This window comes from Canis lupus, chromosome 28 (assembly GCF_003254725.2).
Source record: "Canis lupus dingo isolate Sandy chromosome 28, ASM325472v2, whole genome shotgun sequence".
In the NCBI taxonomy this organism is placed as follows: Eukaryota; Metazoa; Chordata; class Mammalia; order Carnivora; family Canidae; genus Canis; species Canis lupus.
Genome location: NC_064270.1, coordinates 31,441,336 through 31,583,745, shown reverse-complemented (window position 1 = coordinate 31,583,745; position 142,410 = coordinate 31,441,336). Strand labels below are relative to the sequence as shown.

The window sequence follows — 142,410 nt, the reverse complement described above, 5'->3', positions numbered from 1 at the left end:
CCCCTCTTCTTCATAGGCTAAAACTGAATCCCCAGTGTGATGATATCTGGAGGTGGGGCTTTTGAAAGAGGATTGGGTCATGAGGGTGGAGCCCTCAGGAATGGGATAAGCGCCCTGGTAAGAGGCCTGACGGTGCCCTCCGTCCTCTACCACAAGAGGACACAGCCAGAAGGTGGTCATTCAGGAAATAGAAGATGGGCTCTCATCAGACTCGAATCTGCCAGCACTTGATCTTGGACTTTCCAGCCTCCAGAACTATGAGCAGTATGGATTTGCTGTTCAAGGCACCCGGTCTAGGTGTTTCTGTGCTAGCGGCCCGAGCAGACTAAGACAGCGGGTCACCAGAATGATGGGCTGTAGAGAGGAGTGACGGAGGAGGGGCTCGCTTCTTCTCCATGGTCAAGTGTCCATTTACTGGTGTGAGATTTAGATCGTTGTAGGATATTTGGTGGCTGGGTCATTTTATCAACACGTAGCACTGTGCCGACCAAAACGCAACAGCAGACCGCATTACTCCTCAAATCACTTGTTCATGATGTATTTGTTACTTTTTCAGACAGGACTTTGGCCTATAGCTGCGGAACCTTGTTAGAAGAGAAAACTTTTCTCTCTGTAGTGTTCCAACTGTTCTCTCTTTACATCTCAGGTCGAATTCGTAGGTGTTCAGGATGTTTTGAAAGTTATCTAGGTAAGTCTGTGGGACCAGCGGAGTTGAGGACCCCTACTCTTCTGCTATCTTGCCCCGGTCTATAGCCGCAGAACCGAATAGGTGGTGACTTTTTGTATTCAGACACAGGACTAACGACACGATTCGCATTTGCAGCAAGAGGCCGTTCTACGAGGCTCTTCCTGCTTGGAATTATTTATCGAACACCTGTGCTCCCACCTGACCACAAGCTCCAGGACGACGGGCTCTGGCTGCCCAGCTGCTCAATAAATGTTGATTGAATGACTGAATAAACAAATCTAAGTCAGTGGAAGTTGTCTGGAGTTTCTTGGTTATTCATTGCGTGTTTGTCCGTGCGTTTTATCAAATGCTCCAATTACCTCCCAGGTATGCCTTGACATAGAGACCAACCGTCTTTTTTGTTTCATTTTGTTCGATTTTAAATGTGCTTTGGGAACACCTCGGAAAGGAAGGCAGAAGAATATATTGAGACAGCTGGCTGGTGACACCATTAGTCACTGTGGAGAGGGGGACACATGGCTGCTGTGGCTGTCCCCGCACCCCTGGGCTGCAGTCAGCAGCTTTGTCTTTATGTGCTCTGGAATTGCCTTGTGGATGAGAAATCGCTTTCTGGAAATATAGTGTGGTTTTCACATTACCGTTTCGGAGTCCTTTGAAGCTATTTCTGATACCCACACCCATCCCCCCTGCTCTTCCCAGGAATTGATTGGATTGGCCTCCTGGGCATGTGGGGCAGGGGGGAGGTCCTCAGGGGCCCAGCTCAGAGATCCCTGCCGAGCTTAAAGTCGTATCTGTAGTCCGGGTACGTGAAATCGGGCAGGGATGGGAGAAAGGAGGTTTTTTTTTTAAAAAAAAAAAAAAAAAAGGAAGTGTGTGTCTCTTTCTGAGTGTTCTTTCTCAACGCAGATTTAAATTTACGCGTGTATCCAACCCTAGGCTTCAGCTTCACTTGATTTAGATCACAGCACTGCCACATAGAAAACGGCTACTGGAACTCGTGTTTGGAGCTTGGGACTGGAAGGTGTGGAGAGCAGTGGGGTGCGGTCACTAGCAGACCAAAGTGGGCATTGACAATCAGTGAGAGCTCCTCGTTTGCATCAGGAACCTCCAGATCTAACGGAAAAGAGAAAAAGTGGCAAGGCCAGGACAGTGGGGCTTCAAAGCCAAGCCATCTCTCCCCCATTGAGGGAAAGGTGGAATGTTTCCTTGTTTCCATGACTTTGTGCCTCCAGCCATTGGTCTCCCAGCCACTTCAGTGTCAGTCCAGGACAGCTGTGTGTCTGATCCTTCCACCCAGGCTGCTGTGAGTCCTCAGCCACCAGTGGTGTCTTTCGCACCATAACAGCATGGCCAACGTGGAGTATCACTCTCCATCCCCCAACAGCGGCCTCCTGCAGTGGATTGAAGATGGCCTCAAATTCTCTGCCATTCCTCCCATCAAGGGGTGAAGTCCCTTCCCACTCCCCTTGGCTTTGGGCTGGCCTGACTGCCTTGGATGGAAGGAGGGTGATGGAACCTCTGGGGCTGGGCTTCCACAGGTCTGGAGCTCCTGCTCAGAACCTAGCACTGCACCATGAGAAGCTCAAGCCCGATGGGAGTGAGTGTAGAGAGGGAAACTGAGGCTCTCTGTTGACAGCCCACCTGAGCTCCTGAACACACTGCCATCTGTGTGAGTGAATGGGAGGGTGGGCTTTCCAGCCCAGTGAAGCTTCCGGATGAGTCCACCCCTGGTGACACCACTGGAGAGCAAAAGACCCCCCAGCTGAGCCCAGCCAACCCACACAACTGTGAGGATAGCAACCAGCTACTGTTTAAGCCACGGCATGTTGGGACTGTGTGTCCTGTAACAATGGATCACTGAGAAACCCAAAGATGGGCTTGCTAAGAGGATTTCTGAAGGCTGGCAAAGGATTTTCCCCATTTCTTACAAAGGGCAGTGTGTGGCCAGGATATACATTTCCTTTATTTTTTTATTTTTTTCATGATATACATTTCCAATGAAAACCATACCTGGATGGTGAGTTCTTCAAAGTCAGAGCCAAGGGGGTCTTTGTAGACCTCATCGTCCATCTTTCACTTCATAGGCAGCAACATTCCCGGTCCCCGTGCCACTTGGCAACCTCTGTCCCCACTTTGACATCAAGAAGCCTTTCTTTTACTTGGTGATCCCCTCCAGCTATTTTTGTGATATGGATTGCACGGTACTTTCATACCTTCCTCCCCCTCCCTCCAATCAGCCAGCAACACCCGGATGCTCTTGTCAGCTGCACCGTGGTGCCTATGACCACAAAATGCCAGAGGTTGTCTTTATTCATCTTTGACATGAGGGAAAGTTGGGGGAGGCTCGGGGGGAACCAGGACCTCAGTGCTGTCTCCTCTCGGTTGCACGTCTTGGGGTCCTCTTTTAGCAACAGCCCAGATGTCTCTGCCAATTCAGGGATGACCCAGAGTCCCCAGAGCTAAATGGATATTAATCCAGTTTCATATCGAATAAGCCTGCATGGGCAGGATGCCTGGGAAGGGGAACAGCAGGCTGGGCATCTTGCCTTCCTTCTTGCCCCCTGGGTGAGCCTCCCTATGATGTCTGTTGTATGACCTCGACCTTGATGAGCCCCTCGACTAGCCCTATGCTGCCAGACCCAAATGCAACTTTTGCTGTTGTCTTAGGTTGGATTCTTGGTGCACAGGAACCTTACTTTGGCATGTCCTTGGGACTCACATCCATGGAGGAGTGTAGGCAGTAGGACCAGAAAAGTCAACCGTGATGTGGTCACGGCAAATCCCTCAGCCGATGGCTCACGTAACCCTGGAGGTAGGTGACTCCTCATAGTCTCTCACTGGGTGAGGGGCTGGGCCTTCCTGGGGCCCGCTCCAACAACTAGGGTAGCCAAATGTTAAAGGACTGAGGGGCTTCCTGGCATGCGGGCCTTTCAGTCCCTAAAGGAGTTGGTCACCCTGCCAATGACCAGCCATTGGATATGGGCTTCCCAGGAAGTGTCATGGCCTTGGGAGGAGAAGGGATTCATGTCTTCAGCACCATGAGGGGCCTGGTTGAGGGTCATGGCCACCAGCACTCACAGCACAGGCTCCTGGGTCCTGAGGGAGGACCAGGCACCCCTGCAGTCCCCACCATGGCCATTTGTTGCCTCACCGTGCTCCTGGCTGAGTGTGAGGAGCAGGTGAAGATAAAGTAAGAGCTGTAGCAGCCCAGGCTTCTCTCTAGGAGTTGGTGATAGTGGCCCTTCTGTGGGCACTGTGGAGGGGTGGGAGTCAGGGTCTAGGTTAGCAGAAAGGTGAAAATCTCTGTCAAAATCATCCTTGGAAATCTCTGGACAAGGGTCTGTCTTCCAGCACCAGGCTTTCCTCTGACGGGAGCCAACCTCCAGTTGTCTGAGCACCAGAGGCAGTGGTCAGTTTACATCTTGGAGCCACATTGTCAAAAAAGGAAAAAAGAACGTGAGGCTCTTCTCAGGGCCCTGAGGTACTGTGATGTGGCGCTCAGGAGCTGGAGGTAGCGCTTCTGGTCTCTCACCTTCTGGCCCAACACCTGGAAGGGTGGGGCATAAGGCCTGCATCATTCAAACCCTCTTCCCTCCCTCCTACTCTCTTTTCTCCTTTCTTTCCTCCAACCCCCTTTCCAACACAAAACGCCGACTCCTAGGTTAGCAGGTGGGTAGGATGCGATTCTGCTGAGTGGTGGGAAGACCCTCCATACAGGCAGCAGACCCAGACTCAGGGGCTCTTCCTACCACCAACTAGGTGAGACCTTAGCCAAAACTCCCAAGACTTCTCTGGGTTTCTGTTTCCTGAAAGCTGGACTCTCTACCCCTTGAAGGCAGCCACTGTCTACAGCCAAGAGCAGCCAGGAGCAGGGTCAGGTCCCACTCGGGTCCTCAATAACCTGATGACCCCATGAATGAATGAATGAATGAATGAATGAATGGCTGCCCTATAGGGTTCCCGGGGACTCCGTAGGGGAAACGCACTCTGCAATCTGGTGCTGTAGGAATAAATGCACTGTCTTCACGATGGCTCAACTCAAGGCAGGAGGTGATGAAATCTCCAGGTGCGTTCTTCTGGCCTGAGACTGAAAAGGAGTAAAACCCAAGGCTGAATCTCTCCCCTCCTCCTCTGAGTGGAGGTCCCACAAGGGAACAGAGGCAGGCGAGGCAGGCAGATGTGGTCAGAGATGTCTCAGGGTCGCGATAAAGACGAGGCTCCGGCTCAAAAGCCCCAGGTGGCCCCTCACCTGGCTTACCCGACCTCACCTGCTTTCGGCGGAGCTGAGGCCATCGGCAGCAGATGTTGATGATCACCTCCTGGATCGTGTGAAGAGTCACCTGGCCTGCCTGGATTGTGCCTGGAGATATACTGGAAGGATCTGGGGCTGGGACTCTCCCTCCCCCACATCCTAACAGGGAGTATTTCCTCTGAGCGGAACTTCCACACACAGGCCCATAGGAGGGGATCCATAAACTAGGTTTATTAACCAGCTGAAAGGCGAGCAGCTCAGGACCCCGGGCTCTGACGCTAGGAAGATTCAAACATCACCACGTTTGTTTATTTTTTTTAAGTTTCTGAGCGAATGTATATTTCTTTATGTTTAGAGATTGGCAGCCCTGGAAAATGAAGTTTATTTATCTACCAGATACACATCATATAAACAGCTGCAAACGGCCCCCCCCTGACCCCCCGCGGCTGTGGCTCTCGGCTCTGACCCATGGGACCCCACGCTCTTGCAGCTGAAAGGTGCTTGCGTTTTCTCCCGTGCTCTGCCCTTGGCCCGGCCTTGGGGGGGCGGGGAGCCTGCATGCGGGGACCCAGGTAGCAGGGAGAGCAGGTTTCTGCTGCAAGTGGGGGCGGCTTCTAGAATCTTATCCGGTTGCCTCAAGTCACTTCCATGTCTACACTTACTTGTTCATTCAACAAACTGATGTGGATCTTTCTTGGGCTCTGAGCAAGCCCCTGGGGGATACAGAGATGACCAGCCCAGACCCCGGGATGGGGGGGACCCTTACCCCAAAGGTGAGAGCCTCGGGGTGCAGCATCTTGGGGGAAATGGTGACTTCCCTCTGCGGCATCTTTTGACCCCAAGCAAGCCCACCCGCCTCTTTTACTTCCCCAGCAGCGACAGCTGTCCCATGTCCTCCCAGCCCCGTTCCCATCTGCGCTGGGGGAAGTGAGCTTAAAGACGTTTCCGGAAATGAGGAGAGGTCAGGATGCTGAAGTGTTTGGAAGTCATCCTAGAGGACGCCCGCTGAGGCCCCTGCTCTCCACTAAACTTCGCTTGTGGGACTGCTCTGGCTTTGCACGTGTTCCGATTTATTAAATGTGGAGCCCCCAACAACGGGGTGAGCTCCCCGGGCTGCTGATGGGATCCATCAAACCTTCCTCCGCTGCATTCGGAGGCAGGCGGACAGAGCAAGTGCGCGAGGGCGGTAAGCAGCCAATACCCAGAGCCTTGCATGCAATGCAGATCCCCAAAGAATTATGGCTCCTGGAAGGCTAACTTGGCAAGAGTGTTTGGATGTTATTGTTTTTCTTTCTAGGAAGAGCAGTTCACGTTTACAAGATGGATTATTATCGGGCCAGGAGCGGCAGAGGGTGCAATTTCTTGCCTGAAAATTACTTCTTCTGAACCTTTCAGCCACTGAGTCAGCACCTTGCTTTGTCTTTGCTTCTCCCTGGTGGGGCGGGGCTTTCCCTATCTGCATTTCCTAATAGGAAGGCTCTTTTCTTGGCCAGCTGAGCAGTGGGATTTCCAGGCTGGTGCAACCTCTCCAATCTCCCTCTTTCACCAGCACAACCTGCCCATGGGCTCAGCACCTGAGGAGTGGCCTTCCAGAACATGTGGCATTTGAAGAGTGGCCGAGATGTGGGTTTGGACAGCCCCAGAGAAGGGAGGGGGGCGTCACAGGCAAGGCGGCAGCCTGGGTAAGGGGCTGGAGGGACTGCTGAACCCCTGATGGGAAAGAAACAGTCGGGAAGGCAGGATGGAAGGAGGTGTAACTTCTCTAGCTCTTCCCACATGTGCACCAGCCAGCCCCATCCGTGCCCACTGGGACCCAGAGCCTATGACAAGACAGTGGCCCAGTGCCAACTGCCCTGCTGATTAAGCACCAGGAGAGGTCTGGCCCCACCCTGCGTGCTTTTCTGCCATTACCTTGTGTTTTGGGTTGAATTATGTCATGTTGAAGTCCTAACCCCAATATCTATGAACGTGACCTTATTTGGAAATAGGATCTTTGCTGACGGAATCAAGTTAAAATGAGGGTCAGTAGGGACGACCCTCCTGCAGTAGGACTGGTATCCTCAGGAGAAGAGAGAAATTTGGACCCAGACACACAGGGAGAAGGCTGACTTGTGACAGAGGCAAAGCTGCAGGCCCAGGACTCCGATGACTGTCAGCCAGGAGAGGAGAGAAAGGATTCTCCTCTAAGGTTTCAGAGGGGGCATGGCCCTGCTGACACCTTGATTCGGGACTTCTAGAAACCAGAACTGTGAGACAAGTCACCTGGTTGGTGGCACTTGGCCAACAAGCCTGGTTTTATGTGACAACTTCGTTATCTGACCTGTGGTTAGCAAATAATGGCCCCTGCCCTGAGATGGCCATTCTCAATCCCCAGAATCTGGTGACAGGACTTGTAGGGGACATGACATTAGAGTCACTGAGGTTCAGGTATGGCGAGCACCTGGGTGGACCCAATCTGATCTCAGAAGCCCCTGACCGTGCTCTCCAGCTGGAGCAGAAGAGACGAAGCAGAGGGTGAGGTCACAGAGACCCAGGGGGCTGCGGGCGCTGGACACGTGTGGCTCTGAAAATGGGGGTTGGGGGAGGCTACTGGGTGCTGGCCAGGCCAGGAAACAGCATCTGAGTCCTGCAGCCACAGGCAACCGCCTTCTGCCAACAGCCCGAATGCACCTGGAGCAGCTTCTTCCCCTAGAGTCTCCAGAAAGGAGCACAGCTCTGTCGGTGCCTTGATTTCAACCTGAGCCCTCCTAGACCTCTGACCTTCCAGAACTGTGACCTGCGAAATGTGTGTTGTTTCAAGCCACTGGGTTTGTGGTCGCTTGTTCCGGCAGCCCTAGGACACTCATGTACCATTTATAAAACAGACAGAAGAACCATAAGCACACAGAGAGAGGTTAGTGACCTTGCCCAAGTTCAGACGGAGGTTCAGGGGAGAAGCCAGCATGGGGACGCAGCTCCGACTGGAACCAATGTCCACGACTTACCTGTTGGAAGCCGAAGAAATTTGTGGCAAAGGTGGATGACAGGTAAAGTGAGTCCAGAGACAGTGTCACCTGATGTGACGTGACAGGGGCTTGGCAGGGGGACCATGATCCCCAGGCTGGTGGAGGGGGTGGTACCCACAGCAGATGGCCACACTGACAGGGTCAGAGAAATTGCTGGGAACCCAGCAGGCTCGAGCAGAGAGCTGGCCCCTGACAATCAGAACCAGGTAGAGTGGCAGGAACGCAGCCAGAAAAATGGGCCAAGTGTGTGAGGGCAGCACTTCCAGCAGGAGGGTTGTCTGCCTCCATCCTGCACCAGAGTTCTGTTTTCCCCATAAAGGAACTCCCCGCAGGATAGCTGAGACCAGGTGGGAAACCACAGTGATGGGAGGGCTGTTATCACAGGCTTTGTGGCCACGTCCTCCTGGATCCACGCTAACCCTGGGCAGGAAGGCGGGAGCCAGGATGGCCAATGAAGTACCATTCCTTGGTGACATGGTCACTGGGTTCTGAGAAGTGGATGGTGGCCAGGATTTCTCCCCAGGGGCGGCCACGAGAGCCTGGCTGCTGAGGACCTGCCAGGAATGACTTCTCTGTCTGGCTCATGGTGAAACTGCCTGGTGCCTTAAATGTTTGGGGACTCATGGAGATTGTTCACTGTGGCAAGACTCTGCCCAGGGAACTGACCACAGCCACACATTTCATGTACACACTAGATGACCAAACACCATAGCATCCTCATACCGCAGTCGACACCCTGCTTACTACTTCATTCAAGAGGAAACATGCCCGCGGCACCTGGAGGTCAGTAGGGAGAGCCTGCAACTCTTTTTTTTTTTTTTAAGATTTATTTATTTATTTATGATAGACAGAGAGAGAGAGAGAGAGAGAGAGAGAGATTGGCAGAGACACAGGAGGCGGGAGAAGCAGGCTCCATGCAAGGAGCCTGATGTGGGACTTGATCCCGGGTCTCCAGGATCACGCCCTGGACTGAAGGTGGCACTAAATCGCTGAGCCACCCGGGTTGCCCAAAGCAGTAATTTTTAATGTGGGTATGTCCCATGGAATACTTGTTCATACAATATTGGGGAATGGTTCTACTTAAAAAAAGTGCCTGTGTTTATCTGAAATTCTAATTTAATGGAGTGTCCTGCATATTATTAGCTCAATCTGGTACCCCACCCCAGGTGTTCTGGGTATCTTATTTGGAGGAGACAAGGCAAACACATATCTTGATTCCTATTTTGAAGCAGAGAGGATTTTTTTTTTTTTAACAAAGAAAATGTCCTTGTCCTCAGAGGATAGAACAAAACAATACTTCAGTTGGATAAATGCAGAATCTGCCCATCATCATGATGAGCTAACACTGGAATGAATCTGTGATATTTAGAAGACTTTTATTAGAAAGTGAGCAGGGCACTCGGGTGGCTCAGTCAGTTCATGGTCTGCCTTCAGGTCAGGTCATGATCCCAGGGTCCTGGGGTCGAGCCCCGCGGTGGGCTCTCTGCTCAGCGGGGAGCCTGCTTCTCCCTCTCCCTTGGCCTGCCACTCTGCCTACTTGTGCTCTCTCTCTCTCTGTCAAATAAATAAATAAAATCTTTAAAAAAGAAAAAAGAAAAAGAAAAAGAAAGTAAACAAATCCTCTGCCCTCGATAGCTCCAGCATCTGCTGGAATCAAGACTCTTCAAGGTGAGTCTGGGATATGGTTACAACCAATACTCACAACCTATGAATAAGGTCACAGAGAGTCAGAAAGGCCAAGTAACTTACCCTGGTCACTAAGCAAAGGTAAGCAGTGGGAACTAAGGCCAGGGTTAGGACAGGGCTACAGAGAGGGAGGTCTGAATGCCTCTAGTCTGGAAATAGTGATACCAGCTAACACATACTGATCATTTGCCATGAACCAAGCACCTTACATGAAGCTGCCCATTGGATCCACAAAAACTCTGGTAAACACATTAAACGGGTATTATTCCAGTTTACAGAGGAAGATGTGGTAAGAAGGGACAGACACGAGGCCCCTTAGCAGGTGACCTGGCCGACAAATCCCATGTTCTTAGCCACCTCAGGACAGCAGAGGATATGACCTGCAGACCCACAGATCTCAAAAAGCTACTGTCTAAAATTTGAGACAATTACCATAATCTAGATGGGATGGCCAACTTCTCTAGAAGGATCGGAAGAATGGACCCCACTGGCCTACATTCCCAGTCCTCAGCTGCTGCACCACCCTGGACCTTCCCCCAGCCCATACCACCTGCTCCGGGAAAACGGACAACATAGCTAAGGGAAAAGCACAGGCTCTGAGGTCAAGCTCCCTCCGTCATGACCCTATGACCTTGGGCAAGCTCTGAATGTTCTCACTCCCCAATTTGGAAAATTGGGGTCATAGTGGTATCTACTTCACAGAATCCTTGTAATCAATATGTGATAATTCATTAAAGGTCATGATCACAGTTGTTTGGAACATAATAAAAACCCAATAAATGTCAGTCTCCACGCACCCACTCTGTGCCGGGAGCACTTGTCATGGTTCTTGCAAAGGGGGAGCCACCAAAGCTCTGAGTGACCTGATGGAGGAGCAGGGTTGTGGTCCCCCCTCTGGACAGAGTGGCTGGCAAGGAACAAAGATTAGACACAGAAGCTGCCCTCGAAGCCTGAATGACGGTCCCTAGGGAGCCAGGACAGCTTCAGGGATACTAGGGAAAAAGCCCAAAAGGATGGGGGTGCGTGGCTTTCAAAAGTCAGCCCAGATCTAGGCATGGACTGGCCTTGGTGGGAGGGAAGCTGGTCATCCTCCGCCTGGAGGGTGAAGGTAGCTCCCTGGCTTGAGGATCCAGGTGGAGAGACGCCCCGAGCTGGGGACAGAGAGGAGCCGGAGATGGCTTGGGGCCGGGCCACCCCACGCCCTGCAGGACGGCCTCCCAGCTGCGCTTCCGGAGGCACCAGGGTTCCTGCTGCGGACGCGCCTCCGCACTGATGGCTCATCACCTGCGCAGCCCGAACGAGTTGGGGGAGGGGAGGCCGGGGGCAGATGGATCGCCCCCCCCACCGCCTCCCCCCACCCCCCACCCGGGTCCCCGCCCCCGCCGCGCGCGCTCCCCGGACCCCGCGGCCACACGGGGGCGCTGACGCCCGCCGCGCGCGTACCTGCGCGGATCCCGGAGAACAAAGGGCCCCCTGGGGATGGAGCTCGGCCTCCCTCACCTGGAGCCACCTGCTCCGCACCCGGCATCTGGCCCCCGCGAAGGAGTTAATTTTTTTGCTCAATGCTGCTCTTAGAAATCTGTTAAAGAAATCGCTCCTCCCTTGATGGCCTTTCTCCCCAGCTTGGGGACAAAATATAAGAGCTCTGGGACTCTAAAAGGGTTACTGGGTTTGTGGTTTTATGATGCGTCCTGCTCTGTATTCTCCGTCTCCTTCCCGGAGTTTACCAGGATCCTGGCAGCATCATTTTTCTCCCCTTTGGTTTATTAAAGTGAACTTCTTTTCACGTTTGGACCAAGTAGACACAGGCTGTGGGGAAATGGTCTAACAAACTAAACACAGAAATGCGGGGTGGGGGGGGCGGGTTGTGGAGGGGAGGGAGGAATGCACCGTGGAAATCGGGTCATTGCAAGGAAGAGAAATGTCCACCACGCAGCTCGGTCAGCCTTGCCCTAACACGGCTTTTTATTCTCTAACTTCAAAATATACCTCATCGACTAGGTGCAAAGCCCTGAGCTAACGTACCCGGCTGCCTTAATTGGGAAACCCCAAAAGAGGCTAAGTTACAATCACCATCAATCAAGTATCTATTGAGGGCCTGTGAGCACAAAAGGAGCTTAATAAACTGCCAGAGGCTAGCCAGGCAGTGTGCCCGGCCCTGGAACAGCAAGACGGGGGTGGCAGGCTAAGCTTTCTGGGTGTTATAATTTAGTGGTCCCAGATTAACCCCTCTCCCCCCAAACTGATGCCTGTGGTCAAATTCAAAGGGCTTTTTCCAAGGGCATTGCTGTCTTGGCTCAACCAGCCTTTCTCACTCTGGGTTCACGGCTCTGAGCATACAACTGTGAGTTCCTGAGGACTTGAGGGAGCAGGAGGCCTCCCAGAGAGGAACTGAGGCCCTCCCCCTACAGTAACCCCCACTGCTTCGAGTGGACCCCAGAATCAGGAGGTGATACTACAGACACCATATCACTGACGTTCAGTCAACAGAAATATTGCAGTTGTCCAACGAAGACCTTTCCTGGGAATGTCCAGTCCATGCTGAGGAGTGGAGTTCCTGCTCCTAAATTCCTCAGGTAGCATGATAAAACAGCAGGAATACATGGGAATGTGTGTGTGTGGGGGTGGGGGGTGGGGGGGGAGTGTGGGGCTTGGGAGGCAGAAGCAGTTTCTGGAGACCCTCCTAGTTAAGGAGATCCCGGAGGAGAAGAGGAAGTCAGGCGCACTCTCCAGTGACAATTGCCTGTAGTACCAGCACCACTCAATTTGGTGGCCCTAGCCACGGGGTGAAATGTGGTTGGTGTTCCTGAAAGGCTGAAGTGTAAGTTTTGTTTAGTTTTAATTGATTTAACTTGAAATAACCACACTGGCCAGTGGCCACCGTATCAGATAGTATCAGTACAGCTCTAGGTGGGGGCGGTGGGCAGAGGGTGGGAATGGAGCAAAAATTGACAATAGGACATCATTGTTAATCTCGTCTCAAATGCCCACATCGGCTAAAAGCACCTGCATATTTTCTCTCCAGTCTGCTGGGAGCCATTGTCCTGGTGGAGGTGGTGGTTGAGTGCAGGCTGGGGGTGGCAGGAAGGCACAGAGTCTTGCAGCCAAGCAGTGACATGCCATAAATTGTCCTTAAGCAGCAATGGGCCAGGGATTAGAGGACTTGACCCGGTAGATACCTACCGTTACCAGTAGGTGACTCCCCCTGGGGTCAACAGCAAGGTTCCTAGACTATGGTTTCAAAATACTTTATAGAGGATGTTGACTTCCTCTAACCTGGTTGCTGTTTGGTGATGGGTGAATGACAACTTTTTAGTTTCTCTGGAGGCAGCGAATGTTCAGCGCTTGGAGGGGCTAGAGATCTTAGACAAATTCATTTCTTTTTTTTTTTTTTTTTTTTTTTAATTTTTTATTTATTTATTTATTTATTTTTTTTTTATTGGTGTTCAATTTACTAACATACAGAATAACACCCAGTGCCCGTCACCCATTCACTCCCACCCCCCGCCCTCCTCCCCTTCTACCACCCCTAGTTCGTTTCCCAGAGTTAGCAGTCTTTATGTTCTGTCTCCCTTTCTGATATTTCCCACACATTTCTTCTCCCTTCCCTTATTTTCCCTTTCACTATTATTTATATTCCCCAAATGAATGAGAACATATAATGTTTGTCCTTCTCCGACTGACTTACTTCACTCAGCATAATACCCTCCAGTTCCATCCACGTTGAAGCAAATGGTGGGTATTTGTCATTTCTAATAGCTGAGTAATATTCCATTGTATACATAAACCACATCTTCTTTATCCATTCATCTTTCGTTGGACACCGAGGCTCCTTCCACAGTTTGGCTATCGTGGCCATTGCTGCTAGAAACATCGGGGTGCAGGTGTCCCGGCGTTTCATTGCATTTGTATCTTTGGGGTAAATCCCCAACAGTGCAATTGCTGGGTCGTAGGGCAGGTATATTTTTAACTGTTTGAGGAACCTCCACACAGTTTTCCAGAGGGGCTGCACCAGTTCACATTCCCACCAACAGTGTAAGAGGGTTCCCTTTTCTCCACATCCTCTCCAACATTTGTTGTTTCCTGCCTTGTTAATTTTTCCCATTCTCACTGGTGTGAGGTGGTATCTCATTGTGGTTTTGATTTGTATTTCCCTGATGGCAAGTGATGCAGAGCATTTTCTCATGTGCATGTTGGCCATGTCTATGTCTTCTTCTGTGAGATTTCTGTTCATGTCTTTTGCCCATTTCATGATTGGATTGTTTGTTTCTTTGGTGTTGAGTTTAATAAGTTCTTTATAGATCTTGGAAACTAGCCCTTTATCTGATATGTCATTTGCAAATATCTTCTCCCATTCTGTAGGTTGTCTTTGAGTTTTGTTGACTGTATCCTTTGCTGTGCAAAAGCTTCTTATCTTGATGAAGTCCCAATAGTTCATTTTTGCTTTTGTTTCTTTTGCCTTCGTGGATGTATCTTGCAAGAAGTTACTATGGCCGAGTTCAAAAAGGGTGTTGCCTGTGTTCTTCTCTAGGATTTTGATGGAATCTTGTCTCACATTTAGATCTTTCATCCATTTTGAGTTTATCTTTGTGTATGGTGAAAGAGAGTGGTCTAGTTTCATTCTTCTGCATGTGGATGTCCAATTTTCCCAGCACCATTTATTGAAGAGACTGTCTTTCTTCCAATGGATAGTCTTTCCTCCTTTATCGAATATTAGTTGCCCATAAAGTTCAGGGTCCACTTCTGGATTCTCTATTCTGTTCCACTGATCTATGTGTCTGTTTTTGTGCCAGTACCACACTGTCTTGATGACCACAGCTTTGTAGTACAACCTGAAATCTGGCATTGTGATGCCCCCAGATATGGTTTTCTTTTTTAAAATTCCCCTGGCTATTCGGGGTCTTTTCTGATTCCACACAAATCTTAAAATAATTTGTTCTAACTCTCTGAAGAAAGTCCATGGTATTTTGATAGGGATTGCATTAAACATGTATATTGCCCTGGGTAACATTGACATTTTCACAATATTAATTCTGCCAATCCATGAGCATGGAATATTTTTCCATCTCTTTGTGTCTTCCTCAATTTATTTCAGAAGTGTTCTATAGTTTTGAGGGTATAGATCCTTTACATCTTTGGTTAGGTTTATTCCTAGGTATCTTATGCTTTTGGGTGCAATTGTAAATGGGATTGACTCCTTAATTTCCCTTTCTTCAGTCTCATTGTTAGTGTATAGAAATGCCACTGACTTCTGGGCATTGATTTTGTATCCTGCCACGCTACCGAATTGCTGTATGAGTTCTAGCAATCTTGGGGTGGAGACTTTTGGGTTTTCTATGTAGAGTATCATGTCATCGGCGAAGAGGGAGAGTTTGACTTCTATTCTCCTAAAGCTGTTTGGAAAGATAGAAAGAGATGGAGTACTTCCAAATTCGTTCTATGAGGCCAGCATCACCTTAATTCCAAAACCAGACAAAGACCCCACCAAAAAGGAGAATTACAGACCAATATCCCTGATGAACATGGATGCAAAAATTCTCAACAAGATACTGGCCAATAGGATCCAACAGTACATTAAGAAAATTATTCACCATGACCAAGTAGGATTTATCCCCGGGACACAAGGCTGGTTCAAACCCGTAAAACAATCAATGTGATTCATCATATCAGCAAGAGAAAAACCAAGAACCATATGATCCTCTCATTGGATGCAGAGAAAGCATTTGACAAAATACAGCATCCATTCCTGATCAAAACTCTTCAGAGTGTAGGGATAGAGGGAACATTCCTCGACATCTTAAAAGCCATCTATGAAAAGCCCACAGCAAATATCATTCTCAATGGGGAAGCACTGGGAGCCTTTCCCCTAAGATCAGGAACAAGACAGGGATGTCCACTCTCACCACTGCTATTCAACATAGTACTGGAAGTCCTAGCCTCAGCAATCAGACAACAAAAAGACATTAAAGGCATTCAAATTGGCAAAGAAGAAGTCAAACTCTCCCTCTTCGCCGATGACATGATACTCTACATAGAAAACCCAAAAGTCTCCACCCCAAGATTGCTAGAACTCATACAGCAATTCGGTAGCGTGGCAGGATACAAAATCAATGCCCAGAAGTCAGTGGCATTTCTATACACTAACAATGAGACTGAAGAAAGAGAAATTAAGGAGTCAATCCCATTTACAATTGCACCCAAAAGCATAAGATACCTAGGAATAAACCTCACCAAAGATGTAAAGGATCTATACCCTCAAAACTATAGAACACTTCTGAAAGAAATTGAGGAAGACACAAAGAGATGGAAAAATATTCCATGCTCATGGATTGGCAGAATTAATATTGTGAAAATGTCAATGTTACCCAGACAAATTCATTTCTAAAAGGGAGACCTTAATTATGCAAAAGAGGGTGAGGCCAAGGAGTGCGAGTGCTTACGGGGCACGTTCAAGGACCTTCCCAGAATCGTATGGTTCTTGGCAGCATTGGGGTAAAAACCCAGGTCTTGGATGCCCTGGCCTGGCGCTGTTTCTACTGCACAATGTTGCTGGTCAAATACCCTGTGACTTTGGGCAGTGTAGACATTACATGTGGCTGGTTTGGCCAACCAGTGAACTGACCAATCAATTTTGCTTCACAGATGGGCAGGTGCCTGGTAAGAACTCGCAGCATTGGGTGAGGGGGGTGGAGGTGGGGTGTACCTGGGGGCAGTGTTGAGGCCAGAGTAAAATTTCCCCAATTATTCCCCCTCCCACTACTTTTATAGCAGTGTTTGCTTTTCTTGAACCAGAATGCAGTCAGAGTTCCGGAATTGCCCGTTCATTGCTCTTTGAGTAACAGACCTGGTTACTCAGTTTTATGTAGCAAATATGGGCAGATTTTTAAGCCTTAATTCCTCAAACACAATTCTTTAGAATTTTCCATTTCTGTTTGTTTTCATAATATCACTGTTAAGAGTCATTTTATGAACCACAAACTTTGGCCCTTACCTCCCCCCCTATTTTGAAGACTGCAAATTCAGTTGACGAACTATAGGTGTGTGAAAGAGGTATAACAATCTTACGTACCTGAACTTGAAGGTTCTTGGAAACGTTAATATCAACAATGGCCCTAACCAAATTCTTAAATCATTTAAAGTAGGCCGAACCCATGGTGAGTGGGTAACTGTTCTCTTGAAATATTAACATTTGGGGAGGCAATAAATTCTAATCAACATATTTCAACTCTGCACTGGGTTGAAACCACCTAAAAGAAGCCATCACCTGGCATGGATAGATGAAAATGGTTGACTTGAGCTGATGACGATTGCAATGAATCCAGCCCCATTAGGAGACCAGACTTTGAGTTTCTCTGCCCTTAACTGTGGTGAGACCTTGAGCCCACCACTACCCCTTTCTGTACCCCACCCTTCTCCCCTGTAAAATGTGAGGTGTCAACGTGATGGTTTAACACATACTTCCTCACCTTTGGGTCTGGTCTCCTTAGGAAAACCTATGGATGTCACGGAAGCCACTTGGAAATCAAATGAACTGTGTAAGCAGAACATAGGGGCAATTTTAATTCAGGTGCTTCTCACGTTTATTTTATTTATTTATTATTTTTTTTAAAGATTTTATTTATTTATTCACGAGAGAGAGAGAGAGAGAGAGGCAGAGACACAGGCAGAGGGAGAAGTAGGCTCCACGCAGGGAGCCCGACGCGGGACTCAATCCCGGGACCCCAGGGACACACCCTGGGCTGAAGGCAGGCACTAAACTGCTGAGCCACCCAGGGATCCCCCAGCTTCCTCATGTTTATAAAGAAATTCTTTCTTTGGGGCTGAATTGTTCACCAGTGTTAAAACATCTTCTATCTGACCTTACCCCTGCCTCTCTTGCCACCCCCACTGCTGGGGAGCACTGGGTACCAAGAAGCATCGCGCTGTCTTCCATTTGGATAATGGTTTGTAGGACTCAGGCTGCCTGCCCAGGCCACATTCCATCTCAGGAATCTCCAGGTAGGCACCACCAGGTCCTTCGGCCAGGGCAGAAGGTGAGGATGGGGAATTCAGAAGTCATGGCTCCAGACTGTGTTAAAACCAACTCCATAATAATATCCTGGTGGTGCCAATGGGTTCTAGACCCTTCAATGAAACACTTGAATCCTTCCAATAGACCCAGGACGGAAATATTAAGAATGGCTAATAATAATCATAGAAAACACGTTGCATTTCCAGAACCATGAGGAGTATTTAAATAAAAACAGGTTTTATCACACTTTCATTCACTTAAGCTTCTCAGTGACCCTATTAAATAACTACAAGATAGGTACCACCATTGTCCTCTTTTATCTGAGAAAATGGAAAACTCAGAGAACTTAAGTAACTTGTCCAAGGTCACACAGTCACTGAGCAGAGACAGCTGCACCTGGCCTATTAGAACCAAAGCTCCTTCACCTCAAAGTGAGGCAGGTGATCTGGAAAGACTTTGTCCCCAGGGAAGTCTTAGCTTTAAGATTCTGTTCTAAGTTTAGGAGCACTGCGGATGTTCGATATTCGATGCTGGGATTTATGATGTTGCTTGAGTTAAATGCCATAAGCTCCCTGAAGATGGGACCGAGCTGTCAGGGGATCAGGCCTCTCTCCTCCTCCCAGGAGTTAACTATGCTAAGCACCGTCCTTGGACTATTCTATATTTCTCCTTTCAAACGTTTCTTTTATGCTACGGACATTATTGAGATGTAGCCTAAAGAATGAAATTCATAGTTTTGCAGGGAGCTCAGAACAACATCAGAAGGGCTCATTAGCACTTAACACCAGCGGCCTTTATTCATCTAACTTTTCTATAGGGTGAAGGAACAGCCACCCATTAAAAAACAAATTATTAAAAAAAAAAATTCAGAATCTTTAGAGGAGAATGGCCCGTGGCTGTGAGGGCTCCTACCACCTCCCCCTCTCTTCCCCTCCCCTCTCCCATTCTCCCCTCCCCTCCCATAACTGATGGGTTAGCGACACAATTTGTTTCTTGAAAGTCATGGGGCATCGGAGTTCTGGTGTCCTCATTTTTCTTCCTTCCATTGATGTATCATTACTAGAGTGAAAGAAAGAAGGGCGTCTCGAGGGCTTTTGAAAAAAAAAAAAAGGTGGCTACTCAAGACATTTTGTAAAGGGGGAAAAATTGTGAAGAAAAGGGACCCCGGTGGGGGGTGGAGGGGTGGTGAATGTGGCCTTGTCTGGCGGTTCTTTCAGCAGAAACCTGGTGCTAGCGTTGGTAGTTCAGTGCAAACTGTCACCTTTAGTTCTCGCTGGCTTTTCTGCCCTCGGCCCTGAACCTCAACAGATTGGGGCTTATTTACCTATTCACACTCGGCCGGGGAAGCTCATTAATAGGCTTATTAGCAACACCATTCACGGGAGGCCATTGACAAAAGGGGTTCCAGCCACTTGAAGAGGGAAGAGAAAAAAAAAAACTGTCCAGAGATTATTTTCTCATTCAGAAGCCTCACTGGTGTGAAAGCTTTCCTAGACCCTCTGAGGTCACTTGAAGCCTAAATATGATGACAGAATTGGTTTTTGTAAAAAAAAGAAAAAGAAAAGAAAAAAATTCCAAACATGCTTTTGCTTCTCTCAAAACTGAAGAGTTTGCTGCTGTGGGCCTGTGGGCTTTGCTCCCTTAAAAATGAACACTCTTAAGGGAATAAGGGTCTTGTGATGGATTGGTGTCTTTTCATCCCTATAAAGAATAAATTCTGCAGACTGCATCTGGACATGAAAGTAGGTGTTCTGATTTGTCATTTTCGGCGGAAGCCTGCCTTTTTATTCAGTGTACATAAAGCTATTGATGAATGGGGTTAGGGACGATGGCTTCCTGCACCAGTAATTTATGTGAGAATGTGTTAACAGCATTTTCAATGGCTGACGGATAGGTCGCAGGCTGAGAAGGGAATCAGTCCCGAGACTCTTGATTTTCCCATCGGGGGAGAATATAAAGATGTAAGGGCCAGTGCCGGGAGCCCGCAGACAGTCAGCCACCCCGCTTCCTTGTGACCACGGGTCTGAGAACTGGAAAAGGTACTGGTGGGCGTGTTCAGAACCATCCAGGTGTGAGTGGGCAGCTGAGGCTCACCTGGCTGAAGTGTCAGTTAATTAAAAGGCTTTTTTTTTGGGGGGGGGGGTGCAGCTGGGTGGCTCCGTGGTTGAGCGTCTGCCTTTGGCTCAGGTCCTGATTCCAGGGTCCTTCATCTGCTCTCTGCAGGATGGCTGCTTCTCCCTCTGCCTATGTCTCTGCCTCTCTCTGTGTGTCTCTCATGAATAAATCAGTAAGATCTTATACATAAATAAATAAATAAATAAATAAATAAATAAATAAATAAATAGGCTTTTGGGACGGATCCAGGTTAGAAGACTTGACCTGGTTAAAAAACATAACCCAGCAGATGGACCGATAATTTTGCTTGAGATTCTATTATTTTTACTGTCGGATTTCCAAAATATAATTTCACAGCCATTTGCCCGAAGCATTTCAATGGAGTTGGTACTCCCAGCATATGTCATTTACATAAAAGTTTTCTGCGATGTAGTGTGAAGCATTATTTTCTCACGACCCGGCACCTTCAAAAAAAATTTTTTTTCCCCATCAATGTTATTGAAGTGCTCTATGTCGGTGACCCAGGAGCAACTGAATTTCTAAATGCTGGAAAAGTCGATTTTCCAGGTCAGTTTTGTACTCACTGCTCCATCTATCTCCAGGCCTCAAAAGCATTCTGAAGCACTTCTGGGCTTAATGACCTTTTCCAAGGAAAAATAATTAAGGTCTTTATCTATATTGTCTTGGACTTAAGCACCAAAGCTTAGGAGCTGGATGAGCGAGGAGAAGAGAAAGTATATTAAAAAATAAATTATCCCATAGACACAGCCACGTGAGAAAGGTAAATGGAAAATATGAACTTTAACCAATTGCAGCCTGCCATTCAGTCGAAGAATCTGATTTTGCAGTTGAAGAATCTAAGATTCAGAAGGAGGAACTGCTTTGCTCAAGGCCACACAGCTATTTATAGCAGAGTTGAGTCTTTAGAATCTTTCCAATTTCTTTTTATTGCTCCAAATATATATTACTACACACCCCCCTCCTCCTTTTTCTTTTTTTTTCTTTTTCTTTTTTTTTTTTGGTTGCAGTTTTTGACTGCCGGATTTCAAAGTCAGCCTCTGCAGATAACCAGCTGTGTGGCCCTGGACACATTACTCAACCTCTCTCCTCCCGTTTCTTTTATCAGAAACTGGGACTATTACTCTGCAGGGCGGTCGTGCCGAGAAAAATACCCTGCCCCGGGGGTGCCCTGCCCAGAGCAGGGCCTCCGTTTAGTGAGTGCTGGTTTCTTCTCTCACTGCTATTGTTTTTGCAGGACAGAAAAATGCAACGCCCTGCAGACGTTCCCAGGTTGCTTCCTCTCCTGCAAAAGTTTCAGTTGCATAAAATTTCCCCGCGCACCCCCCTCCGCCGCCGCCCCCCACGGCCGTGCAGTGGCTCCGGGGGCAGGGCGGGGCGGGGCAGGGCAGGGCAGGGAGGCAGGGAGGCAGGGAGGCAGGGAGGCAGGCATCCGTTTTTGGGGACTTGAACTAACACCAGGCAGCGCGACCGGCCGGCGGGGCCGTCGGTCCCCGTCCCCCGGGAAGAAGGGGCCGCGGCCGCACCTCTCGGGGCCGGGCTGCCGCGGTGTCGGGCGGCGCGCGGGCGTCGGGAGCCGCGCGGAGTCGGGGCTGCGGGGCGCGCGGCGCTGATTGGCCGAGCGGGCGCCGCCGTCCAGGAAACGGCTCGGGTTTCAGCGGGGGCGTGACCCGCGCGGAGGGGGCGGCGGCGGCGGCGGCGAGCGCGGCGAGAGCCGAGCGGGCGGGCGGCGGGTGCGCAGCGGGCAGCGGGGAGCGCGGCCGCCTCGGAGCTCGGGCGCCGCGGGGTGTGCGCGGCGGCTGCTCTGCGGGCCGGCGGGGCCGGGCGCCCCGAGGCCGCGGCTTCGCGGGCCGCTCGGAGCCTTCGCGAGTTGCAGCAAAGTTTGGCGGCGGAGGCGCGGAGGCGCGGGGGCGCGGAGCCTGCGTGCTTCTTCCTCGCGCTCCCGGACCCGAGGGCAGCCGGCGCCGTCATGCCCGCGCTCCTCCGCAGCCCGCGGTGCGCCTGAAGCCTCGGAGCCTGGGCGCGCGCAGGACCCGAGGAACGAACACTCCCCCCTTTTTTCCCCCTGTTTTTGGAGTTTCCCCCGACTTCGTCGCTTGCTCCATCCCGACTCACGCCGGGCGCGGGGACAGACCGGCCGCCGAGGAGCGTTGCCATTCAAGGTAATCGCCGCGTCGGGAGCCCCGGGGAGCCCCGGGGAGCCTCGGGGAGCCTCGGAGCATCGGCCGCCGGGGAGGCAGGCGCCGCGGGAGCCCCGTCCCCGGAGCGGAGGGCGCGGGGGGCCGGCACGGTGCAGCCCGGTCCCTGCCCTCCCTCCTGGGCTGCGCGGGGGCACGGGGGCGCAGGGAGCGTGCTGACGGCGGGCATGGCCAGGTCTGCCTCCCACGCATCACCCCCGTCCAGATGTTGACATCTGCCTGTGGCGCTGACACCCACCCCCCTCCCTGTCAAACTCCGGCCGGCGCGATCCCGCGACCCGGGGCGAGCTGGTGGTTCGGCCCCGCAGGTCCGGGGTCCCGGGGCGGGAGGGCGCATCCTCGGGGTGCCTCATTCCGGGGTCCGCGCGCCCTGTCCCACCCGGGCCGGGCGGGGGCGGGGACCCGTCTCCACCCCCCCCCCCCGGAGGGAGCCGCTGCGGGGGGGGGCGGCGACCCCTCCGTAGGGCCGGCTGGGCACGGGGTGGGGGCACCCTTGGGGCAGGAGGCCGCTGGGGTTCCCGGGCTTCAGGACCGGCGCCCCTCGCCGCCGCCGCCGTCGGTGCTCCTGGCGGGAGCGCAGCGCGCCTGGGGCTAGGGGGCGAGCTGGACCGACTTTTTCCAGCTCAGCCGGCGGCAGCTCGCGGGGGTTGAAAGCGCAGGCGAGTTCGAACTTGCGCGCTCGTCCTTGCAGCGCCGGAGCCGCGCCGGGGAGCCAGGCCGGGCCCCGGGAGGCGCCGGTGGGGCTCGGGGGGTCCCGGCCGGGCGCGCCCCGCCGCCGCCGCCGCCGCCGCTCCCCTCCAAGCCGCGCTCTCGCCAAACCCTCCTGCGGGCCTGCCTTCCTCCGGCCCGATTCAATAAAACCTAGCCTTAAAAGCCAACCTGCTTTCACACTCGGGGCACCCATTATGTGTTTGGTGTGAAACGCTATCAACATTTAAAACCCCATTGTCCCCCTGGTCCCAAATCCCTGTAAATCTTCTACTGGCCGCAACTCATTTTCATCTGAAAAGCCTGTTTAGTTTGAATAGAAAAGCAATCAGGCGCCCCTCTCCCTCTCTCTCCCTCTCCCTCTCCCTGGAATGTCAATTAAAATGCAGATTTCTCTGAGCTCTTTAGCGCCCCAAGAAGGGGGAGAAAAACAGGATATTCCAGGCCAACAAATGAAAGAAATGCTACAATGGGAGCGGACCTGCTGGTGGTTAGGAGTTCCCCAAAGCTGCTGCAAGTTCTCACTGGCTTGCTGGCGTTAACCGAGGGGTGGGTTGTCGCCGGGGTCAGCCTGTATGTTGTGTTTTTTTGAGATTTCGGTATGTTGAGGACCCTCCTCTCCACCCCCTCTCGCCTCCGCCGCCCAGATTTGACCCCTTGATAGCTCCCTCCATTACTCAGCTCAAAAGACAAGGGGAGCAGTAGGGAGGCTTTGAGCTGGGAGATAGGTCTGCCCCCTGGGGGGGACCCCGGCATCCCAACCTTGCTTGGCACTGTTGACTTTCCTGATGTAAAATCTGCCGGGAACAAAGCGCCCAAGTGCTCAGCGCGGCTGAGCCAGCAGAGGCCAGATCACCGCTCAGTGGTAGAAGCTCAGTTGAAGCAGGCGCTGCGTCGGTTTGCCTTCTTGGAGCGTGGGGGCTTTGGGGATATTTTGGCTAATTGAGGAGCCCAGCACAAACCTGGCACGGGGACCACTTGGCCCCCCAGGCTCTCTTGCTTGTCACTTTGCCTGTCTTTGGGGGCAGGCTTGTGCCCAGGTGAAAACGGACCAGGGGAGCGGGTGGCCGTCAAGAGCCAGCCGTCCATCATAGGGAGGGTGACAGCTCCTCCCGGGGCCCAGGCTGAGAAGAGAGTTCCCTTTCAAGGGGAAAAATAAACACGCTGGGGCTTTCACTGAGGCTCAGACTCCAGGAAGGATTATGGTATTGAAGGCAGGAAGCCGAGATTGTGGCCGCCAGCAGCCTGCTGGGCCTGTGTTCCCAACACCGAGCCTCGGGACCTAATTATCCTGCCTAGGAGGTCCCTCCGTGCCTGTGTCCACTCCGGTGAGGAGTTGTGCAGACCTCTTGCCTTAGACCTCTGCCTCCTAGAGGTTTGGGAAGGGGGCGGCCTGGGGCCTGGACCTGGTAGTGGCTAAAACTCAAGTTTCTGGTGCAAACTGATGGGCTGAATGAATGGGCTGAGATTTAGCTGATTTGGGTCACTGGCCAGCTTTCTCTGCCTGGAGCAGAGGAAGCCCCTCTGGGCTGGGACAGGTGGGTGATGAGGCCAGGGAAGCAGCCTGGGATGAAATCTACTAGGATTTAAGATTGTGCACAAAGTTGTGTCAGAGGCAGAATGTTCCCATGCATTCTGGAAATGCTTAGTAAATCAATGAGAGCGCTTGTGTACTCTCCTCCCACACGTATGTAGAAATAGATACGAGTTATCTTTTGAGGCTCTTAACTTCAAGAGGAAAGAAGATTTAGGGGAAAACAACATCCTTCAAGCAATCTGAAAATAAGAGGGTGTGCTCACATGCACATGCTTTCCTTGCTTTTCCTGTGAATCACACTGTTTCACATGTGCTCTCTTCTGAAGGCGAGGTGTTTTTTTTTTTTTTTTTCTCCTTTTCAGGAACTGGTTACAGCATTCTCTTTTCCCATTCTAATCCCTAGTCAAGGCTAACAGGAACAGTTTTTCTGATGTAGCTTCAGAGAGGCTCAGGCAATGATGAAATCTTACGGCAGGATTTGAAACATCAAGTTGGCATGCCAAAAGCCCGGGCTTTAGAGATTATTATATTAGAGGTCTCACCCTCAACACCCCCCCACCTCTCCCACCCCTCCCACCCAGATCTTAAAATGTAGTTCACAGAATCTGTGATTCTTTTCAGCTTTTCTCAAGTTTGTGCATTTCGGTTCTGCACCTAGTAATTGCGGATAATGAACACATTTAAAGTTATTTGGAATCCTTAAGCTTGGACGATTCTCTTTGCTTTTGGGTCACATGGGTGAACAGACCAGCAAGTGGAGCAGCACCCCCTGTAACATCTACTCTGAGGTTTTAGCCAATTGGTGAGCGTTTTGAAAGTTGTCGGCCCAATCACGCACCACGACAGTAATTTACATATCACCATCCTCGCTAATAAACACCTGCGTCAGTCCTCAGAGTTCGCACCCGCTCCTCTCCTTTCGGTAACCCAGCCTGTATGGGCTGAAGACATTTTCGAGGCCCGGGCTGCCAGTAGTGACAGTGGAAGGGGATTCAGGCTCTGATCCTCTTTTGGGAATCCGCCGCCTTGAATGTATTTGCCGTCCCGCTCATTCTCCGTAAGTGGCTGCTTGGTGAACGATTGCAATACGTTTCCGCATTGGAAAATGAATCCTGACCAGTGTAAACTGGTGGGGCTTTTTGGTAGCCTTCCTGGGGTCCCTTTTATTTCGCCGGTCCCCTTTCTTGCTGGGTACTACGGTGCAGCCCCAGGAAGAAGTCTGCAAGCAGCCGCCTCCGCCGTCCCCATCCAGCTGTCTGAAACGGCCCACTTGGCCTAAGAGAGGTTAGCAGGGCCGGCTCTGCCAACCCGAGCCTTGGTCACTTGCCTTTGTAGTTGCCCTTGAAACTAAGGTCACGTTGCTTCTGCGTTCGGAGGGCTGTGGAGGTGACAGCGGATGGCAGAAGAGAGTGCACTTTGCCTAAGTGAAGTGGCCGCTCGGAGCCGCGTCCCGGGGCTACTCTTTCATCTCCGCTTCTGAAAAGTCTGCTTCCTGGAGATCAGCCCGACCCGGGGTGGGCCGGCCTGGTGGGAGCACCCGCGACCCCGAGGCACGCGTGCATTTGCCGCTGATGCAGAGGAACTGCTGGCGCATATCTATTTGAAGAGGCCCAGAAACTGTTTTAGCCCCTTGGGTTTCAATGAATTGGCCTCGGGGAGGAGGATTTCACTGACTCGCCGACTCTGTCTCCCCTAGAGGCTGCAGCGGCTGCGGCAGCACCTTGGCTCCGTAGCCCACCGCAGGCTGGAGGCGTTGCTGGCGGTCCATGCTCGCAGAGGAGGTGTGCAGATGGGAGTGACGTCCACATGGAGATACGGAAGAGGACGGGGGATTGGCACCGCCGCGGCCATGGTCAGCTGGGCCCGCTTCGTCTGCCTGGCCGCGGTCACCATGGCAACCTTGTCCCTGGCCCGGCCCTCCTTCAATTTAGTGGAGGACACCACGTTAGAGCCGGAAGGTAAGTTGCTTCGCCCCACCTTTCGGGGTGCCAAGTTTGTTTGGGGAGGTGTCTGCAGAAGTGGCACTTTAGGTCAAGGCCTGTTTGGGAATCAGCTGCCCTTGCATTGGAAGTGAGTCTCTGTAGAGCAAGGAGAGGGGGCTCTCTTCTCCCCTGCAAGTCCGAGATTGCTGCCTGCCTCCTCCCCCACCCCCAACCCCTAAGTCAGAGATTGTGAGAAAAGGTTCCTTGCTGTGACACTGCAGGCAAAACGGTAGAGTTTGGTGGTTTCTTGGTGTGTGCGTTTCTCTGCACTGGGTGAGGGAGGCAGCCGGCACTTCAGCTTTTTCCAGTGGCCCGGGAGAGCTGTGGGAGGGGAGCCTGCAGGTGAATGCCATCTAGAGCCTTCCTGCAGGAGCATTCTTAGTGGAGGGAGAGTCTTGCTTAGGATGTAAAGAATTGCTGTTTTCCTGCAAAAGGAGCCATGAAGGGAAATTGCCATCATCTGAAATGCTGACGTTTTATTTTCATTGTCTAAGGAGAAAAAAGAGGCTTCTGAAGTTCACAGAGATGCTTGACCTATTACTTTTTTTTTTTAAGTCATTGTAATTCCCAATACCTAAGCAATACGTCACAGAAGCTGCAAATTCTGTTTTAGGTAAATTTGCAAGTGGAGGTGCATGGGCGTCTCCCACGTCTGTGAGAACTTCCAGATCGAAGAGGCCACACGCTGGTATTTCAGCTTTGGAAATTTTAATTGTAAAGGCAGAAAGCCAGTTGTGAACACTCAATGGGGCTGAATTACTCAGCTGGGCAGGTTTGGAACCTCCTTCCCGGGTCTTTGGGGGGAGACGACAGTAGCCAAGCCTCCACTTGGGGCGGCATTGAAATCTGTCATCAGCAGGGAATATTGGTAGCTGAGTTATTTTTCGAGTGGTAATCCGAGAATAAAACGGCAGATCCCAGCACTCATCGCCACTTAATGAACCTGTTTGCTGAGCGCCCACCTGGTGCTTGCTTAGCTTTGGGGGCCGCCGTGGGTCCTGAGTGGTCTGGGGTCAGCTCAGCTGTTCTGGCCAAGCACCCCGTGCCACAGGCCAGAGAAGGACAGAGAGCTGCTTGGGGACAACAGGGGAAGGAGGGCTGCATTCCCCTTTAGATGAGAGCACTGAGAAGGGGGCTTCCAGTGAGACCCTGCACACAGGTTGTGAAAAGATAGGTTAGGGTAGCTGTTTTCCTAAAATAGCTGTGATTACCCAAAGCGGTCAAGCACCGGTGAGATTTGAGGCTGGGGGGCCCTGTGTTACGCAGAGGCTTGGCGGCTTTACCAGAACAGGTGCGGTGATGTCACAGATGTCTCCGGGAGGGGGAGTCTGGCGAGGGTTTCTGTCTGTGGCACTTACAGGCTCCAGCTACGGCGATAATGGGACAGCCACCTTGTGACATGCGCTGTGACTTGAACACGCATATGATTTGCAAAGGCGATGTTTTTAAAGGGCTTCATGTGAGAGAAAAGGGTCCTGGTTTCTGAAAGTCATGCCTGTACTTCTTTAATTTTGCTAATAATTAAAATAGATGTGCTTCCTAATTGCTGGTTTTCCCTTGAGTGCATGGCTCAGCACATAGCGAGGCAGCTGAGCCAGGATTTCCTACCGGGGGAGCCCAGGAATGGCCCAGGTTAGGAAGAAACTGTCATTTTTCATTTTTACCTTCAGGGCGGCATTATTGGGAGTTTATCTCAACAAAGTGCGAAAGGGTCCTGGAGGACTTTTTTTTATCGTCCGTAATTACTGAAGAAAGTCTAAAATCTTCAGGAAGAAAGAGGTGGGGCAGAGAGGGGAAGAAACTGTGCACAGTGATAAAGTCCCCCCAACGGTTCTTTGTGTGGAAAAAAATCATGACCAACAATGGGAGTATTGTTGAAAGCAGGTCTTCCCAACCGGGATCTGTGGATACTCTGGGGGGTTGTGGGGGAGGGGGGTTTGCGAATTCCCCCAAATTATAGGAAATAACTTTGCAAAAGTCATTTCGTGCATTTTTCTGGGTTCACAGCTTCTGTGAGGTTTGTGTCCAGGGTTGTGAGACGTTTTAAACGGAAGATGCGGACCTGCAGAGGGGTGGCTTCGGAAAAGCATGCGAAACCCTGTACCCATTTGCCTTTCTGTCATCCAATGGTTTGCTAAGATGACCATGAAGGTCTTCATTAATGTTAAATGTATATTAATGTCCTTGGGAGCTTTTCTGGTTCCTCACCTCAAAAGGTCACCAGGAGATTTCAGGGTCCCTGGTAGCAGACAGCAGTCAGCACTCGGCCTGGCATCTCCTGAGCACCCGGGACACCTTATCATCCTTGTTCCCGGTGACATGGGCACATGTGTCTGCTCTGTCCCGTGGGGGCCAGGTGTGCCAGTTGCTACAACATCAGGAAATGTGGAGGCTTTGGGGGACAGCTGAGAAGAAAGTTCTAACAGAGAAGGCCCTTGGTGTCTGCAGGCAGCTGTGTTTGCTTTCTGTAGGGTCTGTGCTGTCCTGGTCTGCTAGCACCATATTGGCAACCCATTTGACTTCTTCCATTGCAGGAGTTTTGCTTTGGTGTCAGTCTAATTCCAGATGAAAAAGGAGTTAAGTGGAAGCCGACCAACTGACTGGGACCGCTCCAGTTTAGGCCATGGTCCTGCCGAACTGGGGGGAAAGAGGGTGGGAGGGAGGATGGATGGATGAGTGTGTGTTAATCCCAGTGTGTCCTGTGTGGCCAGTATAACGATAGCTTTGGGTAACATAAATTCAGCCTTAAACTTCTACTGTGCCAGGCCCCATCTTGGAAGACTTTTTGGTTTGTTAATTTGGAGGCTCATATTAGATGATGTCTATTGGGCTGGACCAAAGGAAAATGTGTCCAGAGAAAAATGCGAGTAAGTTCCAGGAAGGAGCCTGGAGCCCTAATACTGGAGGATCCTTTTGGAGTCTTCTCGGCTTTGTACAATATTATCCTATATCATCCTATCATATCATCTATCACATACCATTTGTCTTCTGGACACTGTGAAGTGATAACAGTAGGGTTGGATCTACTCAACTGACTTGACAAGAAAATAATCTCCAGGAGATTTTAGTTAATATCCCAGATTAAAAAAGAATATTTTCAGTTGGTCATTCATTTGTTGGAGGGGAATGGCTGAAGGCTATAAACTCAGTTATTGACTCAAAGGGCGGGGTGAGGGGGCAGTGAGGGGGCAGTCGTCAATGCCAAGTACTGTTCTGTTGATTAATATTCTAATTATTTAAAGAATAGTCAAGCTTGATTATCCTGGGGAGGAGGTGACTCTTTCAAGTTCTTTCTGACGTTGTCACCTACTCCGGTTAATTAAGTCCTTGTTGACATTAATGATATCTTTGTTTACACCAGCCCAGTAGGAGCTAAAATAAAAGGGCTTTTCCAACCCCAAACCCCTAATTACTTTCCCACCCTCCACAAAGTGTGATTCTGGAAAGCAACAACCTGGGAAGAAAGTAGTTTGCATTTTTTTCTTTTTTTAAACCAATTTTTTGGCCACCTTCTAAGAGATGATGCTGTCCCGGCCCAATGCGAGTTGGTCCAAAGCTCAGTGGCAGAGTGGGTGAGCGAAGGATGCACACGGAGAACTTTCTAAGTCCGATTTTTCCAGCATGGCTTAGTCCTTTGTTAGAAGTCTTGTACATGCCGTAACATCAGCCATACGCATTTAATTGCAAGTTAAAAGAAAAAAAGGATATATCCGCATACCAAGAGTGAATGATTTAGAATAATCTTCTGTTTTGTATTATCTGCATCTTTGTTTCTCAGTACGAGTGTTAATATTTAAGAGTTGACTAGAACTTGAGAGTTAGTCGAGGAACGAGGACTGAGCTCTTGGTCAGCTAAACCAAATGCAGGCTTATGCAGTTACAGACACAGTGAAGTACACATTCTTTATTTGTGTATAAAGTATTTCACAATTCAGAGACAAAGAACTGTGCTTAATATTACTTCGAGAGCTATAATTGGGCAAGCTGAGAGAACTGGCGTTTGTGTACTTTCTATACTTGCTCTCTGATCTGAATTCAGTGTGTGTGTGTGTGTGTGTGTGTGTGTGTGTGTGTGTTCTGTTTATTTTAACCAATCAAAACAGTGAATACCTACTATGGGGACAAGCCCCCCTTTCCTCCCCCCCACCAAGGAACCGTGAGTGGTTCTGTTCCAAGTCCTTGGGACCCAGCTGAGGGTGAGAATTCAGATAACCAGAGCCATCCAATAGGAGATGTTTCCAGTATCAGACTGAGTGAAGGATTAGTGGTTATGGAATACCTAGGCTCGCCTTTAGACAGGAAGAGTCTTGTTCAGTGTTCACATTCTGCATAAAATGTATCCAGTAGCCCTGCAGCCTGCAGTCTTCTTGTTTGGGTGTTGACTTACCCAGGGTAATTGTTAAAAGGCTACCATTCTTTCTCATCAGGGCCTGGCTTGATTTTCCATTTCTGTGGAAGCTGTCTGAATTTAGTCTTTCAAGGAGAACATGAGAAATTGGCTTTTGGGTGCCAGGTAGGAAGTACAGCCAGTGTGCTCATTGGATTCCGCTGTCCTGATTGGATTCTTAGCATGGTGACTTGCCTCGGTAGGCAACTCAGATTATTTTTGGCAAGTTTTTCAGGTGATCCCACAAACGATTCCCATCCGTTGGTTTTTACGTCACTGTGCGGAAATACCCACGATTTTATTATTTGTTTTCTTTGAGGAGGAGGGATGACTTTAGCCTCAGGTTCTGTATTCTTTTTATCTATTTATCTATTTGCTTTATATCTTTTTATCTATTTGCTGTGTCCACTTAGATTTAGCCATGGCTCTGCTTTTCCAGCTTTAATGGCACAGAAATGCTTGATGTTGCACACCCTGCCACACCTTTGCCCCAGGTTCCTCGCTCTGATTTGCCCTTGTAGAGGGGTTTCTTTTAATTGACGGTGACCCTGTTCAAGCCTGTACATGGCTGAGCAGTGAACCTGATGTAGGGGCTGAACCTTTGGCCTCCACTAAAAAGGGGAGTTGGTCTGAGCAGCTACACTGCAGCGTCGTCATATCCAAGGTGAGCATTGTTGTATCCAAGATGAGCAAACGCCTAAGAACACAGCTTTGACATGTTAGAGGCTCTTGGACTTGAGATTTTATAATTTTTATCTTTATTTTATTATTTATTTTTTTATTATTATTATTGTTTTAATGTAAGCTCTAGACCCAACATGGGCCTTGAACTCATGACCTTGAGATCAAGAGTCATGTGTTCTACACATTGAGCCAACTAAGGGTCCCGGATGTGAGATTTTAAAGCTATGTATAACTCATGTTCCATTTTGGGGAAAATGTTTATCTTCACACGAAGCCTTAAGGCTTTCTGGCAGCCGTGGAGTCTCCACAAATCGGCCACTTCCTTCTGCTTCCCCAGGTAGACCTGGAGTGACCCTGCTGGTTCAGCTGTGGCCTCCTTGAATTTGAGAATGTGTCAAGGGGAGGGAGGGTAGGGAGCCTGAGGCCAGGCTCTTTAATGACGTCTGGTTGAACAAGCTGTTGGCCACTTTACTATAATGATCCCATGTGTCTTGGAGGTGTCTCCTTCTGAAATTAACAAAGGTCACACTTTTCCCAAGTGTTTTTTTTTTTTTTTTTCCCCTTCCTTGCTCTGATCTGTGACTACTCTTTTCTAAAAGGCCAGGATAGAAAATCCAAAATGGTAGCCGGCTCAATGCTGTGTGATGCTTTTGGGCTTTCACTAGGCTTTATGAAAGTTATGTAACTTCAAGGTTTTACTATTTACATATTCATGCAAAAGGATATTTAATTATTGGGACAGACTGTGGTTGTGTCCTTGAAGTGTGTATGTTATGTAAAATAGGCATGCTTTAGGTTTTCCGTGATTTTGGTTCTGGGAAACTTTGCACCATGATGGAGTTGTAAGATGTTGGGTGTGAACCGTTGTCATTTATTCCACTTTGGAATACATAAGTAATTACGCCCCATTCTGGATTTTTGCCAGCTTCATGTGAATATTGAAAATCTCAGATTCTTTTTAGACTGAGTCAGGGAGCTAAGCTGTGACATATTCTTTCTTTTAACCCTTTGTCCAACTGAAGAATGGCGAATTCCAAGTCCTGTACGAATGGAATGCACATATTTGAAATTTCAGGTTCTAGTGAATATGTTTTATGAGGAGGTAAAAAAGCAGCCTATAAGGAAAGTTCTGATCTATTCAGGAATGAGGACAAGGGACATATTTATTTGTATGATTTATGTATCACCTTTCCTAGAAAGAAAGAAACTCTGTTCTGAGCTCTGATACTGAGAAACTCTCCATGAATTGTCATATTTATATTCTAACAGAAGAAGTCCTTTTTTGTTCTATGTGGTCTCTTTTTACATATGGCTGTTTACTGTTCAGGTGTTCATACATGACCAGTTGTAATGCTTTAAGAATATGTAGACCCCATCAAGGCCAGCTTGGTGTGTTGGGTGGGGAGCGGGGTGGGCAGGGGCCATAGAATGAAAATAGGATCTTTGCTATTTTCAGTATCTTTACTGTGATAAGTCTTTGGTTTAAACTCTTTTGGAAAACTCAAACTTCAGATTCTTAGTTGACAGTTAACTGGTGAAATTGCCCCATAGGAGTGTGCCTGCCTTTAAGGGCCACCTCTTTGTCTGTCAAGCCTCCTGGGTTTCCACCAAAACATGTTGCATTCCTAGCTGTGGGAGAGGTAGGTGCACAATTGATTATGGATCCTAAATGTTATGGATGTTTCAAATTTAAAATCATTCAGATCTTTAAAAGACCAAAAAGCCTCTATAAAATTAACTTAAAATTTTCAGCTGACATTGTTTCCCCCATAAAAATGAATGAAATAATTTTGAATAGCATGTATTGTGCTTTCTGGAGACAAGGAATTTGGCCTAGAGTTGGGCAACTCAGGCTTGAATCACTGCCTTATCTACTGATGCTGTGACCTTGGATCAGATAGATAATTTCTCTGAGCTTCCTTTTATCTAAAATGGTGCTGATAATGTCTATGTGAAGGCGAGATATGAAGATTAAATGCAAATAGACGTAGAATCCTTACTGTAGTTCCTGGCCTAGAAGAGGTGAGGTGCTTAGTAAATGCTACTTTTTTCTCTACCCATCCCCACTTTCTTGGCAATGTAAAAACCTGATACAGGATTAAAAAAAAAAATTCAAATGTTTTATTTCTTAAAGTGGGAGGGAGAAGGCCAGAGGGAGAGGGAGAGAATCTTATGCAGGAGCCATGCCCAGTGTGGAGCCCAGTGATGTGGGGCTCCATCTCATGACTCTGAGATCATGACCTGAGCTGAGACCAAGAGTTGGACACTTAACCAGCTGAGCCCCCCAGGAGCCACTGATAGAGGATTTAAAACTAATATTTCAGGTATAGTTACCCTGCAACGTACAATGATAAATCTGATGAGAGACATTTACCTTAATTATGATCCAGGCCCTGCTTTATCCATCCCTTGTTATTATCTTGGGTCTTTGTGAGTCTGGACTTGAGAAATGTGATCTGATCACTTTGCTGAGGGCAGTCCAGATGGTTCAGGGTTGACCTATTTTTTTCCCCATTGAAAAAACACAGTTGTAGCTCTGCAGTCATGGTGGGACCCGCGCTTTGTGGAGAGCAGTATATTTTGGCAAGGAGAGAGTTTTCAGTTGGAGGCCTCCAAAAGATTGTCATTAGGCCCTGTGAAGAACGATGGAGACTGGGTTTTGGGGTCAGGGGGTGGGGTTGGGGTGTAGCATGCTCTGCCTTTGCTCAAGCCAGTGAGGGGAGCACCATTATGGACTTCCTGCCATGTTTGCCCATAGTGACTTCCCCTGGACAGCCTGCTGGGCATTGCTTGGTGCACAGGTAGCTGGGCTTCCAGAACTTAGGGAAGGTAAGGAAATTGTGAGGGGACCCTACTGCTAAGGGAGAGGAACTGAACAGTCCTTTGCATTGTTACGCCCTGATGGGGTCACTTGATAGGACAGGTGGGGGTGTGAGGGGGAAGTGGTCAGTTGGATGGATGGGGTCATATTCTTTAGCCCATTCCTCGAGAGGATAAGGATGAAGATGGTAACAGTAACTCAGTACCATTTATTAAGTGCCTGCCATGTGTCAGACACAGTGCTAGCTAGGTACCTTGACCTGCACTGTGTCTCATCTTTTCTTCCCCCCCGTTTTATTGAGATACAATAGACATAGAGCACTGTGTAAGTGTAAGGCATACAGCATGATGATTTGACTTATTTATATCATGAAATGATGATCACAGTAACTTTAATATCTGTTATCTCCTCTAGACACACACAAAATATTTTTCATTGTGATGAGAACTCCTAAGATCTATTCCCTGATCTACAGGCACATGCACGGAACAGCCTGGTGATTACAGCTGTCATGCTTGTGTTATGTGCCTAGTGCTTGTGTTACAACTAGAAGTTTGTACCTTGTGAACACTTTCCTCCACCCTCATCTCTAATCTTAATAATCCAGCTGGCCCTAGGTACCCATAGTCCCATTTTATGGAGGAGACCCTTGACCAAGACTCTTGGAGATGAAATGTTTCTTCCAAGACCTCATTGTTAGCTTGGGCCCAGGCATTTGGGTGAATTTATTTGTGTCAGTCACCAAGACTTTATCATTGGATTTTCCTTCTTTTTCCTGAGCAGGAGAATCTTTTGTGGGATATGTGGTGGCTCCCTCGTTCTTTCCTAGATCTGTCATTTGACTATTAAACGTGCAAGGAACACGCTGCTGGTCAGTTGCACTTCTCCATTGTCACTTCTCCAGACATCCACATCTATCTTCCTAAAGCTATTTAAAGAAAAGTCATGGGCGATAAAACCTCTCCAATAATTACCCCTTTGTCATTCTTCTAGAATGGCCTCCAGTGGTTATGTAGCTTATTAGTGAAAACTCAACTCTTCTCCTGCCCAGTAGACTGGAGGGAGATGCTGAGAGTCCTGGTTAGTGACCCAGGCTGAGTCACACGGCAGGAGTCTGGGCAGGTAGGGCTGGCCGCCCTGGTATTTGCCCATTTTCTGGCAGTTTGCCCTGGCACTGCTAACTGTTTGCCTTTTTGGTTGTCACTTTGATAGTATGTCAAGCTTTTCTTCAGCATGTCTGATTTTCGACTGGGTCAAGACCCACCTGCGCAGACTGGTGTACCCGAGGCTCCTACCACCTGCAGTCAGGGATATGACAAATTCCAAGGCCTACCTACCTGGCCCTTATGATGTCAGAAACTAGGAAAGAAAAAAAAAAGTGGGAAAGGGGGAAAAAAATCTAAGAATGAAAGGCCAGAAGGAATAATACCTATACCTTCTGTTGGCTATGAGGGGCAGCCCAAAGGGAGGAAGAGGCTGAGGAGTAGAGGATCTTGAAAGCAAACAAAGTTCATTTTGGGTGGTTAAAAAAAGGTAATTTCTGAGACGCCTGGGTGGCTCTGTGGTTGAGCGTCTGCATTGGCTCAGGGCATGATCCCAGGGTCCTGGGATGGAGTCCCACATCGGGCTCCCCGCAGGGAGCCTGCTTCTCCCTCTGCCTATGTCTCTGCCCCTCTTTCTGTGTCTCTCATGAATAAATAAATAATAAAAAAGATCTTAAAATATATTTAAAAAGAACTTCTGAGTGGAGCTTGCTGGACATGGAGGTGAATTGGGGCTGGTTTTAGTCTGCTGGGCTTTGCAGTGAACTTGTACAGTGACTGCAGAAGGCCCAGGGGTCGTGGCATTGAGAAGAGGGCCTCAGTGTACGACAGAAGGTTCTGAGAACTTGGCCGGAGGAGACCGTGCAGCTTTCCCTCTCAGCCTCGCAGCCCTGGTGGGGTGACACCTCTCAGAGCCTGGCAGAGACAACAGGAGCATAATTGCCGTGGCTTCTTTGACTGTCCCCCCAGATATATTTTTTGAATCCCTACTGTGTGCTGGGTTCTGTGGGGAGAGCACGGCAAGCCAGAAGTAGTCTCAAGTGCTGTTGAGTGGGTGGACACAGACCTTTGTCACGTAACTACAAAAATGGGGCTCCAGTTCCAATCTGGGATGCAGGTGCCCTGAAGAGCAGCGTGGGGAGTCTCACAGGGAGGCAGGAACCCTAAGGAGGCCTGAGTGCTGCTGCGATGGGGGCCAGGGGCTCGTGTGAGGCTAGAGGAGGCCGCCCTAGGCTGGGAGGCCTGTGGGCCATGTTGAGGATTTTTCTGGGTCCTCTGACTATGCAGCTTCCTAAGGCTACTCTTCCTGGGGAGGTGGGCACCACCTTGATTGATCAGCATCCCCCCTGAACCCCACTTCAGCCCTAGTCAGTATCAGCCAGATGCTTCCTGCACAGCTCGAGAACTGTCCGGGGCTTGGCCCCTCTGCTGTCCGCTGAGGCTGTCCTGCCAGCCTTCACGTGTTGCTGAGAGGTGCTCACCCTTAAAGGTAGGGCCTGTGAACAGGTGGTCAGGGCTAGCTCTCAGCCTCTTCCTCGTGTGTCTTTTCTGGAGCTGTGGTTTCTTACCAGGCTAACGTGGAAGCAGGGAGATGGTGGAGGGTAGGGGAGCCCAGTGGACCTGGCCTGGGTAGTGAACACTGATTGTGGGGCCTCCCCTGATGACCCCCGGGTGTGTCCTCCACAGCAAGCCAAGATGCTTGGGGTCCCAGCACAGATGAGATGCTCTGGTGGGTTTTGCCAGGGGCTCTGCCTGGAGAAGCGGGATCTCTTCCAGGTTTGTTTTGGAGAAGGTTTTATTTCTATGCAAATATACAGCTTAGGGCCTAGGAGTAAGGTTAATAACCCTGGTGACACCTGTCTTAATTTGGAATTTCCTGAATGAATGTGGTTTCAGTCCTGGGGCACAGGGCACAGGATCGCCCTAGGGGAACATTTCCTTTTCTCTGTCAATCACTGGAGGAAAGTATCCCAGGGCCGTGGACCTGTAGTTCTTGGTCCTGTGGGGCGAAGCCCCCTGGGGATGGGCCCCGACCGCCGCGGAGGCTCCCTGCCCCCTCTGACTTGAGCAAACCTCCAAGAGGTCATTCGGACCCAGCTGCCTGCTAAAGAGCCCTCGGGCTATGAATCTGTGCCTTCAGCCTGAGCAGGATTTCTGCCCCGGCTGGGCCCGAACTTGCTGAGGCCTGCGTTGCCAGATCAAACCCATTCAAATGAGGAGGGCCATCTGTTTCCCCGTATGCAGCTGCTGTCTCTTCATTTGTAAATGGCCGGGATGCTGCTGGCTGGGGGGGACCGACCAGTCCTGGGACACAGCTGCAGACTCTGAACAAGTGTTGGAGCTGGGGTCCTGCTGAGAGGGAATGGTCCAGCCCTTTAAGTAAACTTGCTGACCGGTACCAGCAAAGGCAAAGGCTCCCCCACCCCGCTCCCCCCAGCTGAGCAGGAGGCGGCCAGGCCCTCATGGAGTAACTCTTATTCCACCCTCTTTGCCTTTTCTTTTGTCCCTGGGGAACTATACTCACATATCCCAGAGTACTCCCGGAGAGAAGGCCTGGGCGAAAATGTCACATAGGATTTGGCCTCTATCTGACTTTCCAGGGACTCGCAGGGCAAATGTACCCATTTTAATGTGTACCGTGGGCTCTTGATGCCCATGTCCGCACGTGACCTGGTCCCAGAGAAGCTTCTAGGAGCCAGGGGTAACTCACGGGAGTGTGGAAAGGTGACTTGCCACCCCCGAACTCTTGCTTCTGGAATGTGATCAGCATGCTGGCTTTGGGGCATGCTCTCTGGAAAGCCGGCCAATTACCCCACTTGCTGTAACCTGGCTCCTCAGGCTCGGGAGCTGTGCAGGGCTCGGCTTGGGCCCCTTGCCCGAGGGGTTTGCTGTTCAGGGTGGGTGACACCTGGCATGCTGTGGGCTTGTGATGGGGCATCTTGGGAAGGGAGCCCTGCTGGGGCTTCTGTGCCCTGCATGTAAATATCAGATATCCCCGATTTGTTGGATGGATGAACAGTAGATGCTATTTTAATAAGCAGCGGGCCTCTTCCCTCAGTAAAGCCATCAAACAGGTGTCATTGGTGTTGCTCTTTTGCAAGGTGCTTCGGGGTTTAGTTCCATTAGAGAACATTCTAGAAATCCCCACTTAGGTAACCTATATAGATACCAGGTGACAGATTTGCGCATTTGAAAGAAAACCTGTCTTTAGGTCTGAGGACTGCAAATCAGGGTTCCCATGTGGCTGGGGAGGAAACAAGATCTGCTGCTCAGTTAGGATCAAGCTGCAACCCACCTGGAGGCACCCAGGCTGGCCCTGGCCAGAGCCCGGGGAAGAGGTGCTTTTGCTCACATGTCCCATGTCCCCCAAGCCCCAACCTGGCTTTAGGATTTACAAAGGCTTTCCTAGGCGGCCTCTTGGTTTGTCCTCCATGATGACCTTGACCAGCAACAGGCTAGCCCGGAGGTGTTTTCCTGTAAACTAGGACTCAGGCTCCACAATGGGAAGTCCATGTGGCTTCATCACTGCAAAACCGGAGTTCAGACTTGTCCTTGGACACTGGCACCGAACTTCTCCCAGGGTGGGCTTTGGACCAGCCGCATGCATGACCACTATCTGGGAGCTTGTGGGAAATTCAGTAGACCCCACTCCACGTCTACTGATGCAGAAATTGTGGAAATGGGGGCCAAGGAGCTGTGTTTTAATACTCCATCCAAGTGGTCTTTTTGCAAAATAAAGTCTGAGAAGCACAGCCCTGATCCCCTCCCGCAAGAAGCTCAGTTGGAGAGGGTGGGTGGGGAGGCAGGCTGTATTTGGCTGGGTAGGTACAGATGTATAAACAAAGGCTGTAGTGTCTTGGAGATGAGAGCGGTGTTAGTGGGGATCAGGAATTTTCACAGAGGAGATGATATTCGAGCTGGGCTTTGAAGGCTAAATAGGAGCTTGCCAGGCAGAGTAGTGGAGGTAGGGTGTACAGGTCGAGGAGAGAGTGCCCATTAGAACAGACAAGTCTAGGATGTGAGGGAGAAGGTGGAGAAGGATCTGGGGCCTGGGCCAAGGCCTTATTGTGGATGATGTTCTTTGGGTTTCACTCTGTCAGAGTGGAGAGTGGTCTCTGCCTCCTCCCCCTCCTCCCCCTCTTCCCCCCCCTTCCTCTGTCAGATTTGCTTTCAGAAGCTTACTCTGGACCATGGCGGGGAGTTGTAGAGGTCTTGGCCTTGCTCTCTTTTCAGAGCTGTTTCAAAAAAAATTTTTTTTTTTTTAAGATTTTATTTATCCATGAGAGACACAGAGAGAGGCAGAGACACAGGCAGAGGGAGAATCAGGCTCCCTGCAGGGAGCCTGATGTGGGACTCAATCCCAGGACCCCAGGATCACTCCCTGAGCCGAAGGCAGAAGCTCAACCCTTGAGGCACCCAGGCGTCCCAGAGCTGTTTCAGAATTATTATTATTATTATTATTATTATTATTATTATTATTTAAAGATTTTATTTATTCATGAGAGACACAGAGAAGGGCAGAGACACAGGCAGAGGGAGAAGCAGACTCCCTGCAGGGATCCCGATGTGGGACTCGATCCCAGGATGGCAGGATCACGCCCTGGGCCAAAGGCAGGTGCTCAACCACCGAGCCATCCAGGCGTCCTTGTTTCAGAATTAACAGGAGAGCAGATGTGGGGCCTAATAGATGGAAGGCAGGACGGAGAAGTAGGGCTTGAGGGCCTACTTGGAGCTTGAGTCCACATTATGTGGTGATTCTATTCAGCAAGAGGCTGCAGGAGGGGAGCAAGTGGCAGGGCCCTTCCTTGATTTGGGTAGCACCTCTGTAGACATGCAGGTGATGTGCTCCCTCAGGCAGGTGGGAGTGGGAACCTGTGAGCAGGGTCCTGAGTGTCATTGACCTGGAGTGGGTGGGAAAAGCCGCAGAGATGGAGGGGAATGGAGTGTAGGGAAGGGACCACAGGAGCCAGGAGTGGGATTGTGCACATATTCGTAGATATAAGGGGTGTGGAAGGAGGAGGTCCCAGGAAGGCAAGAACTCCACCCCAGGGCTCTGTTCTTAGGAGCACTGACACATGCACATAAGCAGAAAACTGAAGGACACTATAGATGCTTAACACTAAACTAGGGTGTCAAGGGCACTAGAAATATAATAGAAGGTTCCCCTCTGTTTTCTTCCATCCCCATCCTTGCATGTTGAGAGCACCTGGTTAGGTGGCTTTTCTGTCTTTCATGCTGCGTCAGGAGCGGTGATTTCGGCTGGGAGGTCTTCCTGCTGGCGGATACACTCACGTTCTTGCTGCATGCGGGTGCCGAGCTGGATGCTTTTTGCCTGCTCTCTCTTTTATTATGTTCTTGGTTTGCAGGTGAAGAAACAGGAAGTGATGACAAAAGCAGAGAGGCTCCTCTCAGGTCACACAGTTTGTAAGTGGCAAATGGGGACTTAGGTCTGTGCTCACTGTGTCCTTTTAACATCTCCAGCATGTCCTTGTGTGAAGAGTCACCAGGGAGGGGACAGAGATGGGCCCGGAGCCTAAATGCCAGGGCTCCAGGAAGCGCTCAGGGACCAGCTATGGGAATTGAAGGAGTATCCAGTTAGGAAGGTGGCTTAACCCCTTTATATGAGGAACAGGGCTGTGCTGTTGTCAGGGCTCGGGGGTGCTGAAAACACTGTGGAGGCAGAGAGGTTTTCAGAGCCGGAGATGATGTGCTCATTTTAGAGGCGATACCTCTGCAAGGCCACTCCTGATTTTTTTTTTTTAAGATTTCCTTTATTTATTCATGAGAGATAGAGAGGCAGAGGGAGAAACCGGATCCCTGTGGGGAGCCCGATGAGGGACTCAATCCCAGGACCCCGGGATCACACCCTGAGCCAAAGGCAGACGCTCCACCACTGAGCCACCCGTGAGGTGCCCAAGGCCACTTGTAATCTTAAAGATTGTGTTGATAAATGATAAAGGTCAGGCAAATCCCATTCATTCCTTTACTCATTACCTTCTCCTGAAGCCCTTTTCCCCCCATTGCCCCCTGGTTCCCTTCCTGATCCAGGGAGTACAAACCGCCCCCCCTCCCCCAAGAAATGTCCTAGGATTCTGGGTCAGTCGGTAGGGCCGCCAGCATCATCATGCCCAAGGAAGCCCTGAAGATCTTGAGAAACGCCTGGCAAGTGTGCTTCCGGAAGGCAGGAGGCTCGGGCCCGATGACCAGGCGGTCGAGCACGTAGACTCCTCGTTGTACATCCGACTGGGGGGTGCGGGCTCCTGTGACATAACTTGTAGTGCCAGTTTCTGCTTCAGATAATCTAATGGCATGTTTGGGAAGTGCTTTTTGACCAGAGGGCTCAGTTTTGAGGCTCTTGCTCAAGCAGAGCTGCTGGGACCTTGATGCAGATGACCTCGATCGTACCTGCATCCTAGTGGTCTGGTGGAAACTGCTCTCCCGAACAGAAGACTTTGCTGTATGTGTTGTGACTGGGGAGAAAACCTTCCTTTGGGTGTCCCTCAAATATGAAGGAAGGTGACTTCCTCTGTCTCCCCTTTGGAGAACGTGACAATTAGCAGCCTAAAACATCGGGATCAAAAGGAGAGGAGCTGCAGACAACAAAACGGGGAGTGTGACCATTTCCACTTTGGGTCCAAATCTTGGGTGATGGTGATGACTCCGGAGATGAGTGCATTCCTAGGCACTTCGCTGTTTCTACATTTTGATTTTTCTCATGGGCACCAAACAGCATTTCTTTTCAAGCTTGGAAAGCTGTTCGCCGGGTATCTCCAAGATACAGCTAAATTATATGAGGGGTGTGCCTAAATATATAATTTTTAATGGTTACCATATTGGAACCATATGCCATCATCCCATCTGATCATGAGGAATGTGAGCCAGTCCAGAATTTCTGGAACAGGCAAGCTACTGTGGCAGAGGTAGCTATTAGTGGTTGTTACGGCCCCCGTGGAACCGACAAGGAGAGTTTTAAGTGCTGACGTGTGTCTCTAAGACACCCCGACAATTGGTCGGAGGGAGGAATCTGCAGCCTTCCAGACTGTTTACGTATCTGCGTTCCGTTGCCGTGACTTCCTCGTACCCCCCGTTTTTATGTTGGCAGTATTTCCCGAGGTAGGGAACTTTCATCTTTATATTGTGCAGCCTACTCGGCTCTCCCTCCTGCCTCTTAAAGAACAAGTAGTACCCATGCCTTATAAGGTCTCCGCTGGATGCCCCGAGTTTTGTCTTCTGCTGTTCTTGCGGACGGGAAGCTCTGAGGATGTCCGCGCCTTGGCTGTGTGTGCAGGGGTCTGCACAGGCCCCCGGGCTGGGGCCCGCAGGGGCGGCCGTTCCCGACGTCACTGGCCTCGGGGGGGACCCCGGTACCTTTATGTCGTCCCGTGGGTGCGTCTCGGCGCCAGGCAGACTGGTCTGTGCCATCGCCCTCCGGGGCTCGCGGAAAAGCTGTGCCGTGGTGCCCAGCGTCCTGACTCCCCAGACTCCCCGATTCCAGCTTGTAAAAATACTTGAGGAGTCCTGTCTCACACGAGGGGCTTGTGTTCCATTCCCGTGGACAGAAAGTTGGGTTCGGGCCAGTTACAGCTCCTTCCCCGGACCACAGCGTGGCCCTCCAGGCCATCCGAGACCCCGAGGGCGACCCCGGGCGAACCGGAACGGACGGGCTCAGCCGCCACTTAACTTCCACGTGTCTCGTGCCCTGTGACGTTGCGGTGACATTTGCAGCTTCAGTCTGTGTGCGGTGTCCTGTCGGTGATTCTCCCTCCTCCTGCGCGGCGGAGGGCTGTCTGGGAGAGGCCACCAGGAAGCCCGGGCTCTTTTACTGCTCTTGCCCCCAGGGCTGCTGTGACCTTCCCGGGGGGAGCCTGGAGCTGAGCCCAGCGGGGTGGGTTTGTCCCTGCAGCCTGCCCCCTGCCCACCCCCCCCCAGGCCTCTGCTCGGGCCACACCCCCGGGGGTGGGGTGGGATCTGATTCTGCAGTTTGTTCTCTCTCTCTCTCTCTCTCTCTGTCCCTTTTTAACCCTTTCTGGGGGATGTGTTTGGGGCTCAGCCACCCGGGACTATCGGAAATGCGGGGGGCTGCGATCCAGGGGTTGCCCCTGCGCATCCTCAGAGCCGGGTTCCTGTCTCTTAGCCACGATTATCCTTTTTTTTTTTTTTTTTAAAGATTTTATTTATTTATTCATAAGAGACACAGAGAGAGAGAGAGAGAGAGAGGCAGAGACACAGGCAGAGGGAGAAGCAGCTCCACGCAGGGAGCCCGATGCGGGACTCGACCCCGGGACCCCCCCGGGACCACACCCTGGGCCGACGCAGGCGCTCCACCGCTGAGCCCCCCAGGGACCCCCATTTGACTGCAGCCGCGATGATCTTGACATCGGGGAAGCCACCGTCCCACGGACACCCCACGGAAGGCTTAACTGGCGCCGTGTGACGTCGTGGTCCTCCCGCTGGCAGAAGCCGCCTTGTTGGCCCGTCGGAGTTGACGTCCGCGTCCACCCTGCGCGCCCCGGGCGGCCGAGCGGGCCCCCATCTGTTCCCTGTTTGCCTCCGGGCGCCATTTCAAAAACCACACGGGCAAGTTTATAGGCAAACGTTATAAAAAGTGACAGTCTGAAGTGCTGCTACGGCTGGCTTGGCAACAGCGCGTTACCTGAAATAGCTCACTGTTCCAAACTCCCTCCCCGTCAGCGGTCCCCAGACGGGCCTGCTGGTGACCCTGCGAGGGGTCCAGGGACGGGCACTGGGGCACCGGGGAGTCGTGAAAGTCCCGGCCTACCTGACTTTCACGGGATGTGTCGTCCCCCCACCCCCTTAGGCTCTAAGCACATTCAGCCGGGATTTGCTTCCCTGGGCTTACTTACCCAGGGGTTGACACCTGTGGCCTGTGGCTAGTGACGTCAGCTGATGCTGCTGCCGAAGCCCGCGGCCCCTGCCCTGACCTGCTGAGCGCTGGCCCCTGCCTCAGTTTCCTTCTCTGCCCAGAGGAGGCCCCTCAGCTCCCCAGGAGTGAGGGCACGAGGCCTTCCTGAGGGTGGGGATGGCACAGACTGCACGCGGGGGACACCGCTCGTTTGGTGGCAAGCTGCAGGAAATGAGCAAGCTGCTCATTTCTTACCATCCCAGTGGTCATTTTATGGAGAAGAAGCCTTGTGACCACCTGCTGCTGACACTTCTCAGGGTTTGAAACTTGAGGGCAGCAAGTTGACATCGGTGCACCCACAGTGTGCATGGGGTGCGTAGAAACCAGCACGGTGAGCCATCCCAGGGCCTCATCTCATCCTCTTGCCCTTTTAGGTGACAGTGACAAACAGTGTGCGGCGCTAGAGTGTGGGTCTGTGCTCGCTTTCTCACGTCCTCGTGAACTTGAACTTCTATCCTGAAAGATAGGTGGGAACGTTCCCTGTCTGTGAAAGAGTATTCGGTGTATGTGGAGCGGAATGGCTTCTGGAACCTTCCCCCTGTTGTGTTTTGGCAAGGTCAGATGAGGGACAGCATTGGGCTGTGCGCTCCAGGTGGCTCCCCCCCCCCCCCCCCCCCCCCGCAAGAAAGGTTAAAAGTAAGCTGTAGCACCAGGAAAAAAAAATTGAGGAAATGTTAATATGACTATAAAAGGTATTGTTTAAGCCTCCTGGGGAATACTTTGCCCTATGTCAACTGTCGTGTTTTACAGACCAGGCCAAGCAGCTTGTTGGGAGTCAAGGGGAGGCACCGGATCGTGTCCGTGGAAGCTGATCGACCTCAGTGGGAGGCTACCAGGGCATCACAGATGCATCATCGAGGGTGTCAGAGGACTTGGCTCCCCACAGAGCCGTGTCAGGGAGATGCCCTGTGCAGGTGTGGGCAGAGCGGGCAGGGAGCATGTGTGCAGGGTGCGGGCAAGAAGGTCACCTGTAGGATTCAGGCACAGAAGAGAAGCCCAAGCCCCCAGTGGCCTCTTGGGGATGGGCAGGGACAGAGTGGCCTCCACAGTGCCAGCTATTGGGGTTCCAGGCAAAGCACCCATGACCTTGGCACCTTGTCCCAAGGTGTGTTTGATGCAGGAGCCCACAAGCCGGGCGGGGGTGCTCCTGGGTGGTGTGGCAGTGCCTGTGTGTCACCCCTTCCCTCCCCGTGCTCACCTCCTGCTCCCTCCCCCAACGGGGTCTTTCTTTTGGTATTGTTTCTACCCAGACTTCTTCCACCCTCCCCTTTTTATTCACCTGTTCTTTCTCCCTGAGCCTTGCCTGCAGTCCTCCTGGTGGACAGCCCCCCCCTTCCCCCCATGAACTTTCTGTGACCTGATCCTCAGGTGAGGGAGGAGCCTGTGCTTTCTGAATTTCCTGTGTGGTAGTTAGGGGTTCAGCATTGAAGTCAGGTGGCTTAATCTTACGGGTGAACATTGTTCTTGATGTATTGGGGGAGGGGTTATTTTACTATCCTTGAAGCTTTTCACCCACCTGGAAAACTGGGTGATGGTTTTGACCTGGTTTTACTAGAAATAAAAACCACTTTTAGGAGAAGTCCTCTTCCATTGAGATGGGAGCCCGTCAGTAAAACTGTCCTGCGTTCTGTGGAGATCCACTCATCTAGATGGTCTCTGAGTAGCCTCTGGGAACAGTGGTGCTTGAGTCACTGCGAGCGCCTTCAGCCTTGAAGGGTGACAGCAGTTGTGCCCGTCACGGGCCCCACCAGTTAGAGTTTGGACAGTGAGGTTCCTGTTGGTTGTCTCGTTGGGTCCTCACAGGTGACACTGTGTTCTGTGGGCCTTCCTGCTTTTCAATGGCTGAGGGACCCGGGGTGGGGAGAGGAAGCAGGAACAGAGTGGAATGGGGCCTCAGGGCTCCATCCCCTTCGCATGCAGGGTGGCACCCGTGTGCCCAACAGCTCCTGTGGCCCTTGCGGCCTCACTGTGTCCTGTTCCTCCTACAACTGGCACCTCTGGTTTCAACGACACTTAAGTGATTTACCTATTTCCGATGACACAAAGGATTCTCAGTGAAGATGCATTCCTTTAGAGACGGAGAAATCATAACTCTACCTTTGCCAGGGGAGAGATTTTTCTGCATCATACGTGCAGGTATCTTGCTTATTATTATTATTTTTTAAGCTGTGTCAGCGCATTCCACTGCCTGCATGAGATGAGGGCCAGGGCAGAGGCAGGCTGGCCGCATGGGTCCCAGTCTTTCCTGAAGAGGGGATGGGGGAGCACTGAGGTTTGGGTCCAGCTTCTCTTGCTCAGTCATCTCCTGATGACCAGTTCTGGCTCACAGGAAAGCAGATTTTGTAATATTCTCAGTGACTTGCTGATGATAAATATTGGTCATAATCATAAACATTGATTATTTTATGACCCAGGCTAATCTGCTGTCAGTTTGTTCTAACGCTGTGGGTGCTGCTTGTTAAGTATTTTTGGGTTATAGGGGACCCAGATGACACCCGATCCTTGCTCTGACCAGCTCCGAAGGGGCGTCGGGCCAGATGGCCTTTGGGACACCATCAGTTCTTTGACTCCAGGGGCCAAGCTGAATTGCTTTTTCCTCCTCCTCTTCCTCCCCCGCCCTTCCCACGTTTTTCCTCCTTTTTCTTTCCTGCTCAGGCCTCAGAGCTCAAGAACTTTCTATCAGTCCCCCCATTTAGCTGCAGGAGGCCTTCTGTAGCCTCAGGAAGAGTGGCCCAAGGACCGTCCAGCAGAGTTCCCAGCAACATCACTTTGCCCGTCACTCCCTAGAGCATCCTCCTCTGAGCATCCCCTTAAGCAGGGGTTGGCCGTCTTTCTGTAAAGGGCAAGGCTTTGCAGGACATAGGGTATCTGTCACCGTAACGCATCAGCTGCCCAGGAGATGCTTCTGGAATGAACATGGCTGAGTGCCAGCGAAACGGTTCACGAAGTCGGGCGATGGCTGGGTTTGGCCTGCGGGCCGTAGGCAGCTCCTGCTTTAGAACGAGCGCTCCCCGACCGAGTGTGCTTGTGCCGCTGTCTTGCTGTGTTTGGCTTCCTGACACTTAGGACCACCTCCTGTACTTCAGATTTTTTTTTTTGGTGATTTTTAAAAAAAATTTATTGTCTGTCGTCCCCGCTGTAAGTAAAGTTCCGCCAGCGTTGCCAGGATTTCATCGTCCCTGTTGCATCCTGAGCCTCCAGAGTGAAGCGTGGCCCATAGTCGGGGTTCAGTAGGTGTTGAACGAGAAAAACAAACTTACTTGGAAAATGTAACCTGCCTGTGAGCTGGGGTTTTCTGCCTTTGTTTCCAGGTGTGTTGATTGTTGTTAAATTTGACTTCCATTTTCTTTCTTTCTTTCTTTTTTATTTTTTAAAGATTTTTATTTTTTCATGAGAGACACACAGATTAAGGCAGAGACACAGGCAGAGGGAAAAGCAGGCACCCTGTTGGTCCTGGGTCTCGATCCTAGGACCTCAGGATCATGCTCTGAGCTGAAGGCAGACGCTCAACCATTGAGCCACCCAGGTGCCCCTGACTTCTGTTTTCTTATTTTTTTGCTGGGATTATCTTTTTATGTCTCTGTCCTATTCAATGTCTGGGCCCATCTTGGCGTGTATGTGCTTTTGGAGACACCCCTTTGTGGGGCCCTCGCCCTCCCATGTTGGCTAGTGATGGTGGTGTGGAGGAGGATTTCTAGAACCAGATGCACACGGTCCTCACTGTTACTTCAACAGTGGGCCTAAGGCACAAAGGGACTTTATTCCATCGTTACATGGGAGATGTGTCCAGACGATACACGAAAGGACAAAACAGTTGCCTTGTGAGATTTGGAGGCAGCAAATGGAAGAGCTTCCCAGAGCGGGGAAGCTTGATGTTTCCTGGGCCTGGGACTCTGGGTACCATTCATAGTTCCCATTGTGAAGGATGAAAACCCATTCATGGGTCCTCGTGGGTCCCAGCCAGTGCCTCTAGCAACTCTCCATATAGTAGGCCTGTGGCTTTCTCTCACCTCTGCTTGCACACACTGCCTGGGTGCCCTCTTGTCCTGGGGATGCAGTCATGTTCAGCACGGACCCCTTCCATGTGTATGCTTTGGGGTGGGGAGGGACGCTCAAGGACACCTGAACTCTCCGTCTAGATCTTGCCATCTCCCTGGGAGTCAGGACATGGCTGTGTGATATGTGGTGCTTCCCCAGAAGCGGGCGAAGCTGGCAGGTGAATGAAGAGGGGAGATCCACTTCACCCCAGGCCGGGGGATGGATGGCAAACTCACATCCAGCAGGATGATACGAGCCTGGAAGGATGAGTTGGGTAAATGGGGAGATGAGGGAGGAAGGAGTACCACTAAAAGGACAAGAGAGGCAGAGGCCTGAGGAGGCTGGAACCGAGGATGTGTGGTGGGGGCCTGGTGGGCAGGAAGGGACCCAGCTATGACTGTGTTGGAGGGTCAGGTGTGCGGGGCTCAGCAGCTTCCATTTCTGTGCAATATGGAAGCTACCTCTTGGCTGTCTGGTGGGCGTTTTGTTCTTTTTGGTCTTAAGAAAAAAAAAAAAAAAAAACCCATGAGCGATCCAACTTACCTAGCACAGAATTAAGTCTCCAGACAGCAAAGTACTCTGAGTTTGAGAGTTTTGTAGAAGGAGCCATTAGTTTCCCTTGAGTTTGAGGCATTTCATGTTAAGAAACTCAGTTTTGAGATGACAAAGTCTAGCAAAAAATAAACAGGTGTGTGTGTGCGTGTGTGTGCATAGATGTAGACACACAGCCATGCAATCGCATCGAGTGAAAAAAATGGTAAAACACACGTCCTTATGAATTAAAAAAAAAAAAAAAGCCACACAAATAGAACTTCCCGGGTGTGACAGTTGCGAGCAAGCTTTGGATGAGCAGTCAACTGCAAAGTTCTCTTGTACGCTCTCATTCCATGCTGGGTGTCGGGTCCCGTGCACACTCGGTGGGGCAGCTTCTGCTGGGGGCCTCCTCTGGTCACGTCTCAGACGCAGCCCGCTCTGTGCACGAGGTTGCTTCCTGGCTTCCCGGGTACCATTTGCAAACCAAGAACTGCCTCTCGGAGGAATAAACTGGGCCGCCACTGACCTTTGTTGGACGTTCTCTCCTTTTCCTCCTTCCCATCTGTCTCCATCTTCTCTCTCCTACCTTTCTGCAGAGCCGCCAACCAAATACCAAATCTCCCAACCTGAAGTTTACGTGGCCGCGCCTGGGGAATCGCTAGAGTTGCGCTGTCTGTTGAGAGATGCCGCCACGATCATTTGGACTAAGGATGGGGTACACTTGGGGCCCAACAATAGGACAGTGCTTATTGGGGAATACTTGCAGATAAAAGGTGCCACGCCTAGAGACTCCGGCCTCTATGCTTGCACGGCGGCTAGGCCGGTAGACAGCGAGGCTGTCTACTTCATGGTGAATGTCACAGGTGAGTTGGCCTGCGCGCCCTCTGCTCTCTCTCCTCTGTAGCCAGTTTTCTGGGTCAAATTGTATCGGACAAGCAAAATCATAGCAGGAGCTGCTAATCGGATGCCACGCACAGAGCTTCATAGTTGAAGTTCTTTCCCCAGACCAGCTCAACCAGAGGGGCTGGTCGTTAAAAATGACACGATTCTCATGTGCAAAATAACATTCTACGTTTAAGGCAGTATGCTTTTCTAGAAGTAAAAACCCAGCTTTCTGCCCCCGTGCCCCCCGCCCATACTGCCTGGCATCCTTGGCATTTAGAATACAGGATTAAAATTCAATGTGGAAGATTTCCGATTCCGTTTGTTAAAATTTGAGTTTCTCTCCTTGATTTTTAATTTTTTTTCTGCCGTGCAGTTGGGGGGAACTGCACGGGCCCCCTTTGTGGCCGGGGTTCAAGGTTTGCTTTCAGAAGTTAGTAAACGGATGGAAGGCCACACAGGGGCTGAGTTTGGCTAGGGACTAATCCCCTTCTCGAAGGGGGATCCTGAGCACTGAAGGGTGGTGTTGGAAAGAATCTTTGGATAATAGCACAATCAGTGAGTCTGCTGGGGACTTGAATGTTGTTTGAAGCTGAAAACCCAGTTTCAATATATCCAACTTGACAGTATGTTTAAAGAACGTGAAAGCAGAAAGCCTGGCGAATCGTAATACAGACCAACTGTCACCACGGAGAGAAAATTTAAGCCATTAAAACCATCTTCACTAAACACGGTCTCAGACTTTTTGCGTGGGCTCCTGGGTTGCGGAATGCCCTATCCAGAAGAACTAAGTTGTACGTGATTGCAGCCTTTTGCCTTGCAAAAACACAACCATGGATATATTCTTTTGAATACAGATGCCATCTCATCCGGAGATGATGAGGACGACACAGATGGCTCCGAGGATTTTGTCAGTGAGAACAGTAACAACAAGAGTAAGTAGTGGCCGTCTCGGAAGGTCCCCGAGAGAGCAGAGCCTGGTGGGAAGTCCGGACTCTAACCTGTCGTCTTGCCCACTCTTCGGGATGCTGTGTCCTGCGGCCCTCGCCTTTCTCCGCTGTGTCTACTCTCCTGACTTTCTAATCTGAGAATAAACCAGTGTTACTGTACACCCTTTTCTACTGTTTGTCCTTTCTTATTGTGTCGGAAGCCCCTCTCTTCGGAAAGCAGTCACGATTTCTCTTTCCTCGATTTTCTTTTTCTCTCTGGTTTCTCACGGTTCGGTTCGGAGACATGACCCGAGTAGAACCACATGCCATCTTGGTTTGCTTTGACGGTCTGCGGCTTAGCTTCGTGGTTCTCCCTCCCCTGGGGGACATTGGGCAATGTTTGGTTATCTCAACAGGGGGAGGAGGGATGCCAGTGACATCCAGTGGGTGGAAGCCGGGGGTGCTGCTCATAAACATCCTGCGATGTACAGGACAGCCTATAACAAAGAAGGATCTGGTCCAAAATGTCAGTAGTGCTGAGGTTGGGAAACTGTGGCCTTTTTAAACATTACTGCGTGTCGAGAGGAAGTATGGGGGAGTGTGCCTTATTTTGCAGACAGTGATAGAGAAGCGAGTCTGCAAGTGCTGTTTGCTTTTTAAAGGCGGGTAATGCCGAGCAGTGACACAGGGCGGCCTTGGGGTAGAAGCACGTGGCCTAACTTTATCACTTCTGAGTTGGGTGTCAAGTACTTCAACTTCATGCCTCAGTTTCTTCAGCTGTAAAATGGGAATAGTAACAGTGTCTGATGGGGTTGCTACAAGGATTAGATGAGTTTGTATTTGTCCAGCACTCAGAAGAGTGTGTGAGTTTGTTCAATAAAGAAGATAAAACAGAGCCTTAGATGTATTTCCAATAACATGGCTTGCGTGCTCCCAAAGTGATCTTAACACTGGTCACCAGCATTCTTGGCTCAGGTGTTAGAGTCTACATTTTTTCAAAAGGATTTTAGTCAGTTCAATACATTTAAACAAGGCCTAAACAATAAGACAATTAGTTGCTAAAATAGGCGCAGAACTGTTTGAGGGAAGACAACGAAACTGATGCTGTTAGGGACCTGGTTAATGTGGTAAGTGGGGAATTGCATTTGTCCCCGAGTCTCCTAGTACCTTAGGCAAAAAGGGAAATATTTTGGTCTGTAGTTTTCATTGTTTTGGCAAGAGAAAACTTAGGACCTGGACCACTAACATTAGCATCATCTCTAAGAGCTTATTAGAAATGCATATGCCAAGGCCCCACCCCAGATGCACTAAATTAGAAACTCTGGGGGTGGTTCTCTTATACAGTGAAGAATGAGAAGCTCTGACTTAGGGATTCACATGTTGATGTGCCTTGAGCAGGAGTTTACTGTTAGAGCTCTTCTTTATAAAGCAGTGGGTGAGTGAAATGGTCTTCTGCTGTGATTTGTACCAACCCTCTAACAAAGTTATTATGGTTAGTACTTAATAATTAAATCCTGGTACGTCCTCACTCCCTATTAGTTCTTAGGCTATAGCAGGGGAGGCAGTGAATGACCCGGCTTTGGAGGTCCTGCTTTGGGCAGGCTCTGTGCTGGTTGCTGGCTCAGGCAGTGCCCCCCACACCCCCGACACCATAAGGTAGAGAGAGGTGCTGTTCCTGTTTAATTGATCGGAAATCCATGATTCAGTGAGCAGAAGGCAAAGCTACCATTCGCTTGTAGGCTTTGTTGCATGTCGAATCACAACAGCCCTCTTCGGGTCCCCAGGGTGACGACTGGGGTGCAGTGAGATGCTTGCCTGCTGTTTACAGCTCTCAAGTGGTGCCCCCATGTCAGAATCTGGAGGCAGCTGGGTTGTGTTGGCATGCCTGCGAATTGCATTGTCCTGGTCATCAGTACCGTGTCGGATAGCATGTTACCAGGAATACTTGGGAAGGAGTAACATGTAACAGCAAGGTATAGGTTACGTAACAAGTAGGCTGAGTGACCTGAAGCTCTTTCTGGTGATTGGGAAGGATTACCTGCCATGAACCTCCAGGTTTATATCCTGAACACTGCTCCTAACTGCCCCCAGTGCCTGTGCAGACGGTCCAGGGAGTGGAGCGCGCTTAACGAATGCCATGCCTTCACCCTGCGACCAGGGTTCTATGTAATTAGCTCTCGAATGACACCAAGTCCGCCCCGAGTTGGGTGCTCTGCAGTGATTAAGGGCTGGTGTTAGCTGTACCAGGGAGATACTGCTGTCGGGAACTGCCTCTGTTTGGTGCCTGTGAAACATTAGATGCGATTTAAAGTGATAGCAGTTCTTAGCTGGCTACTTGGCCTCTGCCATCTGTTAGTGTGATTAGGCTGGTCTGATTCACAGGTGCAGCCTGGGGCAGCAGAGATTAAGCAGCTGTGGCCTGTGTGGACAGAGGAATGCCATGGCCAGGGTAATTGGCAAGGCGGGGAAGGGGATGTTGCCATTAAAACAATTTTTTGCCACCTCCAGTGTCAAATGCCTGACCTGATTAATAGGGAAAATTGTAGAAGCACCGAATTCCATGCATTTTCAGCCACCTGGAAAACACCCATGTGTCCAGATCGATTCCTTTGGTGCCTTCTGATTGTCTGGAAATGCCACTGGGGTGTGTTTGAAAGTTCCTCTTCATTGAAGTTAACAAATGATGCTCCAGTGACCCTGTGCTGACAGGGACATTTCTGGGCTTGTCTGAAGTTTTTTTTCTCTTTTTGGGTTGCTAGACGTTAGTTCTGCAGCCGATGGTTTGAAAACTACATTGCGTGGGTCATTCCCTCTGCTGGTGTGCTAGATTTTTGTTTATCTAATTTGGGTGGTTAGCTGTAAGAAGGTAAGCTTATCTGCCTGGTGGGGTTCTTAAATTTTGTACAGAGTACAAAAAGCACCGTGGCCAAATACAATGGCAAAATTAAGCCCCAAATGACGGCAAGATTGTTGAATGTTGGCCATGAAAGTAGGTCTGATCTGATTTTCATAGGAATGTTTTGCAATACTCAGGTTGACCTTACAGACTCTCACACCATTGTACAAAACACAGCTCAGCTCAAAAGTGGGCTCCCCTGTAGAGATTTCCCCGCTTACACAAGCTGATTGAGTGGCTTGATTTTGAAAATCCACCTGTCCTGTTCCCTAGTGTCTCTAGCGTCACGGGCTGGTATCACGTTGTATCTCAGACCCGCCTTTCCTGGTAGACCACTTTGGGAGGCAGGGATTAGCTTGGATGTTGAGGGAATATTTTATGAAATTACAGTCCTCACATACATCTTTTACAGGTCTCATTACAAACAGTAATGCTCCGGTCTGATCTGCACATTAAGAGAATCAGCTGGTGTTCCCCAAAGTCTGTCCCATGGAGCTCTAGTGCAGAATAATTCCGTGCCAAAAAGGAGTTGTATTTTGAAGTGAATTTGAAAAATGCCTCCTACTCTGACCCTTTCTCAGGGACTTACAGTGTCCATCAGCTAATACAAACTCTGCAGTGTTCAATGGTAAAACATCTGTTTAACTTTGGCCTTACCCAGGGTTTTCCAAACTCATTGACCATAAGATCCTTTTTAAAATACAGCATTTATTAACATCCTGTTGTACATGCTTTGAAAATCCCTGCAATGGGCAGATTTGATTGACCTGACTTTTCTCTTGCCTTTTAAGTCAAGTTCTTCCATCACAGATGTGAAGGGCATTCTCAGGTCATATTTTAGCAGCTGACTAGCTGATGACCTCACACCTTACCAGCGCTAGACGTTTCCCTGAGCGGAACAATCCCGTGATGTCATTACAAGCCTGGCTGCCAGGAAATAATGCTGCTTACATATGCCCTTTAGTGAAACAGACTTTCTCGGACAGAAAGTTAACAATTTCAAATGCTAATTTTTGAAATGCATCCAGGTTGAGGGTTTTGAAAAGTTCAGAGTTTATATGTCAGCAGGAAAAGCATAACTTAATCAGTCCTTGCCTCCCCTAGGTACAGGTAGCTTAATGGGTTATCTGGCAGCCAATGAGTAGACACTCATGTCCATTTTTTTTTTTTCCTCCGAGTGATTTTTTATTACCCCAACCTTGTGTTGAAGTGATTAATGTTTCTGAAGAGCTTGAGACTTCGTTCTTGGGAAGGCCATGATTGACACAGTTCAGGTTAACTGCTGAACTAGAGGGAATTGATGGTGAGGCAGCTTTATCAAGATTTTTTGCTCCTGGAGTTGTTCTTTGAGTGAAGACATAGACAAGCGCAATTTTCTATTTTGGTTTCACTCCTGTTGAGACCTGCAGATAGATGCCCATCCTCCGTGTCAGGGAGAAAGGCATTTTTTTTTTTTTTTTTTTTTTTTTTTGGAACTTGCTAGGGAAAATGAAGGGACTTGGCTTGAGATTCCATACTCCTTTCATTGATAAACTTGCTGATAATAACATGTTACAGTTACCTTTGGTCTAATTGGGATTTTTACTTGGTAGAGATTATATCTAAGTTGGTGAATGTTGTGTTGCAGTTTCCAGGAATTGAAAATAATAGTAGTAGTAGCAGTAATAATAATAATGATAATTTTAAACTTAACCCAAAGCACACAGGATTCCTCAATTTTTTGATGTTCCTTTGTAATGAAAATTTCATCCTGAATTGGTTGGAGTGTTTTATCACACAAGCCAGGGATGGTGTTCAGTCTGGAAGGTTGGATTGAATTATCTCTTTTGGCCTCCCCTGTGGTCAACCAGCATAACCAACAAGTGGAGGGATGGGGGTGGGGGGTTTCTTTTGAAGGCAGATCCTAGGAGCTCCCACAGGCAGCTGGTCTCCCAGTGGGCTCAGGCATTTCTAATGAGGGTCACTTGCCTGGTTTGTTGTAATGTGTTTCTTATCAAGTGTCTCACTGGTCAGCAAGTTGTTGTTTTTAATGAGATTCTCAAATAAAGCCCGCTGCCCCCATAATCACGCACTCACTCACATCTCTGTATTTTGTTAGAGTTGTTTTCTCTTAGTGTATGCAAAACTGAAAACAGATGAACCTCAGTCTACTGGAAGGATGGGGGTAGAGCTCAGAGACATCCTCCCACCCCTACCCCAGTCAGGGTCAAAGCATTCAAATGTCCTGATTAGTGATATTTTTAAAGGCCCTAATTATAGACTTAAGACAGAGGCCTTAGTAGGGCTTTAGGGAGTTTGTGAGACTTAATCTAGGAGCTGAAACAGGCTATGTTTTTTTATTTTTGCATCAATAAAAATACAGTTGGCAGTCATCAGTGTCCACAGCTCACATAAATCTTGAACTTTTGACTTAATTACCATGGGAGAGTTCAAAGGGCAGGCTGGAATGGTTGAAAGAGCATTGCCCAGGGAGCTGGAGGCCTGGTTCTAGCCTCAGCCTGGCCTTGGCCATGCAACCTTGATCAGATCGCTTGACCTTTCTGGGTGACATTGATCACATCAGCCATTAGACCAGATGGTCACTGAGGCCTGTTGGTACAGTGGTAATGTGACTCTTTGTTTTTCCTTTAAACCGCTGGGCTGTGTTCTCTTTTTGATTCCAGAAAGAGAGGAGACCATAGATCTTAGATGTCAATATTGGGATACGTAGTGGGGCATGTAAGGGCTACTGTGGGGGTAGCCCATGTTTTCATTTGCATGGTCAAAAGAAACCCTCTAATCCTACCATTTGTTGACACAATCAATATCTGCCTAGAGAATACCTAGACATAATGTTAGGAGGGTGAGGGACCTTACTAGAACATTCAGTTCAACTCCCTCATTATATAGCTCAAGCTTTTAACATTTATCTGGCTGGTACATATGTCGGTCTGTCCATCCATCCATCCATGCATCCATCCTTCCAATAAACACTTGAGCGTCTTCTCCATGGGCCAAACACAACTTGAGCTGTACCCTCCAGGTGCTCTACTCTTGTTGGTCAGCAGACCTTGAAACGGATACATTTCAGTATGGAGACAGCCTGGTAATGGAAACACACATAAATGACAAAGAAGTGGCCCAGCGAAGGAATATGATGTATCTTCACTGTGAGGTGGAGGTGATGTGTCAAAGAGACTTCGAGGGAAGTTTTGTGGAGTTATACATCTCTGTTTAACCAGCACATCTTGAGAGACTACTGCTATATTAAAAGTAAAGTTTTATTAGCATTTTCACTAATAGACAATAACTGTATGGAAAATGATATTGAGTAGGTATAGTATTCCTTGATGGGATTATTTATTTATGTATGTATGTATGTATTATTATTATTTTTTTTTGGCTGAGTTTTACTGTTCCTTTAAACTCACTGTTAGTATTCAATGACTAGGAGAGCATCATTCTTCTGTTACATGTTACATTGGAAGATCTGAGAAGGTCAGAGCAGAAAGGACCCACATATACTATAGTTCAATTTGTTTACCTCTGATTTAGCAGAATTCATTTTTTTATGCCATCTGAGATTTATATCACCATTCCTTTTCTGTTGAGAGAGTTTATTTTTATTTTTATTTATTTATTTTTTTGTTGAGAGAGTTTAAATTCATTCCTCTTATCATCCCTAAGATGATGCCAGGGAAGAAGACCCATTAAGTGGGATCAAAGAAGACACTTCTTTGAAACATGTTGTAGCCTTTGCTTGCAGTTCCATCTTTTATGAAGTTGTTGAGGAAATGTTTGTACTGAACACCTACTATGTGCAAGGGTCATCTTGCTTTTGTAAATCATTGATTTGTGAAGTGAGTTCCTTCTCCAAATGAAAGTTAACACTGTTCACCAGCCACTGTATGAAAAGAGGCTGCCTCAGGTAGAAGAGCCTGGTCCTGGCCTCTTACCAACTGCTTTATTGTGCTTGGTGTATATGTGTGTGTGTGTGTATGTGTGTGTGTGTGTTGGGGGGGGCGGAGAGCAGTGGTGTCTGGCGTTTCCGTGTATCCAGACTGCAAAAATGGCAGGAAATATCGAATACAAAGTTCGCAGAGGACATGAGGCCACTGATGAAGGAAGCGCACCTAGGGCTAGTCACAGTCTCATTATTTTTCTAGACCTTCTCGATTGTTCAGACTTCACATAAAACTAGTTTATTTCAGGAGGAGCCAGTATAAAATAATTCCTCCCTTCCAGCATCATGCTCATTAAAAACAATTCGTGAGCTCAACACCTTCTAGGAAAGCCTAGTCACAGAAGTGTGTTGTCCCGTGTGATGTTAGCACTCAGCCAGAGTGGGACGGAGCAGAGCGTTGGGGTGGCCCATCACTGCCTCTCAGAACTTCGAAAACTTGACAGCTTATCTGTTGAGTCACTATTTACAGGTATTCAGGGAAAGAGAGTGTTGCAGATGTAGGTTTAAATAGGTAACCCTGTAGGCGGTCTGCTTCTACTCTGTTGATTGGCTCGTACACTGCCCTGCCCACCTTGCATCTCTGTGGCTTTTTTCTTCTTCTCTCTCTCTCTCTCTCTCTCTCTCTCTCTCTCTCTCTCTCTCTCCCCTCTGTGGCTTTAGATGACAAGCTTGGTGCCCATACTCTGCTTCATGGCCATGTGTCTATTTTGCACGAGCAGATTTTATAGGTGCAGTTTTGACGATTGAAATTTTACCGCAGGGAAGTGGCTTCCTGCCAGAAATTCCAGCAAAATTCTTTCACCCTTGTCCTTAAATCATTTCTTAGGTGCCAAGACAAAGGTGTTGGTTGCCAGTGTGCTGTTGCCACAGGCCATGACCGTACGGGCTCATGTGGTCTGGGCTGATCCCCATGTGGGTTACAGCCTCCCTGACAGCTTAGCCCAGTGAGGGAGGAACACAGCAACATTCCTAGTTCCTTTAACTAAATCCTACTTTTTAACATTTTAGGGAATGTAAAAATCCTGCCCCGTGGAATGTAAGCACATATCTGTTGATTTCTTTTATATAAAAAAGAAAAGACATTCCAAAGGATCAACTCAGCCATAATTGATGTTATCTCAAAGAGTTATTACATTAATATTTAGCTAATTCATATGAATAGGCTATTGTGTTTACTTAAACAAATGACATGAGTACAGACACCTGACAGCATGAGGTATGCTTTTCATTTAGGTCAGATTTATAAAAGTCTTTGTGTAGCGACAAAGCTCATTATTTATTTTGTGCTCTTAATGGTTTCTTTTTAGTGGCTGTGGCTGTGGATGGATTTTTCTAAGTAGAAGCTTTTAAAATGAAAGATTATTGAAATTGTTCCAGTATATGCCAGGCTCTGGGAGTCTTGTGATGAATAGCAATCAAGTACTCCCTGGTAAACCCTCAGAAGAATGAGTGTGTTCATGGGCATTTGACAGCCAAAGCCAATGGCTACCAAGTTGCCTACCTCATTGCAGATACAACTGGATTCAGAGGAAAGTGTGCAGCTCCGTTCTTATTCCCTTGGCTCTCCTCCTGGCTCCACTCTGGCTTTCTCTCCTACACATGACCGACCACCTCAGTTTTGTCTTGCTTGCACTGTCTTGGCATTGAGTAGACACCATCTATATCCTACCTTGATACTTAGATAAACAAGGATAAAGAAGATACAACATGCTCTTGTTAAGAAATCTCGGCCCCACCTTTTATAGCCAGGTTTCAAGAGCAAGGGTGAGGCAAACAGGATTGGATTTTTAAAAAATTTTATTTATTTATTCATGAGAGACATAGAGAGAGGCAGAGACACAGGCAGAGGGAGGAGAAGCAGGCCCCATGCAGGAGCCCAATGTGGGACTCGATCCCAGAACTCCAGAATCACATCCTGAGCCGAAGGCAGACGCTCAGCCGCCGAGCCACCCAGGCGTCCCGGGTTGGGTGTTTTGAATGCGTTTTTCCAATTTCTAATTCTGCCGTGGAAGTCTGGCTATTAAGAAGGGGATTGTTACCCCGCCCCCGGGAGCAGGCTGTGTCATCCACAGAATAGAGGAGACTTGTAAATCCACATCACAGGCACAACCCCTGTCTGGACCTGTTTGCCTCTGGCTTGTGAAGTGTGCGTGCTGCTGCTCAGTCTAAGCCTCATCAGCAGTAAACACAGTTATGAATCTGCTTCTAGAGTTCCAGTGTTCTAGAATGTTCTAGAACGTCCAAGGCCCTGTTGAAGTTTGTTTTAGGGAAATTTTGGCTACTAGTTTGCTGAGACAGAAACATACATGTGAAAAGTTAAATAGGTATACAAGATTTCTCTGGAACTTTTGGGCAGGTAATAAAGAAGGTGGTGTGCCTTTGGCCCGGGCTGGCTGTTCTGAACTCTGGTCTTTAACATCAGAGTGGCCGAAGGTATGGATTCTGACCCCTTGGAGCAGCTGGTTCTTACCAGCCATGGAGAGTAGGGGCAAAGACTGTGGGCTCTGGAATCGGACTGCTTTGGCTCAAATCTGCCCACACCTCTTCCCAGCTTTGTAGCTTCTCTGTGCGTCAGTTTCCTTGTCTGTAAACAAGGATTATAATAATGCCTTTCTCATCAGATTGGTGTCAGGGATAATATGTTAAACACGGGAGAGTTTTTAGAGCTCTGTTTGCAAATAAGCCCTCGGTCAATAGTGCTCGTTAGCCATTGTTGGCGGGCATAAAGAATTTATGGTGGTATTCTGGATCCATGCTGTGGTTCTTACTTAGATAAAATGTCCTTCATTTGGCAATTTAAAAAGTTCTCTCTTCTCTTGAGTTTAAAGATTTTATTTTTTTAAATTTTTATTTATTTATGATAGTCACACACAGAGAGAGAGAGAGAGAGGCAGAGACACAGGCAGAGGGAGAAGCAGGCTCCATGCACCGGGAGCCCAACGTGGGATTCGATCCCGGGTCTCCAGGATCGCGCCCTGGGCCAAAGGCAGGGGCTAAACCGCTGCGCCACCCAGGGATCCCTTCTCTTGAGTTTAAAGAATCACTTGTATCCAGGACTTTGCAGGCCATTTAGAGGGCTCAACCTGACCTAACATGTAATCAGCAGGAATCTGTTAAATTTGATCTGTTTAGATACACGATGATAGAATTAGGGCATCCACAACCACCGAAAAATCTTTTCTCCATTTAAAAAATTAATACCTACTTAGTGATAGGGTGCTGGGAAATTAATGATGCCTCCTTGAATCATTGATCATATCAGTATGGGAAGTAATATTATTGATTATCCTTTACAGCTTCAGTGGGTAAGTTGACTTGGCCTCAAGAGCGCACTTGGTGTGTGTATGTGGTCACTGTGTGTTTGTGACCACTTGCTAGGTGTGCTGATCTAAAATGATACATTTTGGAGGACTCTGCTGTTGTTAGTTACTGTATGTGTTGTCACTGTTTATAGAAAGTAGCATTTGAAAACATGATTTCCCCACGAATTTATATTCTGGCACCAGGAAGGAGGGAGAGAAGGTACCTCAAACACTTTTTTCCCCGTTAAGAGACACAGACTAACGAGCAGTGCATCTCCAGGGACCTTCTGCTGGGCCATCTGCTAGACTTCAGAAAATTTTTTTCCTAATGTAAATATTACCCAAGGATTTTTGAGGCTGTCAGCTCGCTCACATACAAAATAACATTATCTTCCCTGTTATGGAAATGAAGCTCTCCTTCTCTGTACATTGTAACGTTGTTTTCCACCCCAGGGGCGCCTTACTGGACCAACACAGAAAAGATGGAAAAGCGTCTGCACGCTGTCCCTGCGGCCAATACTGTCAAGTTTCGCTGTCCAGCTGGGGGGAATCCAACACCAACTATGAGGTGGCTGAAGAACGGAAAGGAGTTTAAGCAGGAACATCGCATTGGAGGCTATAAGGTAGAATGAAGTTTTCACAATGTTCTGTGTCTCCCATTTTTATTAATCCATTTTTTAAGGAGTTGCAAGGTAACAGGAACCAGAAGGAGTATTTAAAAAAAAACCCAAAAAAACAGTGATTATCCTAATTGGTCATTTCCATGGTTGATATTTTTAAAAAGTTTTCCTGGACTCGCACGTTCTTGAAAAGCATAATCTCCATTTGCATTGTTCTTTATGTGAGAAGCGTTTAATAACAGAAGGGTAGAAAGTTGAGAGTCTGTTTTCTATATGCTTTATAGTCTGTAAAACTGAAACTGGAGCAGAATCGGAGAAGAGTAAGGGTACTTGCCCTGATTGAGCAGGATTGTATGAGTGTGGATGGACTTGGTGTGGACGCTGGGTATGAAATGTTACTTCTTAAGAGAGAGTGCTTCTGTGGTGACAGAGGCGATCTCTCTGTCCCCATCTGCAAGGGTCTGGAGGGCCCATCACAGAATGTGGTGAAGTTTAGTCTCATCACTCGAGCGGGAGGTGGAAACGGACAACCATCTCCCTAAAGAGGCCTGTAAATGCTCCATTCAGGGTCTTGTTTATGCATTTGGACATTGCTGAGCATCCTCTGTGGCTGGCACGGTCCAAGGCGCTGGACGAGGCACAGCCCTATCTCACAGGGGTTCCTCGCCCTTGGGAAGGCCGACCAGACAGCTGTGATCTGAATGCGCCGAGGCCAGAAGAGCATGTTGTCCTGTGGATGTGCAGGGAGGGAATATGTTGGCTATCTGGGATGCCAAGGATGATAGAGGTCAGGAAGGGTTCCTGGGCTGAGTTTGAAGGAAGGGGAAGAGAGACCTGGATTCTCTACATTACTTAGCGTGGAAGGGGAGGCCTTGAGGAATTTAGTCTATGAGGAAGGCTTATGGAACTTCACTATGACATTCTTTGGTGTGTTTGGAAAGCAAGCGTAGGTGCATTAGTTACCTATTACTGTGTAACAAACTACCCCCACGGCGCAGTGGTTTTAAACAACATTTATTATCTCACAGTTTCTGTGGGGCAGGAATCCAAGAGTGGCTTAGTTGTGCCTTCCATGGCCAGGTCTGTCCTGGGACTAAGATTTCAGCTAAGTCTGGAGTCTGATTTGTAGGATCAGCCTCGGGGAAGGACCTGCTCCCAGACTCGTTCCTGTGGTTGTTGGATTCACTAATTTGCAGGTTGTTGGGCCGAGGGCTTTAGTTCCTCCCTGACTGTGGGCTGGAGGCTGCCCTCAGCTCCTTGCCCTGCAGGCCTCTTGGTCTGGTAGCTGGCTCCCTCAGGGAGAGCAGACACGAAGAGGTAGTGTGTGAACAAGACAAGTCACAGCCTTTGGTAACCTAATCGTGGAAGTGACCTCCTACCACTTTGGCTGTTTTCTCTTATTAAGCAGATCATTAGGGGAGGAGACAAATTCCCCAAGGGCATGAACATCAGAAGACCGGGGGTCAGGGAGCCATTTGGGCAATCTGCAGTGGGGCTAAAATAGATAGAGGATGCTCTAGCCCAGACTCCAGGTCCTTAAGAACCAGGTAGAAGAGGATTTCTTGGTGGATGAACTTCTCTGCTACAGCTGTGTCCACCACACTGTTGTCACTTGGGAGGGCACGTGAGCCCTGACCCCATAACTCGTGTGATTAAATGGGCCTCCTCTCCACAAAAGCATGCCCTGGAGCCCTTTCCTAACACACCATCCCCAATTCTCATCTTGAAAGTGTTGTTTGCTTCAAAAATGTTTGACTTTTGTTTTAACATTTGAAAATACCAGAAGCTGAAGCCTAGTGGACCACGGGAGGAAAGCCTATGAGTAAATTTCTAAGTGCGTGCATGGGGCAGTTTGTGCGTGCAAACAGATGTGAGGCACATCTGCTGCTAGGTTCGTGCCTTGGAAGCTGTGGAAGGAGACACAGTCGTGCCTGTCTTGCATGACTCCTGCTTGTTGGCGGGAGCAGTAGGCAGGAGGGTGCTTTGTCTCTTTGCTCTTAGATCAACGCTTACACCAGGCACGGTGAGATCGGAGGGTTAGCTTGCTCTTTTCTTTCTTTTTTTTTTTTTTTTTTTTTCTTTTTCATAAAGGATGATTAGACAGCGATTTCCTTAGGTGGGTGCTGGTTGGAAAGGAGGAGTTAAAACCACTACAGTTGTGGCCTCAGGACTGTTCTAAGAGGCACATGCTCTCCGAGAACATACTTGATGCAGTTCCAATGGTTCATTTCAATACAACTGAAGTATAAGATCCTGGTGGTTGATGAGTTTCCTCACTTAAGACAGCCTTGGAAATAAGGAATAAGAATTGATGAGCTCCCAGAAAGAAACTCCTGGTCTCAAAATAAATAGGACCAACATCATTATTATGGGTAAGGAGCTTTTTGCAAATCTGAATTAGTGATTATAAATGTGCTAGAAGACTAAGGGTGCCTGATGAGGAAATGCTGCTTGATTTTTAACAGGTGCAGTTCAATTTTAATTATCAAGGGCGATACTGCGCTAACGGAAGAGCACTGTTCTAAAAGCAGACCTTCAGTGGAATACCTTTAGCCTGTTTCCTTGGAGGTGCAGATGATGGAATGATTTTTCTTATTTCCCATTTGAGCCATTTCCGGGGTGAGAGAGAATGGGAATTTGAGTGCATGGGAACAAAAATCTCAAGTATTTTTTGCCTTAGGGGCACCTGGCTGGCTAAGTTGGTGGAGCATAGAACTCTTGATCTTGGGGTTGTGGGTTTGAGTCCCACACTGAATGTAGAGATTACCTAAAAGATAAGATCTTAAAAAAATAAAGTATGTATTTCCATTGAGAAAAAAAGAGCAAGTTGGGCAGAGTATTGACCTTTGGACTGTGGTATGCTGGCTTGCAGTGATTGAGGGCACATTTCTGGTCCTGCTGGACTTTCTCTGGAGAAGGGTCTATGGAAATGCTTAAGCACCCCTAGGGTGTGATGGGGGTGTCACTCCATCAAATGCAAAGGTGGTCAACCTGGGTTTAGGAAAGGGTTTTCACAACAATTGTGGCATTATTGGACATTGATTTGGGGATGCTGGTTCCCTCAGGAATCCATTGAGCTTCTGGGACTTGAAAGGGAAAGAGATTGCTCATCTCCTGGGAAAACATAGTTACCTAAAGCCTAAGCCTTACTATTGATGTGTTGGACTCACCACAGGTCCCCAGGTCTTGAGTCCTGGGTGGTCACAGAGGCCGGCAGCCCTGCTCCCACCATGAGTTCAAGCTGTCTGACTGGTGCTGGCCTCTTCAGGGCCTGACTGGGGCAGTTGGGAGCATGGTTGCTACAGGTGGGTCTTTGTTACCTACAGAGACTTCTGCTTCTCCCAACATTCGACCTGAGGGAATCAGGGTACAGTGCAGTCCCCACAAAGCAGAGACCCCATTGACATGTGGACAGCCTGATGTCCAAATGTCCCTCTCCCCTGCCTCCCATCCCTTTGCCACTTTATTTAACGAAGAAGCAAAGTGTCAAGTTTTCCAAGATATATTTTTCCAGAAAGCAAGACCTGAAAGTTTCCACAAACAGATGTGTGTTATTTCTGTGATTTTTTTTTTCCTTCATAAATCTCATTCCATAAACCGTGGTTGCTCTGTCTAGCTCAGCTGTCGGTCTAGCTCTTTCTGCATGTTTATGGATCAGCCACCTTGGCCCTTGTACACTGTGTTACAGCTTGTTTTGAAATGGTGTGCATATGGAGGCCAGTGAAGGGAGGAGGGAACAAACATAAACATCAAAACAAAATGAAAGGGAATTATGAAATGGGACAAAGCTCATTTTAATTAAAATGACCAATAGAGCTCTTTGGTATTCTGTGGTTCAGTCTGATTTATCAAAGACCTCATGCTGAGCCTTCTAAGGTGATTTAACAGTCATATTATTGTTTTCTTAGTATGTGGGCAAAGGCTGGTGGGATGTTATTATTTACAGTGATAAGGGTTGACTTGAAGCATAACTATATCTCCCTAATTGTAGTCATGCCTGGGCTCTTTCATCAATCTTGACTGTGGGCGAGTTGTTTAAGCTCTCCTTGTTTTAGGTCGCCTAGCCTTAATATGAAGTTTGGATGGATAGTCTTGAACATCTGATCCCTTCCAACTGTGATTTAGTAGCATAACCACCAACCATTTTTTTTTTTTTATCATAAACAAGAACACAGATTTTTTTTTTTTTTTTTTTAAAGAAAGCGGTTACCTTTAAGGCTAGATATTTCAAAGGGCTCTGAACAGTAATTACAATCTAATGCAGAAAAGCAAGAAGACCAAGGTAATTAGTAGACCACCTCAGTTCCCAACTCATTCCTAGGTAATGACTCAAGCATAGAGGGCAAGAGTAGTCTTAAAACTGCCTTGCGTGCTGCTAACTGCAGAAGAACCCAGAGAGATCACAGAACACAGCACCCCCTCAAGCTGGCCATGGAAGTGGCACCTGAGCAGGTGAGCTTCAGGCATCCTGGAGCTGAGAACTCCCATGGAGCCCCTGAGCAGAGTAGGGCATTGTAGGGTCTGTACTGTCTGTTCCCTGGTATGTTTCAGGTCCAAGGAGAGATGAGGTGAAACCCGTTTCAATCACAACTAAACTGGTGGTTTTGCTGGGTAGGTTAATGAGATTTACATTTTCCAGGTTACTTAGATGTCGTATTAGAGACTTTTGATTAAATGTTATGCCTAATCCTGGGTGCCTGAGTGACTCAGACGGTTAAGTGTCTGCCTTCAGTGCAGGTCGTGATCCCAGGGTCCTGGGATCAAGCCCCATGTGCCCCCCTGCCTGCTTCTCTCCCTGGTTTTGCTCTCTCTTTCTCTCTCTCAGATGAATAAATAAAATCTTTTAAAAAAAATGTTATCCCAAAGTGTGTTTATTTGGAAAAATCACTATTGATGTCCTTATCAATATATTTATATCTTGTTGAGCTCTTTTTCTCAGCCAAGGCATTTCAGCTTTGATCCCAGATCAGGCCATCTGTGATGAGGAAGCTGATATGTGTTGTTTTCAGCCAGCAGGCACTGACTGCTCACCTATCTTGTGATTGTACTGGGTGCCTCCCTCCCGTCTGCCATGGGTTTGGGTCCTCGTGCAGCCCAAAGAGGGGGGCACTGTTATTTCGTCCCTTTTACAGATGAGGCTTGTCACGTGGCTCCTCAGTGGCGGAGCTGCCATATGGACCCAGGTGGTTTTCCTCCAAAGTTCATGCTCTTACTAAACTGTTTTCTTCAAATGTGGTTCCATGTTTTTATTTAAAAAAACAAAAACAAAACAAAAAACAACTGTGATCTCTTAGAAACATGGAGGTAGTAGTGGCATCCTAAAGCACATGTAAGTGTCCGCCCAAGGTACACTGTTGGGAGCAAAGTGCAGCATGTAGTCCATGATCTGTGTAGGATTTTTCAAAATCGCGGTAAAATACAATATAAATTTTGTCATTTATTTTTCACCTGAAGCAAAACATTCTCCATTAAGCAATAATTTTCTCTTCCTCTTCCTGCCAATCATCCCCCGCTTCCCCGGCCCTGGTCCCTCTAATTTTTCTGTCTCTCAATTTGCCTGCTGCAGGTATTTCCTGCAAGTGGGATCCTAGGATATTTGTCCTTCCATCTGGGTTCAGATGTGTTGTAGCAAAAATCATACCTTTATTCCTTTTTAGGGCTGGATAATGTTCCATTATATGGATAGGCTCCTTTGATTTATCCATTCATCTGTTGATGGGATTTTCCCACCTGTTGGCTCTTGTGAATGATTCAGCTATGAACATGGGGGCACAGGTATCAGAGTCCTTGCTTGCAGTTCCTTTGGGTGTATACCTAGCAGAGTGATTGCTGGGTCATTGGGTGATTCTTCATTTAGCTTTTTGAGGAAGATCATGAGATTTTTATTATTTTTTTTATTTTTATTTTTTAAAGATTTTATTTCTTCATGAGACACACACAGAGAGAGTCAGAGACATAGGCAGAGGAGGAAGGGAAGAAGCAGGCTCCCTCAGGGGAGCCCAGTGTGGGACTCTATCCCAGGACCCTGGGATCACGACCTGAGCCTAAGGCAGATGCTCAACCTCTGAGCCATTCAGGTGCCCCGGTCATGACGTTTTTAGAGTTAAATTTGAAAGGCAGTGACCCTGCTGGCAGTCTGCCCTCCCCCCCCGCTCCCCCTTGCCCAGCCTCTTCCAGAGCCCCTTTCAGGCATCTGAGGACAGCCTTGCATTTTGTAATTCTCTTCTGACTCCTCTGGGAGACCCATGCATTGTTCACTGAGTGCAGGAAAGTTTCTGCAGTTGGGTGTTAGAGGGTCAGAGCTCACCTCGCCCTGTTCTGTGGACACCTCCTGAAAAGCAAACTTCGGGAGTTTAAGCATTAATCAGATTGGCATTTGCCTCCACATCTGCCTGGTGATAAGCAACAGTGAGTGCCACAAGCCCTTGAAACATGTAAGCTCGGTTTGTGCACACCTCCAGAGCCCTGGTTTAGAGACCCCAGGAACCTGCTAGAAAATGGGGTCTGACATGGGATAGTAGGGCTCTCTGCATCCTAATGACTACTGGCTTATGTCGTTTATGGGCTGCCTTTATAAAGGCCAGGGTTCAAAGGGATTGCTGCCTTTCTTTATAAATTGGGCCCTGGTACTGGTGAAAGGAAGTCTTGGGGGTATTGGCCATCACATGGGCATAGTATTCATTGACTTGGCATAGAGCAAAACTTTCCATCCAGCTTCTGGATGTTTATTCTGCTTATTATCGAACACCTAGGTATTTGGAAATGTCCAGATTTTTTTTTTCTTTTTTTTTTTTTTTGTTTTGTTTTGTTTTGCACTGTGGAAACCAAACATCCAGGTGACAGCCTGGGTCTTTGGCCTTTCACCTTTCACCAAGGTGTTTTGGTATCGTATCAAACTAAATCTACATTCCCAGTTGTCACCTGAAGATAGCTGGGGTTTAGACATGCACCTTGGAAGACTTAGGTAGCAGAGGAATTCTGAAAAAACCTGTCTGGGCCACCTTTGGTCTTTGTGACCACGGGTGTGGAATGTTTGTGGAATCCACTTTTTGTGTTAGGAGCAAAAGAGTTTAGGCCATTCGCTTCAATCTGCTTTGTTTCAGTATTGAAATGTTATTTTTACAAGTCTTTAGTGAACATAGTTTTGAAGCCTCATGCTCTCTAATTCTGTTCCTTGGCAGATGAAAAATAATGATGAATTCCACAAAGATTTGGCCATGGGCAGGAATGAGAAGAAAGGACTGTGCATGTGGCCGCTGGTGCAGGATTTCTCTCCTCCCTGGCCCTCGTGCTCAGTCTGCCAGAGAGTTCCAGACACGGTGGTTTTGCAGCATAGCGGTTACTACTGAAAAGGGGAGGTGGGGGGTGGGGAGCAGTTTTATTTTACTTTTTTGTCAACTGTGTGATTTCTGTTTAAATGCAAAAAGTGAAAATGAGAAAAAAGTCAACACATGCGTAATCCTACCACTTCATTATATAAAATGTACTGCTAACAGTTTAGTACATTTTTGTTCTGATTTTAGCTATGTTTAGACAGTCATGCTTATAAATTCAGGGCTTTAGGCACCTGTAGGGTTGTGTGTGTGTATTTCTATAAAACAGGATCCTGAATACACTTCTTTTTAATCCCACGTATTTCCCCCATCCCCGCCCCCCCGCTCCATGTAGCAATAACTACTAATGATATCTTACCAGGTTGAATTTAAGAATACCTTGCTCTTTTTAATGACTGTATGCTATTTTGTTGGAATGAATTAAGTACACATTCGTTCATATAGGATGAGCTGTATATTATTAATGACTCTCTTCCTGATGGGTTCATTTTTGCTGTTACAAACAGTGCTCAAAGCAACAGTCTTGTTCATGTGCCTTGAAGTAATCCTGCTGTTTTCTGTGTAGGCTAGATTTCTAGAAGTGGAATTAACTGGGTAGAAAGAAAAAAAAATGCGTTGCTAATTTTAATAGGCCCTGCCAAATTATTTTACAGGGAGGTTTTTCTCTCTGTTCCTGTTCTCACTTTGAGTCTCTGTCTCCCTACACCCTCACTAAGTACTCAATGACGTGGATCTTCCTAATTTTTGTTAATCAGCTGGTGAATAACAGTGTCTCATTATTGTTTTAATTTGCATTTCCCTGATTGTTAATGAGGTGAAGCATCTTTTCATATGTTTATTGGGGATTTACATTCCCTCTTCTGTGAAAGCAAAGAAGTGCCTTCTACCAAACTGGGACCTAACTGGCAGTAGGATTGTTGCACTAAGAAGATGAGGCATATTAAAAAAAAAAAAAAGAAAAGAAAAAAATATATATATATTGGAGAGGACGTCTTATGTTTTTGTTGGAAGGATAGAGTCTTTAGGTTGACACTGAATCGTGGTATGGAGATGGAGAACTTAGAAGAGAAACTCAAGAAGTCGTCTTTGTTCCCCATCTTGATAGAGTTACTGTTTGTACTCTTTGAGCTTGTCATTAAGCAACCGCTAATTAATGGTAGGATATCCCCTGTGAAAGTGTCAGACATTCCCACTGTTGGCAGCTTCGAAGGGTGTCCATTTGGAAAATGCCACAGCTCATAAAATTTGGGACTGGTGGTATGTCAAGTAATCAAATACTGGAATGATGGTGTAAGAAAATAAATATTAACAGCATCGCATGGGGCAGTATTGATCGAGTACCAAGGTCTCTGAAAGGGCAGAAGCACCTTGTTTGGTAAATGTGTCTCTCATTGTGAAAGCATTTTATAAATGTTAACTTATTAATATTTGTAGTGCATCTCCAGGAAGTAAATAATATTCAGGGAGCGCACGCTCTTGAGTGGGGAATCTTATGTGGAATGCCACAGCCCCGACGAGAGATTGGATCTGACCATATGATGCCCTGGGGTTAAAAACAGCAGTGGTATGCCGAGCGGCATATGCCAAGATTTAATGTCTTGGGCAGAGGCAGACGATGCCCTCCCTGGGCAGTTCAGGTTCAGCTCCATTTGGAGTGCGCTGTGTGCCAAATCTGGATCCAGGCGCAAGAAAGACATTGACAGTTTGGATGGGGTCCAGAGACAGGCACTAGTCATGATTAAGGGCTTACGGGCATGACATTTGAGCGGGGGCTCAAAGAACTGAATATTTACAGCAGGGCTAAATGCTGGATTACGTGGCTTGGTGACGTTAGGGCCTGTGGCTTCATCCCTAAGTTACTCTCCGTGTGATTAGCTCTTCAGAGTCCAGGAAAGTCCCATTTCTGATGCCCCTGAGAGCTTAGAGAGGGAGGGTCTCAGTGTGTGACCGTCTGCCTCAAGTTGAATCAAAGAGTTACTGCCAGCATCTTTCATGCTCTTAGCACACAGCTCCTGGGTAACACTCAGGGGGCTGGGATTTGGGCAGAGAATTCTCATTGCCCTGGAAGGCTTGGCAACCGGGTCTTCTCCTTCACATCGTTCCCTCTATATGCTGTGCATGCAAGGCTCATTCCTCCTAAGTGGAGACCTGGCCTCTTGGTTTGGTTCTCCTACAAGTCTACGGCCCGGCCACGAGCAGTGAGCACGTCTTCAGTGGAGAGGACAGACTCTCTCCTTTGGGGTCTGATGCCTTCAGATTGAGTTTACCGCCAGACTTTTCACCTGTGACAGTGAGAATGCACGTCCCATCATCAACCCCATGACATTCGATAGAAACAGTCGTCAGGGTTATTTATGTAGGGGAGGCGGTGAGAGGGTAACAGCGAGAACAAAGTGACTGTCTGCCCAGAACTCACTCTTCAGTGCTTGCACAAGAAGAGTCCAGCCCTCACCCCGTGATCCTGCATAAGACTGTCCGTGATGAGCAGTGGTCTTGGTTTTGAACTCAGCGTCAGGAACTGTCCTCTGTCACAGTGGCTCCCACAGAGCTGAACATCTGACGGGACACGAGTTGGGTGGTAACAGGCTCTGATAACCTCTTACCTCTGCTGGTGCCACTTTTCAACGTGGACAGCTGCTCTGCTCTCCCCCGTTTTTATCGTGGAGCATTCATGAGATGGTTTTCTTTATTCTCCAGTTCCTTGACTCACTCATGTGCTTGCAGAGGCTCTGCTGGCATTATCGGTTTTTATGTGATTAAGGCAGAAAACACTTGCAGTGCTCAGGGAATCATTCAGAAGGTCAGTTGAAATTCCTGAAATCATAGTTAAGACTAGTAGGGCCCTGGCTTTTTATTTTTTCTCTCCATTTCTTTAGAGTGCCTTGCCCAGAATACCTTTAAAACGTGATTTGGAGTTGGAGAACCGGCAAGATAAAATCTGCATTTTGACCTTAGTCAGGAAAAGTCATGCTTGCTTGAAAGTTTGAGTCTATTAAAATATTTTAAAAGCAAGGTGGGAATGTTAGAGTCTAGTCTGTTTGCATGTTGACAGAACTGTGGGTGGGAGTCACAATAACTTATTTTCACATATGCTGCTTATCTTTGAAAAGTCTCAAGGAGTTTGTAAGCAGATGGATATACAACTTAGGTTTCCTGAGGATTCATTGCTCCCATATTTGGAATTCTGAGTATATCTCTCAGGAATATGTAGCATCTATTTGGCCACTGCCAGAGATGGGAGGGGCAGACCTTTGTTCCCAGTTGAGACTTCTTGAGACTTCTAGACAGCATCTGAGGGCCATGGGGAAAGAAATGACAGGCTTGCAAACTGGAAGGCTCGAGGAACAATACAGAATCTAGCTTGTGGGCTCCTTGGGGGAATCACATTTGCTAAGGCTGGATGGGGGTGCTCAGAGCAGTGCCTGGCATATAGTAGTGCTCATTGGTGTTGGCCCTAAGTGGATCATTGGTGCTATGGGGCCTGAAGGTACCTAGTGGTTGGGCAACCTTTTAGCCCCTGTGCTCTGGGGCACTGATGGGGTCGCAGGCTAATGTGCAGGTTCCTCCGGCCATTTGGTAGCTCCTGGAGGAACCCTCAAACCATGACGGTGACTGACCCACTCCACGCACTTACGTATCTAAACACATTCGTATCCCCTTGCTAGACATTCACCTTGATGATAATGATCATTTTCCTTTGTCTCCATTCTGAGTACTCAGTATCTGAGGGCAATCTAGAATAAAGGTGATTCTTCTCTACCTTCCTTGTCTCCCCCAGCTTCTGGTTAAATCAAGGAAGCAAAGCACCTGATATTTTGTGCCAAGGTTGTGAAATAAGCACCTTTACTTTGATCTTTGCAGGTACGAAACCAGCACTGGAGCCTTATTATGGAGAGCGTGGTCCCATCCGACAAAGGAAATTACACCTGTGTGGTAGAGAATGAGTATGGCTCCATTAATCACACGTACCACCTCGACGTCGTCGGTGAGTGTGCTTCTCCCAGAGGGGCGGCTGTACGCCAGCCTGCTATAGCCTGACTCCTTTGACATCGTGAAAGTGAGTCTTGTTTCTCCCCGTGGTTTAAGGAGAGTTGGTCTTTTTCCTTCTTTCTTAAATACAAGCTGTCATTTGAGGAGGATTGACAATGTTCTGTTTCCCGATGAGCCATGTTTTATGCATTTTGTGTGATCCTCTTAGTTTCCTCGTGTTGGTTTCATCTTGTGCAAAATGGACATGATATGAAATGTGCTGGTGTTCTGGAAGCTGAGATTTACTCTGAGAAATGTTGGTGTCTTCAGGGAAAGGGTATAGATATGCTCTAGGAGAGCTTTGTCTTTTTTTTTTAAGTTCTTTATTTGAGAGAGAGTGAGAGATTGAGTGCAGGGGGGAGCGGGAGAGGGAGAGAGAATCTTCAGCAGACTCTATGCAAAGTGTAGAGCCCGATGTGGGGTGCAGTCCCACACCCCTGAGATTGTGACCTGAGCCAAAACTAAGAGTTGGATGCTTAACCTACTGAGTTACCCAGGCGCCCCTAGAACTTTGTTTTTTAAAAGAAAGACAACATGATCTAAAGAAGGGCAATTGTACTAGCCAGCTACAGAGTAAAGGGGAAGGTATCGCGATGCCTGAGCTCATAGCTGGCTGGAGGAAGGTCAGTGTCAAGGCGCCCTTCACTTCCATCAGAAGGAAGTCATTCAATACTGTAGGTTCAGCATTTGTTCCTAGAAACAATGTCTTCTGTGAAAAAAGAACTGTTATGTGGGGTTGTGAATACCTTTTTATCTAAGTGCTCAGATAGACTGTTTTAATTAAATATCTTAGGACCACATAGCCTGTTGTCCTGCTATACAAATTTCTTCCTGTCTTGCCTATTGTGATGGGTTTTGTTGTAACTGATAAAGGATGTTTCTCTGTCATGTTGGAAGGTTGGTGATACGTAGGGTGTATCTCACTGCTGCAGGAATGGTGGGCTAAGGTCTTTTCTTTGTATAATCCATTTTTTTTCTCTGTATTGTCATCTACCCGGACTCTCAGAATAACCGTCAGAATCACCACTTGACTTTGAGTCCTGGCTGGGGGTTAGCTAACCAGTTTGTCCTTCTCCACTTGCAGATTGCCAGCTCCTGCTAACGGTCTCCACTCCAGGCTCTCCCTGCTGGATTTTCCCTGAATGCGACCCTATGTAACTTCACAGATTCATGCCCACCCAACATGTCTATGAACAAAGGGTTTCCTCCATCATTTTCTATGCATGGGTCCCTACCATTATTTCACATGTGGGCATTTCTTCTCCTTCAAGAAACTATAAACTCTTTGAAGAGAGGCTCCACAGCAATTTGAATTTCCCAAAAAAAACCATTAAAAAACCTTCCAAAAGCTTGATTAACCAATTACATAGACTTTGGTTAAGTGAAGTTTTAGGTTAACTGAATATTAAATGGAAAACCATTTTGATTGTCTATCGTAAGTCCAATGAAATCCATAAGAAACTCTTAGAAAACATGAGATCGTGTTCATTTCCATGTGTATATGAGGATTCAGTGAAAAGAGTATTTGTGACATTTTATTTTTGTTATTCAGGAGCCTTAATGTGAAATTTGGTAGCCTTGACATTATGTAGATCCTGTGGACATTCATAAAAGACTGAGTTTTGGAACATTCTTTTTGCACAGAGGTGTTTGTGGAAGGTTTCTTAGTGGGAATTACTATGTACGGATATTTTACGAATCAGACAGAAAGAAGTAACACTCAAATATGAGAAGAGAACAGTGAACATTTATTTTGGCATTGACGTGCCATAAATCTATTGATGAAGCACACAACGTGGAGTTCACATTGGGCCTCACATCTCCTGAATTTGACATCAGAGTGTTTCTATTTAAGGAAAGAGAGATTTGGGGCTAAAAGTTCTAAACACTTAAATTTGAAACTAAGTAATTGATCGTGTGAATAAAATAATTGTGTTGTAGCAGTCGGCGAGGATTCTGGCTGTGGATAGGTCCACAGATTGTTCCCTGGGATTGGTTGGGGACCGTTCCAGGAATCGGGAGTCGGCTGAGATGCCATCTCAGCCAAGGGCTCTTGCTCATAGCAGGTTTTAGGTTGAGTTGTTATGTAAAACATTCAAAAGCCCCTCACCCACCTCTCCTTTGAGCTTTCTGGCAGCTCATCTCTGTGAAGCCCTGAAATCTCTCTTACAGTTTAGGGCTGGATTTGAATCGGGCTGCTGAATAATGGAATTGTGCTGTCTAATGTTAATCCCCTGGCAATCAGTCTTGTTGAAAAGAGCGAATGATTCAGTGGTGTAATGTAGAGGGAGCATAGAGCGTATGGAGTAATGCAGAGAAAGGCCCGATTATGTCACAAATTTGGGAGATTGCCCAGCCAGACGTGAGCCAATAATGACACAATGCTGGTTGGGAATATCCATTAAAGCTCAACCCCTAATAATTTTCCAAGCCTTGAACCTTCTTTATAAATAGAAGCCAAGAGTCAGTGGAGTATAAGACATTTTCAGGAGAGATGGAGGTGTGAAATACTCTCATCTTTGCTCAAAACCCCAGTAATTGCTTTGAGAAGCACTAATAAAATAAGAATTGAGTCAGCTCGAGAGCCTCATGCAGACTTACAGGGTTGGCAGGCGGGCGTTCTGAACATCTCAGCAAGTGGCAACAAAAGGGATTCGGGCTTGAACCACGATTTTCTGGTGGCCCACAGTCCAAGGGTAATACACCGCCACATGATAACAAGCTTCCCAGCTACAGCTGTGTTTCACAGAAAATCAGAGACTCTATCCCAGTGAAAGTGAGGTCCTGCTCTCGTTCACATTCTTCGAGGGTTTATTTTTGTTGCTATGATACATAGATTGGCGGTTCAGATATTACGAAGCATCAAAATGGGTGAGATCTTTTTATTGAAATTCTTCCTTGGAAAGGCATTCCCATAAGCACTTTAATGTAAAAGCCGTGTAATTTAAGTGACATTCTTGTGTTCTGGAATTAAACAGCCAGCCATTGTTGGGTGTGAGGGAAATGCTCTCGTTTATGGGAGCCCTTTTAGGAGCCTTGCTTGCTTGATCCTCATTAAAATTGACACCATTACTTTTCAGCCATTTACTTGCAAGGGAAAATTAGTGTGAAGCTCCGCATCTCAGTAATTGTGACTGTAATAAAACAGGCTCCCCCGAAAGAGCTGGCTCCGGGAGGTGGCGAGTCTTGGCCATCGTTCATCAGCGAATGAGGCTGAAGTGCTGGATTCTGATTGCTGTGCCACCAAGAAGCCGCAACCTGGGACACGTCCCGTAACTTTTGGTGTCACGGTCCTTGTTTCTGCAGATGAGAAGGGGCCAAGACTCACCCAGCCTTCGCCAAAGGCAGCCTGGTGTCCTGGGGAGAGTGGCCAGCCCGCATGCTGGGGCACCGAGTGAATTGTGACAAGTCGGTTAGCTTTTCTGAGCCTCTCTGTCCTCATCAGGGAAGTTGCAGTGATGGTACTTGGCTCATTCCTGTGATGGTGGTGTCTGTTTCCTAGGGGCTGCTGTGACAAGTGAGCACAAACTGGATGGCTTAAAACAACGGAAGTTTATTCTGTCTCTGTTCTGGAAGCCAGACATTTGAAGTCAGGGTGTCAGCGGGGTGGGTTCCTTCTGGAGACTCTGGCGGCGGCGGTGGCCGGGGGGGGTCTGTTTCACGCCTCTTCCCCAGCTTCTGGTGGCTGGTGCCTGCCCTCGACTTGTGGACATGACACCCCAGTCTGTGCCTCCCTCTTCCTGTGATCTTCCTGTCTGTGTGTCTCTTACAGGACACCTGCCATTGGATTTAGGGCCGCCCTCAATCTGGATGGTCTCATCTCAAGATCCCTAACTTAGTTACAAACACCTTCTTTCCAAATAGGGTCACATTCCCAGGCTCCAGCATTAGGACGTGGACTTATCTTTTTGGGGGGGGGGCACAGTTCAACCCACTATAATGGTTATGAGGAATCTGTTTGGGTTACCAGATTAAAAAAAAAAAAAGCACCAAATTGGCATCAGGTGGCCGACAACATATATCTGGTTTTCTCCCTTCAAATCGGGACTCTGGAGAGTTAGAAGGCATTTTTGTTTTTTTAAAGACTTTATTTATTTGAGAGATAAAGAGAGAGCTCAGAGGGAGAGGGAGAGGCAGGCCAGCGGGGAGCCCGATATGAGGCTCGACCCCAGACCCCAGGACCATGACCTGAGCCCGAAGCCAGATGCTTAACCAACTGAGCCACCCAGGCACCCCTAGAAGGCATTTTTAATAGCTTTTATTAGACTCCATCAGAAGTTTTGTTAAGTAAACTAGAGGCCGTGTTGGGACCGACAGAAGGGGCCAGTGGCTGCCGTTCACGTGTCCTGCTAGATTTATACCTTTGGTTAATGCGGTGGTCAAGGCCACCCCAGGACCCATCTGGTCACAGAAGAGGATTGTGGCATTTGAGAGTTCCAAGTACCTGAAGCTGGCCTCCACCCTCCCCTCTCACCCTACTGATAATTGAGGAACATCAGGTTTAGGGTGAGGGGGCAGGATGAAGGATTTATTTGCCAAGGACTTAACACCAGAGCCAGGGCCTCCACCTGAGTGTCCTGGAAACCTAGATTAATGCTCCGTGCACCTCACATGGAGGTCTCTGTTTTAGGTGTCCTGTGCTGTGGACCAGCAGGGACCCCTGCAAGACACTGAAAAGAGTGCTGCTGTTACCCCGCCCCATGCTCAAAACAACAGAGAGAGAGATGAAAATATTTAATGGACCGGTTGCTCCTCCTCCCTCCTAGAGACCCTTTGGCTTTGATTTATGAACTTTTTCTCCCTTTGGAGGCTCCAATTCGGGAATTCCAGAGACCATGAGATAATTTTTAGCTTTTCACCTGGCATTGGCTATTGCAGGGCAGAGTGCAGGGGAGGTTGGAAACAATGGCTCCGGATTTGCTGAGGCCGGCCATGCCTTGTCCTCTATCAGTCTGACTTGCAGAGGTTTGTCCTTCCCGGGACAAGAGCTGTAAGCACCAGAGCAGGTCTCAGTAGATGGTTGGGAGCCAGTCAACGGCCAGGCATCCCTCTGGCTGGGTCGGGGTTCCTCAGGCCTCCTCACCAGCCCTGACTTGCTCAGTGGCAGACCAGCATGGTGCTGTTGACTAGTCCTTGACAAAAATCTGCTGTAACTGGGCCCTGGACATGATGGGACGGAGCCTGAAAGCACGAAGGAATCTGTCCCGGTGCTAACCCACCCCTCTGGTGTGTGCTCACCAGGAATGAAGAGTCTTTTATTCCAAGCACAGATTGAGAAGCCTGGCTGTGGGGTTGACACCTGGCACTGAGCTTTTGGCAGCCCATCCTCAGTGGGAGAAGGAGAAATTGCATAAATTGCTTACTGCTTGGGGCAGCCTCTGTCCGCAAAGACAAAGCCTCCAGTGTGATCCCTGAGCAGAAGAGGGGCTGATGCAGGTTAGAGCCCCTCGAGCCACACTTCTCCAGGGTGAAATTTGGTCTCTTCTTTTTGGTGGTGGGCGGGGGGGGAGGAGGGGTTGGAACAAAGTCACATTTAAGTAAATGAAGATGTGGAGGCCTCATTAATTAACTGGTTGTTACTGAAACTGTCAACATTAGGATCATGCCTGTTCACTCGCTCCTCACGGAAGACACCTGTCTGTCCTAGTTTCCGTCACACCAGGGCTTCTAGGCAGAGCTTTTGTTTCTGTCTGATGAGGGGTGGCCGTGATGGTGTAGATAGTGTTACACTACATGAAACCGTGCACCCAGAGATTTTAACGCCTGGAACCCTTGACTCTCATGATCAAGAGTTGCCACACTTGTGCATTTCCCTGGCATCCACCAGCCTCAGCTCCACAGAGCCCCCGACAGTTCTGCACCTGAAGCCTCTGGTTCTAGAGGTTTCCTGGCCAGGCCTTATTCATCTTCTTGCTGCCAACTGATTCTTTCCCTTTCTTGCTCTGAGTTTAAGACTTGGTGTGTTTACCCTGATGTTGGACCTGTATGCCAGCTCTAGAGTTGTGAAATCTCATTTGGGGGGGAGATAGAAAGCCCCCTTGTTGACACTGGGTTGGGGTACCATGCCAGGTAATAGGTGCCAGTGAGTGCTAAGTATGTAACCTTGTTTAGTTACCTTAGAATCAAGGGATTGGGCAGGATTGAGTAGGAAGCAAAGTCCTGCTGCTGCTTTAGTGGCCCCAGAGCCATTTCTCCCTTTTTTCCCCACCGGAGCCACTGTGTCAACCCTCATGGGACTCCACCCCTTACTGGAAGCACCTCTAGAGGTTCTCATGGGAATTACATGGTGGAGGGGGTTCCCATTCCATTTCTAGCTTGGGTAGTAGCTCCGCGGCCTTGGAAGGTGTGGAACCTCTGAGCCTCAGTTCTGTAAAGTGGGGGGAATGACCTTGTCCCACTGTGGGGTGGGGTGCGGTGAGGTAGTAAGGGGCAGTGCTTTTAAATAGCAGAACCATGTGATGGATTGTTAGCCACTCCTGTTAGGTGGTCCCATACCTCCTCTTGGATCCCTAGGCTGAGGCACCTGCACTCAGCACAGCCCTGGTTAAAGGAAGTGGTCTGTCCTCTTCTTTCCTCCGGGACAGAGATTTCAAAACTTCCTTTGAGCTACTGTTTAATGAGCAGATTTTTATACCTGTTTCACAACAGGGATTCCAGGGGCAAAAGCTGGTCAGTGAGTGGCTACGTCACTCCAGATGTACTGACCGGCAAGTAAGTGCTTTCCCAAAGGACCAAAACCAGCCAGAAGTTTCCTCCTGCCAGGCGCTGCGAGCAGGTGGTGTCTTGTGTGCTCGCACTTGAGGTTGGGGCCAGACACAAGCCGACGTGGACGGGGCATGTCAGAACCTTGCGGTGTCAGCAGTTTTGCCACGTTCCCTACAAGCCATCAATTGCCCTCTGCCCCGTACTTGAGGAAGGAAGCCTTATTGATTGCTTGAATTTCTGGCAGGGGTCCCGGCCGAGGTGGCTGGGGAGAAGGCTAATATTTGATCGCTTGTCTCATCTTTGGCATTGAGTCTATGGTGTGGGCAAAGAGGATGTGGAAGTGTCACAGACCAGTTAGTGCCTTTTGTAAGAAGATGGTGTCCCCCCCCCCCCCCCACACACACACCCATACCTGGCGGTGTTATAGGTCGGGGCAGGGGCTGGACAGAAAGCTGCTGCTGTCCAAGAGTGGGCGAGTGGTCTTGGCATGAAAATGGAAGGCGCCGATCGTAGTCACGGTGCCCAGGATGAGCTAGAACTTTCTGAGATTTCTATCTGTGCGTGCTGAGTTGGAAAAATGAAGAAAAGCAGTTTAACATGTGACTTTTTTTTTTCCTTAAAGATTTTATTTATTTATTTGAGAGAGGAGAGAGCACAAGCAGGGGGGAGAGAGGCAGAGAGAGAGGGAGAAGTAGGCTCCCCACTGAGCAGGAAGCCTGATGTGAGGCTCCATCCCAGGACCTCGAGATCATGACTTGAGCCGAGCGCAGATGCTTAACCGACTGAGCCACGCAGGTGCCACTAATGCAGGACGTATTTTTTAGAGCTCGTGGTTCTTAATCTGGTGACTCCTGAAGCAAGTCCTCATCAGAGCTTCTCTCTAAACACGTAATACAGCTTCAATTTCCAGTCACCTTTATAAACCAGAGGACCCCAGTTGGGAAGTATTATGTCAACTTTCCTTAAAATGTGAATATAGAAATGCCGTGAGATTTTCTTTCTTTTTTCAATGATACTCCAACCAGCGTGCCTTTATGGACTCCTCCTCCCTCAGAACAGCCCACTGCTGTGTGCCCTGACTTCGTATTCAGGTATATTTTCACATCAAGGACCCGGGAGGCAGAATGACCTAGTATTGTAAGAAGAATGTGCTCCCAATCTAGGGAGCAGGCTTGATTAGGAAAGGGAGCTTCTGGAGTTCTGTCAACATCCTTCCACCATCTTTCCACCGTTCGTGACATCAAATGCAGGAGGAGGTGGGGAAGAGATGGCTGGGCACTGGGATTGTAATGGGATGATTTCTTGTTTCTCTTTCTGAGAAGAGAGAGGTGAGGAGGAGGTGAGAACCTCATTGGCTTGAGCAGAGTACTCTAGAAGGGACTATCCATGTTAACTCTATTGCTCTGATGAGCCCTTGGTCTGTGAAGCAGCCTGTAGTTGGCCTAAGGGCTGTCAGGCAGTTGACTGAGACAGGGACTCTACTCATGTCATGGCACAGAAGACCCTAATACTGCCACAGTGAGATGATGATAGATAGGGAATGGAGATTTCAGGATCTTTTTTTTTTTTTTTAATGTATTTATTTCTAAGACACACACACACAGAGGCAGAGACATAGGCAGAGGGAGAGGCAGGCTGTATGCAGGGAGCCTGATGTGGGACTCCATCCGGAAACTCCAGGATCATCCCCTGAGCTGAAGGCAGATGCTTAACTGTTGAGCCACCCAGGTGTCCCGAGATTTCTGGATCTTGATAGAACTATGTTTTCTCTCTCTCTCCCAGAACCTCCCCCTTAGAGGGTTCTCTCACATAAGGATTCCTGTAGGAATCCTTTCCATCCCAAATAAGTGTAGAGATCAACAGGTCAGATTGTGCCCCAGACATATTTCCCCTCATATCAGGTTGAAGGTGATATTTTTTTTTAAACTTTTTTTTATGATAGTCACAGAGAGAGAGAGAGAGAGGCAGAGACACAGGCAGAGGGAGAAGCAGGCTCCATGCACCGGGAGCCCGACGTGGGATTCGATCCCGGGTCTCCAGGATCGCGCCCTGGGCCAAAGGCAGGCACCAAACCGCTGCACCACCCAGGGGTCCCAAAGGTGATATTTTGTAAGACAGGCACTGGATAGTATCTGGAAGGATCATTTGGCAGTTGTGCTTTCTTTGAAAAAAGAAGTTAAGTCCTTTTTTTTTTTGAGAGAAAGAGAGAGAGTGCTTGAGCAGGTTGCGGGGGCAAGTAGAGGGGCAGAGGGAGAGAGAATCTTAAGCAGGCTCCATGCCCAGCAAAGAGCCAAAAACGGGGCTCAACCTTCTGACCCTGAGATCATGACCTTAGCTGAAACCAAGATTGGACACTTAACCGACTAAGCCACCCAGGTGCCCCTAAGGGAGTCCTCATTATTTTTGGGTACTCTGGACTGGGGCTAAAAAGTAAAGGATTCAGTCCTTTGCATTTACATTTTGGCCAACAAAAAGAAAACCGTTCTGTGTATGAAACCATCACTGAATGTTCAGTAGGGAGTGGGCTGGGTGGCTTGAGGCATCCCAGCAGGGTCAGACAGTGAGAAGCAGGCAGAGCCTTTCGTGAGCTGGGTGACGATTTGGAAGCTTCTTCTTTAGGTGACGCTTACAGCAAGGAGTATCAAGAATCACTTCTATTTTCACTGTCTGAGTTTGCATCTAAGAAAACAAATGAGGTTTTACCGTTTGACTTCTCATGTAGTTTGTACTAACGGGGAGGCATTTCTTGTTTGCCCAGATGGCCGAAAGCTTTTACTTCTGCTTGAACCACCCTGGGGAGCAAAATAAAGCATCTAAGAGATTAGTGTGATAGATTTTTCTAGACTTCCTCTAGAAGGAAGGCGTTTTCATGGTGGAAGGTGATTAACTTGTGAACCTTATTCTTGTAGATCTCTTTCCATGCCTGTACATGTTGATGATCTCATTCTTATTCGTGACCCGTATGTTCTTTGGTCATGGAGATAGTGTAATTTATTTAATCACATCCCCCCTGGGTGGGCGTCCAGGTTGTTTTCCAGTTACAAAAGAGGCCAGGTCCCTGGGTGGCTCAGTCCGTTAGGTGTCCGCCTTCAGCTTCAGTCATGATCCCAGGGATGTGCGATCCAGCTCTTGCTTTGAGCCCCCTGCACAGCAGGGAGTCCGCTTCTCTGTCTCCCTCCACCGCTCCTCTGCTTGTGTGCACCTTCTCTCTCTCAAATAAATAAGTAGTATCTTTAAAAAACAAAACCGAGGCTACCATGGCAGGCTTTGTGCACACCTATTTGTTGGCCACCCGGGTGACTATTTTTCTGGGATGGATTTCTAGAGGTGGATAACTGGATCCTCCTGATGTCAGTGAAACATTTTCAACCTGAAGAGCTTCATTTTCAGTTGTGCTGTCTTTGGGGGCTCCCCAGTGATTTGGTTTTTAGCTTCTTTGCAAATCATTTGAGAGAAAGTATTCTGATTTGGAGTCTAGCAGAAAGGTATGTTTAATTCCGGGACTTTAAAAAAACACTTCCAGCATGCTCTTCCCATGGAAGCAACCCAGTTCTGCAGACACCAGCTGATAATCGTACATTCCTGAAGGATGTTGCACCCCCCGTGGCAAGTGGCGGGGTGCTGAGGTCTTGTGCTGCGGCTCCCAGCGTGACCGCTCTCAGCTGTGTTTACCCCAGCGCCGTCGGAGCGCGCCTGGGGAGATTGACGTTTGAGTTTTACATCAGCGTGGAAGCCAGGCCCAGGCCCAAGACAGGGAGGGACTTTGTGCGGAGTCTTTGTGTCAGAACGGAGGAAAGCTCTCGGTAAACGCGACAAGATAAATACACGTGACTAATTGAGGAGGCAGGTTTTCCGTGACCCTAGAAATAGATCTTGTTCATTCTGTGATAGTGTCCCCTTTGCCTTTTCTCCCCTTAAAAAAAAAAAAAGTGGCAAAGTATATATAACAAAATGTACCATTTCAGTCGATTTTGAAGGTGTAGTTTAGTGGCATTAAATACATTCACGTGGTTATACGACGATCACCACCGTCTATCCCCAGAACTTTCCATCGCCCCAAAGCCACGTCTTTCTTGAACTAAAGGAAAGGCACTTTTTTTTTTAAGATTTATTTATTTATTTATGACAGACATAGAGAGAGAGAGAGAGAGAGAGAGAGGCAGAGACACAGGAGGATGGAGAAGCAGGCCCCATGCTGGGAGCCCGACGTGGGACTCGATCCCGGGACCCCAGAATTGCGCCCTGGGCCAAAGGCAGGCGCTAAACCGCCGAGCCACCCAGGGATTCCCGGAAAGGCACTTTTGAATCTAAACTTTGACATAACTTTGTGGTCACCTCAGAGTCTTCAGTTCTGGTTTAACTTTCGAAGGCACAGAGTTCAGGGTATGGTAAACATTTGGGGTGTAAATAACACACAGCCCTGCTCCTGTAATTTGCCCAAGAAGACCTAAATTGACACCCAGCTGGTAGAAGCCACTCAGGCCCCAGCCACATAATACAGTCTATGACATTAATTAGGGAAGGCACTTTGCCTACACCTGCTTTGGTCTTCCCAGGCCGCCCAGCCTCGGCCAGCACTTCACTCCGCTCTCCACCTCATCGAGCAAGCACAAAGGAATTAGTGGTGTTTTGCTTCTAGCATTTCACATGGTGCAGCCTCCATAAGTCACTGAGGGACTTCAGCGCTGGAGGGAAGACACTTTGGCTTTCCCCAAACCGGCTCGGTCTGCAGACGTTGCTCTCTCTATAGGAAAAATGTGTATGTTTTGGGGGAAGCTGGATCCCCACCCAGCCCAGTTCCGCAAGACTTTCAGAGTCAAATGTCCAGGCAGGAGGAAAATGAGGCTCAGCAAAGCTTAGGACGGAGAAAGAGCAACAAACCAGTGACCCTCTGCAAAAAGGCATTTTTCCTTGTTTTTTTTTTTTTTTTTTTTTTTAAGTTATTCTGGGTGCTCAGTATCCCAGGCCACTCCCATCTGTTCTAGAAGGTGACAGGCCCAGAATATCAGCTACCAGGTACTTGGACTCTCTAAAAGTGTGCTACTTCCTCTTGTCTTGCATCCAGACCTTACCTTTTCCCACTGATCATTTTTAATTCTGACCTCCTTTTGTGCTAGTTTCTAGAGGCTGGAGGAAGTTTAGGGGAAACAAAACTCAGAACCCAACTAGATCTCTCCTGTCTGTGCTGAGTGCATTAGGTAGAGTCTTGACAAGGCAATGAACTCATTCTACTAATTGTAATTAGTGTGAGGTCTTTGGCAGGTTATTGGGTTCCTCAGACTTCAGAGGGCTTTGATCGCCTCTTGCTAACTGGTTTAGTGCGTTTTTATGCAACAAAAGCAACCACTACCTACTCTTTGGAAAACAAGCTAGGCCGGGAATTCTTTTAGAAAAAGATTTCTCTGTTGTTTTCACTTGTCCTCCAAATCGTAGAACGTTCTTTCCCTATTCAGTGCCTCGGAGTTGCTAAGAAACTGCCATTTTAGAGGAAGGGTAATTAAATTTTGATTTCAATTTAAGGACAGGGCAGACAAGGTTCTCTGCACTCCTTAAATGAATGGGTGCCCCAGAGCAGGAGACGTGCTCTTTCCAGATCAATACTGGGCACTCAGTGTGATTCAAGTCTCTTGGTGTTTGGCTGCCGAGAGAACGGCTTTGAAATGGTTCTTTGTGGCCAGCTCTGCTGAACTTTTGGGGAGAAATGCTCAGGAGACCAATGTGTGCTGGGAAACCAGCAACTCTGGGCTTGATTAATTTATAGGTGTAATTTAAGAACCCGGTCTCCTTCTGATCCCCGGGATGCGTATTTACTGAGCCTGTAGACATGAGGCCTCTCTGCTCCACGGACGTTTTTTATGGCCTTTGCTATGTCAGAGCAAAAGTTGTAGATCTCTTATGAGCCAAGCATATTATTATGTCCAGAGGAGGACTGGCATGTTATAAAGTTTCAGTGGTCAATTAACAAAGATTTATTCTTTGTCACTCAGGTATTTTTCTCTTGCTCAATAATTACCTCTTGGAACGAAGCAGGCTGCTTTCTGCCTGCTTTTTTCTGTTTGTGGCTCCCAGCTTCAGGGCAGGACTTGAGAGGGTCAGTCCTGAAATTTAGACTTGTAGCAGCTGGGCCTTCTGCTTTCAGAACGTGGACTTGCTTGGAGCTCTTGACAAAAGGGACACACACACACAGAGAGAGAGAGAGAGAGAGAAATCTCAGGGGAGAGAATGTGTTTTTTAAAGCACTTCAGTCTGTGTTTACTACGCATCGATTCGGTGGAACCTCATTCCAGCAGAGCAGCCAACTTGCCCCATCGGCAGCAACCGCACCCTCTGGGCTTCTTTCCCTTCTGTCTCGAGTTGGAATTCGCGCAGGGGCCTGAGTGTCGCTCTGTTAAAGGTGTGCAGGCACTGTCCTCCTGCAACCTGCTCGCTCACAGTGTGTGTTTTGAAACTCGCAGTAAGTTCGCAGGGGTTGAGCTGCTTGTCAGCTTTTCTGCTTTCCATATATTTATTTCCCGGCCCCTGGAAAGAGAAAAATCTGTTTTCTATCAGATCTGAGAGTTAAACATGCCGTAGGAGAACCTTGCCTGAAACTGTCAAGGCTTCCTGGTGGAGAAGCTGTGATTTTTGGTATCACGAAGATGGCCGAGAGATGGGCCAGCTCGGAGTGTTATTTCATAATCCAGAGATAATTCACCGGCCTCTTCTTTTTATATCAGTTTGTTGCCCGGCACTTTGGGAACCTGAGGGGTTTGCTCTGCCCAGGGTCTGGGCAGGTTCCAGGGGGAGCACGTTGGCTGTTGGGGTGGGAGTGGGGGTCGCCCATCATCACCACCCTGTTCCTGCTGTTTTCCAGGGTCCCTTGGGGAGCTGGCCACAGAGGTCCCACCCCCCGTGCAGGAGCTGCCGCCTGCACCCTGCTCTCACCCCAGGGGTTCAGGAGTTCTAAGTTCCGTCATCCCCTTACTGCTGATCACTGTTCTTTCGGGTCTGGCCGACCCCAGGGGAGCGTGATCGCCCAAGGATTTGAGAAGAGGCACACGGTGCTCTGCAGATGCTGGCATCCCGGGACCCTTTCCAAAATGTTTGGGGCCTGGTCTCTGACTTGTTTAAGGGCAGAGAATAAGGTTGCAAAGGAAATCAGAGCCTGATGTGGAGAAACGAAACATGAGGCCTACTGACTTTTTAAAAACATTTTAAATAACATTCTCTAAGGTTTCATTTTATACCGAAGGCAGCTGTAATAAGTTTTTGGAAGACGGTGTAAGGTTTCGATTACAGAGCAATCCGACTTGCAGTTTTTGTACCAAAAGTGAGAAAGGGCTGAGGGAGGGTGGGGGGTGGCTAAGAGGTTATTTTGTATAAGGTGAGAAAATTTGAAAGGATACATTCAGGACTGCGAGTGGTAACATTTGGGAAGCTGTAATTTGCAAATGCAATAACATGAAACCATTGCAGTGGCCTTTTTTTTTGGGGGGGGGGGGATAGTCGGGATAGCAATGGCCTAACTTAATAACTGGAACGTAGCAGCACGCTGACCACAAGTAAAACAAGGCCGCAGCTCTGTAGTGGGTCCTGCCAGTGTTGCCCCAGTGACTATGTTCCCTGCTGCAGGCTGGCGCAGGCCAGAGATGTCGGCGGTATGAAAGCACTCATTGTTCCCAGGGCATCATTATTTGGTATTACATGCACAATGTTTGCTTGTGAAACGATTTATTGGAAACAAGTATGTTTAAGAAGGAGAACTTGGTTTGAAATTCAGTTGATCTGGCTTATGACATTTAAGATTTTATAGTACCTTTGTTTCTAAGAATAAATGCTGAGGTCCACTGTAAATATTTATCTTAAAACACACCAACTCACACACACAAAACTGGAGAACCGAGCCAGAGAAGGAATTGATACCGAAAATTCACTTTTCTATGGGAAAGCGTAAACCACCTCAGTACGAGGTACGTATAAAGGAGTGTTATTTTGTGAGCTTGGCCGGCAGCATCCAGCCCAGAGGACAGATCCTCCACACATACACCCCCCCCCCACCCCAACTGAGTCTCTTGGGAAGAGGCCTGGTGAGGACAGTTTGTGTCTGGACTTAACTCTGTTCTTCTCACGTGGATGGGGCTAGCCAGGATTAAACTGGACCTGTCCCTGCCAGCTGCAAGCCGGGTCCCCGGGGCATCCAGCTGGCTGCCAGACCAGACCAGGAGCCTCACAGTGGTCCATCTCAGGGATGGCGCGTCAGCCGAAGGGTGAGAGGCTTTCTGGTGATGTTTGAAGGGACCCTAGGTCTGAGATTTTCTGCCCACAAAAGTAGGACTTCTGGGTTCTCTGCTCAGCCTACAGGGTAATGTCGGGCAAACGAGTGACTTCTTTGGAGGCTCTGAAATCCTTATCTTTTTAACGTGAAAGTGTAGATGTCTGTAAAGTGATGGGAAAGTTCTGGAAGGAAAGGTGCTAAGGGTAACCCACTAGCTTTCTTTCTTTTTTCTTTTCTTTTCTTTTCTTTTCTTTCTTTTCTTTCTTTTCTTTTCTTTCTTTTCTTTTCTCCTTTCTTTCTTTCTTTCTTTCTTTCTTTCTTTCTTTCTTTCTTTCTTTCTTCTTTCTTCTTTCTTCTTTCTTTTCTTCTTTCTTTTTCTTTCTTGTTTTTAAAGACCAACAGGCTTTTGCAGTAAAATCAATTTGCACATGGTTTGGCTTGTGTCCAACAAATTCCACTAAATGATATTTTAATCTGAAAAGCCCAAATATAGAAGGGTTTAGATATCTATCATTGTAATCTACTGTTTCCAGCCCAGTGCATGGGGATACTCAGGTACAGGGTGGAGGCATCCTTGGAGTGTTGGGTTGGCTGAGATCTCCTTCTTTCCTTAGATCATTTTTTTAAAATATTTAATTTATTTATTCATGAGAATACACAGAGAGGAGAGAGAGGCGAGAGGCAGAGACACAGGCGAGAGAGAAGCAGGCTCCATGCAGGGAGCCTGACATGAGATTCGATCCTGGGTCTCCAGGATCAGGCCCTGGGCTATAGGCGGCGCTAAACCACCGAGCCACCAGGGCTGCCCCTTTAGGTCATTTTTTAAGGTGGGGGTTAAAGGCAGTGGGATCTGCAGGGTGGGTAGATAGATAGGGAGGCTGGCTTGTACATGCAGGTACGTGGGGATGGGATGATACATTGTTGGGTGGCTGGCTGACTGGTTATGTGTGGCTCTTGACCCAACTGCCACATAGGAAGATGGCAGTTGGCTTGTGATTCTAGTGCCTTTGTGGACAGGATCACGCAGCAGGCTGGTCTGTTAGCAGATTCTTGAGGACTCTGGTGTGCAGTTTCTCATGTCCCTTGACGTGGCTGCCTCTACAAGATTTTTGTAGAGACCACCTCTAAACCAGAGAGGAACTTTTTTTAGGTGTAAGACAAGAGGTGTCGTTTGTTGAGAACTTTTTGCCTAGAGAGAGAGAGAGAGAGAGAGAGAGAGAGAGAGGGGCAAGGCAAGCAAGGGTGGGAAGTCATTGCTAGCATACCCTCTATGGGGCTTCCTTGAACATGGCCTAGAGCACCACCAGGATTGGGCAATTGGTGTCTGGTTGTGTTTCTTTCAGTGCCACATCCGAATAAGGATTGTCTATTTGTGCATCTAGCATTTGGCAGGTGGTAACACGTAATATGTATCAAGGAGATGAATGGGTGAATGATGAATAAAAAGAGTGAATTCCATAGTAAGATGAATCCACTTGTTCAAGTCAGGCTGTTCATAACCTTGAGCTCCATCTTTCAGTTTTTCTTTTCAAAGCAAGAAACGGAGGTCTTGTCCGAGCAGCTTAGAGATATTTCTGGAGACACCGTGTATGGGAGCCATCGTGGTGTTCAGAGTGCCCTAAATCTTGTCCCCTGCCCTCCATGTTACGCTCATGGTCAATGGGAGTCTCTGATGTTATGCCACGTGGGACAAATAAAGGGGCCCCCTTTCCCCTGCCATTTGTCTTCTCGATCGTCAAAATAACGTCTTTCCCCTTGTTCGGTAGGTGGCCACAGACAACCAATAACTTGAGATATCAGAAGTTCTTCTCTCTGTTTTCTAAATAAGTATTCTTTTTACAAGGGTCGCGCTCCAGCAGTCTCCTTTGAAGTCGGTTTTGTTATGCATTGGGCCGCAGTGTTATTTCAAAGGAGTCAGCCAGCAGACTTGAGGCCTTTTTGGCTTATGTTCACGAGCAGCCTTCTGGACAACACAACTTATTTATTCGTCTCCCCCCTTCCCTCCCTCTCTTCCCCAGAGCGATCGCCACACCGGCCCATCCTCCAAGCTGGGCTGCCGGCAAACGCCTCCACCGTGGTCGGAGGCGACGTGGAGTTTGTCTGCAAAGTTTACAGCGATGCCCAGCCCCACATTCAGTGGATCAAACACGTAGAAAAGAACGGGAGCAAATACGGGCCCGATGGGTTGCCGTACCTCAAGGTTCTCAAGGTGAGGACTTTCTGAATCTGAAGGGACCCACGCCTGGGGTCTCCGCCGTGGACTTGGGGACAGGTTCTTTGATTTCCTGTTGGATCTGTGAGAAGATGATTCTCTTTCTTGGACCGGCCAGGAGGGAGTGTGTTAGGGAATTAGCGGATTATTGGGCTCACTGGTAAAATTGCAGCAGCGAGCTCTGGGGTGGTGGAGGGGCTCTTAAAGTGGGGGTCAGGATAATTCAACTGTCCGGCAAGACATGCAGACTTAGTGGCCCATCCATAAAAGTGGGGATTGTGATGCCGTTCCCCCCTACGGGGCGGCTGTGCAGAGTCCACCGGATGGCATGCACTGGGAGACCTCTGCAAACTTGAGGCACAGTACCAGTGTCTACTGTTAGGCCAATGTCGCCTTCGTCCGATGTCAGGCTCAAACTGGAGCAGCCACCGGTCAGAAATGATTTACATTTTACTTTTAAAAGAAATCTTTTAGCCTTTGAAATGGACTCCCATGTGGCTTAGACGATAAACTTGAAGAAAATGTTCTTGCACTGGTGAAATGTTGAACAAGGAAACTTTCTTTCTCCTGGTATTTCTTATTTGGTTCCTTGCAAATCCCCATTTAAGAGGGGCCTTGGTGATCACATCGGCCTCTTTAATTTTTAGATCTGTCTTGCTCTTCAGGACGGTGAGAGCAAGCAGCAGCTAAGTCCGTACAGCCTCTTCTTAGCCATTGCCTGCCACGTCTGCTGCATCTAGGTGCTCGTGGAGAACGTCCTTTAAAAGAACGGTCTTCCAGTAGAACCATAGGCAGCTCCACTAAAAACTCTCAACCAATGAGGTATTCTTCTCAGCTGAGAATGCCGATGATCAAAAGAGCTGGAAAAAGAGGACCAGCTTGCTAGGTATTGAGTACACCGTTCCGTCCCTCTCCACTGGGTCACTTCCTTTGCCATCAGTTGGCATATTTTGTTCTATCGAAACCCACAACCCTTGAAGGCAGCTGCTTAGACCTAATGGAGGATGTTTTTGTTTTTGTTTTTGTTTTTGTTTTTGTTTTTTTGTGGTATGTTGGTGGTGGGACCCTAGGCAGTGCAAAGTCCTTCCTGGTTGGCCGTTATATTGTTCTCCTGTGTCTGTTCCAGCACTCGGGAATAAATAGTTCCAATGCAGAAGTGCTGGCTCTGTTCAATGTGACTGAGGAGGATGCTGGGGAGTATATATGTAAGGTCTCCAATTATATAGGGCAGGCCAACCAGTCTGCCTGGCTCACTGTCCTGCCAAAACAGCAAGGTAACAATGTTTTGTGTTTTTTTTTTTTTTTTCTTTTTTTTTAAAAGAAGGCTGGATATAGAAGCTGAAAAGACTTGGTGCTTTGGGAGACGGCAGGCAGCTTATAGGATGACTCTGTGGCCTTGGTATATTTGTAATAATCTCTCTTCGGTGATGCGGCTGGTGTGATGCCAGCAGCCATGGAAAAATGCCCACGATGTTCAAAGTGCTTGCTCAGATTTTTTCTAAAGATTACACTCCACCCCTCCCCCACCCAGTTTTTAAGTGGTTCCTTCTGGTTTATCTTGTTTGGGCTGCACATTCCCCATCATTACTGCACATCATCAGCATTTTAAATGCACACAGGGATGCCTGTTGAATTTGGGACATTTGCATATTAGCAGAATTCTGATCGAATACCTTCTTCTGCCCCCAAATTGGTAGAGAAATATTGGCACTATGTAATTTTTCCAACGATATTTTTTCCTCGATTGCATAATTGAGGCATAGGAGATACTGTCCTTGACCTTGCAATCTCCAAATTGGAACACAATCCATTTAATGAACATGAACACTATTGAAGGCAACAGGTTGGCGTTCTTAGTTTGTCACGACTCACGTTCAAATGTTTCTATAGAAGGAAAAAAACAAACCCAATTTCTTTGCTACCATGATCATACTTCTGTTTTCTTTCATGCAACGTGAGTCTAAATGGTTACACGGGAGTGAAAATCAGTCTGCTGGCTGACACAATATTCCACCCTGGTTGGCTCCCACAGGGCTGGAAGGATGTGCAGGTGTCCGCTGGGGCGTGTCTCCAGGGCTTTGCTTTATAACCCAGTAATTCAGACAGAACCGTCCTTTTTTTTTTTTTTTTTTTTTTCCCCCAAGGTGGGAGTCTGCAGCCAACAGGACAGAACCCAGCTGGGGCTTTGGGTGCCATACTTTTGGAAAACCACCCCCAAATCCAAAGCAAAACAAAGGCCAAGAGAACGGATCTCTGTGGGTCGATTTTTCCATGCGTCTGATTGCATGCATGTCTAGGTGGTGAAGCCGGTGTGGTGACGGGCCTGTGGAGGCGAGCTGCTCAGTGTCGCTCAGTGTCTCTCGGTTGTGGGCTTTGTGGACGGGCTGCGATCGGAATCTTCTGGTGGCCAGCACCTGCCGGAGCCCCCGGTGCGATGCCTCATGGTTCCACGGCCCCCTCCACGATCATCCCTGTGTTGTCTAGCCTTTTCTCTTGCTTCCCTGTTTTCTAGGCCGCCGGTGTTAATACCACGGACAAAGAGATTGAGGTTCTCTATATTCGGAATGTAACTTTTGAGGATGCTGGGGAATATACGTGCTTGGCGGGTAATTCTATTGGGATATCCTTTCACTCTGCATGGTTGACAGTTCTTCCAGGTATATACTGCTCTTTCTCTCCATGGTTTTTTTCCCTTTTCTTGGTTGATTGCTATAAAATTAACACGGCTTCTGTTCTCAGAAATGGCCCCTTTTATCCTGGCATAAAGATTTTTAAAAATGTTGGAAATTATCCCCCGGGGATAAGAAAGTTGCCTTTGGAAATTCACTTACAATGAGATCCCACACTCAACGTTTATGATCAAGTGAAATTTCATCCCGAAAACCCAAAGGGATCTTATATTTTTACTGAGTCACTGAGTCGATGATGTATAAATTCGCCCATCGTGTTTCTCTTAAGGAAGAAGTTGAAATTACTTTGTAAAATTCAAAGTAATTTTTTTTTCTCATTTCGAATTCCATTTCATTAAAATCCCATATGTACTTTTATTACTTTGTTCCACTTTTCTCTTTTTAATGCTATGTAAATAGATGGATGTATGTTGAGGTACCAGGGGAGAAGCCCCTCTGCATGTAGGGCGTACAGAAGCAGTGTGTTACCTACCTCGGGAATCGGTGGCTTGCCGCATGTCGCAATAAAACGGACCCCTTTCCTGCAAAGCATGCTCTTGCCATCTTGGGCTTGATGTTATTTCCGCCCTGTGGGGAAATCGTCAGCAAAGCCCTGTTGCCTAAATACTGCTGCCTGTCTGAATCTTTAACTGACATCTCTGTCCTGGTCGAACTCTTCCTGATAATCACGTTCTACTTTGATGCGTCTGTCTCTGTCATTACCTTTGTGAAACTGCATTAGACTGGTTTGCTAGCTCATGATGTTCCACTCCAGTTATTAATTCCTGATTTTTTTTAGATTACAGTGTCTACCTGCATGCTTATTTTATATCTAGTAAAAAGAAATTGATCATTTCATTTTGTGCTGTGCTGCTAGGAGTTTTGACTATCTTGCAAGTATTTTTCCGATTAAAATGTATAAGCTTTAAATAATACCATCGCATCCATTTTTCCTTTTGTCGTGAGTCTGCTCTGTGAATATTTGCTTTGAGACAATGAGATGCCTCTTACGTTGAGCTTGCTTTTTACTTGCAGTACTGCATTCTGCAGGTGCCTCATTGGCCCTTCTTAACCAATTTGCCTGACAGTACTAGCAACTAAGGATGCAGTTCGAGGAAAATACTGTTTGGAAATACACTGCTTGTAGCTTGATGACCATTGAGGACTGAGGAGGGAGCAGATATTATTGGAAGTTGATCTAAGAGCATGCTACCTTAAGTAATTTTATGGCTACTCACATGTAATACCATTTCTATTTTTTCTTTAAGAGAAAAGTTATAGTGACATCAGTATAACCAAAAACATAAATCTTAAATGGTCATTGATTAAGGAATGTTACAAACTTTCCGTGGCACGGACACAATGATTCTATATTAAAGACGATTTGGTCTTTAAATCAAATGCATTTGTTTATTTAGTTGGATAATAGGCTGGACTGTATTAAGAAATTTGAAACCTTTCCGGACCAGCCTACTAGAGGAATATTTATTTCATTTCATATGGAAGTGTGTTCATGTGGGGTAAATCACCCTGTCACATCTTCCTCTGGAAGAGCTTACCCAAATAAGAGTGAGGTACCATCTCTTCCGATGGAAAAGTGGGCATTATTTATACTTAAGAATTTTTAGTTTGGTTTGCATCAGAGACTACCACAGAAGACAGTCCTTTTTTTGGAGATATGGTTGACTGTCCTGCTCTGCCCAAATGTCTGACAGAATGTGGCCTTGTAGCCTGCCCTTTGTGTCTTAGTGGCAGCCGACCTATCACAATGACTGGATTGCAGAGGCCCATTGAGGCTAGAGATAGCGGCCGCTTGGGCTCTGGTGGTCAAGTGAGGAGCCCTTGGTTACTCACCTTCATTTGGGAGAGGTGCATGGCAGGCCCATAGCCCATGCCATTTTGCAGGATGGAGTCATTGGGAAGGGTCATCACCTTGTGATTCGTTAGCTCTGCCAGTATGCATCAAGCCCATGTCCTAACCTTGTGGCCTGCTTACCTGTTCTTCCCCTGTGATCTTACACTCTAGCTCCTGTAAGAGAAAAGGAGATTACGGCTTCCCCAGACTACCTGGAGATAGCCATTTACTGCATAGGGGTCTTCCTAATTGCCTGTATGGTGGTGACAGTCATCCTGTGCCGAATGAAGACCACAACCAAGAAGCCAGACTTCAGCAGCCAGCCAGCTGTGCACAAGCTGACCAAGCGCATCCCCTTGCGGAGACAGGTAACAGAAAGTAGATAAAGAGTTTGAAGAAATTTATTCCTCTCCCATGCCCCAGCCAGCTCTCCTCGGGTCTTTTGCTCGGCTACAATGCCATCTACTTCTGTGAACTTCACTGTGCAAGCAATCCCGACGTGCCTCTCTAATCAGTCACTGGGGCCCAGAGAGTCCCGTCTCCCGCCTTGGGGCATCAGTGGGGTCAACTGAGTCAAGTTCTAAGGGCAAGAAAGCATGACAGTATGAGACTCTGGGAGCTAATCAGGTAGGACTGGCAATGACACGGGGAGGCAATGCCCTTGTGTGTTTGAGGCTCAAGTGCAGCGGTCTTTTTGAATCATAGACCATTTGTCCCCTGTGATCTAATGCTGTTTTTGAGACAGGCTTATGCCACTAGTTGGAAAGGGAGGGACTCTAGTTCTCTTTGACTTATTTTTTTAAATCAAGGTCAGAAACTTATGCTCTGGAGATGAATCTGAACTACTGCTTGATTTAAACCAGACTATGATGTCTTTCTTAACTGGGTTTTGGCTCGACCTCTCTGATTCTTAAAATAGAAATATATGCATATATTATGTTATTGTTAATTGTTCGCAAGTGTGGCTCTGGATTTGGTGGTAGAATGATTTTTATATTGAACGAGCAACAGATTGTTCTTAACCCCATGTCTGGTCTTTTTTGCTCACATGTGCCTCCTGATTGGGTTAATTTTGCTTTGGGGAGACAGGGCTTTAAACCAAAGCAACAAAGCTGAGTGGGATAGGATATGCTTTGCCTCCTTTCTCTGTGCTCGTGAAGGTGGAAGGGGAAGGTAGATGTGAACGGAAAGTGTTTACAAGTAAAGTGTACTGGGAACTTTGTTCAGGTAAAGGTATTTCTATTGAAAGAAGTGAAATGGCTAACTCACTGGCTCTGTTGCAGTGTGTGCTTTAGTAAAATTTACAGGGCATTTGTTAAAATCGCAGATTCCATAGTCTTAGCCCCAGGGATTCTGGTTCAGTAGACCTTGAATGGGACCAGGAATCTGTATTTTAAGCAGGTCTTTAGGTGATTCTGAAATGCACTCTGAGAAACTCTGGGTTAATCCCAGCGCAGTCCCTCCTGGGACTTCAGGTGGCGATGACATTTTCTGGATCAGGCATTAGCACGGATTAGGAACCAGTTGGCCAGCCGCAGTTTTGGCATGGCTCTGAGTGTTCTCAATCCAGCTCCAGCCTCTGAGCTGAATGGGTCCTTGTTGACTTCTTTGAAGTCATGTATTAAGCAGCTTTTTATTCTCTTAGGGGCTACGGATAGCATTTGGAGTGTGTGTCAAGTGCAGGTGATTGCCCAAATTGTGTTGGACCACTCCTGCCACCTAGAATGCTATTGTTACTAAAATGACACCACTATCATTCTTGGGGCCTTCTAGAGAAGCAGTGATGGGGCCACTTGCCTGACTCTAGTGGAGAGTCCAGTGTGAAGGTGATTCTTAACATGGCCAGGTGGGGCCCTTCAGGTGCTATGGCCAACCCTCCCCGCCCCTCCTCCTTTCCAGTTACTTCTGGGCCATTCTTCTAGCCACCATCTTGAGAACCTGACCTCGGGGAGCTGAAAAGGGGAATGGTTCCGATCTCTATTATTCATTTTTTTTTTTCTAATAGGGGAAAATGCTACGTTCTGGAGGAAAGCTGCAATTTGGTGTAGCTAGACCATTGGCCCATCATGATTTCATCATCTTTTCTCCTGCAACTGTTACAAGTGCTCTTCTTTTTACTCAAATATAAAAGACATAGCCGCCCTTAAAATCTCCTTGACTCAACCCCAGTCATCGTACTTTCGTTTCTCTTTGGCTGACTGGCCTTTCTTCTTTGTCTCCACATCGGTTGGGCATTCTTCCTATACAGAGGTCTTGCCCTGTGTAACCAAAGGGAACAGTAGGTTTTCTCCTTTGTTCTCCCTTTCTTCACTCCTTTATCATAATTTCCTGAGTGCTTGGTATAACCCAGGTTCCATGCAAGATATAGCCTGTCACCTTCACCAATGGTTCCAAGGTTATTTGGGGGTCATCATTTGGAATGTGGTTGTCTTGGGTTTTCATAGGGTCAAGTAGAGTAAGAGAAGCAGAAGAAAGTGGTCAAATACCAGTCCCTTGGAAGAAAACAGATCTCTGAGAGATTAATTTATTTGGGGGAATGTGGATACACCTCAGCTTCTCATATATGTCAAAATGGATGTGTGATTCTTTACAAAGAGCACACTCACTCCATCAGTAAGCACGGCCCCTTTGGCGGGGCAGGAGATGTCTATCAGGTATCTGGATAAAAGAGGGTTATTGGACTGTAGCTGGAATGAAAAGCCCCAACAGATATGTTGATGACAGAGAAAATACCACAGGGATGCCAGGCATGCCTTTACCTGGCGACAGGTGAACCTGTAATCAGATGTCTTGAAGATGGCTTCTTCCTAGTTTTTTGCAAGGCCACTTTTCATGCTGTATTTGCCCAACCTCCTCTACCACACAGGTAACTGAGTGTTTTCATGATGGAGTTGGAGGGTTATCTTCTTGGCCCTGACCCTCGCCCCTCCCCCAACACATACACACAACATCTCACTCAACTCAATCCATCATTGTTCTCTTTTTAGAACAAGAGGAGTTGTGTTTTTTCTTTTCCTTCTTTTCTTTTTTTCTTTCTTTCTCTCTCTCTTTCTCTCTCCTACTGTGAATTTTTCCTTCTTGACATTTACTAATTTGTACTGGACTTACTGTCATAAGATAGACATTTTAGGTTTTTTTGGTTTTTTTTTTTTTGGTTTTTTTTTGAGTCAAAAATACTTTTCTCTGGTAGCTAAGAAATTCCTTGTGTTCATGTCCCAGTGAGCGTGAGTTTTTTGAGGCTCTTTATGCATTTTGATGCTTGAGGAAAGAGAAAAGAACTTTTTGGTTGGGGGAGGCAGGTGGCACACAGCGTCTCTCTTTGTCCCTTGACAGGAGCTCCTCGTGCTTTCAGTGCTGGGGCTTGGATACCATGCCAGCCACTGGCTTACCTGCTCCTGCTCCTTTGGCATCAGTGTGATCAAGGAGGCCAGGAGGGCTAGGCCAGAGAGGGTGTCCTCATGAGCTTATCAGCTCTTGTGTAGGAGTCCAGGGCTGCCGGTGGACAGCCACAGTCACTGGGAAGCAGCCTGTGCACATCCGTGAGTTCGAGAGAGGGCCTCAACCTCTCGCGTGCTGCAACACATCACCAGTTGGGTATTGGTGGGAGAGATGTAGAGGAGGTCAAAGATGTTTGCTCAGGAAGCATGCGGTATTGCTGGGTTCAGTGGATCCGTTTTTTAGGGGGTACAGCAGCTTCCTTCCCTGGAACCAGAAGTTTCCATAGGGCAGGATGGAGATTTAACTCTTGCCATAAACAGATAAACCCATCTGCTGGGTAGGGGCGCACATGCATGCAGCACCCACTTGTACCGCCACTGGCCTCTGAGAAGGGCCCAGAGGGTGATTTTTTTTCTGAGACTTTAGTTTCATCCTCTTGGTTGCTGTTTTGGGTAGATCAAGATTATCTTTTATAACAGTGTCTTTGAGGCGAGTGGCATGTTCCCAGGCACCTCCAGAACGAGACAGAAGATGTGGGGGTACCGGCTGGGTGCAGGTGGTTCAGGAGCCAGTTCTTGGGGCTGCGCATTCTTGGTTATGAAACACACTGGATCCTGTGAGGAGGGAGGGTTCTACTCCTAGAAGCTTATTTGCTGTCTAGCAGCCAAATACCATGATCTTGGAACATTCTCCATGTTTTGGCTAGTCAGGTGGTCTAATGAAGCCTCCCTGGTTCCAGAACATACTTGGGTAATGAGGGCAGCTCTGGATGGCTAACTGGGTTCCGCCCTTCCATGTGGGTGCTTCATCCTCCCTGGCCTCCCCATTGGGCTGCTCCCTCCTCTCAGCCTTCCACAGACAGGGCAGTATGAGATCTGATTTGGATTTGGGCTACTGGGATCTTCTAGGAAGACCCAGCCTGTCCAGGACTGGTGGGTGAGCCATTGATCCAATGGGTTTATTCATGGGGGAGGCAGAGACCTGTTGGAGAAAAGTGATAAACCACCTCGTCTGATGACTTCAATTATGTTATGGAGGGAAACAGAATCCAACCCTAGAAACCCCTTCAACCTTTATCCCAGCCACCTGGTTGGAAGTGGTGAAAGCATTTTGTTTGGATGTCAAGGGGAGTGGTGGGCAGGGCTTAGAGCTAAAAGTATGTTAGCGCGGGGCCTTAGTTCTGGCTTGGGAACGTGGATCCACAGCCTCAGAATCAGGAATTAGTGTGGCCATTCGTCACCCCTCCCCTCTTTGCCTCTGCCTGCCCTGTTCTCTGTGAGGTCCCCTACCTTGGTCCTAACCCAGTGTGCAGAGATAACACTATTTCTTGGTGGCCCTTTAAAAAGAAAAGGGGGGAAAAAAAAGCCCTATTCCCTACTCCCTTGCTTAATCTCCCACATACACTGTAGAAGTATACAAAATGCACAATTCATTAAAAGCTTGATTTATGGCACGTGTTAAAGAGATTCCGGAGAGTGAGGAGTTGAGACTGCAAATACACAGTAGAAACGCGCCTGCTGGGATGGAGGGGTGCTTTATTTTAGGGGGCTCGCATTCATTCTTTATTGGTAATTTAATTATCACCACCAGTGGAATATTTTTTAGACTAGATAGAACATGTGATAGGGAAGATCATGATTTTGTGCCAAAAAAAAAAAAAAAGTGATAATTTAATAGTGCTGAGTTAGTCAAGGGGTTCACGGGTGGGCAGTGGAATTACTCGAGGGACATATTCGGAAGGAAAGACACTCCAGCAAGATGCAGCGTTTCATGGAGGAGTCGCCAGCAGAGGATGGCGGTGCCAAGCCCCGGAAACACGTTAGCTCTCGGCAGAAGCGGAGTGAAGAGAAAGCCAGCCACGGTTTACAGTCCCAGAGGGGATTTTAAAAGCTCAGTAAAAATGCATGGAGGTAAAATTAAGATATACCTCCATGGACAGAGTGACCAGATTCTAGTTTCTTATACTTCTGGCATCTTCTTACCTTTTTTTTTTTCACCCCCCCTTTGTGCAAAAGTATTTTCCACATTTGTGCCTTGAATCTAAACCTCCACATCGAATCTGGACAGAACTCTCCTAAGTAATCCTTTTTTGCAAGCACGATTTTCAAGTTTTCATAAGTAATGATAACGGCAGGGTTTGCCAAGGGTTTCTGTTTTAAAAGCTTTCACGTTAAAACCTCGTTGAGATTGTTTGGAGGGGGATGTGAACTTTTGCCATGGGTTTGTGGGCAGAGATTCCTCTCGGGTCATAGGCTAGCCGCAGAGCAGTTAACGTCCGGCTCAACGTTAAGTCTTTCTGTTCTTAAGCAGCCTCTAAGCCACATTCATCATGAGGACGTTCTCACGCACCAGCTCTCCCCCTGCCCTGGGACCGACCCCTGACACCCCGATCCTTAATTTCTTAGCTTTGCTCTTTCACTTGCTGGAGCCGCAGCCCATGCTGGCTGGGAGCAGAGGGTGTCCTCTTCCAAACCCATCAGGCCTGTCCTGTTGTACAGTCAGCCCTTAATGCCAGCGGAGCTTCGTTCTTCCCCGAGCACACAGTAGGACAGCATCACCCACACAAAAGCAGCTGCGTGCTCCAGATCTCCTGGATTCCCCAGAGGCAGGTGCCAGTCATAAACTCCCTTGGATCTGGGCAGCACAGGATTCTAAAAAGGTGCTAGGAAAAACAGTTGTGGTGTCGACAGCAAATACTAACTGAGCCCTTCACAAGGGCCCAGCTCAGCACTGAAGGCTTTATGGGTGTGACCTCATTTTACCCTCAAGGTCACTCTGTGGAGCGGAAACTTTCCTAGTTTCCTTTTAACAGGTAGGAAACTCTAGTTTAGGATGGATAAATGACTTCCTGAAGCTCTCACGGTTGGCCAGCATGGGAACTGGGGCTTGGCCCCCGACCTGCCTGGGGCCCCGTGTCATGAACAGGTAGCAGAGGAAAGGTACCATCTCGGGTTAGCTGCTTGGCCAGGGCCGGTCGCTAGGTGCCCACGCAGGAGGGTGCAGAGATGCAGCAAAACCCAGCCCGGTAGCCCAGGGAAAGAGGCAGGGGCCGTGTCCTCGTCATTCCTGACTCCTCGTAGAAGTCACTGTGTTTCAAGCCTGTGTGCTTTGCTTTTTCCCCCTCCCCTCCTGTGGCGGTTTCACCTTCCTCAGTTCTGATCCCTGCTCTTCTAAAAAATATTTTTATGTTAAAGAAGTGCTTCTTCTAAAATAAAAAAGAACTACGTATGCAGGGTAATGAAATTCAAGTGGCTTGGAAAGTTCTGAGGTAAGACGAATTTTGCCCCTTCCCTCAGCTGTGAGTCTGTCTTCTCTGAAGGTAACCACTGTTAGATGTCTTCTGTATCCTTCCTGAAAGTTCAGAAACAATGCTATGTTCCCCCCACCCCCCCAAGGGAAGGCTGCTTTCCCACATCAGACTCTCTAAGCCTTGCCCATATGAGCAGAGGTTTTGGAAGACCTGCTGTTTCACCCAGAACCCTGCCCCTGTTTTTTTCCCCATTGGGTTGCCCCTCCTCTCCACTGATGGCAGCCCATCTGGTACTGATAGTGGAATTCTGGACATCCCATGGGTCCAGTGGTGATAGACTACCCAGCTGTCCTTGCAGAGAGTCATGGCAGCATACTGTGCCAGACCACAGCCATTTGGGGTCTGTATCATCAGCGAGGCTGACTTACTAGTGTGGCCGCTCCTTGTTGCCTGTGATCCTCAGGTCCAAGTTCTCGTGGCAGTGAATGGTGATTTTTGCCTCTCTACATGGGAGAACTTTCCAGAAGACCTTCTTGTCTTTGAAAACACCAGCTTCCTTTTGTGTGCATAGCACACGGCCTTGATGCAGGACGTTAGGATTTGGGGAAACATCTTTGGCCAAACTCAGTCCTGAATCTTTTGTGTCTTCTCTATGGATGGAGCACAAGATGTTTGTGTGGTCACTGGAGACTGTGTAGATCTTGATGCTCTTTGAAAGGCCGGGTTTTGGATGAGTCCTACAGCTGAGTCAGTGTCGTGCAGTGTGTTGGGCCCCAGGTGGATTCTGGAGGGGTGTTCCAAGTTGTCTGTTGGCCAGGGTGGGGTCCCTTGCCTAGTCCCTGGTGTTAGTGGGGAGCAGGGGTGGGTTCTCTGGGAGTCCACACAGTTAACCTTTTGTGCTTTCCTCCTTCTGCCATTTTTTTTAATATAAGATTTTATTTATTTATTCATGAGAGACAGAGAAAGAGGCAGAGACATAGGCAGAGGGAGAAGCAGGCTCCCTGAGGGGACTCCACTGTGGGAATCGATCCCAGGACCCCGGATCATGCCCTGAGCTGAAGGCAGACGCACTACCACTGAGCCTCCCAGGCGTGCCCTTGCTTCTGCCATTTAAGTGTGTGGACACCTGGGTGTGAGGCCTCAGCCTCTTGGAGCCTAATCTATAGACAAGGTTCTCTCAGTTCCAAAATTAAAGATTCTTTAGCTTATTTTTAAGGAAAATGTTTATAGTGCTCTTGTTAACACTGCTCATACTGTCTGCATAGTAAAATTTAGGAGTGACTCCCCCATCAGAAGGTTGCTCAGAAATGTTCTCTTGTACGTTTTATTTTTATTTTTAAAGATTTATGTATTTATTTTAAAAAGAGAGAGAACAAGAGCATGGGAGGGAGGGCAGAGGGGGAGGAGAGCATCCTCAAAGCAAACCGGGCTGAGTGGGAAACCCAGTGTGGGGCTCCATCTCATGGCCTGGAGCTCATAACCTGAGCCAAAATCAAGAGTCAGGTGCTTAACCAACTGAGCCATACAGGTGCCCATTCTCTTGTGCAGTTTAAAAGGTAATAGAAATCCTGGATTAAACAGCACATACAACTAGATTTTAATACGGAAACCGGCTTCTGATTCCTAAACTGATTCTTCCCCCAGTTCATTCTTGGGCATCTTCTTGGGTTTCTGTTTGCCTTAAGGAGACTTTGGCCTTCCAAAGGAGAGAATGAAGGGATTCCAAGCAGGATGTTCCCTGGGAAGTAAGTACAGGTCTTCTGGTTCCCAGTGGGAATGGTTCAGGCTCTACTTTGTGAGTGGTGACCCCAACTAAGTTTATTCTGCGTTCCATCTTTGCCACCTTAATTTAAAAGGTGTTTGTCAGCACAGCTGGGGAGTCCCATTTACCAGGGCAGTCACGCAGGGGACAGAACCAGGGAGGGAGGGTGGGCCACCTTGTTGGGCCACGTTAAGCCTGAGGCTCCAACTTCTGTGAACTCCAAGTCTCGTTCATGGTTTTGAATAACGTAGTGGTCAAGCAGCCGATGATGGTACCAGGATTGTGAGTAATTCTCAAAATTAGTCTTCAGGTAGGCTCCGCGTGTGTTTTCCTTTACAGAAACCATCACAGGAAAGACGCTCTGTTTAAGAAGTAACCATTTTATCAGATGCAGATGGAAACAAGTGAGGGTGAATGAGAAAATTCGGGGCAGCCCTTGCGTGCTGCAGGTGGGAGAGGCGCTTTCCCACAAGATGATAAAGCAAGGATGTGGGGGTTTTTTTGTTTTCGCTTTTTCTTTTTTGCTCCTTGACTCTTCATCCCATACGTTCAGTCCACTAGTTTCTGAAAGCAAAATTAACAAGAGGTAGTTGATGTCCACCGAATGGCCTGGGCATCCACCAGTTCTCGGAAGGACTGGGGAGCAGCAGAGAACGGCCCCTGGTGCCTGGGTCTCCAGTTACCTGGAATTAAGGCACTTGGAGCTCCTGGCCCTTCACATTCAAATCCTAGAGCTGACATTCGGCTTTTCCTTCCAAAAGGCAGACAACATATTGAAGAGCTGATTTTCTAAAATGTTTTCATGGAGTTTCATAGGCACAGAATTGATTCACGATCTGAGCTAGTCTCCAGGGAGATTGATTGGTCATGCAGGGCTCTGGGACAGTTCTAGGCGAAAAGGCAATAATGAATCCCGTGGGGTTGATGCTCTGTCCTCAGCTGCTTGTTTTGAGGAATTAGGTCAGAAAGCTGACTTCTGTTTTGCTCAGATCCTATCTAAAAATGTTTGCAGACCTGGTCTTAGGAATGTAGGATGTGGGTGAAATCTGGTAGCGCCTAGATGGGAACAGAGGAGTTGAATCCAATGGTTTTGGTCCGAAATTCTTGACTTTGGCCAGCACTCCCACTTCTCTTCCTTTCTAAGAATCGAACATCTGGCTGGGCTTTGGCCGGCCGCCAAGCTTCTCAGGTGGAGCCAGGATTACACCTGTGTCTTTGCATTTTGTATCCAGGTGTCTGCTGAGTCCAGCTCCTCTATGAACTCCAACACTCCGCTGGTGAGGATAACCACGCGCCTCTCCTCAACAGCAGACACCCCCATGCTGGCAGGGGTCTCCGAGTATGAACTGCCGGAAGATCCAAAGTGGGAGTTTCCCAGAGATAAGTGAGTACTTCTATTGGACGCATCCTCAAATGGAATCTTGGTACAAATGTTGGATTGACATTTTCTTTTTCTGATCCTTAACTGCAAAGATCACGTCTGACGGTGGTAACAGGAGTGAGTGAGATTGTATTTCTAAATAGCCAATTCCTGAAAAAGGAAAGAATTTATTTTCTCTCTCTCTTTTACTAGCTCCTTTAAAATAGCAACTAGGCATGGCTAGTCCCCAAACTAGATAGTACCTGGTTAGTACTTTTTCACTTTTTTAGATAATTAAAACCCAGTCTCAGTTCCAAAAGGACAATATCCCGTTTGTAAAACAGATATATCATTCCAGCTTCTGCTTATGACATGACTGTTCTGTAGTTCATTTCTTTGGAGAAATTGGGTATAAAATACAAACGGCCTTAAGAATCTTCAGTCCATGTTGCTGTTTTAAGGGTTGTTAATGTAATATAGGGCTGCAGAAGGTTTGACTGTGGTACCTGCCATCAGATTTCCAGTGGTCCATATATTCTTCATTGGATGATGTGGAGGTGTTTCAGTCATATGCTCAAAGCACAGCCTCCAGGCCCTGTTGAAGGCATTACTGGGAGCTGTTTATCTCTTGATCTGGCTTCAGTTCCATGTATTTGGGCTCTCCTGGACTGGATTTGAATCTTGGCTTAGCTTGCCCCAGTGGCTGGGCAACCTTGATTCTCTGAATTTCGTTTTTGTAAAGTGATGATCATGGTACAGGCCTCCCAGGACTGAGTACAAATCTTAGCTCTTGAGTTTCCCTGTCTTCTGTTTTCCTCCCTGCAGTGGTGAGCTGGGAGCTCTGAACTGCAGACCTGACAACTTGGTGGCGCTAGGAGGAGAGTGTGTGAGGCAGATCTTGTGCTCCCAGCCCTCCCACTGCTGGGCGGGACCAGTTCCCAGACCTACCTTCTGAAATAAAGCATGATGGTCCTCGAAGACTGTTGGCTCACTTCCGGGGTACCACTTGTAGCCCCTCGAATTTGAACCTTGGGAGTAGTGGAAGGTGGAAATCACGGACTGTCCATCTACATCACATCAACCGGAATAAGCTTTTGCTTTGCTTCTTTATAGCTTCTCCTCCTGCTTTGTCTTGACATCTGTAGTATCTCCTGAGATTATGTCAGAGAGGTGTTTTGATTACAATAGAAGAGACTCATACACAAATTTAGAGGTACCAAGATGAGCTTTTCTAGAGACCCAAGTATTATTTTAAATTAAAAAGGTTTTAAAAATTTTGTATTGTTTTTTAAAGATTTTATTTATTTATTCTTGAGAGATACAGAGAGAGAGGCAGAGACATAGGCAGAGGGAGAAGCAGGCTCCCTGAAGGGGGCCTGTTGTGGGACTCGATCCCAGGACCCCCGGATCGTGACCTGAGCCAAAGGCAGACGGTCAACCGCTGAGCCACCCAGATGCCCTTAGAGACCAAGTCTGATGAGCTCTATTTGGGAGAGGTAGCTTACGTGGCCCCCTGTGATTTTGATTTCCCGCAACTCCACGCCAGTTTTGTCTCCCAAAGGCTGATTTGGAGATACTGGTGTGCACCATAAGCCAGGACCAAATAATTGTACAGGTACCTCTCTGTCAAGAGAGTTAATGGAGGTAATTTCCAGTGTATTTGTGTGCCCTAGTGAAAACATCATTCATTCATTCATTCAGGATTTGCTTATTGAACAACTGGGAGGAGGCATCGGAGAAAACAGAAAGAATGGTTTCTTTACCTGGAGAATGTGGAAAGAGAACGGAACGAGGTTGTTTCTCATGGAGTCACCTTGGTCCCAACTTTGAGTGTACAAGTAGGAGGGTTCGTGTGCACATGCGTGTGCATGCACAAGGCTGAACTCGGAGTTTTAAGAAATTATGCTCTCAGGATGCCTGGGTGGCTCAGTGGTTTAGTGCCTGCCTTTGGCCCAGGGCGTGATCCTGGAGTCCGGGATCAAGTCCCACATCGGTGTTCCTGCAGGGAGCCCGCTTCTCCCTCTGCCTGTGTCTCTGCCTCCCTCTGTGTGTCTCTCATGAAAGAATGAATGAATGAATAAATAAATAAATAAATCTTAAAAAAAAAATAGCAGTTACTGCTCTCTCAGGTTCAGTCCACAGTTTTTGCTGCTGTGACACTGCAGTCAACAGTGGAAGTCTGTATGTGCCTAACTGTTAGCTCCCACCTGGCAGGGGGTGGGGGTCCCTGAGTGCGGAAAATCTGAGTGCTAAGCATTTCAGAACAGAGTTGAGCACAAACGTAGGTGGAGCCGATTTCCAGTGAATGAAGGCTATTTAGAAGCAGTTTATTAGATTGGAGGCAGAAGTGGTACAAAGAAAGGATTGTTATGCTTGTAGTAGCAGGGCAATAGGACATAAATTAGCCATTTTTCCAATGCAAATGTTTATTTTCTGCCAAGATATGAAATTTAATTTTAGTTCAGGAGAGAAACAGAATGACCTCAGCACAGCCTACACTGCCCTAAGTCTTTATTTAGCTTTTGTAAACCATTGTGTACTTATCACAAATACGGTTTATTTACGAAGGGCTACAAAATACTTGGTTGCGTCGTGCTTAAGTGGAAAAAAGAACCCCACATTCATGAGTATTCCAAAGATTTCTCCATTCTGTCAGCTTCTAGGATATCCAAAGACAATATATGGCTATGAGTATGACATTGCATCGAGCTTTCTGAGCTTAGAAATACAGTTTCACTCTGGATTTTCTTCATTATTAATTTTGGGTAGTTCAAGAGTTTCTAAGCTGTTAGGTCAAAAAACGATTCCCCTCGATTTCTAGAATTTTCTTTGTTCTCTAGGGAAAAATTAGGGATTCCTTGAAATGTGTTTAAGATTCATATCATGTAACTTGGCCAGGAACATGACCGTAAAATCCATTGGTATTTGAATAATAGTGATTTTTAAAGACGTCACTTCACAGAGACAAAAAAATAAGAGCAGCTTTAACATTTTTTCTTCGAGACATTCTAAATTGCGAATATTCAACTGGCTCAAGATCAAAAGCTCCTCATTGTTAGCACTTAAGAACCCTGACCACCTCACTAGCAAGGATACCTTCCACAAAGAAAATAAATCGTGAACACAAATGTGAAATTTAATAGCTGTCCCGCCTGTAATTGACATTCTCTACAACGTCACTAAGAAAATACTCGAGCGCGTGTATACCCCGGGTCTCATTAGTTCCATATGATAAATGCTCCATGCTTTTGCAAGCCGCTGAAAGATTTTTATATTTAGTTCTGGAATTTCCCCTTCACCAGATGCTGTGTGCTAATCCCCTATTTACACATTTAGGCTGACGCTGGGCAAACCTCTGGGGGAAGGTTGCTTTGGGCAAGTGGTCATGGCCGAAGCGGTGGGAATTGACAAAGAGAAGCCCAAGGAAGCAGTCACGGTGGCGGTGAAGATGTTGAAAGGTGCGTGGGGAGGGGGACGGGGGACGGGTAGGGGTGGGAACAGGGTGGGAAGTCTTATCAAGAATGTTCCTTTTGTGGCATGTGAACTCTATCATGGCAGGGGGTCAGAGAGCACATAGTTGACCTAGGGGTTGAGGAGTTTTCAGTATAAATCAGCATCCTGGACAGACGATTTATCTTGAGCTGTGTGTACTTACAAGAAAGAAAAGCCGGTTTTGGTAGACAGTGGTAGCCTTCCAGATTGTCCTTCATCAGCTCCTTATAGATGACCGTGATTTTTTATTCCCTCTGTATTTGTATGTGCTTAGAGGTATCAGCTCACCTTGATTGGTTCATTTAGATGCCTGCTGGTATGTTGCATTTGGGGACCCGAGCCTTAACTTACAAATAAAGGAAGGTTGGCCTTGTGGAGGGAGTGAGGAGGCGAAGGGTGAGGGGGACACACCTTCTCCTTTGTAAGAGACTGAGCAGAATGGACACGGGGCTGGGAGAGTCCCTTAGAAAGCTAAAAGGGAAAGGAGCGGGATCGGTGACAGGATCGGAGGCCGGGCACGTTCTGGGATGTGTGAATAGTCACCCCGAAATGCGAGCATCACATGATGTTTGTGTGACGACTGTGCAGCTCTGCTTCATGCCGGTGTCCGAGGAGCTTACAGCTCTTCAACCTCTAACTTTCTCCTCCGCAATGTTCTTTTGTGAGCAGAGCTCCAGGGGACGGTTGCGTTCCAAGTCCTGCGGTAGGGCTCTTAGAAAGGACAGAGTTAAAAAAAAAAAAAATGGACAGAGTTTTCTCCGTGTGTCTGGGCAGAGACACCTGCTCTTGGATGGGGGTGACTGACTGGCTGTGGATTCTCCTGGAGTTGGGCTTTTTTCTGTTTCATGGGCCGCCATGCGATGGTCTTTCTGTCCTCGAGTGGGGAGGTAGCAGGGTGGAAATAGTCAAGAAGATGAATTTTTGTTAGCTGTTGAATGGCTCCCAGGGAAAACTTGGGTGTTTTGAGCTCCTCCCCTTGGGATTTGATGCCATGGAGGACTGTGTTCGCTCACCCCGTGTGTCTCAGCTCCACCTCCACCGACAGAGGTGACCCTCTGGCTTTTGTCCTGCGCGGCCAGGGCCTGCCTCGTGTGCCCTCACCCTCCTGCGGGGCAGGTGTGCTGGGCTGTGTGCCCTGCAACAGCCGACCTCAGCAGCCCCTGGCCACGTACCGGGGCAAGCGTGGGGAAGGCCCGGGCTTCTAGCCTCTTTTGGCAGAACTTTTGTTTGGTTTTTGGAGCTCCAAACTGGAGATCTGGGTGTTTATTTCTCTGGATATACTCAGGCTGGCCTTCCCTTTCAGGATGGAGAGGGACATTAGCCCCAGAGCCCTGGGAGGGCCCTGGCTATTTTTACAGCCAATGGGTGGCTCATAGCACAAGTACAGCCCTCCTCGGTCGCTGTGTGGATCTTGCCTTCCAGCCAATTGCATTGCTCTTCCTTTTGTGAAGTGAAAGAGCTTTTTTTGCAACATGGCCCCTGTGCATTTCCTTATTTCATTTTTTTAGTACATGCAGATTTTTCTATATTGGATTAACTCGAAGGGAGGCACATGGGAAAGAGTCTTGCCACTTTCTAGAAGCTACATGTCCATGAATGTGGAATCTAGCCTTTTTTCTTGCAATTACAGAACAGAGGTTTATAAGACTTTTATTTTTTTTTAGGTTTGGAATCACAGCCCCCCTTTGAGAAAGCCCGCCATGGAGGGCACGAATCTTTGCCTGCTCAAAATGCACGTGTACACACACACTTTTGTAAACAGTTATGAGGTGCCCCCTGAACCTGCCTATAGATTCTGTACGGGCTCAGATTAGCAGTATTTGGTCTGGAGAAAGCCTGTAGTGATTTGAGGTGCCTCCTTCTGCTTCTTCTCCTCTGCTGCCTCTTCCTTTGTGTTGTACTCACAGTTGCTTCCAGACACACGGTTTTTTTGAGGCAGCTTAGACCTGCCAGAGGATGGACTTATTTCACAATAAAGTTAAAACACCCCCACATTTGTGAGGTTTGCTGGAAAAGAATTGGCCTTAGCATCAGACGCCTATATGCTAGTTCTGACTTTTGACCCCATTGGCCCCAAATTAGCTATTTGACACGGATCAGGGCAGTTCCCCAGCTGGGCCTTTGCCCCCTTACCAATAAAATGAGGGAGGTGATTTGGAAAGTGTTTTCTGGTTCTAAAATTCAATTTCATGGTCTTTCAACTAAGTTTTTGGCAACTAGCAGCAGCAGCTGATGGGTGAGAGAAAACTAACTCGTTTTTAATTTACCTCATGTTTGTAGACGATGCCACAGAGAAAGATCTTTCTGATCTAGTGTCAGAGATGGAGATGATGAAGATGATTGGAAAACACAAAAATATCATAAATCTCCTTGGAGCCTGTACTCAGGATGGTGAGTAGGAGGAAAAAATGCTTTCATCTAAATAATTTACGCTTCAATGTTAACATCATTTTAGAAACGGTTGGACTCTTGGATCTTGCTCCTAGGGCACCTCAAGTGCATGTTTAAAGTTCTCTTTAAAATCCCCTTAGGAAGATGTTCCTGGCCGTGAACACAAAGGGGGCTTTGTGGCTGCACTGGGGGGCTGGGGAAAGGTAGGCGTTGGGTGACTTGGATGGGAGGGCCTTATAGAGTCCTTCTGTTCTTAGGGCCTAACCCGGAGGGTGCTGGGAAAAGACAGTCTCCTTGTTTTTGTTTTGTAGCGTTAAGAGGGGATTTCCCAAAATAAGACTATGGGGGTGCCTGGGTGGCTCAGTCGAGTAAACGTATGACTTGGGCTCAGGTCATGATCCTGGGGTCCTGGGATCGAGCCCCACATCAGGCCCTCTGCTCAGCGGGGAGTTTGCTTGTCCCTCTCCTTTCGGTTTTCCTCCTGCTCATGCTCTCTGTCTTTCTCTCTTTCTCTCAAACAAATAAAATCTTAAAAAAAAAAAAGGAGGTGGGGAAAGACCCTATGTTTTGGTTGATGAATCCCTCAAAATGATGATTGAAGAAGTCGTGTCTTGCTATGAGCAGTGATGGGTTACCAAGAATAGGGAAGGAGAGAGAGAGAGCGTGGAATGAAGGGACACTTTATCTTCCTTAAGAGAGAGAGAGAGCCCTGACTTCTCTTGATAATTAATGAACTTGAAAACGCCTCTCTTTGCCTCAGCAACTCCTGTTTTAGGTCTGTACCAGAAGTTGGGAGACTTTCTGTGAAGGGGGACTGTAAATATTTTTGGGTTTTGTGGCGACGACTCCTCTTTGCCATTGTAGTGAGAAAGCAGCCACAGACAATACAGAAGTGAATGGGCCTGGCTGTGTGCCAATACAATTTAATTACAAAAACAGGCGGTGGGCAGGATTTGGCCCTGCAGGCTGTAGTTTGCCAACCTCTGGTCTACGCCACGGAGAAAGGATTGCACGTGTGTGTAAGGAGGCAGACAGAAATGTTCGCTGTGTGCTGTTACAGCCCAATCCTGGAAGCAATGTAAAGGGAGATGAGTAAATAAAGTGTGGTATGTTTATAGGATAGGATACACATAGCTCTTAAAAGGAATGATCTAGATTTATTTTTATCAGCCTAGCTGGGTTCCACAAAGATAATAAGTCGGGGGAAAATGCTGCAAAGCTGTCTTTATTATTCATTTATGCGATTAAAAATAATAACATTTGTTGATACTTATATGTATGTAAAATCATTAAAATGAACTGGAAAAGGCAAATTGGTGATGACCATTGCTCTGCAGGAGGGCACAGGCGAGCACGAGAGTGATTGGGGAAGGACACTCATTGTGTGTCTGTTTCTCTAAGACTTTTGAGGCTCTCTTGACCCAAGTGTCTATTATCATTTTGGGGAGATTAGAATGCAGGTGTTCTATTTTTGTGTGTGCTTTTCTGTATGTTGAAATAAAAAAAAAAAAAAAAAAAGGACTGGGTTGTAAGAAAGAATACTGGGCTTCCCAATGGTAGATCTGGGCGCGTAGCCTCAGTGAGCTTGTCCTCTCCATCCACAGGCCCACTCTACGTCATTGTGGAGTATGCCTCGAAAGGCAACCTCCGTGAATACCTCCGAGCCCGGAGGCCGCCTGGGATGGAGTATTCCTATGACATTAACCGCGTTCCTGAGGAGCAGATGACCTTTAAGGACTTGGTGTCGTGTACCTACCAGCTGGCGAGAGGCATGGAGTACTTGGCTTCCCAGAAAGTGAGTCCTTCACATTCTCCTCAGTTGGGTGCATTCCAGTTAAAAAGGTCTGTGAAGAAAACAGGCAGTTTGGATGTGCTCATTTGCTAAATCAAGCCCTTGCATGTCCTGTACAACCTGGAAAATATGTATTGCGTTATTCACATTGGGGTTTAGTGAACTCTTCAAGAGCCGGGGCAGCCTCAGAAGTCTATAGTGACACTGCATAGATGGGCAGAAAAGATCTTCTCCTGGGAATTCAGCTCTCGGTAGACAACAGCTGGTTTAGGGGGTGCTACCTTTAATTCTGATGGGTTTTGGGGGGGCTTTATTTGCTTTGTGATGAGTTTTTGGACATAGACTTTCTTGTGTTTATGGTTTTCAGTTTGAAAGGGCATTAAATTCTAAGAATAAAGGTCAAGCGGAGGGATATTTTAGTAACACTGAGTCCTGGGTATCCTCTGGGTTTATTTTGTCTCATTTAGCGGGGTGACCCTCTGGTTAGAAGTTGGCCAGGTCCCCTGAGGTGAACTGTCTGCATTCCAAGCATGCCACTTGCAATGGAACTTTAAACATCTGAGTTATTCTGAAAGCAGTTAGACAGGTGCCCCGATGTCCTCTGGGGCATTTTGGATGACCCAAGGCACCCTTCTGTAGCTCACACTTCCGAGGGGAGGGTTACAGAACTTCCTCCTTGGGCAGAGGTGGGGTCACTTCCTACCTGCAGCGGAGCTGGATGCTGATGATTGGGCTCCCCAAAGAAGTGAGATTCTCTTGTGGGCATGGAGCCCTTGTCACTGGGGGGCCCAGCTGGGTCATGGCCATGCCCAGTCACGTGGGTGAGTGAGGCAGCCCATATCCGACCACGTGGTGTCAGGGATTCAGGGAGGGGTGGCTATACCTCAGCCCCTTCTTCTGTGGCCACATTAGAACATGGCCAGAACTACCACACGTTCTGCTTTTTGTTTTCTTTTTAGTTTCCTTTTTTTATTTGTTTCTTATTTGTAAGACAGTCCAGAGTTGAAGACTTTTTCAGATTCTTTTTCCCCCCTGGGAAAGCTCTTAATGCATAGATTTTAGAAAACAAATGGTTTTGTGTGCATATGCACGTACACAGGGGAGTCTGCCCACTGAAAGGTCTTTGACATGAGGAAATGGATCAGATCCAGAAGGTGAGACATTTGACAAGCCTTCGCTTCTAAATGTCCGTGTCATGAGAGACAAAAAAAAGCACCGAGGAAACTGTTCCAGATTAAGGGAGGCTTAAGAGATAGGACAGCTATGTGTCCACGTGTGACCCTGGACTGGGCCTTATTCAGGGTTGGGGCAGGCAGCTTTTATAAATTTTTTATTTTATTTTTTTATTTATCTATGATAGTCACAGAGAGAGAGAGAGAGAGAGAGAGAGAGAGAGGCAGAGACACAGGCAGAGGGAGAAGCAGGCTCCATGCACCGGGAGCCCGACGTGGGATTCGATCCTGGGTCTCCAGGATCGCGCCCTGGGCCAAAGGCAGGCGCCAAACCGCTACGCCACCCAGGGATCCCTTATAAAGAACATTTTTACGAACAACTGAAGTTTGAGTATGGTCAACATTAGCTAATACGACTGGATCAATGTTAAATCTATAGGTGGTGATCGTGGTCTTGTGTTAGGGTAGGAGATCTTTGCTCAAGTGTTTAGGTGTGAAGTATCAGTGAGGTCTGCAATTCACTCTTATTTTATTTATTTATTTGTTTGTTTTTAAAGATTTTATTTATTTACTCGAGAGTGAGAGCATGCACATGGGCAGGGGGGAGGCTCAAAGGGAGAAGCAGACTCCCTGTTCAGCAGGAAGCCCAACATGGGACTCGATCCCAGGACCCCGGGATTGTGACCTGACCTGAAGGCAGACGCTTAGCCAGCCGAGCCACCCCGGTGCCCTGCAGCTCAGTTTTAAATAGTTTAGGCAGAAAAAAGTATGTGTGTTGGGGGCTGAGATTGTGTGTGAAGAGAAAGGGCCAGCGTGACAAGCGATCCACGGACCTTCCTTGTTCTACTTCACCTCTGCTGTAGCTTTCACATATCCCTCGCTAAGACCCTGGGGAGCATGGCCTGCCTGCAGGCTGCCTGCTGTGACCCTCAGCCCGGGTCACTCTGTGTCCTTCCTGATATGGGAGCGGGGAAGTGGTTTTTGGACTCTGCATGGCTCAGTTACTAATAGAAAAGTGGTGGGCGAGCTGGCTTGGTCATTTTATTAATCCTTAAGTGAATATCCCTGAGCACTCTGGACTCTGGTGCCTTGTGCCCTAGGTCAGGCTCCCTTAGCGGGAGTTGTCCTGGACTTCTTGGAGCAGGAACCTCGCGTGACAGCAGGAGAGACCAACAATTAGTGTGGGAATAAAAATAAGTATGGAGGGGCACCTGGGTGGCTCAGTCGGTTAAGCGTCTGCCTCCAACTCAGGTCATGATCTTGGGGTCCTGGGATCAAGCCCGTAGCAGTCTTCCTACTCAGTGGGGAGTCTGCTTCTCCCTTTCCCCTGCCCCCTCCCCATTGCTCATGCTCTGTTTTTGTCTCTGTCTCTCTTTCAAATAAATAATATCTTTAAAAAAAAAAATAGGGAAAGGTTAAGCATGCTGTGCAGGAAACAAATTATGTGAGGTCAGTGTGGGTGGTGGTGGGGGGGGGGGTGGTTCGGGGGGCAAAGGTGGCTGGTGAGCACTCCCGCAGAGGGATAGCATGTGCAGCGTCTAGGGAGGGACACAGTGTGCAGAGAGCAGGGCGTGAGATGTGGCTGGACACAGGCCGGCCCTGCTCATTGAGGGCCTCGCAGACCCAAGGCCAAGGCCTCTAGACTGTTCCCCTGGTGCGTGGCAAGCCACCCAGGGAGAGTGATAGGATCAGGTTTGTGCTGTAAAGCTCCCTGGCTCTGGCGCTGCTTGCAGCTGGTGGGTTGGAAGTTGGGTGCTGGTGTTTCGGGCTAGGGCTTGTTGGCTCCCATGGGCACTGGAGAAGAAGACGGATTTGGATATATTTTGCTATTGGAATTGTTAGTGATTCCCAGCTTGAGAGGTCTGGTGGTGGTGCAGCTGATCAGGATGAGGAAGGCTCCCGGGCGGGAGGTGGGTGGGGGAGGGGGAGGGGAATAGATTCTGGTGGACAATTCAGGATGCACTTTGAATATGTGTGCGAGCTGTTCAAGGGCCCATGCCGGGCAGGAAGCGCAGGGCGGAGTGCAGCTCTGGGGGCTGGGTAAGACCTTGGGAGCCAGCAAAGGAAGTACCAGGGCTTGGGAGGTCATCTAGCAGGGGAGAGGCGGAGAAAAGGGGGAGTAAGAAAAACTCTCAATTCCTAGAGCTTGGCTCAAAGCACCTGATGGCAGCAGAGGCTGAAGGGACATGGTTAGGAGGCCAGGCAGGATGTGGTTCACAGGGGCACCAGAACGGGTTTCTGGAAGGCGGAGTATCTCTCTGCTCAGAATAGGAGAGAAGGATGTGCATTGCACCTGGCTCTCGGAGCCCGTGTAGAACCCCCCCCCCCCCCCGACGCCCCAGCCCTGAGGACTCTGGGGTCCTTCCTCTCTTGGAGCTGTTCAGTATAGTGATGAGGGAGCCAAGAGTCAGATGAACTTTGTGAAAGGGGGCAGATGGAAACCTTTGAGGATGACAGACGGCCAGTGCCCTTATTAATGCTGTGATAATAGCCACTCTTGGCATTAGTCATCAGCACTGATTTTTGGGAGCTCAACATTGACGAGGCCTAGGACAAGCATTTTACATACGGTATCCTCCTTAACCTGAGAGCACCTCTGACGTAGGTGCGATGTTAGGCTAAGGATGCTGAGGACCTTTAGGAGTTGCCAGGAAACCTTTGAGCCCGGTGTGTCTGCGTCACTGTCCTCGTTTCCAAGATGGGCACTCCTGGGTCTCTAGAGAAAAGTACTGGCCCCAGACCAGGCCCTTTGGTTCTCCACTCACCCACACTGCTCCGCAGCCTCCCCCCTGTTCTCGGGTAATCCCTGCCTCACCCCAGATGGAGGGGGAACCGGGAAGATGCCCTGTGCCAGGGCTTTGTTCACTAACGGAGTGGGCTGCAAGGGACAGAGCTGTTTCGTTAGGGCTTGAAGGGTTCCAAAGCCCTTTGCAGAAGATCGCCTGCTAATTAAAGACTTGGCACGGGTTTGAAGCTGGTGGTAGATGAAGATCTTAAAAATGGTCCCCTGCCTCCAAAAATGGAGGGTTTATTCCTGACCGTTGGGGATGAGGAAGCAGGGCAAGGGCCAGATTCGGGCCTGCTCACACTCAGCCTCCCAGCCGCTAGCGATGAGCTTGCTGGAGGCCTGCTTAAAAACTGTCAAGTGAGCTCTCTGGCTCATTATGATGGAATGCAATTATGAATTCGGCTCGGCAAACGTTTACTGGGTTGAGGTCCATGCTCGGTGCTGGGAATATAGGGATGAACGTATAGGGCCGTGTAGCCTGGGTGGCTCAGCGGTTTAGCACCGCCTTCAGCCCAGGGCCTGATCCTGGAGACCCGGGGTCGAGTCCCGGTTTGGGCTCCCTGCATGGAGCCTGCTTCTCCCTCTGACTCTCTTTCTCTCTCTTTCTTTCCTGAATAAATAAGTAAAATCTTTAAAAAGAAAAAACAAAAAACATACATGTAGGGCCTGTCCTTAAGCTGCGTGTGTGTGTGTGTGTGTGTGGAGAACCAGGGGGATGGATAATTAAAGAAACACGGTGATGTACACAGAATCCAACAAGGTAACATGGGGTATTTGAGCCTTCTATAAATCATGAAAGCTCTTCCTGGTTTTAGTTCAAAGCACACTAATTTTTCTTCTTCCCAGACCCCAAAACCAGTTAAAACTCATTCTAAGATGTTATGCGTAAGTGGGTGTTTTTTGTTTTTTAAAGCAGGTGCCAGCTTCCCCATCTGTAAAATGGGTGCAGTCGTACCCATCTCATGGGTTGCCATGGGACTTGAACTCGATCAGCCCCGCAGAGCACCCGTCACACTGTCTGGGCCGCAGGGGGAGTTAGTCGTCTTCCCTTAGTGACCCGTTACTCTCCACTCACTTAAGAAACGGATACCAAACGGGCTGAGGGCCCTAGTTATGTAAATGGGCTGCTCTGCGCTGGAAAACAGCTCCAATTTCTGCAGATGATGGGAATTTGGCTTGATGTTAATTATTTTCTTTCTCTTGCGTGTTGGTTCCAAGTCTCTTACTGTTCAGCCCCGAGGGTGGGCGTTAGTGTCTTCTAGCGTCGAGGGATGTGGGAGGTTGGTGCTGGATCCCGGCTCCCGCCAAGAGGATGATGGAGGTCGCTGTCGTGGTATCTCTGAGTCGGGCCCTCCTGTGCGGTGGGAGCCCAGCGTGTGGGAATCCAGATTCTTCTGACCACACAGCTTGCCAAACGCACAGAGCTCGTGTCGGCAGGGAGCATGCCGCCGGGAGAGTTTGGCCGAGGGCTTGGAAGTTCAATTTGAAGAGGCCTCCAAACTAGGAACATGGCTCCCGCCCCGGCCGGATCCCCAGGCGGCTTCTGGGAGCTCTCACATTTCCTGCTTCCGTTCTGGCCAAGCACAGGCCTACTTACTTGCACAGGCCTACTTACTTGCGGCGCTTTCCTGCTCCCCCTTTCCTGGTCTTCGCCCATCCAGGGGGACCACAGAAGCGTCTGAAAAACAAGGAATCGTTGGGCACTGGGCAGGAGCAAATAATCCCTAATTTCTTCTTCAGAGAGAGTTGGGCTCGCTGCCTTTCCCTGGCCATTTCGTGGCGAGCCTGTCTACGACCAGCCCCATTTCACCCTTGTCAGGTGGCCTGATCAGACCTCCTTCATCTAGTAGTTGACTGGGCCAGGAGCCTATGTAAAAGCATTTGGTAGGGATATTCGTTCACTCCCTTAGACCTTGCCTTTTCCAAAAATAGGGGATGATGATGTGGGATTGTCGTTACCATGTGTCATGATGAAATCTTGTTATATTGAGGTGTAACACTGTGCAAAAGTCTACCATTTGTAGAAAGGACAAAATGGGGAGTTCTAATGACTACGTCTTTCTTGAGACCAGAGTGAGTAACAGAACTATAAATTAGCTGTCCTGTAGTGAGCACGTCCGCATCACCCCCCCACACACACACCCCGCCCCACCCACTCAGGTGTTTTGCAGACCTAGGTTGGGCCCTTTGTGTGGGCTGGTGTCCTCCAGGCCTGGGCGTGGGTAGACGGGCGTTGGTCATGATATGAGTCGGGGAAGGACGTGGTCAGTTCTTTGAGAGACTCAACTTGTGGGAAGCATAGCAGGTACTGTAGGGCTGAGTTTGGAGGTGTGAAGACCAGTTAGGCAGGTGGTGAGGCTCTCCGTGGGGATGGGGGTGGGCAGTGGCGATGTCCTGGGCTCCGTGGTTAGCAGTGGGGACAGAGCTGGGTAGACAAATTGCAGAGGTATTTGGGAGCCAACATCAACAGAACTGGGGAGGAGTGTGCAGAGAACTCTGGTGACTACCTCTCGGGACTGAGAGAGACCAAGAGGGTAAGGATTAGGGGAGCAGAGACCTTGGATTTGAGGTGCCAAAGGGATGTCAATGTCGAAATGTCCCGTAGCCTGTGGAAGATGACAACGAGGGTCCTGGGAGAGAAGTTAGGAAAGGGGTAAGGATTTGCAGATCTTTTGTGTGTATCTAAGAATGGAAGCTCTGGGGATATGTGGGAATACACACAATTAATGGGACATTTCTCCTATTTCGAGGGACAGGGGAGGAGAGGAGCTAGATGGAGAAGGTGAGCCAGGAGAAGGGATGAGGGGGACCGTTTTCTGAAAGGAGCACCGTGTCCAGAGCTGCAGAGGGAAACATTGAGGCATCAGAAGCGCTCACTTAGGTCTGACATAAACTTCTGGAGGGGCAGGGATGGACTCACAATATTTGCGGACTGACCAGGAGGGAAAGACAATGTGGTGTTGGAGTTTAACCAGCTCCGTTGAATGTTTGGCTGTAAAGGGCAGGAGAGCAAGTGTTGAGAGAAAAGATTTTAGAATAATCTAGTACAGATCTCGTAGGAAGGACTCCGTATTGACAGTCGATGGTGCGTAAAAGAGAATTGGCTGCTTGCTGTAGCTTTGCTCTTTGAAATGATTGGGGCCTTGTTTTTTTAGTTACTTCTAATTAGAACAGAAATACCAGTTTTTGATTAAGATATATTTTCTTTCTCTATTCTTAGAAGTGAGTATGTTTTCCCCTTTACTCTTGAAACATTCTGAAATGTGTCCTTTCTGGATTTCAGTGTATTCATCGGGATTTAGCAGCCAGAAATGTTTTGGTAACAGAAAACAATGTGATGAAAATAGCAGACTTTGGACTGGCCAGAGATATCAACAATATAGACTATTACAAAAAGACCACAAATGTAAGTCCATGGCAGCAATGTGGTGGAAGGGAGGGGGTGGTGGTGGTGGCACGGAATGTTCCAGATGAAAGATAATACGCGCTCATTCCTCTGCCCTTTATCCCTGTTCTTTTGCCATACTCTCGACAAACTTCTCAATAAGCAAATTGAAAGCTCTATTTAAGAGACTTTTAGTAAATGGGAAACAGTCTTCTGTATAGAATAATCAGCACCCTCTCTGGTCTTCATCGGGCTCTTTGCCAAGGACTTCTCTAGCCAAGACTAGAGCTTGGGAGTTTCTGGATTAATCTTTGCCCAGAAGGCGGTCAGGGTGTGTTTGTGTGCTTGGGAGGTTGATAAGAATGAGAATCCGAAGAAATGGCATCTTACTAACCTGCCCAAATCTGTGCATCTTGCACATTAGGTGTAGGCCCCCTTGGAGCTTATTTCTGCTCTGAGGACTGAGCAGTGAAAAATCATGAGTCAGTCAGCTCTAAATAGGGCACAGCCTCTCAAGCCAGCTAAAGGAAACTGGTTTAATATAGTGGTTTTTACCTGTTTTCCACACTTGCAGGGGCGACTTCCGGTCAAGTGGATGGCTCCAGAAGCCCTTTTCGATCGAGTGTACACCCATCAGAGTGACGTGTAAGTAACTCCCGTTTCTCTCTGGCTTCTCCATCGGGTTGAGTTGCAAAAATATTGTATTCACCTTTCATCATTCTTTGCGGCCTGCCGTATTTCACATAATTCTAGAAGGTGCAGGAGCCAGCCCTAGAAAGGACGGATTTTATGGTAGGCTGGTAACCAGTGCTCTGTTACTAATCTGCCTGGCTTCAAAGTACATGGGAGGTGCAACTGCAGACCTCCTCCTGCTAGAGCGGAAGTACCGCCCCCCACCCTAAACCCCCCTACCCCAATTCACGGACGTCTGACTACAAGGCCGCTATCTAATTTGCTAGGCTGTTGGCATGTTCTTTGCTCCCTGAAAGAAGGAATTTTGAAACTTCTCCTACCCGAGGGTGGTTCGTCATACCTCATCATAGGTTTGCCCTTGTGGGGAGAAGCTGAGTGGGGCACAGTCTCTATTATGATACACTTAAAAATATTATCAGGGTTAGGCTCCAACTGATATTTTAGGATTTTAGGTTTAGAAAATAGGTTGGGACATGTTACCATTGTGGGAAACTGGGTGGAAGGTACAGAGCATCTCTCTGTAACTGTTTTTTTCCAAGTTCCTGTGAGTCTATAATTAGTCCAAAATAAATAGTTTAAGAAAAAAATCAGTGGATCTATTTTTTATTTATGTGAACGGGAGGCTCTCTGGGGTGGGCACTGATTCCGTTGCTGTCACAGCCGGTCATGTTTAGAAGGAATGAATTAGGAGTCCCGTTTTTGTAATGAGTCAGCTGCCCGCATTATGCTGCCACTTTTGCTCTATACAAAACTGGTTAGAGTTTCATGTCTCACCCTAAACCTGAATAGAGTCCGTGAGGCTGTTTTTCCAAAGCCACAGTGACATAGGTCCATGCAGGAGTCTTGGCTTGATTATATCAGGAGTTGTGAGTGTCCTGAACGAGGCTCAGAAAGCCCAACCGTGGGTCTCCACAGGGTCAGGTGCACATGGGACCCTGAGAGATGTTTTCAGTTTCTGCTCTGAGAAGCCTGTCTGGGGCACAGGATTCCTTGATCCTCATCCCAGCCTGATGCTCACTCCCATCGTGACCTTAGTAAGTCACAGACCTCTGTGTCCTCAGACGTTCCACCGGCCTCACTGGGCAGCTGTTACTCGCAGAATTTGCTTTCTGGGCTTAGTCTGTCAACCGCCCATACTGGTGGGTCACAGCCTGGGCAGGGTGGGGTCAGGCACCCAGGCTGGTGGAAGAGCTGGAACAGGAGGAGCATGAGGAGTTTTGCAGCTTAGGAGTGGAGATCCTCACATGGCTCACATCACACTGCCTTTAAGGCGGAGTAACCTCATTCAGTGTCCGAATAAAAATAGCAACCACCCCAAGCCTACACCCCCCCAAAAAAGAGGGATGGCTTCCCTTCCCTACTCTGTTGTCTGGTGATGGGAAATTCCGTGGGAACATGTCTCAGGTTGTCATCACTGTGGGGGGGGGGGGGGGGCGGGCAGGGAAGATACTCCTTCGGGGCAGGGAGGGGCACGTGGGATGACCTGCAGGAGACTTCAGGCCATTAGTCTTGGAACAGGAGAAGCGAGTGGGCGTTTGCTGTATTAACTGGGCACACTGAGGTTTTTGTGATTCGGGTGGGTCAGTAACCCTGTTTCCCCTCTTCCTTGCAGTTGGTCCTTCGGGGTGTTAATGTGGGAGATCTTCACGCTGGGGGGCTCACCATACCCAGGGATTCCGGTGGAGGAACTATTTAAGCTGCTCAAGGAGGGGCACAGGATGGACAAGCCAGCAAACTGCACCAATGAACTGTAAGGCCCGTTGTCTCTCCTGGTTCAGTGCGGGCCCCCATGCCATTAACTCTTCTCCTGACTTTTTGGGTTTCCCAAGGCTCCAGGCTTCCTATACAGGCCCCAGGAACCATTTTTGCTAATAAGGTTTTTCTGGGCCCGATCCCAGGACAGAGGTGGATGGCTACTCTGATGGCTGTAACTGCCCGAGAGGGAGAGCATTGTGGCAAGGTGTACAGAGTGAGCTTTCACTCAGGGCATTGGCTGCCAGGCCCCAGGGCTCCTGACTTGAGAGCCTGAGCCTGGGCTGATCTTCCCAGGCCCTGTGCTGTGCTATTATCTCTGCTCAGAGAGGCAGGGAGATAGATCTGGCCTTTTCTCCTACACAAGCTAGCAAGCCGTGGCCCTGCCCCCACCGAGCATAGCATTAAAGAACCAGCACGGCCTTTCTTCACTGCTGGAGTCGACCCCCAGCACGGCCAGTGGGAATGGATGCTTTAGAACTTGTTCGTGACCATTGAAAATTACTCTTCGGGATTAACGTTTCCCACATCTCTTCAGAGAAGCTAGTGTCTGGTTACCTATATTTTGCCCCTACACAGAGAATTAAAAATGTGTCCAGGTGCCATCCATAGAGTCCCAGATCGGACTGTAAAAACCATAAGCCAGTTTCTGGAAGAACCGAGCCCACACTTCAAGTGGAATTATGTTGTGTTGGTGACATACGTCTTGTGCAGTAGAACCAGTGCTTTGAAAAGGAGTCTCTCTTCCCAACCCCCCAGGATTAGCTAAGAGTGATTGTCCCGGAGACTGTGGTCTATTGTGTGTCGTTTCATGGGGATTTTCTATCCATAATCCTATGAGTGCTTTTCACTGTACAGTGGACATCTGATGAATGGCACATTTTATAGTATATTATATAAAGGTATTTATTGTGCTGCCTGTCATTCCTATTGCTTTTTCTAATATGGAGGGTCTGTCGAAACCCGTAATCAAGATAAGGCCTGGGACCCTAGGCCTGTCCAAGAGTTAATCAGGAAGTTAATGTTCAGCCCAGTGATGGCAGATTAATTCATAAAAACCTTACCTTAAAGTTGTGGTTTTCAAAAAAAATTTTTTTTTTTTAAACGGAAGAACCTTTGCTGCAGTCATTAAAATAAAACTCAAAGTGTCAGGGAGAAGAATGTGTCGTGGCTTCGATGGGGGCAGGAGTGGGGGGTAAGGAAGGGTGTGCTGGGGACAGACTGGAGACCCAAAAAGGCTTTTCCTGCAGCGTCCAAAAGTGCCATAAAGGTGTGAGACCACTGTGCTGTGTCACTGTCACAGGAATGCAGAAGTCAGCAGCGATGACATGTAGAAAAAATGGCTTTCCCGATGGCATAGATACTGTCCTCAAAGCTTTGGGATAAAGTGATGTTTTTGTAGCTGCAAGTGCCTTTCAGAGGAACCGAGCAGTGAATTTTGGGGGAAGGCAAATAACTGCCTTCTCATTTAGAAAGTTCTGATACATTTTCATCATTTAGGACCTATTCTTGTAGTGCCTTTTAGCGCTGGCTTATAGCCGTGTGCACCTAGTGCTTAGAAAATTAATTCACCAGGAAATCCATTTCCTCAGGTATATGATGATGAGGGACTGTTGGCATGCTGTGCCCTCACAGAGGCCGACGTTCAAGCAGTTGGTAGAGGACTTGGATCGGATTCTCACTCTCACAACCAATGAGGTAAGAACCCTCTTCCAGAAGCCTGTGGTCCTTTCTTGGGAGGCCAGTGCGGCTTTTTCAGTGCAACCTCCCCTGTCGGAGTCTGTGGTATAGATGATCATTTTTCCACAGGGGTCACGCAGAGTTAAAATATGTGTTTCTCCTCAATCTTGATTTTTCTCAGAACTGCATTTTGAGAGTCTGACTCATGAAACCAGACGGAGGGCCCTACTTGAGGCTCTCTGTGGCCTTCGAGTGGTGGGCCTCGGCTGTGGTCTGTTGGAGAGTCGGGAGGGAAAGAAATGTCCAACAGCAGCATTTGGGTTTGCACGTGAGGAGCTTGGGCTCTTGTGCTGGTTGGATTCTGAGCTCTAGTGATTAGTGGAGGAGCAGTTGGTGTTCCATTACTGGGCTCCATTGGAAGCAGTGAAGTTCTGCCATGACCCTCCTGTCTGGTAATGGCATGTGGCATGTGGTCTTCATCTATGTGTATATGAACGTATACACAATTTCCTATAATGAAGGACTTAGGTTTTTTTTTTTTTTTTTAAAGATTTATTTATTTATTTTAAAGAGAAAGAGCAAGAGAATGAGAGTGAGGAGAGGCAGAGGGGGAGAGAGAGAGAGAGAGAGAGAGAAAACCTCAAGCAGACTTGGCCCTGATATGAGGCTGGATCTCATGACCCTGAGATCATGATCTGAGATGAAATCAAGAGTCAGACCCTTAACTGACTGAGTCACCCAGGCTCCCCTGGACTTGTGATTTTTTTTTAGTATATGGGCTGCTGAAGTGAGCAATGGACTTGTGATTTTTTTAATGAAAACATGGACTTTTTGTTAAAATATTTTTCTATAAAAGATTTATAATCCATACCAAAGAAAGAAACGCTCTGTCACCCACTGACCAAATTCGACCGTGGTAGTGCTTCAGCATGTCGATAGAGTGGTCTCTGTGGTTGTGGAGAGTAGATGATCTGAGCAGGAAAGATGATAAAACCCATCAAGTTCAAAAAAATCCCAAGGAAAAAGATTGTTAATGAATGACTTTGAGAGATTTAATGAGGGTGTAGAGAGCAGCCTTCCTTCAAACAGGAAAAAAAGAAGTCCCCCAAACCCACCGTTGTCTTAACAACAAAAAGAGGTTAAGATCGTTTGAATAAAAATAATACATCTAACGTATTTTAAAATACATTTAATAGTTTTAGAAGGAGTTAAATAATCAAATGTTGTGATGGGAAGCCTTAAGCCAGCAACATTATCTTGTGCGTCTAACTGTAGCTGATAAAAGGAGAGATTGCATTTAAATGAATACAGCTGACCTTCAGAAGTTGAAAGGAAAGGAACAGTTCAAGGGGAAAAAAGCAACTTTCTTCTCTTGCCAAAATTGTTGTTTCTCGTGTAAGTTCCTTTAACCCTAGACTTGGAATCCACTGATACCCCTATTCTTTGCCCTATCAGATCTGAACATTTAAGTGGCTGCATTTAGAAACTGGGAAAGCACTAATGTTCCATTTTAATGGTCCTATGTCCATGCTCAATGCTCTTTATTTATATGCCTGTATTTAAAGTGGGCCCATTCATACTGAAATTTTCATCGAGCATCCTAAAATAAAAAAGCAGAATGCCATATTGTCTAACGGATATAAAAATCGAAGTTTCTTTCCTTCTGAAAATCATTACCATATGCTTGAGAAAAATGGTTCCATTTAGGACAAAATTTCATTTTTATCATTGTAAGCAAAAAGTTCTCTTTTGATGTGGTGGGCGTGTTTGTTTCCAGGCGTGTGGTTAATGCTGATGTTGTTGGAACTGACACATCCCCCATTCTGGGATGGGGACTCTTTCTCTTGCCAACCCTGGTGATGAATTATAGTGCTTTATATTTAAAAAAAAATTTTTTTTGGAGGGGGTCTTTCAAAATGTATAGTCGCCAACATTCTGTGGGCTCTTTTCTGATAACACCGGGGCTGGTTGTGCTGTGGTCTGCACTTTTTGCCTCCCCTCTCAGCAAAACCACACGTCCTGGAATGTCACTGGCTTCAGGGTGTGTGAGCAGAACAAGCCCAGTGAGTGAGCTCTGGGGAGGCAGCGAGACCCAGAAGTTCCTCAGTTTAGAAATCTTTTCCGTAGTTTCAGACCAAGGGTCTGTGAATCCCTTCAGTAAAAGGCCAGATAGGGAATATTTTTCTTTGTGAGCTAAATTATTCAGTTCTGCCGTCAAGGCAAGAAAGCGGTTATGGACAGTGCATACACGAGTAGTGCATCTGTGTTCTGCATAAAATTTGATGGATCCCAATATTTAAATTTTATGTGAATTTTATATCATCTTACTGTACTTTTAATGCCATGGGGTAGTATTCTTCTTTTGACTCCCCCCCCCCCCCCCAACCCTTGAAAAATGTTTAAAGCCATTTTTGCTCATGGGCGGTACCAGACCAGGCAGTGGACTCACCCCTAAGTGCCATAAGCTGGAAGATATGTTATCCCGGGTCACCCAGTGGGCTCTCTTCCCTAGCGACCCCAGCAGATGCTGGTAGGGAGCAGAAGAGCCCCTTTTGAATTTCAAACTCTTCTTTAAACAGTCCATTATGGATTTAATATACACGAGTATATCCGAACCTTTTCTGAACCTGTTTACATTTTCAACTCCGAGAGCTTCTGAGAGTAATGAATTACATCTGTGAAATTACCCGCTGAATGGAGACATATTCCCCTTAAATTATCCTAGAAACTGCAAGAGTAAAATGTAATTTGCAAAATAAATATTCATGGTGTCAACTATTTAAAGGGGGTCCCAGGAATCCCTAACACGTTACATTTTGCCGGAGCTCGGATTTGAACCCTGTGCGCGCTCTCTCTCTCTCTCTCTCTCGCTCTCTCTCTCTCTCGGAGGCATGTAGCAAGCTGCTTGTTTGGTCTGTGTCAGTGGACTTGACTGCCCAGCCTTTTCACGTTCCCTCCTTGCCACTAGTTTATTCATGATGGATCGTAAGAGAAGAGTTAAGGGCGGCAATCTAGAGTAAACCAAGGCGGGGGGCTCGAGGAGGCCTGCGGGAGCTGGGTGGGCCGGGTCCCTGAACCTTCCAAGGGTGCCCCTGTCCCATCTCAGCTCTGATAGAGCATCTCGAGAGCCTGCATTTGAAATAAAAGTCTTCTCTTCCCTTCTTTCAGGAATACTTGGACCTCAGTCAACCTCTCGAACCGTATTCACCTTGTTATCCTGACCCGAGATGAAATAAAACGTCTCTCTTCCCTTCTTTCAGGAATACTTGGACCTCAGTCAGCCTCTCGAACAGTATTCACCTAGTTATCCTGACACAAGGAGTTCGTGTTCTTCAGGAGACGATTCTGTTTTCTCTCCAGACCCCATGCCTTACGAACCATGCCTTCCTCAGTATCCACATGTAAACGGCAGTGTTAAAACATGAATGAGCTTGTCCTTCTGTCCCCACACGGGACAGCACCAGGGACCTAGCCACACTGAGCAACGGGGCCAGGCCTCCAGGAGCCGGTTGGCTCCGCTTGTATATATGGATCAGAGGAGTAAATAATTGGAAAAGTAATCGGCACACGTGTAAAGAATTTATACGGTTGGAAACTTATAATCTTCACCAGGAGAAGAAGAATGTTTCTGGGGCAATGGACTGCCATGGGCCACCACGCGCCCATGACCCGCTGTGGGTACTGGCTGTGGACCAGCTGGACTCAAGGCAAACCTACTTTCTTGCCTTCCTTGTGAATTTTGTAATAATTGGAGAAAATATATGTCAGCACACACTTACAGAGCACAATTGCAGTATATAGGTGCTGGATGTATGTAAATATATTCAAATTATGTATAAATATATATTATATATTTACAAGGAATTATTTTTTGTATTGATTTTAAATGGATGTCCCAGTGCACCTAGAAAATCGGTCTCTCTTTTGTTTTTAATAGCTATTTGCTAAATGCTGTTCTTACACAGAATTTCTTAATTTTCACCAAGCAGGGGTGGAAAAGTACTTTTGCTTTCAGGGAAAAAAAAATGGTATAACGTTAATTTATTAATGAATTGGTAATATACAAAACAATTAATCATTTATAGTTTTTGTTTTGTTTTTATTTTGTAATTTAAGCGGCATTTCTATGCAGGCAGCACATCGGACTAGTTAATCTGTTGCTTGGACTTAACTAGTTGTCAGATTCTTTGAAAAGAGAAATATTTACAGAATATGACTAATTTGGGGGAAAATGAAGTTTTGATTTATTTGTTTAAACTCTGCTGTCAGATGATTGTTCTTCTGCCACCAAAATGCCAGTAGTAAACAAACCCATCGATAGGAAAGTATTTTGTTTTGCTGTGCAGCTCTGTCATTGGGCCCATGGAGCGCGGAACTGGACTTCCCAAGACAAATGGTACCAGCGTTCTCTTAAAAAGATGCCTTAATCCATTCCTCGAGGGTGGACCTTAGTTGAGATGATAGCAGACTGTACTCCCCTCCGGCAGCTGGCCTTCTGCCCTGAGTTGCACGTTAATCAGATTAGCCTGTATTCTCTTCAGTGGATCTAATGGCTTCCAGATTCATTGGCGTTAGGGAAGCCTTTTAGAATCTTCACGTGTCATCGTCGAAATTGAAACACTGAGTTGTTCTGCTGATGGTTTTGGAGATACTTCCATCTTTTTAAGGGTTTGCTTCTGTCTAATTCTGGCAGGACCTCACCCAAAGATCGGGCCTCGTACCAACGTCAGACACGATGTCGCCGTGTTGTGCGTTCTGTATTTAAAGTATTGTGTTTTGCTTCGGAAACACCTACTCACTTTGCTATAGCCATGCAACATGAACGCAGATTACACTGATTCTACTTGTTACGAAATTGGAGAAAGTATTTAATAAAACCTGTTAATTTTTATACTGACAATAAAAATGTTTCTACAGATATTAATGTTAACAAGACAAAATAAATGTCACGCAGCTTATTTTTTTAATACTCGTGTCTCACCAAATGGTTTCCTGTGCTTGGAGGTATTGACTCAGTGCTGTTTGGTGTGATTGCATGAAAGGCAGAGCTGTGAAGGTCCCTCGTTTGCTACACACCGGTGACTTGCCACAGGGATTGCCCGGGACCAGTGGTACTTGGGACAGGTGAATCCAGTGGAAAATCAGGGGAGCTCTGTTGCTTAAGCTCTGGCTCTGTTGCTTCTTGGGGCCCCAAAGGTATCGTTGTATCTTTCTGGGCTTTAACTTCTAGAAAAGCAAACGAGAGATGGCGTGGGCGAAGCTTTGCAAATGGGGGAAGTGTCCTGAGGATGGCAGGTGCTGGGTGAGAGAGGTTCAGATCTGGATACTGGGGAGGGACCTTGAAGCCTTTTAGGCTGGCTCCTCATACACAGAGAGTAGAATGTGCCTCAACATTTCAAAAAGATAGCTTGAACAAATTCTAAAATAATTTGACCTATTTCCATGCTACCAAGAATCTAAAGAGGGAAATGGTGTCTTGCCTGCTAACAATGTGAACTTATGACTCAAGGTCCCATTATACCTGCTTGCCGGTCTCCGTATCAGGAAGGGGAGACAGAAGTAGCTCAAATTCATCCAAATGTCAGGTCTCAGAACTTGATGGTTAAAAAAGTGCCATGTTTAGGCTCTTTATGGTGTTTGAGGCTGTTACTAGTGGAGTGAGGGTCTTGCCATCTATCTGGAGGTGGCCTACTGTCCTGGTTCTGTGTTTGCCAATCTCTGGTGCTACCCACCATTTATTCACAGGCAGAGCAGAGTTATATAATCCCACCCAAGACAGTGTGACTTTGGGCAATAATTGAAAGCAGCTTTTTGTTGTTGTTTTTAAAGATTTATTTATTCATGAGAGACACAGAGAGAGAGGCAGAGACACAGGCAGAGGGAGAAGCAGGCTTCATGCAGGGAGCCCGACGTGGGGGACTCGATCCCAGGTCTCCAGGATCAGGCCCTGGGCTGAAGGCAGCGCTAAAGTGCTGAGCCACCCAGGCTGCCCTGAAAGCAGCTTTGAATCACCTGTGTACAGGGTGATGCTTCTGCAGCCCACTGGGCATTTTCGCTGGTGGGACTGCCTTGGCCAGGGTGGAGGGAGGACTAGCTGGTGCTGCAGTTTGAAGCCAGGCTCCATGTCTGCGTGCTTCTCAAGATCAGTGGTGCACGTTTTATGCCTTTGAGACCGAAGGGGCAGTTTATGGCTTTCTAGGAGATAATGTAGGTTAGAATCCCATGCTGGCTCTTGGCCATTTGGATTTTTGAATTATTTTGAAAGATTGGATATCAAGGGGAAGAAGGCAGTATGGTGCATGAGAAGAACGAGAAATACTTCTTTTTTGAGCCCTGCTCCAACTTAAATAGATGGAAGCAGGGTGTGATAGGATCCTGGAGCTTATGTGTGTCATCCATCCCCCCACCCCCACCATATGACCTAAGGAAAGCACTGGAGGTTGGTTGAACCACAGTGTGATTTGGCTTCATGAGGTGCATAGCAGTTCATTTACTTAGAACCAAAAGTCTCAGGCGTCTTGGTGAGAAGTGAGTAGTGTCTGGCTCTGCTGTCTCCCAACTGGGAAGGGTGCATTCAAGAAGCCATACCTCACAAAGTAGCTGGTGGTGGGCTGGGCTGGGCTGGGGAGGACAGAGGAGCAGGGTGGAAGAGTGGGGCCTTCCAGAGAGTTCTGTGGATTCCCTTGAGACTGGGTCCCCTTCTCCACTGCTCAGCCTCTCAATCCCTCTTTCCCTCAGGGAGCTTCCCACCATCAGATCTTGTGGAAAGGTCCTTGATCCCACACACAGGAAACTAAAACATGCAGTTAGTCAAACATCTGGCAGATTGGAACAGCCGCGGATTGAGGACCCAACCAACCAGCCGGAAACAAGTTGGTCTGCTAGCTCCTACTGCACAGCCGAGGTTCCAGAAGGCGAGAGTCCAGAGGTCTCTGCTGTTACTACAGATCAGGAACTTGTGGTTCCTGAGGGTCACCTGGCTGGGAATGGTCTAAGTAAGGCTGCAGCCTCATGGAGCCGATGGGGGATTCGGACAGCATTGGATTGGTTTACTCCTTAAAGCTGGGTGACGTTGGGCAAGTCCGGGATTCTATCTGGGCTGTGATTTCTTCGACTGTAAAACGAGTGATCACCAACCTTGTGGTCTGAACGAGGAGCTACCTCTAGGAGCTTAGCTCAGCTCTGGGATGCCGTAGTGTCCTAAGAATTTGTTTTTGTACATTTGTGTTTCTGTGGGTTTTTTAGTATATGCGCAATGTTACGCAACCATCACCACCACCTAATTCCAGAATATTTTCATTACTCCAAAAGGAAGCCCTGTACCAATTAGCAGTCACTTCCTATTTTCCTTTTCCCCTGGAGCCCTGACAACCATCAATCTTCTTCCTATCCATAGATTTGCCTCTTCTAGCCATTTTATAGGCATGGAATGGTACCAGAGATGGTCTTTTGTGTTTGGCCATTCTTCCACTTAGCGTAATGTTTTCAAGATTCGCCCATTTTATAGCATGTATCAGTACTTCATTCTCTCTTTTTTAAGATTGTATTCATTGAGAAAAAAAAAAAAAGATTGTATTCATTGGTTGGAGAAAGCGCACCAGTGGGGGGGAAGGGCAGACTCCATTCCTTTTTTTTTATTGCCAGATTATATTCTATTGTGTGGAAATACACATATTTTGTTTTTCTGTTCCTTGGTTGATGGACATTTGGGTCCCCACTTTGTGGCTGTTAGGAATAGTGCTGCTATGCACACTCAGGTACACGTTTTTGTGTAGACGCACCTTTTCCTTTCTCTTGGGTGTACACCTGGCAGTGGAATTGCTGGGTCATAGGGTAACTCTGTGTTTAACCTTTTGAAGAACTGCCAGGTTGTTTCCAAAGTGGTTACACTGTTGTACATTCCCCACTAGCAATGTATGAGGGTTCCAATTTCTACGTGTCCTTGCCAACATTTGTTACTGGCCATATTTTTTATTATAGCCATCCTAGTGGGTGTAAAGTGTCTTCCTAAGGATTTAATAGCTGAAGAGATGTCATGCAGATCATGAATCAAAGATACATAATACCTTACCGGGTTTTCTAGAGCAAAATGCTTTACTGCAAATAATTGGCCGGCTTTTGCACTCATAAGATGGCCAAGATGCTGAGGGGGCTTCAGTGGAGTGGAGGGAGGCTGAGAAATGGATCGTTCTCGTTCTCCTCTTGGCTGGGACAGGAAGGAAGCACTGCCACGTGATACGAAGGCGTAGACATGCTTTCTGGCTGGAATCCTTGACTCTATCTCTGTCCCGTGTCCCCAGTTTTATGAAGTCTGGTGAGCTTGAGCAATCCACTGGGACTGATTAATGCACCATTACTTATGTATGCGCATCGGAGCCCTCCTTATCCAGCCTGCGTTTTGATGTTATTTATTTTTTGATGTTTTTAAAGATGAAAGCAAAGTTTATCTTCTCTCACATTTCATCCCCAGGAAGCCTTGAAGTGACTTGGCGGGGCACGGGCTGCAGAAGGCGTCTAGGGCTTAAGTGACATTCTGGAAAGGGGCCTTTCTTGTGTCCTTTCTTCCTGAGGGTCCTGGGGGTTTTGATGGGCTGCCCAAAATTGCCTCTAAGTCCCCGCTCCGAGGTCACACGAGGTGCTGTAGGAAGAAGACAGTGGCTGTGAGAATGATCAGTGTTGACCACCTTGCCATTATCTGGGGACGTTTGAAATAACAAGCTGTGGGGTTCTTCTGATTTGCAAAGCTGAATCCTGGAGTTTGTTACCAGCTGAGAGACAGAATGGGGGGCTTAAGCTAACAGGCAGGTGAGTGAGCTTTCCTCCTCTGGCTCAGAACACTGCCTCCTCTGGGCCGTGTCTCTTTAGTTGCTTTCTGTCTTCTAACTCCCTCTTCTAGGGTGCCTAACCAAACCTTGCCTGAATCCCTTTCAAGTCAAAGTCCGCACCATGACGTGTTTGGAAAGGGACAGAGAACGCTGAGGGATTTATAAATTCAGAATAGAGGAGGAAATGTATTCCTGTTGTGTAAATGGATGACAAATACCTCTTTCTCAAATGATTGTTGAATTAAATGAGATTTTACCTGGGAAGCCCTGAACCCAGTGCCTGCTATAGCCCTCAAATGCTGGCAGCTGTTTATTTATTTATTTTTTAAAGATGTACTTCTTTGTTAGAGATGGAGGCCGAGGGAGAGAGAATCTCAAGCAGACTCCCTGCTGAGCATGGAGCCCAACCCGGGCTTGATCCCACAACCCTAAGATCATGACCTGAGCTGAAACCAAGGGTCGGGTGCTTAACCGACTGAGCCACCTAGGTGCCCCTTAGCAGCTGTTTATATCTATCACTTTTTTAATGGACACAGATATAAACGAACACAGATGTTGATCAACAGAAAAGTAAACCTGTGTGTATAGGTTTATAGTTAGCACTGAAGAAACTGATCCATGAAATTGCTAGACAATTGTGGATTTTATGAGGGCAATGTCTCTTCCTGCTTTGGTAAACACCATGTAAGTTTTAAGTCACTGAAAATGGTCAAAAATTTTTAAAATGGAATTATACTTAAAACATTCAACCTGTTATGTTCCCCTTTTATTTATTTATTTTTTAAAGATTTTATTTATTCATGAGAGACACAGAGAGAGAGGCGGAGACACAGGCAGAGGGAGAAGCAGGCAGGGAGCCCAATGTGGGACTCGATCCCAGGTCTCCAGGATCACACGCTGGGCCGAAGGCGGGCGCTTAAACTGCTGAGCCACCCAGGCATCCCATATGTTCCCCTTTTAAACAAGAATCTGCTCTATAAACACTGCCAGGCAATGCCCTGTATGCGCTTAAGGGACAATTCAACATGCGTAGAACTGTATGGCCCAAGCTAGCGGATGGTTGAACTACCATGGTCTGAAAGGCAGACCAGATCAGAAGCAAACGGTCAGGAGGATTTTTGCAAGGGAAGCTCCTCTCTAGCTCTGCATGTGATGTTGTCACAAGCAAATCCAAATGGGTTCCGTGACAAAAGGAAATATCACATGGAAAAAAACAGAAGAGGCCAGATGCAGAGTTCTCCTGGGGTTAAGGTTGTACATTGTTTAGGGGCTGTCCCACTGAATCTTTGGGAATTGTGAAACGAGTGTAAGTTACCCAACAGGGTTGGAGAGGTTGAAAGACACTCTGTTCTGTTCCGTGGGCACGTTCATTAAGGGTTCTGGTCGACTCCGGGCCTATCTCGTTCCTGCAGTGAGTGCGGGGAGAGTGGAATGGGAGATGGCTGGATAGTTTCTGCAGGATGAGAGCTGCCCTTGCAAACTATGCTGTGACTTGATTGCCTCTTCTGGAAAGAGGCTAAGTGTGTCTGTGTAGACACTAACCCAGCAGGAGAGGAAGTCACAACCTAGTTTCCTTCCTGGCATCGTCGTTACGCCCCCATGAGACTAGCTGCCCTTTGGTTGCTTTGTATGGGATTTAGATTTAATCAAAATGCAGAAGTCCTTCCTTTATTGCTGCCCATCACTCAGTAGCTGCCAGAGCTGTGAAGGAAAAAAAAAAAGGCAAAGTGGAGACATTAAATCACAAAACGGGCAGCGATATCACTAGGATTCTGGGTGTGGTTGGTGGGGGAGCTTTCCTGCTCTTGAGTAGGTCAAGGTGGACAAACTGTGGCCCACAGACCCAATCCAGCCTGCCACCCGCTTTTGTACTGCCTGTGAGCTGTAAGAAAGCGCTTTTACATTGTTAAATGGTTGAAAGAAAATAAAAAAGCGGGACGCCTGGGTGGCTCAGTTGGTTGAGTGTTGGCCTTCGGCTCAGGTCATGATCTTAGGGTCCTGGGATCGAGTCCTGCATCTGGTTCCCCGCTCAGTGGGGAGTCTGCTTCTCCCTCTCCCGCTCCCCCTGCTTCTGCTCTCTCAAATAAGTAAATAAATAAAATCGTTTTAAAAATTAAATTAAAAAATAAAAGAGATACATCTTGTGACACAAGAAAACGAGATAAACCTTGAATTTCAATGTCCATTCCATAAATATTTTTTGGATTATAGCCACGCACCTTCATTTACGCCTCATATGCAGCTGCTTTAGCACCATGACAGCAATTGAAGAGTTTCGGTGAAACTGCATGGCCCGGCAAGGCTGAAAATATTTACTGTCTGTTATCCTTTACCAAAAGGTTTGCTGACCCCTGGTTAAGATAACGATATACGTTAGATGCCAGGCTTCACGCAGGTGGCTTGTGAGCAAGGACAGTAGCAGATAACAGGGTCCTGAAATTGATGTGTTTGAGAATGGGGTCCACTTGAAAGAGAGGCCTGAGGGTGTGGATGAAAATCATGAAAAACACCCTTTGGCCAAGCAGGGTGTTGTTCCAAGTTCCTTTGGAGACAGTTAGTGGCCAAGGTGTTGTTCCAAGTTCCTTTGGAGACAGTTAGTGGCCACTGCGATGTGTCTAAACGAGCCTTCCTGGCGCCGTTTCTCCCCTGGAGCGCCGTGTAGCAACATGCCCAGTGCTCTTCCAAACAAGGTTGCCACAGAGATCCACAGACCGAAGGCTAAATAGTGTGGTTCTTCCAGAAGGAGGGAAGGTGAGAGGTTGACATTCGGATTTGAATGATGCTCGTTTGGCAGGGAGTAAATCTGATCTCTTCCAGCTAAGGAGCACCTTCATATCGCAACGCTCTATGCCTCGGCAGGGCTGGGAACACCAAGGTCAGGGGGCGGGATGGCCCTCTCCATAATCCCGTTGGCCCGGTTTTATTTTCCATCACTCTGGTGTTCTTGCGTGATTTAGGATCTTCATGGAAGAGATGGTGGGCACACATCCTTGTCCAAATTCTTCTCTGAACACAAAGGCAATCGCAGGACAGATCACGTTGGGGCTGCCCTAGCTCACCTGTAAGCACACAACCAGGTGCGACTTCTATTTGCTGCCCAATAACTGGAATTCAAAACATTTCGAAAGGTCAGGCTTGACCTGACAGGGCCACTTGCCCCATGCATCAGCACGCAACTCCCCCACGTATACAGATCCAGGAAAAATCTACATATGTGATAAATGCATACAGGTCATGGAGACTGGTAATAAAGACACGTGGATCTGGTTTCAGCGATTCCCTTGTCTTCTGAATGAGGGCTAAAGCAAATCAAACACTAAGTCGTTATTTTTCTGACCCGAAAGCAGGTGAGTTTAGTCAAGTACAGGAGACTCGAGATGAGGGGAAAGGCAGGATGGGTGTGCATAGCTGCTTGGGCAAGCCGAGCCTTTGGCAGATCCCCAGGGTGAAAGCCTAGACCCTTTTCAAGAGCTGGGACTAGTGTGAGGGAGAAGGCAAGGGTGTAAGGGGTGTTCCTTGAAAGGTACACATTGTTGGCCTGGCCTGATTTACATGGCACCTGTGGACACAAGGAGAACCCGAGAAGGGGCTCCCGGGCAGGGGCCGGGCGGGTACGTGAGGTTGTGTGTATGTGTGCACACGTACCCTTGTAGACTCGGCTTTCACAGCTTTCCAGAACAATAACAACATTCAGAATCCCCCCTGGTTATTTAAGATCTCCAGCACATCTTCGAAGGAGAGCTCAGATCAGCCCCACACCTACAGCAGAGCACGCCAGCTATCGAGGAAGAAGAGGCTGGTCTGGGTGGTTCCAGAATGTCTTCGTTGGATGAGTTGAGGGTCTGGAGTTGGCGTGGAAGGGGTTTGGGGACTTGGATAAATGACTTGGAACTGCTGGACGTAGCAAACATGCTCCTTTTATGCAAATCCAGTGGTTTGGTTGTTTTTGCTGCATTTGAGGAATTGGAGGTTGGCGGGGAGTGTCGCAAACTACCAAGCCACCCCACACCCACCCTGGCCCGCCACTCCCAAGACTCCTATTAGCCAGAGCAGTTTCCTTCCCAAGCCCTTCTCCCCAGGAGCCGGCCAGACCCCCCACCATCTACCCTCTTCCGACCACCCCACCTCCCCCACCCCGCAGGTAGGAAGGAGCATTGGAGTATCTTTCCTCCTCCCTTAAGAAGTCGTGCCTCACCTGTGCCTGGAGCCGCAGCTGCTGGACCCAGCTCCACGTGATGAGCCCAGGACCCCGTCTGTCCTGAAAGCTGGAGGACTAACGAGTCTGTGCAAAGGGAGGCTCCGGCGGAGTGTTTAACCTAGCTCCCACGAGGCAGGTGTTTGGACATTTGGCAGAGCCGAGGGTCATGGTGCCTTCTGGAAATGTGTAGTCACACCTGCCTTCCGGCGGGAGGAAAGGCCATTTGGGACAAGTTGCCATTAATTAGGTAAGGAGAAAGGGGGACAGTGCCTTCAGAAATGGCTCTGTAAGCCAGTTTGTGAAGTCACTTTGTCAGGGGACGACCTCGGGGACAATTTCCAGGCTCATTCTTTCATTCTCAACCAAACCAGCCAGTCAAGTTATGTACTAGGGGGCCCAGTCCTGCACTAGGGATTGGAGGGCATATTAGTTATTATTCATTAACGAATGGCCCTATAGGGTGCTATATTTTCCTATGGCTCTTGTAAGAAATTGCCACGGGCTTGGTGGCTTAATACAACCCAAGTTTATTCTGTGGCCATTCTGAGGACCAGAGTCCCAATTCAAGGTCTCAGCAAGGGAAGAATCTGTCTTTGCTTCTTCTAGCTTCTGGTAGCTCCAGAAATTCTTTGGCTTATGGCTTGTCACTCTGTCTCTGCCTTCACATGGCCTCTCCTCTTCTCCACGGTGGCTCTCTTCCTGTGTGTTTCTGATAAGGACCCTTGTCATCAATTTTAGGGACCACCGCATGATTCAGGATGATCTCATCTTGAGACCCTTAGTTTCATGATATCTGCAAAGACCCTGTTTCCCCTCAAATTCAGATTCACAGTTTTGGGGGTTAGGACACGGACATACTTTCGTGGGGGCCACTATTCAACATGCTACATAAGTGGAGGGTGAGGTATTTGAGACTTGACGGCACTCTCAAATAATTTTACAATCAGGTTGGCGGAGAACAAGGCTGGTACTCATGAACTAATTTGCTGGGAGCTTCCACTTAATCCAAGAGGTTCTATGTGCCAGGTACTGGCTGGACGTGAGCAGCAGGACCCATTCCCTCCCTGGCCCTGATGAGAAGGGAACTCAGCTGTGGGGGGCGGGGGGGGGGGCGGCCAGGGGAGGGTGTCTTCCAAGCATCCTCTCCCACTTCCCCATCACGACACTGCCCTGGGGCAGGTGCCTGGGGTCACTGAGCCTGTTCGCTGTCACCCGCTGCTGGGGCAGAGCTGGACTGCAAACCGCCTGCTGGGTTCCAGATCCCCAAGTCCCCTCCAGCCCTGCACCTCTGATGACTGCCCCACACTCGGTCCCTCTCTGATGGGCGAGGTCAGGGTGACGGGGGACCCACGCCGGCTTTCTCCAAGGTAGAACAGGCTGAGGGCTGTGGCCTCAGCTCAGAGGAACACTCGAGGGTCATTCTCCGGTGGGCAGCAGCGATAGGACCCCCAGCCCCGCCCACGGAGGGCAACTGAGCAATCTGCTCGCCTGGAGGTCAGTTTTTAAGGAGAGTTAGTCACCTGAGTTGACGGGCCAGACCTCAGCCAGGTCTCCGTGGAGTGGGCCGAGGATCCCTTGTCACCCTGAAGGTGGAAGAGGTTTGGGGGGGGTGTTAGGCATGGAAACCCAAGGCAACGTCACGCGCCCTGGGTGGCAACCAGCCACGGGGAGGTTGTCCTTTCTCCCTCTCCTCCTGGGTTTGTGTGGTCTCAGCTCGGGGGTGGGGGCTACACACCACGGATGGGCGGCTTGAACGGCAGCATCTTATTTCCCACAGCTCCGGAGGCTGGACTCCCAAGTCGGGGCTTCAGCGGACTGGGTTTCTCGGAAGAGCTCGCTTGCTGGCTGGTAGATGGGCGCCTTCTGTGACCTTTCCTCAGTGCCTGGGCAGACAGTGGGGAGAGGGGAGGAGGGAGAGTGGGAGGAGGGAAAGGGGAGGAAGGAGAGTGGAGGGAGCTGAGGGAGAGGGGAGGAGGGAGAGTGGGAGGAGGGAGCAGGGGGAGAGAGGAGGAGGGAGAGTGGGAGGAGGAAGCTGGGGGAGAGGGGAGGGGGAGGGGGGAAGGAGCTGGGAGGAGAGGGGAGGTGGGAGGGGGAGAGGGAAGGAAGGAGAAGGGAGGAGGAAGAGTGGGAGGAGGGAGCAGGGGGAGAGGGGAGGAGGGAGGGGGAGAGGGGAGGAAGGAGAAGGGAGGAGGGAGAGTAGGAGGAGGGAGCTGGGGGAGAGGGGAGGAGGGAGAGTGGGAGGAGGGGAAGGGGAGGAAGAGGAGTGGGAGGGAGCTGGAGAGAAGGGAGGAGGGAGGGGGAGGAAGGAGAGTGGGAGGAGGGAGCTGGGGGGAGAGGGGAGGAGGGAGCTGGGAGGAGAGGGGAGGAGAAGAGCGGGTTCATATGAACCCGCCAGTCCTACTGAATGAGGCCCCTACCCTCATGACTTCATTTACCTTCAGTGACCTCCTCCCTAAAGGCCCCATCTCCAAATAGGATCACGTGAGGGAACAGGGCCTCCACGTAGGAGTTTGGGAGGGACACAGTCCCGTCCATAGCAGCTCTTGTGTCCTCGTCTCTCCTTGTCTTCCCGGCCTCACGTCCTGGCCCTCAGACATTGTCCAGCAGAGACACGAGGGCTGGGTTCCTCCTCGGGCCACCGCCAGGGCCGTAGGCCCTAAAGGTCTCTCCAAGCTGGCGGGTGGCCTCCTCCCAAGCCCGGGCTGGCACCTCCCGGCCGCCCGCACAGAGCAGCGCCCAGGGACCCCCCGCCCCCGGCTTCAGGTGCGGTGGCACGAGGTCACTGGGCGAGCGGGCGGCCCGGCCCGTGGGGTGGGAAACAGGCCTTCGGAGCCAGCTCAGCCTCCCCAGCCACAGGGCCCTGGGCGAGCCCCTGGGTCCCCTTGAGCCCCAGGTTGTCCTCAGCGGCCTCGGGGCCCTAACACAGGCCCTGGCCCCGCCTCCCCGGCACAACAGTCACCAGGTGACTTTGGGAAAGCCCTGGGAGGGGGCTAAGCAGAACCGGGCTGAAGGGTAACCGTGAGCATGTGTGTAAACGAATAAGAAACCCCTGGATCTGGGCCACGGAGAAGACGCCTCCGCCCTGACCCGGGTTCCCGGCCGAGCTTCGGGCCCCCGGGGCTGAGGCTTGGGGCGCCGCGGTCAGTGCACAGGCCGTGGCCGGGGCTCCCTGCGGCACACACGGCACCGGCAGCCCCTCCAGCTCCTGGTTGTTGGAGGCACGAGGTTCTGGAGAAGCCCAGGCAGCTCATTCCGTTTTCCCTGGAGACACAGGCAGGCTTGCGAGGTCTTCTCTGCGGCCTGGGCGCTGCGGGGCCGGGGTGCTGGGGTGGGGGGCCCTGCAGACATCACAGGGGCACAGACGGTATCCTTCTGTCTTCTTTCACATCTGGGCTTCTGAAGGAAAATGCCATCAAAGAGAAAGGAGAAAAACTCACTTTCCAGGTAATGAATCTCATTTGTATTTGAGCAGATTTACGCAGGCAGGAGGGCTACTTGGCTGAAGGAAGTCCTTCGACACTCCAGAACGTGGCCCAGGATGGGGTTGACCGCCCACCGCTGTCTTCCGTGTCAGGGCAGGTGGGGAAGGCGCTGACGATGATGATGGCCCGTTTTTTTGTTTTTTTGCTGTTTTTCTTTTTTGTTTGTTTAACATGGATGCTCATGCATCTCTTTAAGACAAGAGATGCGGTATTTGGATTCCTAGGGCCTAGAAAAGGGTGGCCTTTCCTCCCAGAGACCGACCTCAGTTTGCCATGGCCTCCTACTTGCAGTGTGACCTCGGGTACGATGCCTAACACTTCTGAGCCTCCACCTCCGCATCTTCAAAACGTAGACAAAGAACTGGACCAGGGCTGATTGTGAGGATGGGGAGCGGTGGTGGAGCAGGGAGTCTCAACGCCTCCAGAAACCCGTGTGGGGTCCCTAAGGTGGGAAAACAGGTCACTGTATCCCTGGCACCTAGTGTGACTTCAGCGTGTGGTTTTTTCCTTCCTCACAAGAAATCACTGGAAACCGAGGGTGGTACAGAGGCCCTCATCTCCCTGAATTCACCATTAGTCCAAGATTGCCTCTGCGTTCCAGAACATACCTTTTACTCACAGGATGGCTTCTATCAGCCAAGGGCTCAGATTCCTAGGCTGTAGAAGGACGAGCCCTGGGAGCCCATGTTGTCAGACGCCCTCATTTCAGAGAAGGGGGAATCAAGGCCCAGAGACCAGGGCAGGCGGCTGGCCCCCTGACACACAGAGGAGTAGGTCAAAGCCCTAAGCCCGGAAGCCGCGTTTCCTGACTTCTGGCATCAAGATCGTGAACAGCACATGTGTCCTCTCTTTTCTTCCCTCCTCTTGATGTTGAAATTCTCCCTTGATAATGATCGGACACAGCAGAGCACGGATCCCAAACGGCGCCAGTGAGCTGGGCAGTGTTGGGCCTATGTTGTCTTTAAAATTTTTTGGAATTGTTTCTCAATGTTAAAATTCAGAAGATTTCACATAAACCTGCACATTTCAAGCTTCTCTTCGAAATTCAGATATTGGCGACATTGGCACTGCCCGGCCGCAGGTGCTGGAGAGGAGTTGCATTTGTTCCCTTTAGACCAGGCACATGAGCCTCACCTGGTCAGCCTCCACCTCGCTCCTTGATGCACCTGCCTAGGCTCGGTGGGGACCTCGGCTGGGACGTCTGGGAAAAAAAGTTGCTTACTGGGCATCATTAATTCTCCTCGTTCATCAGACATCATGTCTGGACAACAGATGGTTCCTGTTTTTCTGCCTCTTGGGTCTCTTGACCAGTTAACCTGGCTGCAGGTAAAAGCGAAACCATTAAGACGTCCCATCCCGTAATGGAGTTATTTCCCTAATGTCCATTTGAAAACTGCAAACTTTCCAGAAGAAATTCTTGCTTTCTTTCCCAGCTGACCTAGCTGTAAAGGAAAGTCTTATTTTCTTAAAGAGATCTTGCTGGGATGGTGTGTGGACAGGCTGGTCAGCGTTTCCATTAGGAACACTTTCCTGGGCTTTAAAACCCAGCCATAAAGATGTGTTTTGGACAAAATTGGTCCTCCCCCAGTGGAACCTGGGAATCTTTATTTCAAGGACGCTTTCAAAAGATCTTTCACTCTTGAAGTGCAAATATGTGTGGTTTGCGGCTCACTAGACCACATTTGGGGTTTGGATTTTGCTGTATGACATTTTTCCAACCTTTAAGTTTCAAGCCATCAAGTCCTATATTTATTTCCATGGTTAAAGTTGGTATTTTCTCTTTTTTTTTTTTTTTCTAGTGGGGAGGAGGGTTACATAAAAGGGGACTTTGTCTCTCTTTCCCAGTTGGGGTGCATGCTGACATGAGGCCTTGGCAGGGTCCTAGGGTGGATGTCTCCTAAGTGTGTTGATTTCTGCTAACCGACCAAAGTGAGTGGACATGATTCAATTATGAATTAAGGGGAGGGGTTGCATTCCCAGTAGGGCTTTGCCTGTTGCTCTCGTTTTGACGCTTGCCCGGCCTCTTGCAGATATTCAGGATTATCTTGATTGTTTTAATTATCGGGAAATGGGGCTCCAGGCTTGATACGATTGTCCTCGGGAAAATTCTGAACTCCGCTCTATATTGCTGGTTCATTTTCTTTTTTCAAGGATAACTTGACATTTTAAGTAAAGAGAGGAGGCCTGCATATGCAACTCACCCCATATGTCTCTATTTGTTCCATTCATGCCGGCCTACTCAAGCCTGCTCTTCTTCTTGGCTTTTCTTGGTCTTGGTCAAAACCATCCACGCCCTTCCTCCAAGCTGGAGACTAGATGCTACCCTGATTCCTCCTTCCTCTCCTTCTCAACATCCAGTTAGCTACCATTTCCTATCCCTTGTCCCCATAAAAATACCTTGACTTTGGCTCCCCCACCTTTCCACTTCCACACCACCACCTTATCTCATCCTCACCATCCCTTGCCTGGGCTCAGCCTCCTGAGAGCCTGGCCGTCTCAGTCTCTCTCGCCAGCCAACAGCCAAGCCAACCTCCAGCCCTACTACCAGTTTGAGTCCTAAAAAAGTCACATCTTATCCCATTCCATCCTCTTGCTAAAAAAGTTTAGTTGGCTCCTGCTGTCTCAGGATAAAGTCCAAACTGCAGCATGACGTACTAACCAACTTTCCAGACCTGTCATGCACGACTCCC

The 142,410-nt window shown here is 48.2% G+C and overlaps 1 protein-coding gene across 16 annotated transcripts; it reads left to right on the top strand.

Annotated features, from left to right (window-relative positions):
- Positions 1-21,740: 21,740 nt before the first annotated feature.
- FGFR2 (fibroblast growth factor receptor 2) lies at positions 21,741-128,182 on the top strand. Of its 16 annotated transcripts, none has more exons than XM_049103085.1 (19): positions 21,741-21,937; positions 25,915-26,176; positions 26,814-26,888; positions 49,227-49,493; positions 50,370-50,447; positions 61,036-61,205; positions 72,398-72,521; positions 89,543-89,733; positions 90,863-91,010; positions 94,432-94,635; positions 103,944-104,094; positions 107,407-107,528; positions 109,843-109,953; positions 111,558-111,748; positions 118,989-119,111; positions 119,665-119,735; positions 121,396-121,533; positions 123,128-123,233; positions 126,476-128,182. In XM_049103085.1, the coding sequence occupies exons 2-19, from the start codon at positions 26,008-26,010 to the stop codon at positions 126,638-126,640; spliced, it is 2,604 nt and encodes an 867-aa protein (XP_048959042.1). In that variant the 5' UTR covers positions 21,741-21,937; positions 25,915-26,007; the 3' UTR covers positions 126,641-128,182. The 16 variants fall into 16 exon arrangements, with proteins under 16 accessions (XP_048959042.1, XP_048959041.1, XP_048959035.1 ...); XM_049103084.1 differs by lacking the exon at positions 21,741-21,937 and adding an exon at positions 25,122-25,275 and having other exon boundaries at positions 126,384-126,521; XM_049103078.1 differs by lacking the exon at positions 21,741-21,937 and adding an exon at positions 25,125-25,275 and having other exon boundaries at positions 94,432-94,628; positions 103,943-104,094.
- Positions 128,183-142,410: the final 14,228 nt, after the last annotated feature.

What these genes read in the sequence shown, in the direction of transcription:
- FGFR2 (XM_049103076.1), top strand. Translation starts at nt 25,249, where the DNA reads ATGTATTTGCCGTCCCGCTCATTCTCC. An exon ending in TGCCGTCCCGCTCATTCTCC is followed by an intron (nt 25,276 to 25,914) that starts GTAAGTGGCTGC and finishes TGTCTCCCCTAG; the next exon opens with AGGCTGCAGCGGCTGCGGCA. An exon ending in TGGAGCCTGTACTCAGGATG is followed by an intron (nt 109,954 to 111,557) that starts GTGAGTAGGAGG and finishes CTCCATCCACAG; the next exon opens with GCCCACTCTACGTCATTGTG.